Source organism: Xiphophorus couchianus, chromosome 2 (assembly GCF_001444195.1).
Source record: "Xiphophorus couchianus chromosome 2, X_couchianus-1.0, whole genome shotgun sequence".
Lineage (NCBI taxonomy): Eukaryota > Metazoa > Chordata > Actinopteri > Cyprinodontiformes > Poeciliidae > Xiphophorus > Xiphophorus couchianus.
Window position 1 is genome coordinate 32471836 of NC_040229.1, and position 109528 is coordinate 32581363.

General features: G+C 39.7%; 2 protein-coding genes across 3 annotated transcripts; one reads left to right on the forward strand and one right to left on the reverse strand.

Annotated features, from left to right (window-relative positions):
- The first annotated feature begins 1957 nt into the window (after positions 1 to 1957).
- On the forward strand, positions 1958 to 100248 carry LOC114159897 (copine-8-like). Its single transcript, XM_028042151.1, has 21 exons — positions 1958 to 2249; positions 16276 to 16316; positions 23837 to 23883; positions 25139 to 25242; positions 46391 to 46430; positions 52443 to 52519; positions 59700 to 59763; positions 61627 to 61730; positions 62401 to 62505; positions 62924 to 62965; positions 66174 to 66249; positions 69359 to 69415; positions 71759 to 71820; positions 72110 to 72156; positions 78590 to 78771; positions 84091 to 84218; positions 86883 to 86985; positions 88724 to 88781; positions 91429 to 91502; positions 91932 to 92129; positions 92296 to 100248. Exons 1-21 carry the CDS (start codon positions 2173 to 2175, stop codon positions 92377 to 92379), a joined length of 1770 nt encoding a protein of 589 aa, XP_027897952.1. The 5' UTR covers positions 1958 to 2172; the 3' UTR covers positions 92380 to 100248.
- Positions 25710 to 31374, reverse strand: LOC114159884 (uncharacterized). 2 transcript variants are annotated; one of them, XM_028042131.1, is made up of 2 exons: positions 25890 to 31374; positions 25710 to 25803 (listed from the first exon to the last, which is right to left on the reverse strand). In XM_028042131.1, the coding sequence occupies exon 1, from the start codon at positions 30696 to 30698 to the stop codon at positions 28677 to 28679; it is 2022 nt and encodes a 673-aa protein (XP_027897932.1). In that variant the 5' UTR covers positions 30699 to 31374; the 3' UTR covers positions 25710 to 25803; positions 25890 to 28676. The 2 variants fall into 2 exon arrangements, with proteins under 2 accessions (XP_027897932.1, XP_027897941.1); XM_028042140.1 differs by having other exon boundaries at positions 25890 to 31372.
- Positions 100249 to 109528: the final 9280 nt, after the last annotated feature.

Here is a 109528-nt window from a genome sequence, read left to right on the forward strand (position 1 = left end):
TGCGGATCCTCATGTGGTCTTTTAAAATTCTTAATTACTTTTGCTTTATTTTCACTTCCAGAAAATCTAGGACTGTAATCCCTTTCAAACTTTTCTGGTTTGTTAAAGTTATTCTGTTAACAGAGTTGGTCTCAACTTTACTCTAACCGAATCTTTTGACTAAATTTTCCTTTATATCTAAAGCTTTTGGGACATAGTGGCATTTTGTAGCACAATCAAGTGTCTATGCTAGCTTCAGTTGTTAAAAATTCCTTTTTATATCAAATATAACTTAAATGAAATTTGATTTCATAAGTTAACTCTTTGAAATTGGGTCTCTGTCTCTTTAAAACCTACTGCTCTTTCTGAAACTCCACCTTCAGGAATTCATCACAAAATTGCACATTTGTTACATCTGTCTCCATGTTGTGACACTACAATATGAGACAGATAATCTATGAAAAAATCAATCTCCTCAACTTCCACCCTTAACTACTATTACCACTTTAAGAAATATACCATTTCAGAAACAACCAATCAGAGCCGGGAGGAGGGTCTTAGAGCTGTCAACCTAGTATTGTATTAATGGCGGAGAACTAGCCTTAGCTTTTGTAGCAGGCTATGTTATGGGTGAAGCAACTGTAGCATGGCAGAAACCAAGGGGAGGGTGAGAACATGAGTGTGATTGACAGCGCTAAGACCCTCCTCCTGGCTCTGATTGGTTGTTTCTGAAATAGTGGTGGATTTCTGCAGTTTGCACTGGAATACAGCCGAGGAACAGAGGTTTTCCTTTTTTCCCCGATTATATATTTTATACTGTCATTACATCCATCCATCCATTTTCCGTTCACCCTTTGTCCCTAATGGGGTCGGGAGGGTTGCTGGTGTCTATCTCCAGCTATGTTCCAGGCGAAAGGCGGGGTTCACCCTGGACAGGTCGCCAGTCTGTCGCAGGGCAACACAGAGACATACAGGACAAACAACCATGCACACACACACACACTCACACCTAGGGAGAATTTAGATAGACCAATTAACCTGACAGTCATGTTTTTGGACTGTGGGAGGAAGCCGGAGTACCCGGAGAGAACCCACCATGCACAGGGAGAACATGCAAACTCCATGCAGAAAGACCCCAGCCGGGAATCGAACCCAGGACCTTCTTGCTGCAACAGTGCTACCAACTGCGCCACTGTGCAGCCCCTGTCATTACATAATGGTGATAAATGTAAAAAAGAGTTACATGCTGCAGCTTTACCAACATTTTCATTTTTTATCCCTCCTAAAGTGAACTTTTTACCCTGCTGTCTGGCAAGTCCACTGACCCCACATAAGCTTTTAGAGGTATCTATCTATCTATCTATCTATCTATCTATCTATCTATCTATCTATCTATCTATCCTGTATATACTGTATATACTGTATATACTGTATGTGTGTGTGTGTATGTGGTTTGTCTGTGATGTTGGGAACTGACAGTCTAACGGACTTCCCTGCGGTCCTACCATATCTGCCGCTCCTCTTCAGTGTTGCTCCATGACCTGGAAGGTTAAATAATTGAAACATAAATAATTTGTTTTATAACAACATCATAAAAAAAAAATTAAAAAAAATCTTTGAACGACCGCCATGTTTGCAGTATAGTTAAAATTGTGTTGTGACATTTCACGTCCTTTTGTCAAGCAGTCACCCCTGAGTCTGACGGCCCGTACCCCAGCCCGGCACAAGCCTTAGGCTCTGATAGATGGATACGGGGAATTTCGACCGTCTCCGGTCTCGCGCTCTCGTGCTCGTGTATGTGTGTCAGCACGTGGGTCCCCCCTCCTCTCCTCCATCCTCTCTCCTCCGGAGCTCGGAGGCGCACAAAGACGCGCTGCATCACCGCGTCCGTTTGTGTGTGTGTTTTTTTCTCCCCTCCCCCTCACCCCACTCTCTCTCACTCTCTCTCTCTCTCTCTCTCTCTCTCCCCGGTGTTTTATTTCCGCGCTTCCAGAAGAAAACACCGGTCTCGTTTGGGCTTAGTTACAACATTTGTTTTTATTTTTTATTTATCAAACTAATTAAACAAAACCAAAAAAAAAAAAAAAAAATCTTCTCTTTGTCCCCCCCTCCACTCCCGCCTCCTCTCATGCCGCCGCTACGGCTCCGGAGAAGGGGCGACCTGTGACGGACCGAGCGGGCTTCTCCGTGAACATGGCGTGCATCGGGGACGCGGACCCCTTCACCGCCGCGATACCTGCCACCAAAGTTGAGCTGACTGTGTCCTGCAGGTGAGTGCAAAGCCATGCGTGGAGTGTTGGAGGAACTCCCAGTGCGAGTAAACGCATCACTACAGGAACGCCTTTATGTAGCTGCGGAGGAGAGAGGAGAGAGGTTTGTGGCTTATGGATGCAAATGAGCATTTTCGGAAGATTTGTTTCGGTCTGCATGACCCGCTGGATGAGAGGAAAGAGGTTTTTTAGCGTGCAGATATTCTCGATGTGTTGCTGACAGCAGGATCGAGACTGAGGAGGTTGCATGGAAACACACATCAGTCCGAATGTGTGTTTGTTTCGGTGAGGTGTTGGTGATGCACAAAACACGCAGCTGCTGCATGAAGGAGTTTTGTTTATAAATTGTTTAGTCGACAGGATAGTTTTTTGTTTTGTTTTGTTTTTTTTACCCCCTCCCCCTGCCAGGCAAATAAATTAATAACTGTTGGAAAACGAAGAGAGAGGAAAAGCAAGAGCGATTGTCAATTTCTTGGAAAACTGTAAATCGGGGAGAGAAGCTAATAAAAATATGAGACTCTTTTTAAAACCTTGCAGTTTGAACCGAAAAGGAAAAAATAAAAAATTAAAATGGAAGAGTCTAATCAGGGTCTGGTCATTGCGAACAATTCCTGTCCAGTTTGGGCCGGAGATGTAGAGGTGTGATGAAGAACTGTTCTGATTCCTGTGAGATCCAAACAAAAAAACTTATGGACCGTATGGAACTGCTGAATAACAATACAGTTAGCCTCGGAGCTAAAGCTGGGTAATAAATCACATTTATTTATTATTCAGGGTTTTATGGCTCAAGAAAGCAACATAACTACATAAAATGTGTTATGATTAGAGCTGGACAATATTTAGTTCATCTATTCAACTGAAACATATTTTTATTTATCTCAAAGCAGAACTGTATGTTGTTGCAACTCATTATTCGAGATTCTTCACATAGGTGTTGTAGATGGTGATGGGAGGAAGGATCTCCTGTAGCAGTCCGTATCACAGTGATCTGCAGAAGCCTCTGTTTTTCTATGACAGTCACATGAAGAAACTCAGGGTTATCCTTAATTTCCTTCCCAACAACAGACCTTTATAGGGTTTAGTAGCTGATCTGCTAACGCTCCCAGAGACCGAGTGAGAAACTGCAGTGAATTTTGAACTGAATTTGACGGGAAAGGAAGAAAACAAGAACATGGCGCTCTGCTGCGATCACATCATCGCTGTGATCGCGTGTTTTCTCAGCACATCTAAATAGTATTTTAGCAGAGCAGCTCTGGATTCTAAGGCAGACTTGGATCAAAATCATGTGACGGGACAGAATTTGCCTCTGGGTTGTGTCTGCCACCGTACTGGAAGCGGCACAAAAACGCAACAGTTGCAGCATTTTGCTGCTGAACCTTTACGCGCTCAAACAGAGTGTTGTAGTCTGTTAAACTTCAGATTTCGTGACATGTTTGCACGGGTTTCCCTTGGATTTTGCAGACTGACTGACGCCAGAGCTCACAGAGAGCGATGGGGAAAAATCACCACGAAGGGAAGAAATTGAAGAAGAAAAGAATCCGACGAGAATCGCAATTGATCTGTCACGAACATTTTATCCAACTTTATGTTTCCTTTAAGAGTTTGACCTACAATTAAAAGCATGTGTTGTGCTTCTGTAATTGTCTTATTCTAAACACAACATGTCAGGAAAAAAGAAAAATCTATATTATGTTACGATTTACTGAATCAATTTCAGCCTCGGATGATATCCTCATTATCGCAAGACTGGAAGCAAGACTGTTGCCATTTATTGTTTTATTGGCTGAGCTGAGCGACTGACGGAGATATTATTTTATATATGTTACTTTCACACAATCTTAAAAAAAAAACTGTATTCCTGTTGGGCCTGCATTTCTGTGTGGTTCAATCACCGTCGTTTAGGTATAAGTTTTGCCTTTCTTTTTTTAAACAACAACAACCCCCCCCCCCATCCCCCCCCCCCCCCCCCCCCCTCCCCCCCACACACACACACACACAAATATTAACTGCAAGCCATGTGTGACATGTTTGCTGATCAAAGATTTTAAAGTAAATTTTATTTCTAGCGACATTAAATCTGTGAAACATCACTTGCGGTAACGTCCTGAAAATGTCTGAGCAGAAAAAGTCAGCCTGGTAACGACCTTAATGGTTTGAGAGAGCCAGTGTGGACGCTGCTTCGTGAAACGGAGCTGGCGCCATCTGGGTGTTTTTGTTTGTTTGTCTTTTTTAAGGCATAGTAGGAGAAATGTTTATCTGAGCTGTGACTCATCTCAGTTTTCTAACAAACGACGCTTTTATTCATGCGAGCGTAATGCATAAGCCTGGGCTTCCACGTCCTCCTGACAGCTAATAGGACGGATCCGACGGAAAATGGGCAAAGAGCGGCCGAGCTGTTTTAATGGATGCAAAGGCATTTGGAGTCACACAGTTATTAGGCGATGTATTGTTGTTATGAGGAGACACGTAGCAGCTCCAGCTCTTGGGAATTAAACTGGAGAGAGAGATTGTGAGTAGAAATCTAGCCAACTCCAGGTTTCTCTGGTCCAACACACCTGGAAGAAATGATTCAATAACCTTACAGTCAGGTTCTATAAGCAGGGGATGTTCAAAGTGCGGCCCGAGGGCCATTTGTGGCAATTGGACTAGTTTTTTTTTTTTTTTTCCTTTTTGTTGCGGCCCCTAGCAGTTTGTAACATCAAGATTGATACAAACGTGACCCGTCCAGCGCAGGTGGTTGAGGCAGATGGAGAATTTTCCTAATCAGAGGGAAAATATTACCGACATGATTTTCCTACAATGGAAAATGTAAAGTACGACACAAAATCTTTGTCTTTTTACAACTAAGCTTTTATAATGAGTTTTTTTTTTTTTTTAAAGAAAGGTTCTCTGTCTATTAAACACCTTTTACTAAGCTTTGGCAGTAGTTTCTTTGCTTTCTTACTTTAAATGTTTCGGATTTTTAACAGGACATTGGAAAGTGTGGAAAGCCACAGTGCAGCTACCAGCCGCTGAGCACTGAACAACAGAATCAGTTTCAATCACCGTGAATGTGAGCTGGCCCTGAATGCGGTTAGTAACGCTATGAATCCTTTCATTTGACACGGCTGTGAAACACCATTCAATCTCCACTTGTTTTTTTTATTATTATTATTCATCTTCTCAGTTCTCTTTCAGTTGACACGTTTACTTTAGATGCCAGCGTTCTCCTCTACACACCTGCACAAGTTAAGCTGCTTGACAGACACGTCCTCTGCGTAGCTTCTTTTTTTTTCTTCTTTTACAGTAAGGAAAGAAACATTTTTAGCTTCTCGAGTTGTCACCTAACAACCGTACTAATATTTCTTAGCCGTCCCATCTCGTGGGCGGTGTGATTCTCCCACTCTGACGTCTTTGTGAACCGCTAAGGCGTTCGCCATTCTCCTTCACTCAATGAATCAAGACTCGTCTCAGGGCTCGTTGCTAGTCGAAACCAAGCAGAGCCAACGGTCTGATTTAACTCCAGCCAGTTTCTACACGAACACATAGCCATTCGACCCACGAGCGCCTTTTAGTTCTGGTCCCACACACTCAAAGCCGCTTCATACATCCTGGCTGGATAGTAAACAGCAACCTTGGCAGGCATTTAGCGCCGCAGGATCAAAAGACCCTTGCAAACCGTGGGGTCTGGGAGGCCGTGTAGGGTGGTGGTGGTGGTGGGGGGGGGGCGTGTTTGTGCAGAGAGACGTAGGTGCTGTCTACTGATCTGAGTGGTGCACAGCACAGAGGTAGCCGTGGGTAGCCATGACCTTTGGACAACAAAAGGTAGGAAGTGTATTCCTTCTGAGAATTGAGGTGTTCCAATGTGGCTGCATTGAAGCTGGTGTCTGACATGTAGGGAGGTTGGTCGATGTGTCACAGCCAATGCTGCGCTTCCCCAAAGGAAGGTAAAAAAAAAAAAAGAGGAGCTGAAAAGATTTCATTCATGGGAAAAAGGGAATTTGAACTGCGTAGGAATGCCGGTGGTTTAGTTTTACATTGATAGGATAAAGCCAGGGTAATTGGGATCGAAAGGGAATTTTCATTAAAGATTTCTAGGTTGGAGAAACGTAGTTCAAAAGAGAAAACACAGTCCAAAATTAGACCTGTCCTTCTTACAAAATTGTTTGGGTGTCATAAAGCATTTAATGTGTTTCTTATTCACACAATATAGGCAAATCTTTATACGTATGATTGACCTGGGTATTGCCATCCTGTGCTATTATGCTTGATTAAAATCAACACTCGGTTTTCTCCCATTCACTTGAATTTCCCCGATAGATTCTCTACCGAGCCAATCAGCAGACAGAGGGAGAGGTTGTGAATGATGACAGAATTGTAGTCTGCCTGTCGTTTCAGCAAAGGCAGTGAAGGAAGTGAACGAAGCCGTTTGGTCCATGTTGGCCACGCATCCAAATATTGAATTAGCATTAACATCCACCACAATTGGATTGGCTCTAACATCATCACAGTGGAGGATGTTTGTTTACAGCGCAGACAATGTCCAGTTAGCTTCAAAGTCGAACTTCAAACTGGTGCATTACAGACAAAACGTTAGCGATTGGGTAAAATTGAAAATCTCCAGGAAGCAATCGTTTCTTGATAGAGTCCAGACCGTCTGGATGAAGCAAAGTGTTGAACAAGGAGGTAGTTTTACCAGGCTAGATGGGGTGGAGTCACATGACTACAGACTGTACACATAGAGCATTGTCTTAAAACGACGTGAGTACAGTCTACCTATGGATTGATAGTTGGGTTATCTTCGAAATAACTTCAGCTCATTGTTTCTTGTCGTCTTGTTGCTTCCTTTGATACTTGCCTTAATTGTAAGGTAGGACAAAACAGTGTAGATATCTTTACATTTACAGTTTGTAGTAGAATTGATACATTTTTTTGAAATCTTTGTTTTTATAGTTACTGGTGAATCTATAAAAATAAGCAGCTGGTGGCTTTGGAAAATCAAACTGATTGTTTTCTTTGTGTTTTTCATAGAATCAACTTGACCACCAGATCCACTCTAATTTGCCAAACCGTATCAGACTGAAACATTAAAAAAACTCCCCCCAAAAAACATGGGTTTGCAAGTCTTTGGACCTAGTAATAACTTTTATACACACAAACAAAATGCTAGCACAGAGCTGGAGTAGAGCAATAGCAACAATGTCCTCAGTTCTGATCAGCCCCAGTTGGGAATTGTGAACCACTTCAAGGCTCAGCAGAAGTTACTCTAAGTGGTTACATTAAGGAGTTTTTTTGTTTTGTTTTTTTGAAGCAGTCATTTGGTGTAATTAATGCACCACACTGCTGCTGGAGCTTCACCTGGTTACCCCAGAGAGCCGCGTCGGCTCCATTACGTTACTGACCGCCTCGCCCCGTGTGCCTCTCCGCTCCCCCGGCTTTCATCTTTTGCGTAGCCACTTACCCGCATCCCTCTGATTGCAGCGCGGGGATTTGAAGGCATCATGATGATTAGTGTCCTGTGTTTGATGCTTTTCCGCTGAAGGAAGCTGGGAAATTTAATGCAGATTTATACAGAACTTTTATGATACAAAAGACGTACAGAAATCTCTTAGACATGCAAAATGCAAAATGTTGTTTTATTTTGGTTAATGGATTCCATATGGTATTACGGTATCTTTCTTCCTAAAGTGCGCTTGTTGGGCTTTTCTTAAAACAGAGATTTTTTTTCTCGGTTTGCTGTTCTGTAGCATACTGCTGTGTATTAACACCACAAGCAACAGAAAACTGTAACCAACCTTAGAGAAGCAAATGTTGCTGGCTTTCAACCTCAGAAGGGTTATTAGGCCATTTTCATTATGGAAGACCCTGAATGTCACTCCAACAGCAACATTTGCAAGTTCTGATGTAGCGAACGCTGCCATCTACTGGCCAAACATCCAGCATGGAGAGCAGGACTGCTGACATGGAGCGACCTGCCAAAGCTCTCCAGTCTGGGAGTAGAGCGGTGGATCACTCTCATCCACTGGTGGCTTTGTGCCTTACCAGAGGCATGACACTCTGAAATATTTCTAAGTCCAAACCTCCAACTCGGATGGGAGGACTCTCCATTTGTTTCTGAGATGTGTGGTCCATGCCCAGTAGGATTTTTGGAGACTTCCTTTAGCATCTTGCAGTCCGCTTTCAGGGTGACTTTGCTTCGACGGCCAGACCTGGGCATATTTTAAATGTTTTCCACAGGTAGACTTTAAAAAAAAAAAGTCTTATTGTTTTAAATGCTTTTGAGAACCTTTCGAAATACTTTACCAGACTCAGTCAGGAAACACACCAAACTAAATGTCTGAGGTTTAAACAGGGCAAACCGCTTTCAAAATTCTGAGTAATGATGTTCTAATCTTGCTCACTTGCTCTGAAACAGACATGTTGAAGTCATTTTCTTCAGTTTTGTATTTCTATATATGCTATAAAAATACCCTGTTTGTCATAAGTCGTCCTAACCTTTCCACGTATTTGATATTTGATCACTCGTTTCTTTTTTAAACTTTTTTTGATAGTTATTTTTCTGGCTCCATCCATTCAAAGCCAAGCATAGCTGCTTCTGTTTTTTTTTTTTTCAAAGAGCACATGAATGCATCTTGCCCTGACGGATTGGAATTCCCCCCCTCCATCTCCTCGCCTCGGTATTTAAAGCTGCAGTTGCTGTTTTTAGGTGGCCGTGATGTTTCAGGTGGGACTTCAAATGTAATTCTGATGTTGAGGAAGGACCGCTGGCGTAAATGTTTGATAAAGTATGAGGCACTCTGCTCGCACCGCCCCGACATTTTCCCAGGCTGCCCGTGGAGGAAAGGGTTTTTTAAAGTGTGAGTCGTCTCTGTCAGGGCCAGGTGGAAGCCTTCGAGTGCAAATGAATCATAGGGAGGTTCCCCTCCCACACACACAGTTTTTCCCCTTTCCTTTTTAATATCTTGTTCCTTTCACCCTACCATACTGAGCCGACTGGGTACAGTATTCCCAGGGTTATAATAGTTTTGGGTTTTTAGTTTTTATTTTGTTGTGACTTTTTCTTTATATAATTCAGTTCAATTTAATTAGTTTTTATAGTGTGTTTGCTAGCTTTCGTTTGTTATTATTGAATCCTGATACACTAGTGGAGCAGTTGTCAGTCAGTTGCTACGGCAGCGGGTCTGGGTATAGCAAAGCCAACGCAGAGAGCGAGAAAAAAGAAGATACAAAGGTTTTTGAGTTGTTCAACTGTTTTCCTGCATTATGTTTTCTTTGCTGTGGCGTACTGCACTAGACTAATAATACCTAATAATAATAATAATAACTAACTAATAATAATCCAGGTCTTACTGTAACAAAATTGTTCTACCGCGTTAACACGGCTACGGATGACCGAATCGTCTTTTTGCCCTCAGATGTTTTGCACATGCTTGAAATTTCCAGATGTTAACAATAAGACGCAATGTGTCTGTACATCGATTGGATAATGAATACTCAACAAAAGATATAATTTTCAAAAAATTTCTGTTTATTATTGTTGAACAACCAAATGACTCTGGCGGTCTCTGCCAACTTTTGCAGTTGCCATTTTGTGCCACTAGGAGGAGTCTGGAGTGCCGTAATTTGTAAACTGCTTGTGTGCTTCAATTCGAAAGGCTGATACATTCATAATCACAAAAACAGAGGATATCATATCTGGAATTTCAGTATGTTTTAGTTTTATAAATGCACGATATAGTTCCAGTTAGTTTTCATTTATTTCAGTTAACAAAATGTTTTCTCAACTTCATTTTTTTTTTAGGTAACTATAATAACCTTGAGTATTCCTCTGTCTTGGGCGTTTATCCCTTTTGGCAGTTGCCGACGTCTCCCACTTATCGCTCCTACACAATCTCCTGGACTGTCCGCCGGCGATACAACCCCCCCCAAAACGGAACCTCAATATTATTGTCATGTATTTAAGGTCTGAAAGTTGGAGAAGGGCCAGTGGGCGTTGTCTGACAGGGAAGCAACAGAGCGTGGCATTTCACCATCTGGGCCACACAGGGCTCAGCACAACACGAGTGCCTGATCTAGATACATCACTAGCCATCCAGGGTTTGCGAAAGCTCGCCGCTTGTTACACAGGACAGGACCCAGCGCTCGCCCCGCAGCTCTCTTTCTTTCTCGCTCTCTCTATCCCCCTTCTCCTGCTACGTCTTTGTGGGTTTTGCAGTAGAGCACAATATGGACGTAGTCAAGCTGTTGTGATTGCTGTCTTTAGGATTGCAAAGAACCGTCCTTCAGAAACTCTACAGTGGCGTGACGGAGTATTTTCCCCAACAAAGATTTTTTTCTTCTGTTTTCGCTTTTTAGTCACTCAGAAATGCTCCCGATAACCAAACACGTTTTATATTTGACAAAGATGCAAAGGATTCTGATGATTAAAGTTTGGGTATGTAACTGTCCGAAACCTTCAAAACGGTTCCACAGAAAATGTTCCACAAAGTCAGGATGTTTTCCCATCAGTCCTTAAGTACGTTACGTCAGAAGCGGGTTTCATCTTGTAACCACCCTCCCCCCCCCAGATGCTTTTCTACCCCGTCTCTTTCTTATTGCTGACTCATGAAGTGAGTCGAGGCCTGCTAGTAGTTCTGTTAGCACAAACACAATTAAACACTAAAACGTTCACACCCCTGGCAGATTTAGGTTTAAGATACTCTTTTTATTTTACTAATATGTCTCTTCTGACTCAAAAGTAATTTTAATTTATCTGTCTGCTGTAATTTTAATTGAGTTGATTGCAATTAATAACATTTTAATCAAAAGCCCTATGTGGACAAAATACACCTAATTTTCAAATCAGAATCTATTTTAGTTGCTAAATTATTGAATAAATCTAGATATTACAATTATTTTTAATCTATCATTTAGGTTATTCAGCTTTCAGGTGTTAAAGGAAACCTCTGTGCTGCTACGACATGTTTATCATTGAGATGCTATTTAAGGCTTGGATAGCGCTGCTAATAGGCTAACTCCTTTTAGGACAACTTGAACACAATAGTCTTTTCCAGCGCCCCTCAGTTTGTCCTTTGAAACAAAAATGAAATGAAGAGAAAAGGTTTTGTCATCCATTGCTCTTGTTTGCAGATGTCGCTTTTGTGCAAACGTGCAAATTTAAAGTTTCAGAGTGGTACCTTTTTGTATGTAAAAAAAACAAGCAAACGAGAAAAACACCTCAATCACTAAAGATAAATCATCTCAAACACCATTAGAGACATGCAAAGTTCTGGTCTGCAAATATAAAAAGGGTTTTCCATTAGTGTTATGGAAGAGTATCAGGAATTTTCAGCATGTCAAATCTTAAAATGTTAGATTGTTTTGATTATCTTTTACGTGAGTTCCAAACCTGCGTACTCTTAAGATTATCAGCTCCTTACAGGTCAGTCTCATCTACGCTTCTCAAGCTGTGTCCAAACAGTGTTTTCTAAATCCTTCCATATGTGCCACCTCCAGCATGACGTTTGTGAAGGCCAGTGTGAGAAACGGCTGAAATCTTGAAGCAGTTCCGTCATTGTGGGAAACATTAACTCCTGTGGGACCGGCAGTCATCTTTCTGACATTTGTTTTCTGCCATCCTGCCCTGGTTGCCAAAGGATGGCAACCAGGGCATCATTGGTGCCCTGGTTGCCATCCTGACAACCTGGTCCTGCAGGTTGTCTTGACGTTACTTTGACAAAACAGTTTCTCATTCCAAAAGTTTTTGATGCATTTCTTGCATATTGCTTTGGGTTTTCTTTCACATTTTAAAATGTATATTTTTAATGCTTTATTTTGTATTTAATGCTCTCATTTATATATTGTAGTGCTTTTGTTGTCACAAAACCAAAGGTTTGAGAGTCTGACTGAAAAGGAATTAGCTTAAATGATTGGGTCTTAAAGGAACAGTATTATGTAAAATCAAATTATTTGAGCTTTACATCGTGTTGCAATATTATTCCCTTACCTGAAACATACTTGGAGTGTTGCCTTCATTTTATCATGAATGTTTGACAAATCCTTTAATCTCCATGGCAACCATGCAGCTGTGCAAAATGCCTGGCTGGACCTAGCTTCACTTTCTAGACGCAGCTCCTCCTTGGAGCTGCAGTTTCCAAGCTTCCCCTGCGACTCCCCCACTCAGCTCCTTCAGACTAGCCAGCAGCAATTAGCAGCAAACACCTGGAACTGCACATCTGTTGAGATCTTCGTAGGAGCTACTTCTCAGTGAAACACGGGTAAAAACAATAAAGGGGTAATAGAGGAGCCATGTTGTGATGACTTTCTGAAGGCAGAGCGGAGCTTCAGAAAGAGCAGGAGTTTTTAAAGAGACAGAGGCCCAATGTCAAGATTTTAAATCACAAAGTCAAATTTCTTTTAAGTTGATACATATTGCATTTTTTAACAACTAAAGTGCATAAAGTTACTTGATTGTGTTATAAAATGACAACACATAACACTGCCCCTGTAGCATTTTGACATACAGAGGAGTTCACGAAGGACTCAAAGAGAGCAAAGTGCCCAGGAGCTACGGCTGCAAAACAAGCCCAAATCATCACTCCACCACCACCATGCATCAAACTTAGTTGCAGGTGTTTGTGATGGGTTTTTCTTTGAGCGTAAACTCTACTTTAGTCTCATCTCTTCAAAGTCTTCTGGTTTATTTAGAGGCAACTTTAAACTTTTCTTGGGGAAAAAAGAGACTTTTAACTTGTTCTGTTTAAATCCAGGCCCATGCCAGGAAACCAATCCATGTCGTTAACTGTTGTTGATATGTATTTATTTGGGCCTGTATGTAGAATTTTGATCCTATTAGAGACAATTTGAGATCATTATGAGCAACTTGTATGTAACTCTTTGTTTTTTTTCTTTGAGTATTGCACACTTTGAGGTTTGGGTGAATTCGCTAAGATGTCCAGTAGTCAGAAGATTAGAATTGAGCTAATTTTTGCAGCTTTGAATAATCTTCCTCACTGTAGTGACGGATTTTAAATAGTTTAGAAAGAGCACTATAATCCGCTCCAAATTGGGTTCCTGTTTTTGCTCTTGTGGGGTTTCTGCTGAAGTATTTCCATTTTGGTGTTAATACAAGGCTGTATAAACCTTTTCAAACTAACTTCTCAGTCCTGAATTATATGATATCGCCTTTACGAATAATATTTAACATCATAACTTAGTGTCAGAACAAAAGATTTGAAACTAGGTGTCAATTTAATACATTTCCTGTAAGACTTTATGCATGAGGCAGACCGCAAAGGGAGGCATCTTAAAGCAGCAGGGAGGTAATTATTGTCATTTATATATTTTATTTTAAATGTAGGCCATCATTTAGGTATGATAAGTGCAGACAAATTAAATCTAATCTTAGCAATTTAATTAGCACAAAGTTTGATTTAACTCTGTTGCTGCACTTTGCAGTTGCGCTCTATTGAAACGAATTAAGCTTTGCTGCGTGATCATTTAATCTTTTCTATGATTCATACCATCAATTTTAAATTCAATAAAGCACCGCAAGAAAATGTACTGCTGATAATATTTTATGAGTCCTCTGCTGATATGACTGCTGGTTGACGATCTTATGATAATATTTAGTCGCACTTATAATAATACTCCCTGAAAGAAGATAATCTGATATCTTTCCATACTAATCTGCTAAAACAAATCTAAGAAGTTGGCTAAATTATGCAGTTATCCTCTTGCCTTATGTCTTAAGAGAATAAAATAACTACATTGTGTGGCTGAGATTCTGTGTCAGTGGCTCATTTCTGGTCTCTGCTTACGTAAAGTCATTTGACTTGTCCAGTCTGATGTCAGCCAGTTCTAAATTTCCATTTCAAAACTACTACCATCAATGATCAAAAATGTCAATTTTTTCCCAGACTCCCTGCTACGATCCGCCATCACTTATTCACAGAGACAGAGGCGACGTCACACTGTGTGTGTGAGAGGAGTTGGCGCAAAACAGAAATCTCCATGTGTGTTGCCGTCTTCCAGAACGGGGATTGAAAGCTAAAAATAATAATAATTAAACAGAGTGGTTTTGCTATTCAACCTTCCTGTTATTTGTTGAGGTTTTGCACCTTCTGTAGAAGCAGCAGCGTTAAAGAACAACTGCCGTACAGTCTCTCCCCGGTTAGTGGATTTCTGCACCGTTTGTGTTTCCTCTGACTTCATTTTCCATCACCTCACTGTTCCGCGTCGAGTTATTTAGTATCAACTTTTACGCCGAAGAGTGTTGGGGTTGGCTTTGGGTTTCTGACGAATAATTTTAGGTTTATAGCTTTCAGGACAGGATGAAAATGGCAGATTTCTCTTATGTTTACTCATCACTGAATGCAGATGGGAGTACTGAACAAACTGGACCATACTCATAGCCATACTACCTTTGGTTTGTAGATGAACCTGATTTAGAACACAGATCTGTATCTTCATCCATGGTACCTATGGAACATTATATTTTATTGATTTATCTTTTAAGTAAACTTGCATAAACAAAACATATGCAGTTTTTTTTTCAATAAAAATTAATTGATTATAAAATCTGAAACCATTTTAGCTCTAACCACTAGGGGAGCACCGATTGCAGTTTATTGGCCCATCACTGTTCTCTAAAATGCCTGACCTGCCGATTCTGGTTTTGTACGATTGTGTCTGAAAATATAGCGATAAAGTCACTAAGTTTGCAACAGTGGACACGGACGTGCAGACGTGACCCAGTGGGCGGGTCAATCAGTGGCTGGTTTTCAGATACGTCATCTTGAGTCAGCACACAGCTTCAGGTGTTGCAGCGAGAAAGTAACATTCAGTCGCCAAATCTGGGTGTAGTGATCTGGGGGCCTCAAGAGACACATAAAGACAGTTACAATGTTGGCCTTTTGTCACCTGATAGAAGACATTTCCGGGATTAAAGAGCCAGTAGGTCAGAACGAGAACCAAAGATGGAGAAGCAGCATTCAGCTTCTATGAACCACAAATCTTTAACAAACATCCAGAAAACTTCAAAAAGCTGGAACACAGAGTTCTTTTAAATCAGGGATAAAAGCCCACCTGGTTAGAGTTGCCTTATATCAGCAGTAAGTGGAACATTGACCAAAATATTTGATGTGTATGTGCTTGACGATTTTGATGATGTATTGTGAAAATGTAATGTTTATTATATGATGTTTTGGTGACGTAAAACACTTTGAACTGCCTTGTTGCTGAAATGTGCTATACAAATTTGTAAAGGTAGTTAAGATCAACAGCTAAGATTTTATCCATTGATCCTCCACAGTGAAGGAAATCAGGGTGGATTTATCGGTGCTACCACCCGTAAACAGATTTCTATCTGCTATTAGCTTGGATTGCAGTGAGGTTGCACTGCGTCTGGAGCACAGCCCCAAGTGACCGTTTATGAAATGCTACAAATTTAAGGGCTGCCACTCAAGCCTGAGCTCATGTCTCCACTTTAGGGACTGGTAGAAGTTCACAAATCTTTATCCAACCAGACAGGTCTCTCTACCCTAAATCGGAGCTTATCCACGATTTCCTTTCCGTCATCTCTCGGGTGTTCTGATCCTTCCAAACTTGTCAATCCAGACTTCTGTCAGCACTGAGGTCCGTCTCCACTGTAATAGGACCCATAGCTCCATTTATTTCTCTTAGTGTACAGAGTGGGAAAAAAACACAAAAAAACAACAACTGCAGTGCCATGTAAATTTCATGGCATCCTCTGCTGTTGTTTCTAGCAAAGCGAAGGGTGCAAAGAGAGTGAAAAATAGTCCCAGTACTGAAGTTCTGTTGTGGTACGGCTGAAATATGCATAAGCCCCACTGTATGCTTGATGTTGTTGTCTGCTTAACGTTGCTGCCTAGATGATTGGAAGAAAAGGCTTTTGTTAATGAAGTCAGAAGAGGATTAGGAGTAAACAAGTTGTCAGGGTCAGTGAGGAAGCTAATTAGGAGAGTTTTAATGATGTAATAACTTCCTTTGCTGTGGCAGGAGAGAAGTGTAATTAATTTCTCTGTCCGTGTGTCTTTGTTCTCTTCAGGAACCTGCTGGATAGAGACACGTTCTCCAAGTCTGATCCAAGTAAGCTTCTCCCTGATCTGTTTTCCTAGTCCAACCTACTACCACACACACAGACCCACACCCACAGCCATGCACACACACACACACACACATCACCAGCAGGTCCTCACAACAGCTCCCAGCAGGTCTTACAAACACGTAGAAGCACCCTGCACGCGTACATTTCAGCAGACAAACTGGCGCCACACGCCAACACGTTTTAACTGAACAAAATCAGGCTGGCATTCACTGCGAATGGACACGCCCGCACACACACACACACACACACACACACACACACACACACACACACACACAAATGCCAATCCACACTGTTTGGCCTGTGTGAATCAGTGGGCATTTGCATATGTCAGGGGTCATATTCGTCACTGTTCTCTGCTCTCAATGTGAGTGAGGGGAACCAGATCACCCACACACACACACACACACACCCATACCGACCACACTTGCACAGACACACACCTCACTCGCTGGCTGTTTTAATTTGACTACCAGTCTGATGGTTTTTAAAGGTTTTGATCTACACCGTCATTAAGGGTGCATTCACACCAGCTGTCTTTAGTTCGTTTTAGTTGAACTCTCGTTTGTTTGCCGAGAAAGTCCGGTTCGCTTGGGGAGGTGTGAATGTAAATCAGACTGAATGTGTTCTGTGTGTCAAAAACGCATCCAACGTGTTAAGTTGGACGCTTGATGTGCGTCAAAATCGCTCTCGACCCTCGTCTGAACAAAGCATGGAGGAGCCTCTTGACGTTTGCCTTTTTTTTCCTCTCCCGCTCTCTTTGTACAATGGCGGACGAGTTACGGAGAGAGTCGCAGCTTTAGTGAACTGTATAAATTCACAAGACAATTCATAGGTGTTGTGAATTTGAGTTTCATAACCTGGCTGTGGGCTGTTGAGGGTCTCTTTGAGCACCATTTTCATCTCACCCGAGCCCAGTTTGACGACCTGCTGACCCTCCTCGGTGCCTCAATCTCCTAACAGGACACCAACTACAGACCACTTCATGACATGTACGTGGGCATCTTTGCGTCTATCTGCAAAGATTCCGATTTTCCAGCTGCAGCATTGGCTACGTTGGACGTGCTTTGAACGCTCTAAACACTTCATACGCTCAGCGGAAGGCACATTTTAAAACGCACCGCAAGACTTCTCGCAGCGCCCACATAGATTTTGCATGTAAACCAGATGCTCCTAACACTCAAATTATGTTTGGTCTGAACGTAGAATAATCAAACTCTGATGTAGAGCAAAAGCTTGAACTCTGGCCAAACCAAGACATATGTTTGTATGTTTACGAATGCATATATGACAGCCAACCGGATTAGAGACCACTCCAAAGGCAAGAAGTGGACCACAACGGAGGGCATTCTGGTAAACACAACCATAACAAACGCGACTTTCTACCGCTAGCTGGAGAAACGGCTCATGGTCTTTTGCTAAAGACAAACGAGAAATCCTACAACCACTAAAATCTGACGACACTATTTTATTTACATTTCATGAAGAAGGAAGTCACGCTTCATAGGTTTTTGTGTCGTTTCCTGCAGCAGTTCTCGTTGCAGCGCCACCACAGGTGACGAGGTGAACAGGTTTTCCAAAGTGTTTGCTTTATTTGACACAGTGCAGTGTGACAGAGAACTGCAGCAACTGAAAATGCAACAAATGTTGCAACTTTAGTCCCCAGTCAAACAGAGTCCACCGGACTCTCGGGATTAAAAGACACCCTAAGATCTCAGGTTACAGAAATGAGATGTTCCATTACTTGTAAACTTGCTTCCCTCAATATAGAAAACTGTTATCTATGAGACTCACATCCTGACACGGATTACTGTCATCTGGTTTGCTTCCTTCAACTTGTTCGCACTTGACTAGCCAACATTTAAATGAACCATTTTTTGTTGAATGCATAATAAGCCTGCTTGAATTGGATTTCTTTTTTTTTTAATACCCAGTGTTCTGAGGTATGAAACAAAGCCATCTGCCGTTTTGTTTATGCCCATTTCTACTGTAGAAGATGTGTTTATGTGAGCCCAGTAAATAATATCCCCCAGTCGCTTAGAGCTGTTCTGGTTTCAGGGGTCACAGTCTGTCATTTTGCATACAAGTCAACTGTCCTAAATCTGCATTTGTATGTATCTTATTCATGGAAATTCTCAACTACAACAACAATGAACTAATATGCAATGGCTGACATCAAGGTGGTTCAAAGTCCGGATTTTTAATATCTGACCTTTTTTAATAGATTAATAATTAATCGATCACCAAATTAGTTGACGATTATTTCAACAATCGATTAATCACAATCATTTCAATCCACTCTATAACAATTCGTCTCGTAGCCATACCATTCTAACTCATATATCATATAAGGTTTCACACAAACGCCTCTCCTCAGTCCTGTTCGAGATTTATCGTAATCCCTCGTTTACATCGCTCACTCCTGCGTTTCCGCTAGCAACCCGGACAGTTCGCTGCTATAGCTACAATTATCGCGGCCCGGGCTACTGTGAGCTGTGTGGTTGAGGTTGCTAGCGAAGCCAAAATCTGCAGAGCTCCCAGAATTGTGGATTGGACCTTTAAATGTCAGATGGTGGGAAAGGAAAGGAGGATGAGCATCCCTGCCCGCCCCAACGTTTATCCAAGGAGGCACTTGTGCTGCGTCCATGTCTCTGCTCTGCTGACAGCACTGGCCCCAGTCACACAGCATTAGACTGCCCCGACAGAGCTGCGCACACACACACTCACGCCCACCCCCCACCCCCCTCCCCCCACACACATACATCTCAGGCCACCGGCAAGCTCACAGACCTTATTCATATCAGCTTATAAAGCTGAACAGCATTCCAGTGTTTTACTTTTTTGCATGTTTGTGGGCGTGTGCATGCGTGGGCGTGTGTGTGTGTGTGTTTCATCCCTTGTGTTTGCTTCAGCAGACATGGAAAAGGGCATTAAGCAGACAGGAACCCTGTCAAACTATGTACCTTATGTACTGCCTGCATTGTAGCAGTAAATATAGCCTGGAGTAATCTGGAAAAGGAGGAATTAGGTGGAGAACGCACCACTATGTGTGCCAGGCATCTGCTGCTGTTTACAGATATTGTTCTTGGTCTTTGTTAGGAATGCAAAGGCTATACCTCAATCTATACCTACTACATTTACATCATATGATGTAAATCAACAAGCTACTACATTTACTACATACAGCTTGTTGATTCCAAACTAGCTATCAAGCTATCCAAACCATTCTGACCAAATGAAAAAAAAGAAAATGGAAAAAAAAGTAATTATCCATGAAAAATAAATAGTTGTGCCACACCTAAAATTTGCAGTAACTGTTACATCAGATATTGGCCCGCTCTTCCTTGTGGAATTGTTTCATTTGAGCAATGTTTAGTTTTTCTTTATGAACACCTTAGGTTTCTTTTTGTTGTTGTTGTTGTTTTTTTTTGCTGTTGGTGGTGTTCGTTAAGCACTGAATTTCAATTTTATCTCATTTTTATTAAAAGACATTGAGATTCAGATGTGGCATACATGCTACCACCACCATGTTTGATTAAAAGTTAGATTTTTTTTTCTTTTCTGTTTTTCTTAATAAGGTGTTACTTTTACATCAGATGTGATGGAATGCACATGCAGCGCTGCAGCTAACGATTACTTTAGTAATCGAGCATTCTATTGATTATTCTGATGATTAACTACTCGGATAATTATTTTTATTTTATTTTGGCTTAATTACTGCGCAGATGGTGCTGTTCTACTAGCAGTTGGCATGTTTTGACGTCTGCTTTCTCCAGTTGACGATTATTTCAATAAACATTTAGTCACAATTAATCACGATTAATCGTTTCAGCCCTATGCACATCCTTGATAAAGTTGAAATTTTACCTCATTAGTCCACAGAATATTTTCCTAAAAGTCTTGGGGATCAACCAACAGTCTTTGGTGGCCATGCTAACTAGCCTGATCATTCATTATTCTGTTGTGATGAACCTGCTGTAACATAGCAGAGAGGAAGTGGGAGAGAATATGAGCACAATTGACAGTACTAAGGCCCTCCTCCTGCCTCTGATTGGTTGTTTCTGGCGGAGTGGAGTATTTCTGCAGATGACAGCAGGACTATTGAGGACAGGAGCTCAATTTTCCCTCCCCACAGTTTATCTGTCTTATGCTGTCAGGACTTAATGGTCATTTTAACCAATATGCAAAAAGAACACACTTTTTATTGTAAAAAAAAAAATTACATACTGTAGAATTAAGTGGCCATTGGTCAGCTTGGACAGTCTAACCAATCTGCAGCTGCTCAGCAATTTGTAAGTCAGATGCGCTTCGACACCCTTCTATCAACATGCATTAAGATTCTCAACAGCTGCGCTACTGAAAAGAGCTGCGTTCGGTGCCAACGACCTGGTTCACCTGCTGCCCTGCAGGAACACATTCTGAGATTTATCATTCATAAACACAGCGGACAAATCATAAATGTGTTAGTTTGGCTTCTTTTAAACATTCTTACACTTAAAACTTTCCAGGACATCAGCTTGACGAGCTTTCTTTTCGTAAGATCTTTGCCTACTTGTTTGTTGCTGTATTCCTTTGACCTGTTGGTGTCCTTGAGAGTTAAGAACACCATCAACAATTTCCCTGTCTTACATTTTTCTGCATTCACACTGCATACAGGGGCGTTGTTTTGTTTTGTTTTGTTTGCACCAAAGCTATATGTTCAAGGCTGGAGTTTGAAAGGAAAAACCAACAAAACTATTTCACGAGTTATCAGTAAAATCCAGAGCATGTCGGCTCATCAGCTCCTGTCTAAATGATCAAAATTGTTCAAAGGAAAAAAAAAATAGAATTAATCAGATCTGATTTTGAAACTGGAGATCATTTTCGCTCTCGATCTTCAACAGCTCATAATTCCATGATTAATTATCTCGTGTCCGTTCATCAGTATGTAAGCAGCTCATATATTAACATGTGCATAAATTTGCAATTAATGACTGCTGCAGGTAATGATGATGCACGTTGCCTCGGAAGGTGTTGCCTCTGCAATCAGAACCCCATGTCATGAAATCAAAAGTTTTTTTTATAAAGTCTTCCAAGTCAGAACTTGATATGTTGAACCGAACGTAAGATGCCAGATACGTCCATGCTGGGGTTTTTTTCTCAAATACTTTATAAGAAAACAAGACAAGAACAATCAAAGATTGGTTTTGTTGGCCTATTAGATAATATCATAGATTCAGATTTAGAGTTGGTCATTACAGTTGTTCAGGTGGAATGTGTTGGACACAGATAGTCTGCTCTCCTTGTGATGTGATCTTGTTAGATGGTTTCCAAGGTATAGGATATCAGTTGGAGAGTAGGATACATTGATTGATCAATGAAATATGGGTTGTCATTGAATTAAAACAATAAAGTAAAACAATAAGGTATTAAAGTATTTTACACAAATATTCAGCCCATTCTCACTCCCAACTCGTCATATATTGACGCATGGGGCGGTCTGTCTTTGTCACATGTTGACGCGCAGGGTACACCTTTCGCGTCAATATGTGACAGGAAAGGGGTTTTACCCTATGCCTTACCGTAATTTGTGCCCTAAACCTAACCAAATCGTCAGGTTTTGAAGGTTCGGCAGCGGTTGCAAGATAATCCACGTAAAACATGTGACCTTCCCAAATCATCAAGATGTGACGCTGAAGGACCCTGCCCAAGTCGTCACATATGTGACGCATGGTCAGAAATGTGTTGAAAAATTTTAATCTATGATATTATCTAATTGCCTTTATTTTACACAGAAAAGCAACAGCTACTCCTTATTGATGAACCGATATAAAAATCTGGGCTGCTATTGATATGGCTAGTAATCGATATTCATCATATGTATAATATATATTCACTACCATTTTGACACCTTGAAAAAGAAAAAAGAGACATTTGGAAATAAATATTGTCTGTTAATATTGGTACAGTTTTTTTTATCGAGCCAATACCGATATGGTCAAAATTGACGATTATCGGCAGATACAAATGTTGGTTCCGATATATTGTGCATCCCTAATTATCACGTTTTAATAATGCCGTCTATGACCTTTAAGTTTTTGACTAGGAGTGAGCAATATGGACTGAAATTTTTATCACAATGCCTTGTGTACTAGTGTGATGATGATAAAACTGCACACAGTAAGTGCAGTAATCATATTTTCAAATGTATTGATGCTTCCATTGAAAGAAACAGTGGAGAAAATGGTAGCAATTCTGCCAACATGGACAGTTTTGTTGGGTTTTGAAAATAATTTGGAATATATTGTGGCAACGACAAATCAAAATTTATAAGAAGTTTATTACTTGTATCTCGTGATTGACAGCAGGCATAACAAATGCCCAAGCCTAGTTTTGACTTCTATTCAGACATCAAAAATATTCTTAATACTTACAAAATAAACTCCCTCCACCCACTGTCTGCCTGCTTATCCTTGTATCCGGTGCCTATATTCAACAGTCATGGGGCTAGAGGCAGTGTACACCCTGGAGAGGATAATAAAATGTTAAAGAAAAAAAAAAAAGAGCTTTTTGTGCACTGTAAAAAAAAGTGTTGAGCTGAACAAGATGTTGATTCAATATGTGGAAGCCAACATGGACTGAAAGGCTTCGTTCACTTTTCCACTGCTATTGCTAAAACTGCAGGCAGACTACGACTCTAAAACGTCGTTCAGCGGTCACAACTTCTCCTTCTGTTCTGATTGGTCTGGTGTAAATTCAACCAGAGTCAACAAAGTCAATGGAATGAAGTCCAAACGGAACACCAAAGGGAGATGAGAATCGAGCGGAATTGGCTGCTATTCTATAGAACTGCATTATTTCCAAACTGACATGTTCCCTTTATTTTGCCTCATAATCTCACCATAACATCTGTAGAGTCTGCATTAGTCATGCTTGTCAGTGGGAGAAATGAAACAAACATGAAATGAAAAAAATGTAAAAGATCAACAGGAAAGAAGAGTGATATAGGGTTTTAAGTAAAATAGGAGTTCTTTGTCTCAGTTTTTTCCAGCCAGGCTCTCCTCCTGGAAGCATTTTGCCAGGTAACACATGTAAAAGTGTATCGTATGACTGGATTTTCTGACTTAATGCTGGCTGACACAGGACTCGTGTTTGTGAATACCGTAAAGGCTGCTTGAATGCAAATGAAATGTCACATTAGTGACAGCTGATTGCCTGGCTCTGTTCTCTCTCATGGTCCATCCTCAGGAAACACTCACGGAGTCCTACAAACGTCAAGTAGTCCCACCAGAATACTGTCCTTCACTCCCCACCCCTCCACCCCCCAACTCCGTGAAATATCACTGTGCTGTGAGGTAGAGTTCCATCTGGATTTAATTAGGACAAGATTCTGTCACGTCAGGATGTGGATAAAGAACTCCCTCTTGGCTGACCTCAGAGTGTTGCTTCTCTGCTGTTAAATGCTCTCAGTTGAATCTAACCCTCTCCTTTTCTCTGCCCTCCTTTGTTTCCTTCCCGACAGTTTGTGTTCTGTACACTCAAGGGATCGCCAACAGAGAATGGAGAGAGGTGAGTACAAAGTGAGACGGTTGGGGAACGGCTCGCTAGGCCGTGTGCTGTAGCAGTAGAAAGATTTTTGAAAGCTGGTAGGGCTGAAACGATTAATCGTGATCATTCATGATTAATTGATTAACCATGATTAATCAATTGATCATGATTAATCGATTAACCACAATTCATTGATTAATTTAAATAATTGTCAACTAAATTAGTAATTGATTAATTGCAAACTGGAGAAAACGACCATTTGTTGAAAGAACCCAAAACTGTACCAAGGATATACTGTATATATAGTTTACATTTAAGATTTTTTTTTGATTTTAGCTTTACCTAGGTCAAATTTTGTAAACAACAAAAAATGTCCTATTACGCACCTTTTGTTGTCCAACTATTAATTGGACAACAAAAAAAGTTAAGCAAAAAAAAAATAAAAAAGCAAAGAAAAACGAAGATTAATCCAACACTGTTTGGTGTTAAGTCAAGCAGAAGGGCCTGAGGTTTTCACATGTCAATGTTAAAAGCTTTTTTTTTTTTTTTTGTTGCAGATGCATCCTTTGCTACAAATGATCCAGAATTCACTAAAATAAAGGCAATGTTGTTGCAGTTTAGGTTATGAAATGTTTTTTCTTTTTTTTTTTAAAAAAAAGGAATTGAAATATTTGTTTATTTTCATTTTCTTTATATTTCTAATATGTGATCAAAAAGGTTTAAGTTGTTAAATGAATTATCTCCAGAAAGTGACTAACATTTTTTTAGCCAATTAATTGTCAGTAAAATCTATTGATATCATGGAGATGATATTTTAGGCACCAGTACCCCTCCCAACACCATGGTTGGATATTTTAGGCTTGAATAGTTTTGCCTCACTTGAACAGTCTAACTCCTTTTAGCACAATTTGTACCAAAAATAGTCATTTCCCATGTCCTGTCAGATTGTTTGGGGGGGGTTAAGCAAAAATGAACACTGGTTGTGCATGTGTTGTTTGCAGGTGTCGCTTGTGTCAGATTTACACTGGTACCAGAAACTCGCAAATACAAAGGTTCCGGTCATGTTAAAGTCCTGGCCCTAATATTCATGGATTTTAAAAAATATATATTTATTCACCTATCCTTTCATATATATTTTTTTATTTATACTGCTTTAAACTTGGTAAATTATGTTGTTTTCTCTATTTACAACAATGCACATTATGTTACAGTGACAATAATAATCTGTCGAGCACTAAAACAATAGTAAAAGCTAATTGGTTGATTTGTTTTTCAGTTTGGCAGGACAGAAGTCATAGACAACACCCTCAATCCCGACTTTGTCCGCAAATTCATCATGGACTACTTCTTCGAGGAGAGGCAGAATCTTCGTTTTGACCTGTGAGTTAACACTCGACTAATACGTGTCGGTGTGTACATGTTTGCGTGTGTGTGTGTGTGGGGGGGGGGTATTTGCAAAGCCATGGATGAAAGTGCTGCTTTGTGTTTAGCAAAGTCGAGCTGCGACTGAAATATTCATAGTTCGCAGGCATGAGAGTTGTAAGCCTTCACTCCCCTAAATAAAAGAAATGTTTTTCTGCCGCTTATAACCTCTACTTTCATTTAAAGGAAAAGTCAAGACACAAGGCTGGACATAATAGCACATGTTTTGCTACAATTTGAATCTATTTCCAGCTGTTTCTATGTAATGAAGTGTACTTTAAGACACACCTGTCATTTGAACTGTTACTTATATTTACGTTATTTTGTCTTCTTCCTCCTCTTTTAAAGCCCGCTCACATTCCGTGGTGCTAAGAAGTGCATAAAAAGCTGTAGCAGTCCCTCAGACCCAAGAAAACACAGAGAGCTTCGACGGGTGTAGTAGCTTTGTATTTGCTTCTTTCACAGCCAAGTTTGCTGAATAGCACTGAAATACACCGTGCTCCAAATACACCGTGAAAACTAAAGGAAAAGACACAAAACATGAATACATTACATAAAAAAAAAACCCGCTAACTTCACAAACTAATGCTGTTCTAAGCATGTACCTCGCTCCGCTGTCCAAGGGCTGCAAAGTCCACGGCGGCAAAGTCCGTGCAGTGCTGCCTCTAGCCTTCTCTGAAGAAAGTGCGCTAACCCAGAGTCACAAAGATGAAGAACATCCTCCTCCTCCTATCCGTGGGATATTCCCGCCCAAAGCTCTGACCGACTAGCAACACTTCCTCTCATTCTCCACCTCAAATGAAGGCACCAACTCAGAGTGAACCAACCCATAGCGCCCCCAGTGGGCACCATGGGTAGCAACCCACAAACAGCACAAACAATGGAATGGGCATTTACACTCCCACCAAATCATGTATGATGAGAACACGTTAACGATTCATACATGATTTTAAGCATGACAAATGGACATTAAAGAAGTAGCCAACAAACAGAATACAGTTAATGTCACACTTTAACCTTCAGCAATATAATGTCTGATGTGAGACTAATGAATGTCAGTTAGCGACTTTCTAAAAGAACTACAAGTTTTTGAACAGGTCTCTCAATAATGTGAGGTTTGTGTGTTGTACCCTGCTTCTTTATTGAATTTCGATCACCAACTTGAAGCTTGACTCTGCGCACCAAGCCGTCGTCCTCTTGTGGTGCTTCAACAACTCGACCCAGTTGCCACTGACTTCTGGGAAGTATGTCTTCCTTTACGATGACAATGTCATTGACCTCAAGGTTGCGACGAGGCAGATGCCATTTTTGTCTTGTAGATATGTTCAGAAGGTACTCCACTTTCCACCTACTCCAAAACTGTTCTGTTAGATATTGCACTCTGCGCCATCTTTTTCTTGCATACAAGTCCTCCTTCACAAACTTTCCAGGAGGGGGCAGTGCAACCTTTGATTTCATTAATATGAGATGGTTTGGAGTTAGAGGTTCAGGTGATTTAGGGTCATTGATTCCATCAACGCTTAGTGGTCGGCCATTGATTATAGACATTGCCTCATAAAACAGTGTTCTTAGAGAAGCGTCATCCAGCCTGCCTTGTGATTGAGTAATGGTAGCATTGAGAACACTGCGGATGGTTCGAATCTGTCGTTCCCACACACCTCCGGCGTGGCTGGCAGATGGGGCGTTGAATATGAATTCGCACTGCTTATCTGCAAGGAAAGCCTCCAAGGTATTTCTATCACATTCCTTGAGAGCCTCTTTTAGCTCATTTTTGGCCCCAACGAAATTTGTACCTTGGTCGCAGTACAGCTTACAGACAGCTCCTCTTAAGCTGATAAAGCATCTTAGGCCGTTAATGAAAGAGTCTGTAGACAGATTCTCTAGCATTTCAATGTGAACTGCGCGTGAGGAAAGGCAGGTAAAGAGGAGTCCATACCTCTTTTGCTCCTTGCGACCTTGCTTGGTGGTGAATGGACCGAAACAATCCATTCCACTGTAGGTGAAAGGATCTGAGACCTCAACTCGTTCCTTCGGTAGCTCCGACATGCGTTGTTCCTCAAGAGGCCGTCGAAGCTTTCGACATTGAACACATCTGCTTATTAGCTTTGCAACTTCTTTGCTCCCACCAATCACCCAAAACCCATTTGCTCTGATCTCCATGAGCGTCTGGCTTCGGCCTTGATGACAAATCTTTGAATGAAAGTGAGATATGATCAGGTTTGTAATGTGATGGTCTTTTGGGAGGATAATAGGGTGTTTCAAACCTTGGCAGAGTGTTGACTGTTTTAGTCTTCCTCCAACCCGGAGAAGACCCTGATCTACAACGGGATCCAGTTGAAAGAGAGGGCTTGAACTTGGGAGACTATCTTTTGCCTTCAACACTCTCAGCTCTTGAAAAAAGGATTGCTGCTGGAGGAGTTTTATTATTGTGTCAGCGGCTCCTTTGCGTTCATCCGCAGTTACAACACTGCCATATTGGGTTATGTTTGGTCTCAGTCTTTTTATTCTTGCCACTACTTTAAGGAGCATTGACCAGCTAGAGAACCTTTCGAAGCGTCTGAGGACGGTGTCTTGTTCGCTTGTTTGAGTTGTAAAGGTTTTGACTGCTTTAACTTCTGGATCACCTACCAATAGTTCAGCTGAGTGGGCAGCTGAGTAGGAAATCTCTTGTTCCCACAGAAACTTTGGGCCAGATAGCCAGCAGGTTGTCATAATCTCTGATGCACTAAGGCCTCTAGAGGCATGGTCTGCTGGATTCTGAGCTGTGTCAATGTAGTGCCACTGTTTGGGATCTGTAATTTCCCTAATCAACTGGACACGATTTGCGACAAAGACATGGAATCTTCGTGCCTCATTGTTGATATATGCCAAGACTACTTGGGAGTCAGTCCAAAAGAACTCCTCATCAATGTTAATCTCGAGCTCTGATCTTAGCATAAAGCTCATCTTAGCTGAGGTGACTGCGGCTGACAGTTCTAGTCGTGGTATGCTTATAACTTTGGTAGGTGCGACTCTAGCTTTAGCTATAACCAGACTACAGTGCACTTTGCTGTCATCACTTATGAACCTAATGTAGGAACATGCTCCATAGCCTATGTTACTGGCATCAGAGAAGTGATGCAGTTCCACTTTAACAATGTCTTTTAGTTCAGGTGGATGGAAACATCTGGGTACTATGACTGATTTAAGTTTTTCCAAACCAATTTTCCAGTCCTCCCACCGTGAGCGCAGGTTGTCAGGAATGGGGTCATCCCATTCGGTACCTCTACGGCAGAGCTCCTGTAGGATACCTTTGCCACTCAAAGTGAAGGGAGCTACAAAGCCCAGTGGGTCATATAAAGATGAGATAACTCACAGTAGGCTCCGGCGAGTAGGAGGCTGGTCCTTTGTATTTACACTGAAGCTGAAGGTGTCATTTTTAACTGACCACTGATTCCAAGCACATGACCTTCAGGTGTAGTATCAGGTTTGAGGTCGAGTGACTCTGTTGTAGTGGCTCTTTCTGAAGGTGGAAGATGAGAGAGAGCATCACTTTCGTTGGAATTAAACTTGTGCAGATGTAAACCTGCAAGTTTGCAAAGGGCTTGTGTTTCATTTATGAGCTCTCGAGCCTCTTTGACTGATGGAACACTTGTCAACCCATCGTCTACATAGAAACTCCTTTCAACAAAGTTGGATGCTTTCGGGTAGTCAGATCTGTGCTGTTGTGCCAGGTACTTAAGACCAAAATTAGCACATCCGGGGGAAGATCCAGCACCGAACAAATGCACTGCCATTCTGTACTCTTTGGGCTCTACTTCTAATTGTCCATCCGGCCACCACAGAAATCGTAAGTAGTTACGCATCTCTGGGCAGACGAAGAACTGATGGAACATTCGTTCGATGTCGCAGATGATGGCTACATTCTCCCTTCTGAAACGACAGAGTACCCCCACCAGTGAGTTAATCATATCAGGACCTGTGAGAAGAGTATCGTTCAGTGAGACGCCAAGAAACTTAGCAGAACAGTCAAAGACGACTCTTAACTTCGTTGGCTTTTTGGGGTGGTACACCCCATGGTGTGGGATATACCAAGCGATCTCATCATCTGTCACAGGAGGGGCTAGTTCTGCATCACCACTACTGATAATGTCTTTCATAAAGGCTTTGTAATGCTCATGATACTGTTTGTCAGCCTTTAGCCTTTTCTTTAGGTGTTGCAGTCGGACTGTGGCTAGCCTCTTATTGTTGGGAAGGGTTGGTGGCTTACTATCCTTGAAGGGAAGGGGCATCTGATAGTGTCCATCTTCTCTCTGCTTTATTGTGTCACTGAGGATTTGTAAAAAACGAACATCGTCCTGGGATACATATTTATCCTCATAGTTTCTCTCATTGAAGTCTGACTCTAAGACTCTAAGCACGTCAGCAGCTGAGGGTGTGGGCATTTGTTTGACATTGATGCGGTGCACATAACTCTGATTTCCCTCTCTGTCTAAGTGGGGATTACCAGACCCAATGACACTCCAACCAAGAATGGTTCTTTGTGCAAAAGGTTCGTTCAATTGTCCTGTGACTATTTCTAGGGGAGCTAGTGCTGATGGACAGTCATAACCGATTAGCAAGCCCACTTCACAATTTTGTAGTGGCTGTAGCTGGTTGGCTAGGTCTTTAAGGTGTGGCCACTGAAGTGTAGTTTCTCTAGAGGGAATATGGGACTTGTCAACTGGGATAAAGTCACGAGAGTAGGCTTGTTTTATTTTGACGTGAGAATCAGAGTCAAAGCTACGCACCTTTAAGTTGCTAGCAAGTCTGCTTGCTACAACTGTGTCAACAGAGGTCATTGTGCTGAGCTTTAACTGCACTGGTTGCTTATCCACATTCAGCTCAGAGGCCAAGTCTCCTAAAATGAAGGAAGAGTCACTTTGGGTGTCAAGCAGGGCATACGTGAGTATTTCTTTCTGTGGCTCTGATGCTGCTGACACAAAAACTGGTACTATGCTTGATGTTGCAGATGTTTTTCTCGTAAGTACATGGGTCATGACTTTATGCACTTCCTTGTTTGCATTCTCAGCTGGGGGAACAGAGTCCTCAGTTCTCCTTTCTTTGGGTTCCTTTACTCCCTCTGTGTGGAGACAGGTGGGGTGACGTCGGCCACACTTACTGCAGGAGTGACGTCCTTTGCATTCTTTAGTTACATGGCCTTTTCTTAAACATCCGAAGCAGAGGTGATTTTCACGAATGAAAACTTTCTTTTCATCACTGGTTTTTGCTGAAAATGTAGGACACTTAGCTACACCATGCAATTTGTCTTTGCAAAACAAACAAGGTGGTTTAGGTTTAGGAGCGACCACTGTGGGGAAGGGAGACTTTGTCTGGACAGTTGTAGTTAGTGCTTTTGCTCTTTTAATGTGTCTCTCCTCTGTTTTGTCACTCATTAGGAATGGTGAGGCGACAGGGTGACAAGCAACTTTAGCTTCCTTTTGTAAGAACTGTGTGAAGTGAACAAAGCTGGGGTACTCCTGATGTTTGTCTAGCTCGTCCACAACAATGCGACTCCATCTCTGTATTATCCAGTCAGGCAGTTTTTTGAGAAGCTTGTGATTTTCCTCACAATCATTCAGGATTTCTAGGCCCTTGACTTGGGGAATAGCCTATGCACAGCTCTGAAGAAAGTCTGCAAACTCTCTCAGTGCTAAAGGATCGTTAGCAGCTATTTCGGGCCATTTTGTAAGCTTGTTTCTAAATGCTCTTTGGACAATGAATGGGCTGCCATACCTTTCTTGCAGGACATTCCAGATGCCCTGGTATGCTTCTTCAGTGTTGCGATAAAAATATCCCTCTACCGCCTTTCGAGCTTCACCTGCAATATAACTCTTTAGATACAATATTTTCTCACAAGCAGGTAAGGGTTTGTTGCCAATTAGCGCCATAAAGGATACTTTCCAGTCAACAAACTTTAGAGGGTCACCACTAAAGATAGCTGGCTCTGGTACAGGAAGTCGGTTTAAGGTAAGGGAGTTTGCTAGAACTTCAGCTAAGCTAAGTTCTCCTCGTTCCGCACCAGAGTAGTGATGCTTAAACGGCAAGGCCAATGGATTTAAAGATGGCTGTGGTACACTGACAGAGTCATTTAAAGCATTCTCAAAGTTGCGGCAGGATGCTAGGTCACAGCTTTCAACATCATTTAAAGTGCTTAAGGCTTTTACACGTGCTGCTGCTACTTTTACTTCACTTTCTGCCTTTAAATGCTGTAGTTTGATTTTTTCTTGCTCAAGCCTTGCCTTTGTTTCCACTTCTTCTTGTTTTAACTTTGCCAGTGCTTCATTTTCCTTCAACTTCCATTCATTTTCCATTTGGTTGACCTTAGCTTGCTGTGCAAGTATTTCTTGCATAGCCTTTGCTTGTTCTACTTTAGCTGCAAATTCAGCTTCTGCTTCACGACTGCATGAAGAATCTGTCTTTGAGCGTGCAACTGAACCGTCTGGGAACGATGTTTCAGTTTTTGTATCTCCAAACACAGAGCCATAGTCATTTTTGTTTAGCATCAACCTTACTCTTTCCTTTTCAAGACGATCATTAAAAGGCTGATCAACATTTTCTTGTCGTTTTGCAATAACCTCACAAATGTCAGTTGTAAGCACAGTACAGGCATCCATCCTTTTTACTACGTTTGGGGTCATGTTTTGGTTGCGGCGAATGGGTTCATAATGTTGTTGTACAGCCGTATGCTTGTCCCTTATGTCATGGCTGGCACTGTTTAAATCTTCAGGTGAGCAGAAAGCCTTCAGTTTTGTTCTAATTTCTATAGCTGACTCCTTCCAAGAATCATATGCTCTGTTAAATCCTCGTTCATGTTTCTTTGCGTCCTGTTCATGCATTTCTTTGCCCTTTTCAGTTAGGCGTCTTTCATGATTGCTGGATCTCACCTCTTGCTGTTCTACGTTGTCGGGTTCTTCAGCAGGGTACAACATTTTGTTCCTTTAATGTGTGTGTTTGCGCTTTGTAGTAATGTCTGGACTTAAATTTGAATAAGTGTTACTCAGATCAGACATTTGAACCATGGAGGTGAACAATTTAACATCCACACATATAACAAATATGACTGTAAATACTGCTGATGTACTGCAAATTATTTAGAGGAAAACCAAACCATGCAATTTAAGAAATAGCATTTACTTAATGCACACCCACCGTAGCTTCAAGACATTAAACTACGACTGCAGTTAAGACTTTAAACTCTTAATTACTGTGCAGGTAATTTGATCTGCTTTTTTTTTCAAAGTCCTTTTTGAGTAAAATACCTGAACCTCTATGAATAACCGAGTCACAGTCCAATATGAAGAGCTGTGATGAAGTCTCAATGATTCTTGACAGGAGTAGAATCTCTTTAGGCTGGTGTAGGCCTCGCTCGACTGACACGTGGGTTGCACTCGTCTAACATGGAACCGTCTTTCACTCAGCGACGAGTTTTCACTGTAGCAGTCCCTCAGACCCAAGAAAACACAGAGAGCTTCGACGGGTGTAGTAGCTTTGTATTTGCTTCTTTCACAGCCAAGTTTGCTGAATAGCACTGAAATACACCGTGCTCCAAATACACCGTGAAAACTAAAGGAAAAGACACAAAACATGAATACATTACATAAAAAAAAACCCCGCTAACTTCACAAACTAATGCTGTTCTAAGCATGTACCTCGCTCCGCTGTCCAAGGGCTGCAAAGTCCACGGCGGCAAAGTCCGTGCAGTGCTGCCTCTAGCCTTCTCTGAAGAAAGTGCGCTAACCCAGAGTCACAAAGATGAAGAACATCCTCCTCCTCCTATCCGTGGGATATTCCCGCCCAAAGCTCTGACCGACTAGCAACACTTCCTCTCATTCTCCACCTCAAATGAAGGCACCAACTCAGAGTGAACCAACCCATAGCGCCCCCAGTGGGCACCATGGGTAGCAACCCACAAACAGCACAAACAATGGAATGGGCATTTACAAAAGCCCTTATGAAAGTAACAAATTACTATGTCTTTACAGCAGATGAACAAGATTGCTCAGTCTTGAATCCTTTTAGGCCTAAGTGCAGCATTTGACACAGTTGATCATACAATTTTAATTGACTGCCTTGAGCGCCGAGGGTCAGCGCCGAGTCTCCCAGAGCTCACCACTCGAATGGAACCTGCTACGCAAAAGCAGGTCATTTCTGATGCTCGCGTGGTGGAAATAAGCCTCGCCGCCGTTTCGTGCCCCCCCTCCCCCCTTCGGTCTGTGACTTTCATTTTTATTGGAAGCTTTTTGTACTGCGTGCTTTTAATACATTCTCCTAATTTTTTGTTGTTGTCCGTTTTAAATGAAGGTCGAGCTTTAATTTTGGCACGCTGACTTTATTGATTGCTATTCAACATACCTGGAGCTACAACAATGAAATCAACATTATTTAAGAAAAAAAAAAAAAAACTGGATAGGTTCATGAAGTGAGAGCGGTGAAATGAATAGGTTTGATGTATTGGCTGCATTTTCAGTCTGTCTGGTTTCTGATTAGACACCGAGTTCAATGTTAACACGGGATCAGCTAATCTGTGTTTGGCCAGGTGGAGAGTCTCATGCTGTAATCCTATTGGCCTATTAAAAAGAAGCAAAAAACAAATGTATCTAATTTAGTTAAAGCTACAGCTGTTTCTGTAAATTAGAGCTTTGTGATGATTTGTGGAGACATGGGTGTACGGTCTTCTCACGCTCATGTTGGGATCGGAATAAGCTGAAATAATGATTTCAGATGTTTGTTGTGAGTTACTGTTGATTGATTTTTTTCTTACTAATTTACATTGAGCATCACAAACTAAGGCTCATATGCTCAAATAGTATGCTATATTTGGGGAAAATATATTTTAGCTTATAAAATGGGAACTGACTGCCTTCCAATCCAGGAGCTCCATTTTGCATTTACTTGGCTCTCATTGGCTGTACGCCCCAGAGTGGAGACAGAAAATGAAAGCAAATATATGGTGTCAAGAAAATCCGAGCTCATCCCACTTCCCCATGCTGGAGATTTTAGTTTAACAGTAATAATAAATAAAGTTATCTTTAAAATGAATCACTCAAGTGACATCAAGGCCCAACAGTAGACTTAAGTGTCAATAAAGTTAGTTTAACAGTAATAATAAATAAAGTTATCTTTAAAATGAATCACTCAAGTGACATCAAGGCCCAACAGTAGACTTAAGTGTCAATAAAGTTAGTTTAACAGTAATAATAAATAAAGTTATCTTTAAAATGAATCACTCAAGTGACATCAAGGCCCAGCAGTAGACTTAAGTGTCAATAAAATAAATCTGGTTGTGTGTGTTGTTTTTGTCTCATACAAACTTTGCTTTAATTCTACTTTTTTCTATCTAATCATAAGAAATCATAGTCAGTCAGAAAGATTCATTAAACAGGAAAAGCAGGTTTCCTGGAAAAAGAGGAAGTAAGTTTCCAGCCTGCAGATTTATAAAAATAGCTGAGACTATTTCTTAGTTTAAAGCATGAAAGTTTTAAAGAATGAAATCTAAACATTATTAGTAATTTCATAAGATTCAAAGTAAAATACTTATATTAATATTGGTTTACTTGTAATAATACTTACACTTACATTTGTGGGAACACTTACAAGAAAAACAAGTAACTGTAACTTTGGTATTAAATAATTAGAATCATGGATTATTCTTGGTTTCTTTTCAGAAAAACATCTGTAATAACTCACATTAAGATTATAATAAGTATAATTAATAAGTTATGGTTATAAAATCATAAATGAATGATAGATCAGAGAAGCTGAAGAAAATAAATGTGATATAAGTTATGGTTATAAAATCATAAATGAATGCTAAATCAGAGAAGCTAAAGAAAATAAATGTGATATAAATGTGATTTTGACATTGAACTTGAAATGGTGTAAAAAGGTGTAACTGTAATTAAACATCACTGATATGTTGGAGGTAGATGGTAGGTGAAAGGTGAAAGGATAAGGGAAAAAGGGGAACTAACAGGAGAGCAGAGATGATCAACGCCTTATTTAGAGAAAAGGTTGTGCAGGCAATGGACACAGGAGGTTGAGCAACCCTGAGACATTAGCTCAGACATCAGGAAATGTCTGTAAGACAGTGATGGATATGAGATCATCTGTCTAAGCAGACAGCAGGCGCACCAGGGGGGTGGATAAACCCTATAAAAGGTGGGTGCAAAAGAGGAACCGTTCGTTGGATCCTCCGGGCAGCTTCGAGCCAAGATCGAGATGGACAAAGAACTCTGCAGCTGAAGAAGAGCCGGGGCCACAGAGCCGAAGACTGTCCTGTGCATGCATGGGGACCAACCCGTCAGGCCCACAATCTGTGGCTTCGAATCACACTTCTCTCATCGGCTGGGTTCAGACCCCAAAGACAAAGATGAAGGCAAAGACAAAGAAGAAGAACTGGTGCCTTTTTTCCTGCCAGCACCAAGTCCCGTGTGACCTCACCATCCATGCGGAGAAGAAGCTCATCAGACCTACAGAGATCCCTGCCTTCGCCGATCAACATCTTCCTCCTGCTGCAGCACCTTCTTCATCATCAAGCCAGGTCTGGGGTTCGAAACACCAAACTCCGTCCGTCTCTCTCAAAGGTTCCCTTTTTTAGTTCTCAGTATCAGCAGTAGGGAAAGATAGACTAGATGATTGATTTACTTATTTGATTATTTCTGCTACTGAATGAAGCTGTACTGACCCTTGCAAAAATGCCTTACTAATAAAATATTTAGCATAAAGAAAATCTAAAGATGTTGTGGACATTCAGTTAATGAGTCACCTTAAAGTTCTTTGATGGTTGTAAAATAGCTGTGATGTTTGATTCTGGAGAGGAAAAAGTGGAAAATGTTTTTAGGTTGCTGGTAGCCCATATGTAAAACAACACCCTTGGGACTCGCCCGAGTCACTAAAACCTACCTGGTTCAATAACAAATGCAAGTTGTAAAATAGAGAACGAGCGACCGTTAACAGGTGTGCTCTGTGAAACTAGTTGGCTGTAGGCTGCTCAGTCTGGCTAATTCACAGAGGGAAGAAGGGTGGGACACCTGGATGTAGGCCGTCAGATAACCAGGCGAATCGTTTCTCGAAACCAGCTTAAACAGAGTTTACTTCAGTTCTGGACAGGGTAAATCCCAGCAGATTTAGGAAACTCAATTAGCCCGTTAGAAGGAGAGCTGGTAGCACATCTCCCCTCTCAGAAGAGGAAGTATGAGAGTGAGAGAGTAGAGACAGAAAGGAGGGGGGGGGGAGTGTTGCGCAACAACAATGGATATTTGTGTGATGCATTCAAAGTGAAGTTTTCATGCTGGATCATGACGGCATTGTTGCATCCAACACTAATCTGCTGTTACTTACATTTATGGATTAAATAACAAGACTTAACATTACTGTCAGAAACTTCAAACAGGCTTGCAAACTAGTCAGTGTGAAATTATAGCATCAGTAATGTGATTCTGACTGACATGCAGTTAAATGGTTTGGTAATTAATTCATTAGGCTCAGGTTGCTGATCAGCAACACGATGATTCACACTATCCACATCTGACACATGCATTTACGTCAAATCGTTCTGCAAAAACATAACCCCAACCTCCTTAATGAAACCAGCTTCCTCACACAGAGTTGGACTGCCACACTGCGGCTCGTGAAATACGGAAAACTCCTTTGTTAGGATCTTGGGCTGTCGTAAGGACCCACGTTGCTTACAAGCTGCAGGAGGTTGCGCCGAAGGTCAAAGAGAGTTAGCTATCTGTTTGATCTTGTGCATGTTTGAATGTCAGAACTTATGAAAAAAAAGCACGTGGAATCAGACTCTCCGTCATTTGCAGTGGTCAGCTTTTTGCTATTGGAGAAAAAGTAGAGACAGAGAAACCACGTCTAATTCTGCCTGTAGTTTGTTATAATATCACAGAGCTCAAACTTTACTGAAGTTTTTCAAGTTTACAGTTGGACAAACTGTAAACGCGACACATTAAAGATGAAGCAAAAGAAACATAATGCATCTCTCAGGTAGGCCTGTCAACAACAAATTTTGCTAGACGACACATTGCTTGAGAAGATATTGCGATAAACTATAATGTTGTTTTGAGTCTATTTTCAATTAATATAATAATAGTGGTAGAATAATACAAAACTACATTTTCAAAGATCAGATTAGTTTTGTAAATCTAAATCTGACTTTATTAAACGTAAAAATTACTTGGTTGTGGGATTGTCTTGATGCTGAAATTTCAGATGTGATACAGATGCTAAGAATAATACTCGATACTTTGTTCAGTAGAGCAGCAACATTTTTAAAGGCACTGGCTTCTTTCTAGTAACGAGCAAGTCAACAACATTTTAGCCTTCTTAATTTAGTAAAAGCCAATCAAGTGGGTCAGAATTCAGCTCTTGTTTATAGAAATATGTTTAAAAATGACACTTCCTGGTTTATTCTTTATAAAATGTACATACTGGAGCTGTTATTACAGTATTGGGGCCAAAAGAAGTTTGACAATTTAGACAAATTTCAATTGGTCTGTTTGGATTGATTTTGACAGAAATGAGTATCTTTGAATAATTTATTTTCTCAGAATCGATTAGATCGAGATATCGACTATTTTGACCACCATTCTTTTCAGGCTTTGATTAGGCCTGTATTATTTGCCATCAGACTGCCAGAATCCCTGACAAGCAGTAAAGTGATAGGGACTGATAGTGTGTGTGTGTCCTTGCGGGGGTTTTGACGCATATACTGCATATATCACATTCAAAAACGAGAAAATTGTTCCAAAATATTGCACAAATAACTCGTATTTACACACATTTGTGAGATGTTCACGCTGCGCAGGCTTCCTGTAGGCTCTCTCACCTCTCACATTCCTTATCACAGGACCAGCGCTTCCTCTTGCCTCCCGCCGCCCTCTGACGCCGTCCTGAGGTCGGGAAGTAGCTTTTGCTGTAGCTTCCGCATTACTCCCACCTCTCTTATCTCTGCAGAAGGGTTCCAGTGCCTTCAGGACTTCCAGACAGGCAGACAGCACCGAGCTCAACACAAACACAAACCATCCCACTCCCTCCGCGCACAAAAGCCACAACAACGCTTTGCATCCTCTCTCCAAGTCTGCAAAATCCTGTTAACTCTTATCTAGTGACTGGCAGTGAGATAAGAGGTCTTTTTTCTTCTTTTTTTTAATCATTATTATTATTCTTGTGTTGCTCACTGAAGCCAGTGGAAGCCCCGTGGCTGGATGGTTCTCTAATCAAGTGTGCTAAATTGGATCAGACTAATTTAAAAAATAAAATGAAGGAAAATCCCTTCAAAAGAAATAAAGGAAGGATAGAGCTATATTCACTTTATTTCACTAGACTATAAATATTTCTTCTTAAGCAGGTAATAAAAAAATTTTCTCATTTGGAACCAGATATTTATAGACATCTATCAAAACAAAACAAAAAGTCTGTTGCAATGAGCAATTAGCCACATGATAAATGAAATAAACTCAAATCATTTCCATTCTAATGATGAATATTTTTTGAAGGACAATTTTGGTCATAGACATTTCATAATACATTTTATTTATAGTTACGTTGTAGTTTTTTATTTTTTATTTCCATTTTAGTCATTGTTTTTGGTTGTCGTATACTTTAGATATCTCCCAGTTCCGGCGTTAAGTGTTCTTTACAAAATTAAACTTTATTCGTCTTTGAGAGAGCAAACTTGCATTTTTATACCATCATCAATATTTAGACTAGACTTATTTTATTGTCATTTACAGAGACGTGTAAGTGAAATTGGCAATGGGACGTTAATGTTATCAATATTATTATATTATCAACATATTGCTTGTTGAAAAATTATCGTTTATCGCAATAATTACTGAAACAATTTATCGTCCGGCAAAATTTATCATCTGCTGCAGAATCTGTAAGTCTGTCCTATTGCTATGAGAAATTAGTTTCTGTTCTGCGGAGCTACAAGGTGCTATCAGGAGAAGAATGATATTTTTATCTCCCAGGTGATCCTTATATTATTCTATTTATTACTGCCCCAGTTTTACTACAGAACATAAACCAGCAGTGTTTTTGCAGCCTCTGGTTATTAAACCGTCTACACAATAAACAGGAGACGTTTTGTGGGACGTAACCATAAAAACAGAAAATTGAGTATCTGTAAAAACTGCGTAAACACATTACGTGCTACAGAGAGTTGGGCTGTAAAACCACGAAGCAACACAACAGCAAGCGATGGCCAAATACTTGTTGTGTCATTTATTTGTGTCATTGGCAGCATTTTTCATTTATTGTGAAAATGACAATAAAGTCTGCACTCTCATTTTGCAATCCCTTAAAGCTAAAAGTATGGTTGGGATTGGATTGTCGTAGAGGTGCAGAGAAACATTGATTCTATAGGTAATTGATTCTATAACTCAGGTTATCACCTGTCTTAATATTCCAGTAAGAGATGTCCGCCGGCCACTGACGTTCGGGACATTTAATCTGGTGGTAAAATAATTCTGTTAATAAAATGAAACCCGGCGGTGTATCTATTATTAATTTACTGCAGTGTGCAAAAGCAAAGGGAGAGTAATGCAGAAAAACTCAAAACAACTTCTATTTTTTTCCTCACTCTGTGTCAACTACACTATGCTGATCCATTGCCATAGCAACTGACTGATAACAGCTCCATTAGCGTGTCAGGATTCAACACCAAAAAAATGCTCCCCAAAAAAACAGAATATTCAGTCCCATTTTTTTTTTTCAGGTTTGATTTTTATTTTGCGAATATTAATAAGTGACCGTCTGAACACTGCAGTGGTTGATTAGTTAATGTAAACACCTGCTCTACTGATGACCTGTCAGAGAGTTGGTATGTGGTCCTTTTTTTCAAACTGATCTGAAACACTGAATTCCACAGCACATCTACATGTTAAGGTTGTCAAAGTCAAGCTAGCCTAACTGAGCTAATCTCCTCTCCCTTGCTATATATATACTGTATATATTTTTATAAACCCTTTTCTAACCTGTGAAATGTGATACCCTCAGACCTCGCTATTTTGTTGTCATAGTGTTGACTATTTGTACTTTTAAGATTTAGTGCCTCATGTTGGCAACTTGAAAGCTAATGCCAAAGATAGTCATCGATCTTGGGGGCGGGATGTCACGTTGCAATGTGTCTGTAGAAGAAGCGATTTGCTTAAGAAAGTAAGGCAATTTCTATTCTCCATCCACTAATCGTGGAGTCGACTGCTGAAGCTGAGGAAATATCTTCAGGGTTATAAGAGGGTGAGAATGTGAGAATCTGTTGTGGAGAATTCAGCTTTGGCGCCAGGATGGATAAAAGTAAATAAGCACTTCTATGTTTAGAGACGAAGTTGGTGGAGACAGATCAGCGCATTTAAACTGGGACACAGCAGAGTATGGAGAATGTATTCTAGTCTGGTCATATCAGTGAAAATGGGATGCACGGTTTTGCTTTGTTTTTGTTTTTTCAAATTATACACAGAAATGGCAAAACAAATCTTTTTTATTCCATCTCCAGTGTGTAGTTCATTGCTGAATACGTAGCCGGCTAATGCCACATTTGTGCGGCATCTCGTAACGATCAGCGTGAAGCCTTCAGGAGGGCTTCGGAAAGCTGTTGGGAAACCACGCTCCAGTGCCGGGGCTGCTGTAGTTCTGCTGTGGCCCTGTTTTGTTTGTGTGCCATCATTAGTCATCATCGCTCGGTTCAAACCGAGCTCCGAGCGGCCCGCTCCCCCAGCCAGACGAACCGCGCAGGACCAAGAGAAATCCTGTCTGGCTCAGTGCCGATGCAGAGTGATGTCATCTACATAAACACACACACACACACACACACACACACGCACACACACACACACACACACACGCACCTCCCTCCCCCCCCCCCCCCCACACACACATACCCCCCGTCACACACAGTTAATGTGAAGTCACAAGGTGCCGAGGGACATCTCGTCCAGCAAACACTTGTGTGTGTGTGTGTGTGTGTGTGTGTGTGTTGCTTGTGTGGGCGAACATGTGCAGCCGAATCCGTCATACATACATGGGTAGCATGTCCCCCCCCCCCTCCCCCCTCCCCCCCTCTTCTTTTTTCCAACTACCTTTCTGTCCCTCATAATTAAATTAAAATTAAATGACTCGTTCATGAACATTTGGGCTGCGGACGGAACGTGAAGCGCACCTGCGCGTTCAGCTGGCAGCACGTTGCGTAACAGCGGCGTGACTCCTTTACTCTGATGGAATCTACATTAAGCGGCGCCGCAGCAGAGCTGCGGCTCCCCGACCTGCCGTGACACACAGCATCCACTCGCTTTTGTCAGCGGGGGCCCTTATCAGACGTGGCATGCCGCCCGCCGAGGCTCCACTGTTTACACAGTCCGCCGCGCGCCGCCGCCGCACGCGTGCACTGACGCGCACCTGACACGCTGAAGGTACCGCGTGTCACTGCAAGCAAACAAAGCTTGATAAATTGCTCTCTGGAGAAGGCAAGGGGATTATGTGGTCCACGTGGCGCAGCGGAGGCTGTTTGCGGGTGAACGGTGCAGCCCGCATGGTCCGGGTGAAATGGGAAAAAAGCGAGCTTGGTTAAATGGGATGTTTGTTTTAAATGAGTTTGATCAGATTAGCGGCATGTAGCGTGGGGTTACAAAGAGACGTAACATAACAAAAATTATTTAAAGTTTCTTAACCAGCTGCGTTTCTATTGACCTTATATTGTAATTGTGCAGTTTGACCGTTTCAAAAAGAAATTCGCTTAATGGAAACACTGCAATTTATATATATATATAAACTCTGGTTTTTCGATAAAAACATTTTGGCGCTAGGAAGAGTCGTTTTTTCCCCGGCGGTATCTAAATTGGTTTATTTAGTAAAACTGCAATAGAAACACTTTGAGTCACATGATCAACCGGATATTGCCCCTCTGCTAACCAAGAAGAAGACAAGTAGTTGGATGATGTGGGCATCAATGACTTATTGCACAATCAAACATATTCACCTGTGATTTTAACTGGGTTTTTTGATTGAATGGAAACATCACAATTTCAAAATTGTGTTTTTTTTTTGTTTTGTTTTGTTTTTACATCAGCAGAACATTGACAGCCTTGCAATGGAAATTGCTGCTAAAATCAGACAATATATCAGTCCGAGCCTCATAAACACAAATATAGATCTAATAAAATGATGTTTGCCAGAGGGATGCAGCACTCCTGAAACTGCAAAGGTATTGGGGCGTTGTCATAGAAACCATCAAATGCTATGTCGCACATAATCAACAGGGTGGCATGAAATGTGTTGGGAACAACACATTTTGTAAAAAAAACGGGGGGAAAAAATTGGTATTTTAATAATTATTTATATATTGATAGAATTGTTTTATTTATGAAACACTTTCATACCAGAGGGAGGCTAAGACGCCTGATACGGTGCCATAAGGAAATATGCACACACCTTAGTTCAAGCCACGACTTGCATAATACACCCAAATATCTGTCCAGGTGCTACAGCTCCATTATGAATAAAGTGAACACCTGCTTTTAGAAGAAGAGTGCACTGAATGAGAAATATCTCTGCTTCCTCAGCATCAGTTCATCCCGCCCCTACTGTGCATCAGCAGATGCACGAAAGTAAAGTCAAATTGCTAAAGTACTCCCAGAGTGCAGCACTTATAAATCATTTGTACAAACTCCTCACAGATGAAGGGCCACGTAAAATATTTAGCAACTGTCTTAAGTTTTTTAAGTTTTCCCAAGGTTGTGTCTAAAGGTAAGCACAACACAAAGCTAAATATAGCTCGGCTTATTCCAGTTTTCCAATATGATGTGGAGGTCTCCCTCCGTGTTCATTTTAATGTTTAAAGTGTTAATGCACATTCTCATAATAGGAAGTTGGGAAATCAGCGTGCCAAGCTGAACATGCGCTGTAAAAAGTGACTCAGAATCAGGATTTTTGCAAATACGCGAAGATGCGCGTCCCCTCCAAAGGGAGGAACCTGAAACGAAATGTTACGTTAAAGCTTAAACCATTAAAACGTACGAGTCCCAACAGAAAAGTGTAAATGAGAAACTGATTAGCTTTAAAAAAAAAAAGTTGCAATGCAAGGAATTAGAGAGAATCCAACAGAAAAAAACACCCCGCTGGTTGGTGGGGTGACATGGCACAGATTGCATGAATATGTATAGCAATATATGGGGAACAAGAAACGGGTGCAAACAGTGAGGCCAGACAACTCAAAATGGCTGAAAACAAAAACAAAAAGTAAGAAAAACTGCATAATTTAGCAAAGGCTGTGTCACTGATATCACATGCATTTTGAAAGTCATCAAAAGGATTCGAGAATTGCTTGAACGAGAGACTAGTTAAAGGGAAATGGTGTTATGTTTACAGGGAGTTGTTTTCTGTCATGTTTGTGAAGTATTCATGGGGACAAGGTTTTTGAAATATGATCCATTCATGGGGAAAAATGAATAAATAGATAAAGTGAAACAACTGCATTGTGACGCACTTTGGAGTATTTCTCACACATTTATCTGGTTTTACGCTTTTCCAAGGTTTTCTTCTGGTGCACAATAAAGAATTTTTTTTCATAAATGGTTCAGTGCAGATTGTGCTGGTAGAATTTTCCATGTGTTTGTATCCTAATATGTTAAATTTTCTTGACGGTTGTAATTAGCCGTGCACCACTTGTGTAAAAAGAAAATAGCAGTGAATGGAAGCAGCTGGAAGTCTCACTTTTTCTAAAAATTTTACTTTGTGTTTTATTTGATTTGTTCTGATAATATCACCTTTAAGGTCTGTCTACAGGTAGTCTCTTTCAGCTAATGCTACGTGTGATTGGAATAGAGGATGAAATTCTGAACGTTGTTTTTCTCTGAAACAGAATAAAACGAGTTGTTGCTGCAGAAGATTAGCTTGGGGAAACATGCAGCAGCAAATTTGATAAAAAATTTAACTTAATAAAATGTTAATAAATGTTTTCTTCCAGCAGAGGACACATAAAAAACATGACAATACATAATTTTCTTATCTGAGAAACTTTATGCTCACAAATAACACCCTCTGTCACCTTAATGGTCTGAGTGCTAACCCTGTTATAGCTCTCTGTTGTTGCTGTGGCATCAGCTGTACTCTGTACTCCTAAATCAGTCTTAGATTGTTCTTTTTCATGAAGCCATGTTTCATAATCTGATAGTCTGAAAAGTGTTTTGTTCAGATCGACTATTTCTGGTGTGTGAAGAAAGATCTTCCCTCTATTTATTTATTTATTTTTGTTCATTTTGTTTTTATGTCCTGTTATGTAGCTTTATGTTATTAAAGCTAAAGTTTAACTTTGTATTTAACTTTGTATTAAAAGTGTCATGATTTACCGAATAACATTTTATGACAACAGTCATAAATATTCATGAAAACTTACTCATGTTCATCACAGGTGTTATGTCATGTTTATGACAGTGTCATGACAGTCTTATTCACAACCCGTCAAATAAAGTGTTACTCTGTTTTTTCCAGTCCTGTTCCCGTTTCAGACTTATAAGTTATAAGTTATAAAACTTCTTCACTGTTAAAATTATTTGAAGGCTCAGAATCAGCCCAGTACAGGTTCATATTCTCAGGTGAGAGAGACTCACTTGGTATAAAGTAAATTTTTCGGTACTGGAATTACACCGAAGATAAGCTAGTATAATAAAAGCACATCATGAATATGTGTTCATGTATTCCATCTTAAGTTCAGAACTCTTACTAGTTTTTTGGTTGCTTTTGCCACCACTAGAGATATGCATATAAAATATAACTAACAGCACTATTCAGAGATGCAACGAGTTTACAGCAGCTGTGCAAATGATCTGATGATTTGCAGCAATCCACATTAAAAGCAGATATATAGGGCCCCAAAATAAAATTCAGCTTTGTCCCCATGAAGGCTTGGGCCATCATCCCTGATGCTAACATCTCCACAAAAGATTGTGATTGTAACATGTGTTACACACACCAGGACTGGTGTCGGTGTAACAGATGCTGATTTAAAAAGTATAGAACAGGTAGGAGTGATGAGGCAGAAACAAATCTGTGCTTCACTAATCCTCCTGGAATCTGTTCTGGTCAAACATTTCCAAAAAGCACCATATCTGATCTTTCTTCAAAATATCATTGTGTCCATGTTATTTTCTTTGTCATTCTATACAATATACTTATTACTGTAATAAGCAGTTTTAGATCCTTTAGTACAAAGGTACAGCTTATGTCACACACTTAAGTCTTAGAATAACTCCCATTTGTTACCTCATCTGCTACTGCATAAAGAATATACAATGTATTTGTATGTTTTTTAATCTGTACACCAACATGTTCCCAGAAAGGCACAATATAGCTAAACGGATTCGACTCATGTAACGTAAAAATGATCTAAACAACATAACAATATTACTTTCCAACAACTTCCAGAACCGTTTTATTTTATAGCTGACTATATGTACAGATTGTATATTAAGCAATCTGTACATAAAAACAGATCGCAACAGCTCCTGTACAGTAGCTTTATACCTCAGCTAACTAGAACCGCCGTTGTTCTTTTTTCTTACGTTAGTTCAGTTGCTATGACAACAGTAAATAAAACACAAAAGGACTTTATAATCACCTGGATCCAAACAGCTGTGAGTGTGTGAATGTGTTTGTGTATATCAAGCTTCTCCATAAGGATGTCAGGTAGTGGGTGTGAGGAGCCACAGGATCTTCACCTTCTTACCATTTTACTTTCATGAAGTTCAGCTACTACGTTAATGCACAGCGGGATGTTTGGCAGGCGGAGGGGGGAACTAACAGCGCTCGCTCCATCCGTTTTTGTTAATAAGCTGCAACATATCCACAGCACCAATAGCACCCTCCTAACTGAACCCGGCTCTGAAAAGCTTTTATTGCCGCCATCTCAGAGCTCCTTCAGCGATAAGTGAAGACGTGCCCTGCATTTACGCTAGGTGGTGAGCAATTAAAGCCTGTGTTCACTAATTTGTGTTTTGGTTGCCTGATCTGTCGCGATCCACAGCTCAGATCTTCCTCCTGCAGCCTCACTCCTCATGTGTTCTCTCCTTCCCCTGCTTTGTAGGTACGACTTGGACTGCAAGAGCGACAACCTCTCTAAACACGTGAGTTTCTCCTTCGCTGTCTCAGTAATCAGTCAAGTATTCATTTTGACACAACAGCACCATATTTACTTGTTGCTGTACAATGGCAGCATGATTTGATACCAAATGTTTTGCCACGAGGATCACAGAGACTTTTCAAGACTGGAGGAGTTCAGGTGAATTTTACACTGTAGTTTTTTAGCATTTTTTCTCCGGTAGCCAAGCCATGACATTTTGTTGCCAGAATCACTGGTGTGTGTTTGTGCGATAACAAATCAAGTCTAAGTCTATTAAACCTGCAGTTCTATCCTTTACTGTCACTTTCTGACACAACTTTTAGCAGTCTGCTGCTCTAGTTTCACCTATCTTTCCTGCTCCACCTCGGCCCTACTCCTCCGTCCTTTCCCCTCCACGCCTTCCTCGTCTTGGTGTTCACTGCCAACTGCTGGCGGAGCTGTTTTCCTCAGCCCGATAGCCCGGCGTGCCCTCCGGGCTCCACTGTGCGCTCCGAGCGGTGCGAGCGCAGAAGCTCACTCAAAGCAAGAAGGCCGGGGACGCTTGGCTGCACCCTGTCGTTACTGTGGATGTGTGGGATTGAAGATCTGGCACTCTGCGGTGGCTCCATTGTCTAAGCAGAGTCCATCCACTGTCGCACGGCTATAAATAACCGGAAGAAAGATGGGGGGAAAAATGATAGAAATGCACCCAAGTACAGTATTTCCAGTGTCAGCTACCTTTGAGGATGCCTTCATCCTCCCATCAAAGCAGATGCACCCGGCGCTTCCCCAGCATATGGCGCACATACCTAGCGTGAAAATAGCCGTAGGGGGAGAAGTGCAACGAAGGGGGTTTGCTTCAGAATAATGAAGGAAATATGAGGCGTTGCGTTTTTCTTCTGAGTAATTTACCACTGTCTGGTGAATTTTGTTACATTTCTTCCTCTTCTAAAATTGGCATGCATTGATATTCACAGATGCTCATGAAAAAGTTAACTCTAACCATGGAGCACCGACAATGCCCTGCTAAGGTGTCACATTCACTTTGTCCCGTCTCAGCTGCAGACTTCAGAGTCTTTTAAAGGGGTTTAATGCGATAGACCAACACAAAGCTGTGCATCACTGTAAAGTTGATTGGAAGGTGTGTGTGGTTATAAAAAAATGTTCTGCGAATGAAAATCATAAAATGTGTTCTGTGCGTTTGTACTCAGCCTTCTATTCAAAATACCAGTGCAGTCACCTGCCTTCAGAAGTCACCTAATGGGGGTTTTCTGCAGAGGTTTGTTAGGTGCAGCGTGGCACCTTTAATTGTGTGGCACCTTTTCATAATCAGTACAATAAAAAAAAGCTTTACAGTAAAATAAAAGAAGAGAAACATGACACACTGATTACGCAAAATACTTTAAAACAACAATGGTAAAACATTTAGCCATCCCAAAAAAGTTTGTGTTTCTGGACATCTGCAGTTTCTGATCTTGCGCCTCACAGAGCAGCTCTGTCCTGGTACTCCCCCACTCAGCTCCTTCAGACTAGCCAGCAGCAATTAGCAAATACCCGGTTGAACTGTGCATCAGCTGAGCTCATTATAAGAGCTACTTCTCCGTGGAACGCTGGTAAAAACGTTGTTAAAGGGTTAATAGAGGAGCCACGCTGTGATGACTTCCTGAAGCTAGAGTTTCAGAAAGAGCAGGAGTTTTTTTTTTTTAAAGAGACAGAGGCCCAAACTCAAGGCGCTAATTACAAACTAAAATTTCATTTAAGTCACATTTTTAATATAGATAATATTTTTCTAACAACTGAAGTGAACATAGTCTGTGGATTGGGCTATAAAATAGCACTATGTGCCCGGAAAACACATAATGCTGCCCCTTTAAAAAGTTACAAAGGGCAGGCAGTCAACAGCGATGTTTTCACTTTAGAAAACAGCTCATAGATTGCCTTAAAAGCCCCTTTCAGCCTCTTGATCAATTTTGTCGCTCCTCTTACAAATGCGCTTCTGAACACACCTAACACATTGTTTAGCCTGCAGTCACACAAATCTAGTTCCAATAATTCACCAGTCCCTCTTTGCTGAAGCTATGCCTGCGAAATCTAAAATCCCTCCGGCTTTAACAAAAGATGCCAAATGTTGTGTTACTGGCTGAAGCAGTCGCTGCTGGCAACCGAGGAGCCCAGGTCCCAGTGCTTGTGTTTATTTATTTTTTTATTGGCAGTGTCCTTACAATAATAGGATACTGTCTTTGTGTGCCATTTGCACGGTTGCAGCTAATGTGGGTAAGACGGCCATCTGTCATCTTCCTTCTTTCCACGCTCACATAGACTGCAGTTTATAAATCTGATCTCAACTCCATGTTTTAATTTTGTTATTTTTTTAAAATAAATTACTGAAGTGTGAAATATGAATACTGCTCATCTGCACATCTGTTCTGCTAAAATCTTGTTTCTCAATAATAATAATTGTTACATTTACAAGTAAAATGATCATGGCAAACAACATTACAGACGACAGGCTGCTATTTTCTTTATACAGACTCATTAGCAGCTCTTTGAGTTCCTTCTATGAATGTCTCTTGAATTACAGAACGGTCTTTTAATCTAATCTTAAACTACACCCATCAGGGTTTCGGAGTGTTGTCCTTATGCATGTCTAGGATTCACTTTCATCACATTGTGCGACTTCCATAGAAATGGCTGCAGGCGTGTTTGAGACTCTTATTTTGAAATAAGAAAGAAAGTGGTTTTTCAGTTGCCCTGTTGTGTTGACAGAGATTGCTCTTCAGCAATCCAAAAACTGCGGTGGCCCAGAAGGGTCAGCAAGATGCAAACTCCACGATGGCTTCATGCTAAAACAGAAGTTGTGCTACAATGGAGATTGTGCTAGCAAGGTTAGCATGACTTCCGTGGCTTTTGTTTGTTTTTGTTTGGAAAATACTATTTAATTACTGCCTACTTATGTTGTCTCAGTAATTTTCAGTAACACTTTATTTGATGGGTTGTGAATATGACTGTCATGACATCATCATAAACATGACATAACACCTGTCATGAACATGAGTAAGTCTTCATGAATATTTATGACTGTTGTCATAAAGTGTCATTCAGTAAATCATGACACTTTTAATACAAAGTTGATATTATTCAAAATGTCTTTGTTATGACAACCTGACATTAACCAAGAAATCAAATTTGTTATAAAAGTATTACTGATTAAACTTAAGCTTTAATAACATTAAGCTACATAATTTTTAAAGTTTATATTTAGACTGTGGTTTAAGAGGCTTTAAATGTTATGGAGGCATACCTACAGAACAAAAGATGGGTAAATACATTGTTTTAAAAAAATATGATACTTATGCTCCAACTTTTTTGTGTAAAAAAGTTAGAGCATCTGCCCATACGCTCCACATCAAAAACTAGCGGCGTTTCCATTGGCTACGCAAATTGGATTGCCTCCCTGGAGGCGGAGTTTCAGAAAGATCAGGTGTTTTTAAAGTGACAGAGGCCCAATATCAAGGCGTTAAATTATGATATCAAATTTCTTTTAAGTCATATGCTGTGATATATAAAACATTTTTATAACAACTGAAGATAACATAGTTATTTGGTTATTTTATAAAATGATACTATGTGCCCCGTTAAGTTTTTACTTTTCATTTGTTTTTGTTTTTTTTGGATAAAGCGACCTAAAACTCCTTGTTAGTTTCAGACAGAGTGCCATGGATTGTTTTACTGTGTTTGTAAGAACTAATACACGTTCTCTGGGTCATTTAAATTTGGAGCTTAATGAGCTGTAGAAGCTTTTGAACCTTTTTTTTTTTTTTTTTTTTTTGCCGCCATCATTGGCGTTAATGTAAGTTGCCTCAACCTTTAGTCCTGGACGTTGCGAGGCACTGCGTCCGATTGGCTGCAGTTGCTAGTTAGCTTGCAGCACACTCCGTGAGGAAAGGCCAGAGTGTTTTTGCCATCTCTGTTTTTGCACTCAGCACCGGCAAAGATGTTTGGAGCTGCTTTCTGCCTGCTGGACTCAACATGGCTCATTTGTCAAGGACTTTTACACACATTCACACACGCCCACGCACTCTCAATCTGGTAATGGAGGCCACAGTATCAGTGCATGCACACGTAGTTCAGGGTTTGTAGTAAACAGATTTTACACACACTCCTTCTAGTGCTTTGCTCTTCTTGCTGTTCGTCTTTCCTAAACTGTCTCCTTTCTTGTCAGCACCCTAAAGCAGCTAACTAGTTCACCGGTCTCTGGTTCGGTTGGCTTAGGTATTAAAGGCCAAAATATACCTGAACAATCTCAATTAAACAAGATTGTTTCCATTCTTCTGCTAATACTTTCCCATGTCCTGTGTTGTGCAACATTGCCTTTTTGTAGCTCCTCATCAAAGTAGCAGGATATTCCACACAGCATTACACCATCACCGCCAGCCTACAGCATTCTTTCACATGCTTTCATATTAGTGTTTTTTTCACTCCAAAGTCTAAAGGTCTCAGCTTGAATTGACTCATCAAACCAAACGCCTTGTGTGTTTCTCATATATATATATATATATAGTATATACTTTTTCAATTTGTTATTGCTATATTTTAATGAACTTGTATGAGCGGTAGACTCAGTTTTCCAGTTCTTTGCTTACAGAAGTGGTATCAGCAGATTTCCCTGTAATTACCGTGTCTCATGCATTTTTTTTACACAGCCTTATTGAGACTACATTCACTGTAACGTATCTCGTTTTAAAGTAATCATCTCACGCTGTAGCTGGCGTAAACCGTGAAGAAGACTACAACAGGAAGTAGTTGAAGGATGTCGGCGCGGCATGTTTTTTTTAACAACTTATCGCGTGAACAAACGTATTCACGTGGGATTTTCACTGTGTTTCTTATTTAACGGAAACACCTCAATTGAGACATTGTGTTTGTCCGACTTTAGCGGAATTGAGACAACGTTTTGCACACATTTGTCATGGAAACGCATGACACATGACAATGTGGTGGTCATTAGGACAAGCAGCACATTGAAGTTTGATTTATATTATATATAGCTGTTTAGTTATCAAATAATTTATCAACACTTCAATAAAATAATTTATCAACACTGACTGATTATATTTATTCCTGTCCTAGTCATCAAATTAAACTGAACTATTCTTCATAATCATTAAAAACTATAATAAAAAGCTCCAACATATCACAACAAGTGTTCAGTAGGGTTGAATACATGACCGAAGACTATTCCATCATGGCCAACCCCTGATTCGGAAGGTCGGTTTACAGAATTATAATCTTTATGTCACGAGGTAAGTTCCTCTGAGGCTGAGAGGGCAGCAACTAAATACATCACAATAAGTCCTAAATGAATAACTGTGGTACTGTTTCTTCCATTTAAAATCTTTGCACATAGATTGGGTGGAAAGCGGGCATTTTGTTGTATTTTTGAACTAAATCAAACGATCAGGAAGCTGAACCTAAAAGTTCAAGTCTATGATGACACTTCAGAGGGCAGAGTTCTGGGCCTAATAGTGGAGACATGGGATTGGCGCTGGGTTCAGTATCTAATCAGGATGGAGATTGACTCCAGTGACGGCAAGCCTCATCTTTCCAGTGTGGGAGACACACCATCGATCTGCTTCAACCACAAACCGTTTGGTGTTAGAGAACACATAGCAAGTTTTTCATGGAAGCACCAAAACTGAGCGAATAACTTTTTTCTTCTTCTTCTTACCAGTTTAAATTAATACGTCTAAAAGTTGAGAGCATTCCTTTCTGCTTTGAGTGGACAATGAAAATTTAAACAGTCGTCACAATGTTTGCTAGCTGCTTTATTTTCAGGTGCTTATTGAATGTTGACTGTCTGCATAAATCATTTAGAGATGAGGAAGGCATCCATTTTTCATAAGAAACTTTTTCTGTATCGTTGCTTAAGGGTTCTTCTGCATACACTTAACAATGTCGATACATTTACATATGAAAAATGAATGGTAAATATGAACAATGTCATTGTTGATGCTTCTCATGCTTTTCCCACATGCAGGATTTCTTGGGCCAGGCTTTCTGTACGTTGGGTGAAATAGTCGGCTCCCTGGGAAGTCGCCTGGAAAAACCACTGATGTAAGTAGCGTCAAGCAACCAATAATATCCAAAATGGTTTCTGCTATCTTAAATATAGATCATAATTGCAAAGACTAGCATACTTTACAATTTCTATTCTATTAGGTGTGAATTATAACGTGGCGATATGGATTAAAATTACAATCTCTGATTTTTTTTTCATACCAGATTTCCGATTTTAATAGATTTAATTTTTTCTCGCTTTCTTTTCAAAGAAAAGAAATGACAAATGAGAGAAAATATTTTCAAAAAAGTGTTTTTTATTTTGGTCATCCCTTCTGTGAGTTGTATGATGGAGACCAGGGCTGTATTATGAAAATGATATAGCATGAAGATGCAATTTTGCCTGAATAAACAATTTGAAGTTCAGAGAAAAAAGTTGGTTGATTGTGAATAAAAGCTCAGATGGAGTTGAGATCCAACGCTACCAGCTTTTTTGTGCTGACATCGCTCTGAACTATGGAGAAAGATTTTCCAAAAGTTTAATCTTCAAAACCCTGAAAATTTGATTAATTGATAAAAATGCTTATAAATTGAAAACCAGCAGGAGATTTATTATTTTTTTTATGACGAATTGGACACGACGACAAACGAGCGTCAAACAGCTAAACTGAGATTAATAGAAAAACAACAGACTGAAAATCTTTAGACGGCCTGTTGTTTAAAGAAAGACTTCCCAAAGTGGAGTTAGTGCTGAGGATCTCGGCTGAAACCTCCAAAAGGTTATCAGAGACGTCTCTGAAATGTCTGATTTCCTTCCTGATTGCTGATTAACAAAGTTGTGATTAGCCCTGTAAGCCGGTTCATGACATATTTCACACTGACTGCTCGGTGTGAGACGAGCAAGCGCTCTGTGAATGACTAATGTTCAGAAAACCTCTGCCGTCTCTCATGTCACAATAGAGCAAATCTAAAATCAGCTGTGCGACTCTTCCACCTGAGACTGACACAGATTGACATCGTGCCACTTTGTTGACTCCAGCTACTACAGCAAAACAAACGAAATCTGAAGGAAATGTAGACGTAAACTATTCAACAGTCTAAAGTATTTAAATCTGCTTTGGAAATGTTTCATGGGTAAAGAAAAAAGAGAAAAAGAAAACCCCTTCATCCCTCTAGATAGACCTACAAAATTCACACAATGCATTTAGTTAATAGAATAAAAAAGTGCCCTTTTGAAAAATACATATTATTATTTTATGTATATATACTAGCATTGCCCCCCATTTTGTAATTTTGGATTAGAATTATACATAAATAGCAACTTGTTACTTATCAGAATCAAAATTTCTTTATTGTAATTGTGCACGAAAGTGAAGCAAAATTTTCAAAAAGCAACTCTCTGAGGCAGGGAAAATAAATAAATAAATAAATAAGCATATTATTTTTAAATGTAAATGTACTTTTACAAATATTTTTTGTTTCCTTGAGGTATCAATATATAATGACACAGATTTTCTGTCCGAAACATACAATTTCATATTTTTTATACAAAATATGTTTTTCTTGTCCTGATATAAAATGTAAAAAGAGCTAAATATGCTTCTGCCACCAAGGTGATCATTTTTTTCAAATTGCCCTAACTTTATATGACAAATTTACATATGAAGTAAAATCTTTAAAATGCATTTTTCAAACACTTTCTTGTAAGATTTGATTTTATAGTTTAAACATCAACATACTTGTAATATTAGTATTAATCTGTTGAAGGAAACTGTGGGTCACATGCCAGATGTCACTTTTCAGTGTTTCCCTCTATTCAACATGACCCTTGTTATATTAATTATCATTATAAGAAAGAAGAACTGTATATTAACACATTTTATAAATGTGTCTCAGTTTGTCTTTAGCAATAACCATAACATTACACTAAACAGCTCGTTTCTATTTCTGGATTAAAATTAACATCAGTATTAATTTTTTTATCCTGCTATTGTAATTCTGACATTTCCGTTCTGATTTGCAATCAGAAATAATTTCAGTTTATAACATTCAGTTTGTTGATTTACAGAACCGTTTTGCTCCACTTTTAGCCTTCTTACCATAACATCTTTGGTGACTTTCTAAAGTCTTAGGGTTTCATTTGTTGTCCTTTCCACAGTTTGGCAAAGTTGATTGAAAACATAGTCAAGGTATGATTATTCAATGTGAATAGGATGTTATTTTCTTAATTATGAAGAATTTATTCTAAAGTGTTGACTTTAGAAACACTTTTTTGTCAATATACTCCCCCTGTGTGCACAACAATGCTGCACTAAACATAGCAATCAACATAAAAAAATCTGATTAAAAAGTGAACCTTTCACACTTGATTCGGATGAATTGTGAGTTGATTCTTCAAAGTATCTAAGGGTTTATTACACAGCTTTCTTAAATAGAGCTCAGGGAATGATAAAAGTTAGATTTTTCAAATGCCCCCAATCAATCAATGCCTGAATTGATTGGAACGACTCATTCTGGAATGACTCCATATTTAGACAATCTTCAAAATGGGAAAATCAACAGAAAATGCAGAGGATAAACTGCCCAACTGCTTGTTAGTGTCTGAAAAGAGAATACTGAAGACCTAAAACTTCATTTTCTAAAGTCTGGTAAATGATGTACACGTAGTGTACTGTTATTGACAAAGTTGAAATACAAGCGTGCATAAACAAGTTTTAGTTCATACTATCTGATTGTATTCTTCCTGAGCTTGAACGTAACTGATCATCTATCAGTAGCTACATTCAAACTTTGTCTGTATTCCGCTAATGTCAAAAAAACCACAATCTCACAATTGTGCTGTTTCCATTAAAGAAGAAACTCAATTAAAATCACACTTGAAGAGGTTTGTTCATGGAATATGTCATGAAAAAACCACTTCCTGTCATCTTCTTTGTGGTTTCCGCCAGTAGTAACATCCGGTTGTCGATCATGTGACTCGTGTGATACGAAAAAAGTATTTCCTTTGCAGTTTTACGAAATAAATCAATCACCTCATCAAACCACCTCATCCTAGTGCCAAGATGTTTTAGCGAAAAGCTTGAGTTTTTTTGTTTTTTTTTACTTACTTGTTTTCAGTGAACAAATTTGTTTTCAAAACATCAAATTGTGAAATAATATGGTCAGTGGAAATGCTGCTAGTGTCCTCCCGTGCCTTTCATCGCTGGTTGATGTCCACTATGTCAGCTTATGTGACGGAACAACAGAAAGAAGGAAGTGATTCCACTGTCATCTTCCTCCATTACTATTACATGTCCCTTTGTGTGTGCTTGCGTGGGGTGTGTGTGTGTGTGTGTGTGTGTTGAAGGCCGAATCAATGAGTGTTTGCAACTGAATGGGCTTGCTGAAGAATGATGCAGAAGGAATGTGATGTAAGAATGTGTTTCCATTTCAGAGTTATGTAACCTCTGCCTGCAGTCATTCACTGTATTTCTGATCTGTGTGTCTTCCTGTGGTGCTCGGCGCGCCAGTCTGCACACATGTATATGTTCTATCTTTAGCCTTTTTTCGTTAAGATATTTTTAGATCATCTCTTATTTTTATGAATGCCCGATTGTCCGCGCGGGTCAGAGCAACCTACGTTTAGTCACCCCCCCCCCCCCCCCGAGTGAAAAACATCATGCAGAAAAACAAAACAGAGAAGACAATAACCTTACATCACATTTTTGTTCATAAAGTCATTTTCAGAGCATATTTCAACCAAGCAGCAACAAGAACAGAATAAAGAAAGTTTTGTATTAGAAACTCAATTTTCTTAGTTGCCCATGCTGGATATTTTTGTATAGTTTTAAGGGTTTTACAGGCTCTAGTAACCTTTATTTGATAGTGGTCAGAGAAGTAAAGTAGGTTGTGAGAGAGAGGGAAGACGTGGCAAAGGTCAACAGGTCAGGATTTGGTTGCTTCAACGACTATGTGAGTTACACCCTCTACCTCTGCGCCACTGCATTGCCTCAGATTTTTAAAAATATCGATAACGAGAGAAGGGTAAGTTTGCCTGGACTATATTTATATTATAAATAAAAGAAACAATGCTTCTGTCTTACTTGTAGACTTCCTTCAGAAAGATTCATATTCAAAAATAGTAGGCTGCATTTTTCACTTTTTGTTCTCTCGAGTCTTTTATCCCCCTCCCAGAATTACAAAAGACAAAGAGAGCGACTCTGTTCCTAACGGAATGTTATTGGCTCTAAATGTGGTCACACATGCGTCTTGTGAGTACAGAAAATCAGTAAGTTATCGGCTTCTTTGTTTCCATGTGCAATTCAGAAGCATCGTAGTGTTAAAAAATAGATCTGGACTAAGACACAGGAGGGTGACATTTGCTTTCCACGCCGATACGCGCCCGCGTTGTGAGCACCTAAGAGCTTCCCCAATCTAAAAATCCATTTCAGTGATACTTGGGGGACCGTATGCTGGTGCTGTCAGGCCCACTCTGTTCAGGCGCCGGCCTCTCGTTCAGCTCTTCATCTTTCCAGGGACTTAACTCCCATCTCCCTTTGGCTTCCCCACTCGGTCCGTCCTCTTCTGTTGGCTCTCCAGCCCGGTTTTTTTTTCCCCCATCCGCCCACTTACCGAGCAATCTCTCCATGTCGTGGAGCAAATTAATTTCAGTGACTCCTTTCCCGTTCATCAAAGGAAGCGTGGTGAGTCTGAGGTGGCTGTGTGCTTGAGGGGATGGACGGGGGCTTGCAAAGCTTTGCTCCAATTTTCCTGCAATTTCTCTGTTTTATTGTTTTCTTTCTGAGTCATTACTGGTCAGATCTTAGCCAAATGAAATGATCTCTGCCCTTTCTCATTTGATTTGTGGCAAACATCTGGTCTAGTTTTAGTAGTCAGCCTCCCATGTCTTAGTTTGCCTTTCCTGTCACTGTTACTGCTGTATAAAAAAAACTCATTTAAAATAAATAACACTTCACCTGGTGGAGGGGCAAGTTCTGTCCTCTGTTGATTTATTTAGGATCTTAAGATTATGATTATATTTGCTGTAGAACTAATTTCTCATTTATCTGTTAGATCTTGACTAAACTCTGAACAACACTATCGTACGTGGGAAACAAAATCTTCTAAAAAAAATACACACATTTGTTTCAACTTGGTATCATAGCAACAAAACACGTGCAGCGAAGTCAGAAGGGCTGCATACACACAAACCATTGACCAGTTGTATGGAAATAGAATTAATACGCCCACAGCGACTTGTTGTTTCCAATTAACATGGGAACGCTGCTTAATGTTGAGAAGAAAGGAAATAGTTGCAGGAGGAAGCTAAAGATTGTTTGAACAAAAGTATTGAGACTATCATTATGGTTTTCACTGTACTAAAATTTAAAATCTTAACACCAAGTAACTCCGTTCTATTTAATTACTAGTAAGCAATTCAGCACTGAATTAGGACAAAATCATGTTGTTTTTCTCTGTAGCACATAAGAACCTCAGACTTAGTTGAACAAGTAACAGCTGCTCTGTTCAGTTTCAGCATTCCAAGCAATTTTGCCTCATATTTTCTCTGGTGATCCATTAGAGTAAGCATTGTTGGTTGCCATGGGTTTTGACCAGTTAGGGTTGACAGTTGTAAACCTGAGTGTTCAAAATAAACATAAAGCCGCTTCAAGAATCAAAGCTTCTTGAGTTTCCAACATTTGAAATGTTAAAACGTGTATAACGTACGCCATAGATCTCTTTTTTAAGTTCTTTTTTCAGAACTTTTGAGTATTAATTATTGCATAGGTTCAGTTCAGCCATTTAAATGTGCATATTGTTCAGTCTTCCATAATATGGAGGAGACGGTCTCTCAATATGAACGTCTTTCGTTGTGTTTGAAGGTGAGGGCTTGTGTGATGTTCGTGTTTTGGTTGGACATCCAAACCATATACAGTGTATATCGTTATGATGTTCGTTCCTAGTTGATGTAGTGGTTGCTTTTTTTAAAAGCATTTGTGTGAGTAACCACTGGTGATCTATTGGGCTGAGGTCAGATTCTTTCTGTCTGCAGTAGTGATGCACAATATATCAACATTAACATCGGTATCGGCTGATGTTGGTCGTTTTTTAACATCGGTTCAATGAGTGAGCCGATATCAGCGTCAGATGTTTATTTGCATTGTCTTGCTGTTTTGCGTTTTCAGAGGAGGAGAGGGTTTGGTCATGTGGTATTTGTGTGGTCTTACGTTTCCTTTACAAATGTGTGCAAACTTTGTCAATATTTCACTACTGTCAAAGAACAGACCAGCATAGAAAATGGTACTTAACCTTTTGAATAAAAAGACAACTTATAATTTTGATGAACATCCACTGCAGGAAATGTGTTGTCATTCTTAAATAACCACTATTTAAATTGATTTATTTTGTGTTTTAATCAATCAATCAAGTTTATTTGCATAGGAAGTTTCAGCAACAAGGCAGTTCAAAGTGTTTTACATCAAGAAAACATCATAAACACATCATGTAGTTAACAATTGTGTAAACTAGCGACAGACATTGCATTTTGTCAAGTGTGATCATTAAAATCAAACATGTTGGTCATTTTGACATTTAAAATTAGAACAAATAAATAAAAAAACATTTTAACACAGAAATGTAGCATTGATGAAAAGTATGTTTAATTCCTTCTTTTAGGATGTTATTTTTAAAACGTACTTATAATTTGACAAATGAGCCTCATCAGAACGCATATTCCAATTTATTGAATATGACTGTATAAATATATATTTAATATCTTGTGCTGAAGGTTGTGTGTCATATCTCGAAAACATCGAAGCCCATTCATTTCTTGTTACTGGTCATGATTGACTGCTGATAGTTAGGTCGTCATGGGTAATGGTATCGTATCATTTATCGCGATACATTTGTTACGATAGGAATCTTGGTTTGTTATTGTCACAATAAATTCCAAATTGATCATGTTTAAAAAAGACTGTCCATATTGTCGACATTGTTAGTTTTACTATTTTCTATATATTATTATAGTCTGTCCAATTATAATAAGAATACATTTGAAATTATGATTAAGTGGAGTTAATGTGTGCGCCTTAGTGATACAAATCACACTTCTTTATGTGACTGGTGTCCTGAAGAAGAATCTTTAGGAGCAGGGTTTGTGTTTGTGCTATTATTGTGCATCATGCAGTAACAGCCGTATAGTCATCACATTATTTTTTTTCTCTGTTTTTTGTTTTTTTTTTCTCTCTGTTTTCTCCAGTGGAATTCCAGGAAAGAAATGTGGCACCGTCATCATTAGAGCAGAGGAGCTGAGCAACTGCAGGGTAAGAGTCAGACTTGAAGCCACTGTCGTCTCCCGTCCCCCGCTCGGCCTCGCTCTCATCTCTCTCTCAGCCGGCTTGTTAGTTTCTCTTTTAAACCAGAAAGTCTTAATTGGCTTACAGTGGGATTCTGTCAGGACTATCAAACAATTTTCACAAACAACTTCTTATGGATTTGGCTTCTGTTGGGATGAATCTGAATACTTTGGATAAGGTGTGGATAAGTTGTTACTAGGTCAACGGTTCCACAGCAGTAAAGAAAATTAGTTTGAAACGTAAGCAACATCGAGTAAAATCTTCTTTCTCTAAGTAGTTCATCAAGCCAAGTCAAAGAGCCCGTTTCACAGAGTGGCATTGGAACAGAAAGAATCTAACCTACAATTCTATCACAATGTATCATCACACTTTAAATGTGAAAAATGTCCTTATTGCAAAGGACGGGAATGTAATTTTGGTTGATTATGACCACATATTATTTTTGTCGTTGACCTTTTTCAAAAAAAAAAAAAAAGGTTAATAGAGAAGCAATGTTGTGACAACTGCTTGAAGGTAGAATTTCAAAGAGTTTCCTAAAGAGACAGAGGCCCAATTTCATGGCGTTAAATTGCAAAGCCAATTTTCTTTTAAGTTGTATTTGATATTTATAGCATTTTTATAACAACTGAAGGTACCATAGTTACTTGATTGTGCAATGTGCCTGGAAAGTCCATAATACTTCCCCTATAAAACAGTGAATCTGGCATTTCACACTTCTGATCACTCGGTGCAAACATGCAGACATTTTCAACTTTACTTTACAGAGTACAGGTAACTAAACCAGTCCAAAACAAAAAAAAAAAGATTCCCATCAGAGCATCTGAGCATTATTTCGTACTCAATGCATCTCGCTATCTGGGACGTGACAACACGTTAAAGAGTTATGAAGTATACTGGTGTAGAAGAAGTACAAGCTATATGGGGGATTCCACTAGCTAAAGCGCGGGCCTCTCAGGGAGTATTGCCAAATTCTGATCGCTTCAGTTGGAAAAAGGTTCCCTGATTTCAAAACCTTTGCCAAAGTGGTGCTTGTAATCCCAGGTTTCCATTGGGGGAGCAGAGTGCAAATTGAGCCTCCAGATCAACATTAAAACTTCCATGAGAAGACGTCTGTCGGAGACAAAAACCCAAAACCTCATGACAACTTTAGACATTTGATTACACACAAGCAGGCGTGGTATTGAGGTCCATGCAGACCAGGTGGAAGTTAAACAATAAAACAATGAAGTCATTGTTTATATGCAGCTACTACCACAGTCTGTTGTTTTTATCACTGCGGAGAAAAAGCATGATGTAGATTTTCTGTGAAGCTTGTTCAGGTTGAATATTACATAAAATGATAGACTATTAACTACATCGTTATCATTGTAGAAATGGGCAGGCCAAAATAAATTGTGGTGGGAATGTTTGGCCACGTAGGTCAAAGTGACAGACAATGAAAAAGTCTCACTCAGCCTCTGGTTGCCGTGACATTTGATGGTGTCTAACTGCAGTAGATGTCCACAGATGAGATTAAAAGTCAGAAAAGAGGTGAAAGTTTTTAACAAACATATGATCCTCAGAGGAATTATTAAATGCAATGTTTAATAATAATATTTCCATCACATGGTTTTGTAATATTGAAGTGTAGCCAGTGGACAATATCACAATCCCTCTGCTTTGTCAGATTGTCAACACATTTCAATGATCTAATGTCACCATGTGCTCTATTTTTGTCTCAGGTCCCTCATTTAGTTCCCTTTGAAAATATTTCCAGACACAAATATTGTGTCTGGATATTTACATCGTTAGTTGTTCTCAGTAACATGTGTTTCTTTTTCTCCTGTTTAGGAGTCGGTGATGCTTCAGTTTTGTGGCAACAAGTTGGATAAGAAGGACTTCTTTGGCAAATCGGATCCTTTCCTTGTGTTTTACCGCAGCAACGAAGACGGGTTGTAAGTCCTTCAAGGCATTTTTTTCCCCCATTTTTTGTTTTGCCTCGACTTGGTGAACTGAGAGATCCAGCCATCTCGATGTGACGCATGTAAGCAACAGAAAACCCAGCCGGCACGTAAAGATGACTGTAACGTACACGGAGGCCAGAGCGCGGCTGTTTTCATGTTCTAAAAGCTCCTATGCAGAGTGACTTGTCTCTGCGACGTTACATAACCCTTGATGATGTATATGTGACATTCTCCCTCCTAATCCCCCCCTTCTTTCATCACGAGGAGGCAGTAGATGAGCCGATAAAACAGGACAGAGTTGACAAGAAGAAAACAAAGAGGGCAGTGATGGAATTAAGTGCAAAACTTTGTGCGGAGGTCACTTTTATCTTTTTTTTTTTCCTGCCCCGCAGATGCTTGTTATTCAAGTCGACTTGAGCGTCTCACACTTAACACGTTCTCTTTAGAGCAGCTGGGTTTGTACTGATGCGACTTAAATGCCCCGCTGCAGGGTATAACAGCAGCACAGCTTGGTAACAAAGGGCCAGTCTGGATGTGGCAAAAAAACAAACAAAACAACAGTTATTGACAAAGAGTGGCATGCATTGCTGGGCTATTATTATGTTTTTCTTTTTTATTTTCTTCTTTTTTTGTCAACGTAACACTTCTATATGTCTCACAGCTACACCATCTGCCACAAAACAGAAGTGGTGAAGAATACCCTGGACCCGGTGTGGCAGGCTTTTAAAATTCCCGTCAGGGCGCTGTGCAACGGAGACTATGACAGGTACAACGCAGCCCACCGCAGGAACCCTGCAAGCCCTCAGCAACTGGTTACAGATAATTGCAGCGTCTTTAGGATCCCGAATTTTAGAGCTGCTGAAGTATTCAGGCGCGGCGGTGATATGTGGCGACATAGAGAGATTAATTAGCTTATGAAATCTCAGGAAACGTGTGAGGAAAAGTCAAAAAGCACAACGACGGGGTTCCGCGCTGCGGAAAAAAAGCTAATCTGTTAGGAAACTTGTGGTGCGTTCCAATTCAAGTTTATGTGGAGACATTCTTTAAAGGAAAATAAAGGAATAGAAGTGAAATAAAATTACACTGTATAAAGAAACTTTTCCTCACACCAGCAGTGAGCTCTTTGAACTGATAATAAATCTTAAGGGTTGAACTTGTTTTCTACCTTTTCTTTCTCTCTACAGGAGCATTAAGGTGGAAGTTTATGACTGGGACAGAGACGGAGGGTGAGGGTCTATTTTATTATGTTATGACCTACATGTTATTACATTGTGGTAATAACATGTAGGTTTTGGTATGCCATTATTTAATTAAATCCATCCCACATTATTGGCTCCTTCTCACCAATAAAACCTGTGCTGAATATATCTACTTGAAGAACTAAGAAGGGCTCACAGTCCCAGATCACACTTAGAGAAATCATCTCACAGCTTCTTGTTTTATAGAGAAAAAGAAGCACGTGTTTAGTGCTATGGGTGACTTTTCTTTTGCACTTTCAAATACATAGAGATTAATCCATATTTTTGGAAAAATTACACCTTTTGTGTTCATGTTTGTTTTTTTTTTTAAATCCCAACAAACTTAATTGGTAGAAAATATGTAAGACCTTAAAGAGAAAGAGACCTTAAACTAAATCCTCAACATCCCAGCTTTACATTCTGCAGCATTCTTAGTCTCTCAGTAGCTGCATTTCCGTTAAATGTGCAATTTAATACTTTAAATTTGCTTGATGGAAACACGGCAATTTGCATCTCTGCTCTTTCCGTAAACATTTTGGTGGTAGAATGAGGTGGTTTTATTTGGCCATGTCGAAATTCTTTATTTCGCAAAACTGCAATGGAAACACTTTATTCACATCACATGAGTCACATGATCAACTGCAGGATGTTGCCACTGATGGAAACCACAAAGAAGAAGACGACAGGAAGTGGTAGGAGGACCACAGCGTGGCATGTTTTTTTAGTGATTTGTTGCGTGAAAAAACTTAATATGTGATTTTAATTGTATTTCTTATTTAATGGAAACACCACAATTGCAAAATTGTCTTTTTTTTTTTTGCTTGTTTTGACATTTGTGGAACATTGACAAAGTTTTGCGCACATTTGTAATGGAAACACAGTGACTTATTCACTAAGCTGCAGACAAAAATATGCCTATGATGAAAGTTGATTCAGTCATTTAGTTTCACTCTCAGAGGTTCACCTAACACTACAAAAGAAACTGTAGACTTGGTTCAAAACCAGGCAAAACGATCAAAAACCTCCCAGTATCGGCCTCCAGAAATTAAAAGTGAAGCCCAGGATTCATGGCGCTGAGAGTCAGAGTCACTGCTGTAACTGGATCAAAAGGCGCTTTAAAAAATGTATGAGTTTAGAGCTGCACATTTATCAAACCACTTATAATTTTTCCTTTGTGTTGGTTTTCATATGGAAATATTGCATTATATGTAGAAAAGAGTGCAATGATTTATTGTGGTCAATTTATTGATTGTTGTTGAAACTTGTCATTTTATGAAAGGTGTGCAGACATTTTAGAGCCATAAAGCGGTCCACATTATTGGGTTGTGTTACTGACTCACCAAGAACATTCAGATAATACTGAGAAGTTCTGTTTTTATGATAATGACTGGGGTTTTGTTCCCACTGGAGTTTATGTACTAGTGTCTGTTCTGCTCCAACAGGAAGTTAACCAGCCTCTAATGTTTTACCTACAGTCCCCTTCAAAAGCATTTGGGGTTTTTTCAGCTCTTTCTAAACGAAAAGCAGAACTGGCATGAGTCAGTTGTTAGTAAATGTGAGTTTTTTTAAAAAAAAAAAATTGGCGTCTTTCCATTAAGCTACTTTATTATTTTTAGTTTCAATTTGCACAATTTTATGGTTAGTGGAAATGCAGCTGCTGTTGAACAGTGTTTGTTTGCTCGGTACATTTGCCCAAGACAAAAAAAGAGAAATCTTAAAACTGCTAAAATAAGACGCCTCTCCGCTTTTGTTCACATTTTGCAAAGAAGGACGTTGCGCTCGGTGTCTTCTTCAGAGGTTTTATTGACGTTCTTGTCGTTCTTGGTACAGCGCCACCACAGGCAAGGGGTGTGAACAGATTTCTCAAAGGGGTTTGGCTTGTTTGACACAGAGTGTATGCGAGCGACACCGGCTGAAAATGTAACAAATGTTGCAATTCTGTTCCAAAATCAAAGCAAGTCTACCAAACTATCTGGTGTCAGAGTCATCTTGAGTTTTCTCCATTTTCTAATTCCCTTCCCAGCTTTGTGCAGATCTGTTTTGTACCTGTTGGTCTCCCCCATGGTGGAGAAGTTAGAGTTTGATAAATTGAGTGCGTGGAAAGGTGTTATCATGTAAGTAATGAGTTCAAACTGGAGCAATTAATAGAAGTAATGAGGGGAGAATAGGAGGACCTCTTAAAGACGGACAAGCAGGGAGAGACAGAATATTCCTGATTGGTTGGTGATCAAATATGTGTAATAAAATAACACATAAATAAAATACAAATCCTATTAAAATCATAAATCTTGACATTTTTATTCAGATTCTGTCTTTTACATCTGAGGTGAACCTACTGTAATAAATACAGAACTCTCTTGTAAGAGGGGAAACTTTAAAACCCTCCACCATGTTTAAGTATCTAAAAGAATATAGCTACCCCACTCACTCCCATATTTACATTCAGAGCAATCAAATATTAATAAACTGGAGCTGCTGCAAACAAAGATAGAGCTTGACTTGTATTATCTTACTGTCACACCGTGAGCAGGACTGTAAAACAAGTAAAAAAAGAAAGATAAATCTTACAAGCTCGCAGTTTGAGAACTGAAAGAAAGGTTGGTATCTCGTTGTTTCCATAACAACCATTTATTTTAAGACTGTTCATAAGACGTGCCAATAATTGTGTACTATATTGCATGCCTTTAAAGCAGAGATTTTTTTCAGACCAAATTGTCTGCCTTTTTAGTGTAAACTACACAAAGTATCTGACTGGATGTGTTTGTTCCACTGAGCTCCTAATAATACTTGACTCTAATTTTAAACACCTTTCATTATCTCCATGAAATTAAAATACTGCCAACTAGCCTCCTGACGACAGAGGCCACACAGCTTATCACTGATACTTCTGATTACTCCTCTAATCTTTTTATGATCCTTATCCTACGGAAGACGATCAGTGCCACTGAAGAAAAAAATAATAATTCTGACTTTAATCTTGTTTTTTTTTTCCCTCTGCATTTTGACTTTTTCTCAAAATGTTTATGTTTTCTCAGAATTCTAACTTTAATCCTCTGACATCAAAAGTAAGAATACTGAGGGTAAATCAAATCTAACGCTTTTTTTTAGTGGCCCTAATCCTCTTCCATATGAATATTTTGAAGTTCGAGTGAAATGTGACCATATTTTTGCTCTGCTTTCTTTTTTTTTTTAACAGACATGACTTCATCGGCGAATTCAGCACCAGCTACAGAGAAATGTGCAGAAGCCAGTCACAGTTCCATGTCTATGAGGTGCTATTCTTCACACACACACACACACACACGCACACACACACACACACACACACACGCCTACAGGCTTTTGTCATAGACGTTGGTATCCATTCAGTCCCTCGATATGACCACACACTCAACCTAATTCCAATTAGAGATGAGGAAGTGCTGGAAAGCACTTTATCTAACGCTTTATCAAAATAAAATAAAATAAAATAAAACACTTGCACGCACCAATAAGCTTGCTACATGTACAGTGATAAAAGCTCTGCACTCAGCAGCAACTTTCAGTGTCGGGCTGATCTGTTCTCATAGATTTTTATTTTTTATTTTTTCAAACATTTCCTGTGAATGCAAACAGACAAAGCCACAGCTGCAGACTTTTATTTTCTTAGTTACTACAAAGACGAGTTCCTCCCGTGTGATTGACAGCGACGGCTTCTGAATAATGATGCTGGTGGCCATTTCTATCTTTGCTTTTTACAGAAAGAAACCTTCACTAATGTGTGCACTGTGAATAGTTTCTGCGGTAGAGCCTTATAGTGTCAGAATATTTTTGACCAAAAGGACATATGAACATTTGAAGCCTAAAAGCAGAGTTACAGCTCCGCTCTTTACAACTAGATATATTGTAACCAATTATGATCGCTGGTTTTTGTAAAATTCTAGCTACACCGCTCGCTAGCTTTTTTGCTAGCTATCATGCCAGCTTCAGTCTAGCATGAAAATTCTCTCAGCATTTTAATAAAACTTGGTTGTAGTCGTTCACTTTAAGATGTAATGCTAACTTACCGTTTCATCCATGGTTTCTGTACAATATGTGACATTGCTTTAGTTGATTATTTTGTAAGTGCATAAAATGAAACACTCCATCTGACTCACTTTTGTTCAGTTTGCCAAAAATATATATCCACTCTCTCACGGTGAGCGGGGGGGGAATCTATTCAGCACCTTTTTTTCCAGACTAAAAAAGGTTTAAGTAGGGGTAGTTTAAAAAACAATTCACTTTAAAGTTTTGCTTTGCTTGTGCTGACAAGAAGAAATATAGCAGCAATTATTCACTAATTAGCAGTGTGAGCATAAAAGCTCATGGAGCCCTGCTGACTTTAGCTTATTGTCTTTTTTCTATGGTTTTATCCTCTGATTAATAAGGTTAAAAAACAAGTTAGATGTAAAAACATTTTTTAAAAATGCATTTTTAGAAATTATGTAGCTTTATGTTATTAAAACTAAAGTTTAATCAGTAATAGTTTTATAACAAATTTATGTCTGGTCATGATTTCTTGGTTAATGTCAAGTTGTCATAACAAAAACATTTTGAATAATGTCAGCTTTGTATTAAAAGTGTCATGATTTACCGAATGACACTTTATGACAACAGTCATAAATATTCATGAAGACTTACTCAAATAAAGTGTTACCATTTTCTTATTTGTCTTTCTTTTCTTAGTAGTAAATTAAAAGAAAATGCTTTGGTTCTTCTCTCCATTAAGAATCAAATATTCCAACATACTTCATCAAACGTCCTACATTGGTCACCCTTTGGTTTATTGTTAAGGTTTAGTTTGGTTTTAGTACTGTTTTTAATTTTGTTTAATCTTTAAATGTATATGTTCTTAAATTAAAACAGCCTTGCTAGCTTTCAATCTGACCAGCTCGATAGATAGAAAGCTAGCTAGCTAGCTGGCAAGCTGTTGGTCATATTTCACAGTTCATGATCTGTTTTTGTGGTATAAACACACTTCTTTCTCTTTTACTGTAGGATGGATCATATATCACTAAAACTAGTCCAATAGATGGATAACCTTTGAAAAGCTGTCCAATGTTCAGAATAACGTGAACAAGATGCTCAGACTTTTATGTACTTATAACCTAATTGTCGGGATTTGAGTTTTTTGTGTGATGGGTTGTTTTCTGTTGTTTTTGGACTCTTGGCTCCTTCCTGTGTCTCTGCCCACCCTGTTGGGTTGTTTTTTGTTGTTATTTGGACTCTGGCCCCCCGTCCTGCGCCCCTCCACCCACCCTTGTTGTGTTTTGGTTTTCAGACTTGTTTTGGGCGTCTAGTAGCCACCCTTGAGGGGGTAAGGGGGCTGTCGGGATTTGAGTTTTTTGTGTGTTTATTTTGAGTTCTCTGTGTTCTGACTCCCTGTGCTGTCCTGTCCTCCACTTGATTGTTCCCTGGTGTGTCTCGTTTGCTTTATTACCCTCTGTGTATTTAACCCCACCTGTGTTCTCTGTTAATCATCGGGTCCTCGTCTCATTTGGTGTCATTGTGCTGTCTCTGTCTTGACGTCCATTCGTTCACCCAGTGCTACCTGTGTTAAGCCTGGTTTCCGCTTACCAGTGCTGCCTGGGTTTTGGACTGTTTGGTTTATTTGGGATTTCATCATTAAACCACCATTATTCATCTTACCTGGGTCTCCAAGCGTCTGCCTTACCACCACCTCACATCACATCATGACACTAATAGAATGACTTTGTGAGTCTCTGCAGTAGAAAGGCCGTTTTTTATTTCCTTTTTATAATCTGTTGAATTACTGAAGTCAGTCTTCTGAGCCTTCCTCATGTCCTCGAGCGTTTACCTAACTGTTCCATTAGCTCTGCTAAAGCATAAACCTCTGGAGACTAAGACTCAGTAAAGCTGCTTAAGAAGAACAACCTCCATCATTTTAGTATAGACAGAAGAGTAGGGCAGCCTTTTTTTCTATATGCTTCAAGTTATATGCCATCAGTTTTCTTCACTTTTCACAGTTCTTTTTTTTCTCCCTCTCTCTGACTATATAGATAGAGTAAAACTTGATATTAAATGTGAGCTTGTTCAAATATATACCCCCTGTGTGCTGCTGTTTTATCTGGGTTCTTTTGGGAGCAGCATCCTGAGGCCTGTGGAAAAATAATTTGTAAAAGGGAGACTAAAGTAAATTTAGTAATTACTTTGCCTTTAATGTGGGGATAGAGATTGTCTATGGTAATGCTTATTAAAAAGGCATTTAGTTCAGCTTTGCTAAATAGTCTGGGTTAATTAAAACTTCAGGGGCCAGGAGTCACTCGAACTTTGACTGTTTCAGAGTCATTAAGACTCAACAATTTTGTTTCAGGCTTTAAAAACAAGCTTATGTCTCCACAGGTACTAAATCCGAAAAAGAAAGGGAAGAAGAAGAAGAAGTACCAAAACTCAGGAACGGTGAGTGGAGACGGTTTGAAACACAAATACTATACAGTATGTCAAAATACATGTGAAAATATTACTGTAGCGATAACAATATACTATGATATACTCTATGATGTTAATTAGAGAAGCAAAAACTCTTGCCCAATTTTGCTGCTAAGAAAAACATTGAGATTATGTTACTTAGCTTGCCAGGTGTGACATTAATTCAATATGTTAATGAATTGTGTCAAAGAGCAATGACTATGAAAAATATCTTGCTAGCTGGGTAGCTAACTAGTCGGCTAGCTACCCGATTAGTTATCGGTCATATTTCATAGTTCATGCTCTATTTTGGTAAATCTTTCCTTATTTTTGTCTTTGGAAATCAATATGTTCTCGTTATCAGCAGTTTTTTGATGCATCTATAATTTTTCTTGAAGTTTATATATCCCGAAATATTTACTGACATAGTAATGGCAGGGTGACCAAACGTCCATATTTCCCGGGACATGTCCGTATTTCACGTCCTGTCCCGGGCGTCCCGGGTTTTTTTTAGAAAGTGAGGAAATGTCCTGTTTTTTTAAATTACCTTCATTGGACCATTCAATTTACAGGCACTAGGGCACTGCGCACGGCGCTGCGTGTCACGTAATCCCTGAGCTGCGTCAGTGCGGGCAGCCCTGTTCTTAATCAGAAGATAGATAGCTTGGCTGTCAGTACGCCAACAACATGCCAAAGCGCAAATGTATGGAGTTTCCCCGCTTTTAGAGTGATCGGTGATCGGCCTCATGGATGATCGGTATCGGAATCGGCAGCAAAAATCCTGATCGGAGCATTCCTAGTAGAAACTCTGTTTTGTCACTGTTTAATTTGAGGAGGGTGGATGCAACCAGGATTTTATTTCATCTAAACAGGAAGTGAGGGAGGAAGGTGGGAGGGAAGAATCTGGTGCATAAAAAGTTGAAAACAACTGGACAGATTGATCATGTCTTAATGAGTAACTGTGGTATGAACACTATTAAAATTGATGGGAATACTTTAGGTTATTTACTGGCGTATCTTGCCAGAAAGAAAATATCTTAAAAAGAAAAACTCCCTGCATCTGTTTCTCGCTTATTAGCTTTATTTATACAGCGTTACAGAGCTCCACTTTGGCTGCCACGACTTGTAAACACGCTTCCACTTTGATCCACTGGAGTGGGGAGAAAGCAATTAGCGAAGGCACATATCTACCTAAAACATCTGTTTGATCAGGCTTTTTAACAGCACCTATGTTGACGGCGAGTGTTTATATCCTCACCATATGGACAAACAATTTGACTGGAACAGCTATATGAAGCTATATGAAATCAGTGACAGTCTAGAACGTAGAGCTTTTGTGGTCATTTACCGTAATTATTGTTTAAATGAAAGAAAAGAGAGATCAAAATCTAAAAAAGTCTTTATCTTTGAAATACTAAAATTAGTTTTACATGCCTGACCTTTCAGAGTCACATAAAGACAGTTACAAATACAGCCTTCTACCACCTGAAGAAGGCTGGTAGAGGCTAAGGGGCTACACTGCCAAAAGACCAAATCTTACTAAGAAATCTTGTCTAATTTTTAGTGCAAATATCTCAGTGCACTTGAATTAAAAGAAAATTAACTTAAAAGGAACTTTTAACCAATATTTAGAAGCTTGTTTTATGTAAATAATTCTTTAATATGGATGAAAAAGTACTCGTACCACTGGCAGATTATTTCACTTATGACATGGGGAAATTTTGTTGTGATAATCAATTTTTTCATCCATGCAAAATAATTATTTACTTAAAACAAATCCTATATCTTGCTGAGAAGTCACTTGTAAGTTAGTTTTATCTTATTTCAAGGGTACCAAGATAGTTGCACTAGAAACTAGACGAAAAATACTTGGTAAGATTTTTGTGATTTTTCAGTGTAGTGCCTCAGCAGGACCCAGAGAATCTCATCCATGTGTTTATCTTTCGTCGCATCGATTAGATCGATGCAGCAGTGCCTAAAATATTAATCAGACACACAAATCTGGAACAAACCTCCAGAAAACTGCAAAAACAGCTGAAACAGAGTTCCTTTAAATAGAGCCAAAAGCCCACCTGTTCAGAGTGACTTTGTACCCATAGTAACTGGAACATTGAGCAACATATTTGCTTTGTATTGACGATTTTGACAATGACTTGACAAACTCCATTAGATGTCACTGGTTTTCACAGCTGTGTTTATAATGTTTCTTTATGGTTTCACAATGTGAAGCACTTTGAAACCCAGTGTTGTTGAAATGTGACATACAAATTAACTTGATGGATTGATTATAAAGTGAGGCTTCCCGTCTTACTCCCGTGCTCTTCTGACTGGCAGGTGACCCTCCTGTCCTGCCTGGTGGACACTGAGCTGTCCTTCCTGGACTACATCAGAGGCGGGTAAGTTCCCACTAACTGGTACGAAGTCGTACAGGATTAGGCAGCAGTGTTGCTCTCATCATTAAATCTTGTGTCACTCGCAGTTATTAGTGTAGACTCTGCAGCGGCTCAGCCGGGCAGATTACCGGCTGCGGCGTTATCTCCCGGCTCCAATAATAAGACAGACAGCTGCCGATAACCTGCTGCTTTAGTTGCTCTCTGCCGCACGCTTTGAAAACACGCCGCGGCATAATCTGACATGATTGATGGTTCCATGTTTCTCCTTATGCCATTTATTTTCTTTTTGTAGGACACAGATTAATTTCACGGTGGCAATTGATTTCACGGCATCAAACGGTGAGTGTTTCACTGCTTCGCTCTTGTAATTGCATCTCCTCAGTGTATCGAATGCATGAAAGTTTGGCAGTTAAAAGATCAGATCTGTGCAAATTGAACTCTTTGGGGAGTTCCTAGTCAGTCAACTTGGCTTAATGACTTAATTTAGCTGCAAAAAAAAAGAAGAATTAGAGTGTAAAATTTGACTGTTAGAAGTTTGTCGTTTCAAACTTTTGAGTTTTACTTCGGAGTACTTTGCTTAGTCAGTAAATCACTGTGCTCGCATTTTTTTCGTTTTTACAAATTACATTTCCAGCCTGTCGGGCTGCTTTTGGAAGCTCTAGCAGTAAACCAGCCCAGATGAGGAACGGCAAGAAGAAGACAGACAAACACAATTAGCTGTTCTGCGCAGAAGACTTTGTCACAGATGATTGATTGACTCTTTCTGACAAAATGTGATTTAGCAGATTAATACGGAGTTAAACAGTTTCAGGGCTTACTTAACAGGAGAAAGAATGGATGAGTTTCTGTACTATAATCAAATCGGACTCCCACCGCGCTGAGTAAACCGAACAATATCCACAACCAGGTTTTCCATGAGCATAAACTAATAATGTTAGTTTAATGCTAGAATCTAAAATTGGTTTCCTTTTTTCTGTTTGCCATTATTTTGTACCACAAATGTTAATAACATGATGTAGATAGAGTGTGGCAGAGCACTCAAAATTGTACCTAGATACGAGTAGCACTACTTTTACATATTTTTTCCTGAGGAAAAAGGATCTTGTGAAAAATTGCTTTTTGACTCTGGTAGAGGAGCCTTAAAGTGGCAGTATTATGTACCATTTTATTACACAATCAAGTAACTGTTACCTTCAGCTGTTATAAAAATGCTTTATCAAACATGACTTAAAAGAAGTTTGACTTCATAATTTAACACCTTGAAATTGGGAATTGTATCTTTAAGAAACCCCTGCTCTTTCTGAAGCTCTGCTAGGGCTATAATCAATTATTCCGGTAATTGGGTATTCTTTCGATTATTCTGACAATTAATCGAGTAATTGAATCAAAATTTTATCAAATAAATCATAACAGCAGTATCAATATCGGACATTAACGTCGGCCCAACTTATAGGCATCAGCAATTCATAGGCGGAAATCAGAGCGTTGCGCAACACAAATAATTACCCGGCCAGAACATGGTGCGCTAACTAATAAAACATAATTTAATGAAGCTTTGAGGCAGATAATTAGCCTCGAGGAATTTTAATACTCGAGTTCCTCGAATCATTCAAGGAATCGTTAAAGCTCTAAACTCCGCCTTCAGAAAGTCATCACAAGATGGCTCCTCTATTAACCCTTTAACAACGTTTTTGCCAATGATTCAAGGATTTCTTAAAGATGCTTGAAAGAATCAAAGTATGTTTTTGATGAAGGAATGACATTATTACATAATATGAAGCTGAAAAAGTTGATTTTACATGGTAACCTCCCTTCAACGTCTTCACCATCCGCCCAAAAACTGGAATATTTCTGCAGGGCATTTTCAACACTCTTAGTCTGGCTTTTAACTAATATTGACCTCATTGTCTTCAGGTTCTTCCATTTGAAACACGCCAAGTTTTCAAATTCTGGAACCCGTAGTCGAAACATAGCTTTCTCCTCCCTAATCTAAATCCTGCACACTGATGTGGTGGAGTGGTGCCAAAACCTGCTCTACATTCACTCTTCTCTGCGGTTTGTCCAGCCCCATGTTACAGGGATAAATGGACCTGCTGTGTTTCTCTGTCAGCTCATTTACATGGAGACAAAGCATCACATCAAACTAGTGAAATTCCACATTATAAATTCAATAACGGTAATTACTTTTAGCTTTTGGATTTCAGATTCCAGACAGATGTATGCGCTGCAACATAGTTGCCATAGCACACACAAATCATAACACTTCAACTGACGAGACATATTTAAAAAACATTTTTTGTGGAGTTGGAACGTGTCAAACATGGTTATAACTGTTATATATTATGTGATAATTTTGAAGATAAGTAAAAAAAAAAGAGAGACATTTTTGGAAAAGTCTTTCAATATGAGCCACAGTGGCGATGATTTAAGAAAGTTGCACATATCTGAAAATGCTCAGTAGGTAAAAACGGCCTCTTGGCTGCTCCACTGGGTACATAAATGGGTCATTATCAGGGTCCTGCAGGACATGGTGAAAGATGGAGGAGATAATTTTGACCATTAAGAAAATGTGTATGGAGCAGTTTCTACCACAAGCAAAATATTAACCGCCTGAGGATTAGGCAGTCACATAAAAACTGAATACAATATGCTGAGAAATGTTTCAAAGTTTAAAGGGGCTGTATTGTGTTTTTCAGCCACATAGTGTCATTTTGTAGAGTCAAGTAACTGTGTTAACTTCTGTTGTTACAAAAAATGCTGCATATGTCAAATGTGACTAATTTCTTGAAATTGGGGCTCTGTCTCTTTAAGAACTCCTGCTCTTTCTGAAACTCCACCTTCAGGAAGTCATCACAACACGGCTCCTCTATTAAACCTATAACTATGTTTTTACCAGCATTTCACTGAGGAGGAGCTCCTGTAATGAACTCAGCAGATGCTCAGTTCCACCAGGTGTTTGCTAATTGCTGCTGGCTAGTCTGAAGGAGCTGAGTGGGGAGTGCTGCTCTGGTAGGTGGAATCTCAGAAGCTTGGAAACTGCAGCTCAGAGGAGGAGCTGCTTCTCAAAGGCGGGGCTAGGTCCACCCAGGCATTTTGTACAGTTGAATGGTTGCCATGGAGAGTAAAGGATTTCTCAAACATGCATGAAAGAATCAAAGCAACACTCCCAAGTGGGTTTTTGATGAGGGAATGACAGTGCAACATGATACAAAGGTTAAAACAGGCAATTTGACATAATATTGCCCTTTTAAAGGATTTTACACAAGGCTTTTTACCCTAAATAAAACAAAAAACTAATTACACACGCTGGTTATTTCCTTTAAAATATTCTAGCTATTATGTAGAAGCAGTGGCTGATAAAAAGCAGAGTACATAATTATTTATTGGCTCCTATATAATACAATAAATCTTTATTTTTGAAAAATTAGGATTACAAAGGCTTGATATCACCTTAAGGTCACAGTTCCAGTCTGTGATCAGTTTCAAAATCCCTTCATTTTAACATTTACACAAAAAAAGAACAAAGAAAGGAAACAATGGGGTGTGTTCATAACCAAAAGGAAGATTTATTGGCTATTTTTTTTAACCATGTTAATCAGCAGGAAGCTGAAAGTAATCGTCTTTAGTCTGACCTTTAGCAGACTTCCATAACTGTCTGGAGGATTTCTGGCACACGTTTATTTACAGTGTTCTGCTCAGAGACGTTTGCTGGCATATATTTATGCTCAGCTCTCTCTTTTGGCTCCCGCCACAGGATTTCAATCAAGTTCAGAGTCTGGACTTTGACGGGGTCGTTACTTCAACTTTGTAAAGCCGCCAACTCGCTGCCAAGAGCCTTCTCCTGGGAATCCTTCCAAAGACGCCACGCTTGTCCAGCCCTCCTCTAATTGTCCTGTCATGAACTCTCATGTTCAACACGCTAACGGAAGTCGCTGGGGTCTTCTGAATATTTCACAGTCTGGTATCAGGGCTGGCCTCAAGCTTCCTATAAATAATCTTTAGAAAGAGGATTTTAGCTCAGAAGTGATGGACCTCAAAGTGTCTGGAATTATCCTCTTAGTTCTTCCCAGATTGATGGGAGGCAACAATTGCTGACAAGAAACTCTGTAACATGTAACATATGCAGTTGTTTCACATATACTGAATAACAAAGACTCGCACACATTTTTCTTCACTGTCTGAGGTTAAATCTGACCAAACGTTTCTTGTTTTAGGTCAATTAGAAGGGAATCCCAAAAGATTTAACCCAAGTCATACATTTCAAAAGTGTTATTCTTGACATTGACCATTTAAATTAAGTTACAAAAAAAACGATTAAAAAAAATGCTCTAGCTCTTTTTTCAGGCATTTGGCAAATGTAAATAATTTTGGTAATTCTAATTGACCTAAAACAAGAAAAGTTTGATCTGATTTAACTTTATACGGTGAGAAAAAAATACTTGTCTTTTTATTCAGTGTATAAATACAACTGTGTGTTCTAAAATGTAAGGCCTTTGAATTAACAGAATATATTTCTTTTTTTTTGTGCTTTTTATTATGTCTGTGCTTCATGTTTTCTGGTTGACAGAGCTCAGCTGTGGCCCAAACAAAATGTGTGCAAAGTTTGCTAAAGCATGAAATGTAGAACCTGAACTCATGGGTGTAGAAACGGACTGAATCCTGTTTGAGACCAGGAATGGAGGAGGGGACTGGTCGCATCATGCACATGGCAAATGCGTTGTTTATGAGCTCTCGAAAATGTAGACAATGTTTAGTAAATCCAGTGCCGGAGAATAGCTGTGCACATTATCAAGACGTTGCTTTTTTGGGAGGATTTTTTTAGTACAGATCATGTTTGATGAAAAATAATAGTTCTTGTTATGGGTTAGAAACTGGGTGAGACCTGACTGAGTAAAAGGGAAATCAGAGACCCTCATCCTGGATGTAACGGAGATTACCACCACCAGCCTGTACGACACGTGGTTACCATGGAGACTAAACATGGATCGAAGAAGAGAAATTGCTGACCTGAGTCACACTTTTCTTAGGGCATTTCCTTCTGCTGCTGGAGCTTCCAGAGAGAAGAGAGGTGTCACTCCCATCCCATGTGCTGCTTGACCTCTAGCATCTGAAGGAAGATGATGCTTCATTGATGGCCTCAGTTTGGGTTCATATTTGAAGTTTTCTGTAGCTGGATATCTGGTGAACCCAATAGATTTTTATGCAATTTGGCTTTTCATCCACACGTAACCTCTATTTAATATTACTAAAGATGATTGTTAATAAAAACTCTGACCAAAGTGTGGACTTTGGAAGCTTGAGGTTTAGAGGTCTGCGCATTACAGTCTGCAGCAAATAATGATGTCACATATGTGACTGTTGTTACATACATTGTATGTAACAACAGTGTATGTATGTTGTACATACATTGTATGTAACAACAGTGTATGTATGTTGTACATACAGTAACAACAGTCACTGTATGTGACTGTTGTTACTTCTTGACCAAATAGTGGAGGAAAGATGGCTGCTATCATAGTGCTAATTTTTATGTTGGTTAAGATGCTTTTTGCTTCTTCTTTTTTTAACTAATAAGCCCAACTGCTCCAATATGTTGCAAAGGAGAAAGAGCAATTTGAGTTCAGCTGTTTTACACCAGCTACCTCTCCCAATCGAGGCAAAATGCCGTCCAACATTAAGATACTTGCTTAACAGAGTTCCCAGTCCACTCTGTCTTGTGTTTCATTAACTTTATATTCTAACAGTAGCTCAACCTCTCTTTCTGTCCACACAAACGAACTTCCTGACTCCATATTTCGTTCCCAACAGAACATTGTGGTTGTTTTGAAGGACTGCGATTGGCTGACATAGATTTTAGCTTTACTCTACACTGGCCCCCTATGAGTTTGGTATGTTTAAAGCAACACTAAGTGGTGTAATTCAGCTTATTCATGTGAATACACACTTTTCTTAAACCAATTCTCTGTGGACAATGTTATTTTTTCAAATGATGTGATGAATGGTCATTTTTAAAGCATCACACACTCTACGAACAAACTTGTTATGAACAAGATCTTTCATTGTTGTGTGTGTCGTCTCTCAGGTTCTGAAAATCACCCGATAATTTTAAAAGTCTTGCTGTGTGAACCAAGGATTACATGCAACCCTGCACCATCACACCTGAATCATATGCTTGAATTACCTCACCTCTTTAGCATATCATCAAGTTTGGCAAAGGCCTAGTAACAAGCCATTCTTTTTATACAGGTGTGTTGGTGCAGGCTTGCATCTAAAGCTTGCAGGACAGTAGATCTCCAGGACTTATGCTGGAACCCCCTGAATTAGATTAATCTTTTTTATTTTGAACTATTTCTGTTAGTTGTTAAGTCTCAAGAAAACCAATCACACTCTAACAGTATTCTGTTAGTGACATGACTCCTAAGCATGGAAGATTGATAAGGTCTAAAAATCACTGCAAAGTTCTCCTTATATTCCATATGTTGCACTCCATGGCATGCTCATTTATCTCAACAATTGTACCGTCTGTTATTTATTAGCCGCTCCATTCTGCAGCTGTGATTTTACCACAGGTTTCACAAATTCACCGGTTCACCAAATGCATCATTCAGCATCTGAATCTATCTTGCCTCCGATTCTGCCAGGGGTGTAACAAATGTATTTAGATCTAAATCTACACTGCGTGAACTAATATGAATCGAACGCAGGGGAAAGAAACATAACGACAGTATGTTGCTGACTTGTGTTTTGTTGTGTTGCTATGTTTGGGGCGCAGGCAACCCTTCCCAGCCCACCTCGCTCCATTACATGAGCCCGTACCAGCTGAATGACTACGCCGTGGCCCTGCGTGCCATTGGGGAGATCATCCAGGACTACGACAGCGACAAGTTGTTTCCTGCGCTGGGATTCGGTGCCAAGCTCCCACCAGACGGGCGTGTCTCCCACGAGTTTCCCCTGGTGAGGAAAAGTTTTACACAACATACAACCCTCCGTCAGGGCTGGGGATCACCCAACTATGCGTACTGGATTCAAGTTCATGTTTTTTGCATTGCGCAGTTCAAAGTGCCTTTAGTTATCAAAATATGTTGATCAGTGTTCCATTTACTACTAATCAAAGGCAACTTTAAACAGTTTTAACTTTTCAGTTGGAGTTTATATTTTGTTAACAATGCTTTCCAATAACATATTTACTTAGTTATATGTTCAATTTCCTGTGAACTTTAACCATTTTTAAACTTCAAAACACAGTGGACGGCTTCCCTACGTAAACCACTGGGTTAGCTAGTTTTCTGGGGGGGAACCTCATATCAGTTTTTTTTTTTTAGTAATTTCACTGTGATTATATGTAGCTTTTATTTCAGTGTTTTTTTTATTCTGTGACTGTGGCTTACATCTAATTAAATCTAAAATAACAATTCAGAATTTTCACGAAAGACAAAAAAAAAATATTTCTCTTGACCCACTCAAAATGTCTGATCGCATACTGTGCATCTTATGCATTTAATATTTGCATGCGTAGTTGCATCAGTGCAGCATCTCATGGTGAAGGTCACTTCCTTCAGACTCTGGGACTTTGATTCTCCTATAAAATCTGAAAAGAGGAACAACAGTCCAGTCCTTATTTAACCCAGGTGAGATGGTTTTGAGGTCTGTGGTTCAGGAGTGGCATAACATGAGGAGTGTTGCAGCTGGAGTCCATGTCATGTAAACATCTCTGTGTCTCCCTGTTTTGTGAATCTCCCTCGAACTCTTGAGTTGGTCCTTGTTTGTAATCCTTTTAAGGACGTGTTTCCCCTTGTTGTTGTGTAATTTTTTTCTAACACACTTTTTCCTTTCTCTCAACCATCAATAGGCTCTGCACATTTCTATATCGGTGACCTTTTGTGACATATTCTGCATTTGGAGGATTTTATTGTGACTGTCTGCTGAACGGCAGTCCTCCTTATGATTATGTAGGTTATGATATGGCCATAAACAATACATTTCTGTTTGTTTTTTCCAGTCTAATGTAATAGTTACATTATGTGAGAAACTTTATTTTGGGTTTTCATTTGCCTTAAGCTATAACCGGCTAAATCGACTGAACATATTGCTGTAATGGATCTAAAGTGAAGCAAGGCACCTTTATGGGTAGGATTTTATATTTGACAAATCCTCAAATTCTCACTTTGAAATACTATACATCCAAAAGCATTTATCGTCGGTGTTTGGTTGGGGGGGAAAAATCCCTCTGTGTTTGAATAAAACAACTAAAATATATCACGGATGAGATTTTATTACTGCATCCACCAAAACTAGCTGCAATTCAACCGTGTAAAGAAAATAACATGCAAACTGAAGATATTTTGCTGTCCAAGGATTGTTTTAAAAGAGAATTATTGCTACATTTAGACAAACATTTAACCTGTTGTGTTGGCAGTTGGTGGAAATAGGAGTCCAACATAAAAAAGTTAAAAAAGGTACGGGCACAAATTCCAGTCATAAACGTTTGGTATTTGTAAATCAGACTGCGTAGTTGTGTTTGACCTACTGGAATTTGTTTATGGTCTTTCTGTAGCAAGTACACAGAGTCTCTCCAAGCACCGTTTCTATGACAGCACAGTTTGATCGTCAAGTTTGACATTGACATGAAATTGGCTGACCAGCTGAAAGGTCGAATGTTGAAACTCACACACAAGCAAGGGAACGTGAGATTTGACTTTTGCATGATGTTTTTCACTTTTTACCTGTAAAAAGCCCTCAACAACAAAAAGTTGGTATTCTTTACAATTACAAATCTTTTTTAAACACATATATTTTTGCACATATCTCATCCATTTATCTCAAAATAGATGAGATAAAATTCTCATCTATTTTGTTTCACAGGGTTACCAAGCTCTTGGTTTAGCAGTACAAAATATTCATGGTGGGTATTTGTGCCAATATAAGGGAGATTAACAGTCTGTGCAGATTAGTTTTTGGTTGTGAACGCACTGCTTCACATTCATGAGAATGTTTGAGTCAGTTATTTAGTTACATTTGAATTTATTGCCATTCTAAGTCCAAAAAGACAGAAAAGGTGCAGAGTCCTTCACTTTGTCTAACTTTTCATAGCTCATCCATTCATCACTTTTCCCAAAAGAAAAGGTACCCTGACTTCTCCCCAGCTCCACACAGCCATCTTGGTCGGTTTACTCTTCCGTCCAGATGTTTTTCCAGAGGCATTTGCAGCCAATACAGCTGCTCTGCCTTGGGTAGCAGCTTCCCCCACGGCGCTGAACCTCCAGTCGAGTCTCACATGCATTATTCTCAGCATTAAGGATTCCACTTGCAGCTGTAGAGCAGTAGTAGTGGGAATGGGCGGCCGCTGATTGTGGCACAATTATACAAGCTCCATTTAGAAAGCCAAGGATTCCATGTGCAGTTGTATTTATGGGTAACCGAGCAAAGTTAAACATGGCTTCCTGCTATTTTTAGTTACTTACTGTTGTTTCTTCTTTGAAACTTTCCTTGGAGCGCATGGAAAACACATTCACTGGCACAAAAATCAAACTTCTAGAAAATTTACATCAACAGATGAGGAAGGTTTTAAAGACGTATCCACATCGCTGTCCTTTCATTAATCACAAAATTCTTTGACATAATGATGCCTGAGCAGCAGTCCTTTTTAACAAAAGCCAAATTATAGATTCTTAAGTACTTAAAACTCTTTGATCTGGAACTTGTTTGGAATTTTGAATTAAAACAAGGATGCTACTTATTATCCATCCCTGTGGTGGGTTAATAGCCTTGCATGTAATTCGGCATGAAGCATGTGAGATAGTTTGTCATTCCAAGCACTTTTCCAGTTTGGAGAAATGTTTTATTGTTTTTCTCTGAATATTAGCAAAAAATATTGTTCTAATATGAATTGGTACTGCGACCTTTATGCTAATTTATGCAAGTGCTACCCAAATGTGGTAGCAGCAATTCAGTAATAAGATTACTCAAGTTCATGCTGCACTATGCAGACGCTTTTTCTACAGTGATGAGGAGTCACTCAGCTCAGCATGCTAAATGCTTGGAATTGCTCCAACTGACAGCAGCCTAACCTATTTTTTGACGAATTCTTCTGGAATTATTTCCCCACAAACTTTTGTTACATTAATGCTCATAAGATGTTTTCATTTTTTGTACATCAGCATACACAGCAATGTGGAAAACAGTGTTCCAGCAGTGTTTGGTTGTATGTGAACACCAGAACGTGATAAAAGTGCTATTTTTGAGCCCCCTTTTTTATATATATATCATAATCAATTGAAGCTGTAGGATGTAGCTTTTATTAAAAATATCTGGGGCATGCTGTGGTGGCGCAGGGGGTTAGCACGCGCCACATTTGGAAGCCTTAGTCCTCGACGCGGACGTCGTGAGTTCGACTCCCGGTCCCGGCGACCTTTGCTACATGTCTTCCCCCCTCTCCTCGCCCTCTTTCCTGTCTGCCTACTGTCGCAAAAAATATGAGCCACTAGTGCCGCAAAAATTCTTTGGAGAAAAAAAAATATATATACATCTTTTTTCTTTTTACATATTTGTTAACATTATCATTATGTTGTGACAGTGTAAGGCATATAATCTCTGAAAAATATTAGCTCCTCTGCCTTTGTAATGGTGTAAAATACACCACCAATGTCTGAAACAATCAATCAGAGGCAGGGGGAGGGTCTTAGCGGTGTCAATCACTCTTGTGTACACCCCCCCACAGCTGGTTCACCACAACATAGCCTGTCACAAAAGCTAATTCTAATTAGCATAGCCAACAATGGCAGTGAATAAAAATTTTCCTGGACCCGCCTTTTGCTTCTGATTGGTTGTTTTTGACCTTTTTTCTTCAGACAGCGACAGTAGCTCAGGGAGCAGGTGAAAGAGATCGATTTTTTCACAGATTATCTGTCTCATCTTATACCATGGTGACACTTTTAACAAATGTGGAAAAAACATATTTTTTAATAAAAGTTACATACCGCAGATTTAATGGTTGGATTTGCAGGTAAATATATGTTGATGAATGTACCTTGAAGCCCGTGGTGTTTATAGAGCCAATCTATAAAAAAAGAGTCTAAGTGTGTCGTCACCAGCATGCCTGGTTGTTCTGCTGCTCAGCGTTTGTAACTGCAGTGTGGTGTTTTAACAGCCTGGGTCATTTAATTCCATGACTCACTATGAGTTTAATAGTCTGCTACTTATTCTATTGTAAAACGATCAGGCTTTAATACTATATAGACGCTGTTCTGTGCTTGGAGGGTGATTAAGTGTAATTTGTGTTTGGAAGATCTCACAAGGCACATGCCCAGTTGAAGAGCAGAGTGGAGTAGAATATCTCACTAGTATAAAATAAGATGTTGATGAAGTGACTGTACAGGGATGTGGTGAACTGTGAGCCTGTTGTATTTTGATTAAAGCATACAGTATGTCAACATCTGATTAGAACTTGGGCAATAACGGAGGAATGAATGGCACGAAAACATCAATAAGCATTTTAATTTATGTTTTTCACTGTGTTATGCCTGACTATGAAAACTCCTTTGCAAATCAATTTGAGTGATTGATTATTTGTAGCAAATGAAAAAATAAATGTGAAAAATAAAACAGCACAGAAGACCAATAAAATTATTTATAAGAGAAAAATATTGGCCTAACCAGTCATGGGGGAAACGACTGTTGCATGGCAAATATTGCCAATAACAAAATAAATATATATATTTTTTTATTATGTAACAGAACTGAAACAAAAAGTGTACATAAGTTGAAATGTAGTTTTCTTGAGGATTGTTGATATGTAGATGGACTTGTATATAAATACAACTATATTTTGTCAAATTCTTAAAATGATGGGCTAAGTTTTTTTCTTTGTTTGTTTTTTGTTGGGCTTTTTTTTTTTTTTTGCCAAAATTGACTTTGTCAAAATAAAAATAAAAAACACCCTTTTATTTCCAAAAGATGTTTTAAGAAAAAACAACAGCAAAAACTTTTAGCAAAAAATGTCTGAGGCCATTATTTTAGAAAAGTGATGATTTTGAAGCCATGCGTTTCAGTATTAACTCTAATTTGACTTAAAAACCTAAATCATAACAACTCAAGTTCATCTCCCTACTGCCTTCCAATTATCTAAAACAAATATCCCTAATTAAACTGGATGTTTCTTGATTTTCCCCACAGAGAAAAGCCGTTTTATTGATTAATCTATATGAGAACTCTCTAAAATTTCTTTGACAGTTTTCAAGTTTGAAAGTCCGTTTTGTCCTCTGTGCTTGTGTCCAGAACGGTAACCCTCAGAACCCGTACTGCAGCGGTATTGACGGCGTGATGGAGGCCTACTACCAGAGCCTGAAGAGTGTGCGCCTGTACGGACCCACCCATTTCTCCCCTGTTATCAACCATGTGGCCAGGTAGGTCAAAGTAAATGTGCAGTTAGCTCAGGCAGAGAAATCAATAACTGCTGTTAAAGCGTGGACATTTACGGTAATTAGGTTTTAGTTGAGCGGTGACCAATTTGCTGCCCTTAGGGGCATTTGAACAAAAGGAAAAACTGTTCAAACCTCCCTCAGAGGAAGTGGAAATGCTTCACCTCATGAGCTTCATGAGTTGACAAGCAATTAACTGAATCCCAATGGATGCTTGTAGAAAAGGACCTAAAGCTGATTAATCCTCGGCCTATAGCTCCCTGCGGGTCTCTGGTGCAACATTTGCAAGAATCTGCTTTTTCTGTCTTTTAAATATTTAAAACAAATAACGTACTCGCTTGCAGATACTAAGAGATTCTGTCAGAAACACTTTCCTAGTTGACGAATACAACCATAGGAAAAATGAAGTATGCCTTCTGTCAGTGTTTGGGTTTTATGCTTAAGGACATAATACTAATTCAGTTTTTACCAGTTTCTATATTTAAACAAACATAAAGAATGTCAAACCCAACTCCACAGTGTCATCTTTTAAATTCGTTAAGCTAAAATGGAAAACCTGTGTTCTGAAACTAACGATATCTTTACTGCTTTCATTGGACCAATGCATTTCGGGTAGTGGATAAGCATCACTTGTTTGAGTGACGTGGGGAGAGGAAACAGAACTGCTGTGTAAAACAGTTTTCATCTACTTCAAAATAAGAGCATGAATACAAGCATCAGTACCCAAAACCTCAACACAGACGTCAAACTTTATCCACCTGAAAGTTTACAAAACAGCCAGGTCAATTAGCGCATTAGAATTTATCCAGAAAATGTTATTTGGGGAAAGCTAAGTGTGCTAAGCGTTTTCAAGGCTAGCAAAAATGCTAAGGCGCTAAACAAAAATTAGCGCATCAATAATAAAGGTTTAGCTACTTGGAAAAATTCTTAACAGTTGATAACCAAACTTTCAACATGGATGTCGAACTTTATTCAACTGAAAGTTTACAAAACAGCCAAGTTAATTTGCACATTAGATTAATTTATGGTAAGCTATGTGCGCTAAACATTTTCAACATTAGCAAAAGCGCTAAGCAAAATATTCGCTCCATAGCGCCTTGGTGGATTAGTAGAAGTGTGACTTCCACACCTCCATCTGTAAACAGAATGGATGAAACAGAATAAAACCAAGGTTCTGAAATGACCCATTCATAGTTCAGAGGTCAACCTGTTTGACAGGATGTGCCTATGTCTGCAATCCCATAATGAAGTGTGAGTCAAAAAGCCTCCACAACAATGTGATAGACAGATCTACTCCCTCTACTCTACTGTAAATTATTGCTGTCAAAGGCGAAGCTACAAGCTGCTGAGTCATGGAGTGTAGATTGTTCATCCACACACAGCTGTTCACACGTGTTTAGTAAAAAGTGAGGAATTTGTTTTGACTGTACAACTTTACAAGCTGGAGAAAACAAGTTTGTTTTATCTTCACTTTTTTTGTTTGTTTGTTTTTTTATTTTTAACCCTGACTAAATACTAAGCGAACGAAATAAAGTTCTGAGGCTGTTTTGCACGGCAGCTTCTCCCGACTCCCACCTGACGTCTCCTACTGCCAGATCTCGTCTCATGATCCTGGAGACTGACTGTAACAAGCACTTTTCCCACCTTTCATCATTGGCTTTCAGATCCCCCATCTCGCTCTCTGGCTCTCTGTCTCGTTCCGTCCGCCCACTCAGCCTGAGAATAGCTGCATTGTTCGGCGCCCGCTTTCTGACTAAAAGCAAGGAAGACGCCAGCCAAACAAGTGACATCATGTCACGTCAAATCCTTAGGCGCCGGTGCCTGTGTGGCATCGGAGCGTTGCTAAACTCGCAAAAACGCCGTCCCGCTCCATCACCTCAGACGTTTAGCATCAGCGTACTGGAAAAAGAAAAAAAAGAACTGCTCCGTTTCGTTGCGGAGATAAATAAATAAAGGACCTGACCTTAATGTACAGCGCTGTGTGTCTTCTTTGATCATGAGTGGTGCTGCTCACAAATGTTTTATTCATTTGATGAATTAGCGTGAACATTTGTTATGGTGCTGAAATGTCTGTGCTGCCTCTGTAACATTACATTCTGTCACCAAGTCCTGTTTCAGATACATAGAAGACATGAAAGATGTTGGAGCTAACATTAAAGTTACAAACAGCTTTTAGTTGGAACATCTGTGAAGAACTAGAATTTGTGATAAAAAAAGAAACGGAAACTTCAAAATAAATTGATGTTTTACATAAGTCTGTGTTTGACTGTCACGGCGTCTAATTGGTCAGTATTTCTTTAATAAAATAAAGCTACAGTTTCACTGATCTCTGATGGGTAATTTCCTAAAATGAGGTTTTCTGTAATAAGATAATTGTGAGCCGGTGATAGAGGCTGGAGATGGAGGGCTTATTAAACACTTACTCCGACAAGTTAATATCTGCCCATCCATAAAATTGATGCTTCCCATAATCTTCTTCCCTGGTACAAATGAAACTTGTCAGTGGGGCAACTATTAGGCAGACCTCGCATGTTTTATCTCCTCTAATAAACGTCTGGATAGCATGTTTTATGGAAGTGAAAGTTTTTATGTTGCTGCGTCTCTTTTTAACTTTTTTTTTTTATTATTTCTTGTCTGTTTCGACGCCAGGTATGCATCGGCGGTGACGGACGGATCGCAGTACTTCATCCTTCTCATCATTTCGGATGGCGTGATCACTGACATGGCGCAGACCAAGGAGTCCATTGTAAATGTACGTGTTTACTTTTATTCTTTATGAAGCCTTGTTAGAAAATGAAGTAGATTATTGTATAACACCTAAGACCCTGCAGTGATTATCATCCATTTTCTATCCTTGCGTGATTGGAAAGGCATGACGCAGCCTAGATTCATCCCCAGTCTGTCACACCTTCTTGCTACAACAGCACAACCTTCCACCTCAATGCTTTCAACAAATGAATATGGATTTTTTTTCCCCTCATAATTCAAGCGGTTTTAAGAACAATATCCACAGAAAATGGAAGACGGTATTGACGTCTTCAGCTGGTCCAGTGGTTCTCTGACAGCTTTCCTTGCTGGTGAATCTGCACAGAAAGTCATTTTTTAAATTTTACAAAGTCCAAAGCAGGAGAACATGGTTCTCCTGTATCCCTTCTTTGTATTTGGTTCACTGGAAGGATACTCAAACATATAGACACGTTACATGTGGAAATTTCACACGTGAAAAACGCTGGAGGGCAGAAAGACGATTCTTCAACACAGAAAAACTGCGAAAGTGATTATTTCCTCTGTTGAAGAACAACTCAAAACCACTTTTCCTCTTTTTTTGTGCTATGTCGGTTACGCTACACACAGACTCGTTGCCATAGCAACCGACAGACAAGAGCTCAACTAATGTATTGGGATTCAATACCAAAAATCATGCAAAGGGACAGTGATCGTTTGGATGTACTTTAATATCCTGTAGCGCCAAAACGTAACTCAGGGTCAACAAGACCTGATCAGATTGAATCAGTTGGAGCCGTAACACAGACAGTCCAGGTGAAATATCCAACACACCTCACAAAATGAGATTCACAGTATTGTGGGCAAGTCCACATGCACTGCTGCTGATACACTGCAAAATTAGCGAGGAACGCTGGAGGTTTCACTATAATTAAGACTCCAACAAAGGTCCTGAAAAACCAGCAAACACCCAGTATGAAAGGGAGGCTATAAAAAGCTAAAGCCTTCTCATGCTTCCTACACTTGCACTCTTATCTCCACTAATTAGGGGAGTGAGGGTGGAACAACGGCAGCGTGGTCACCCCCGCCTTCCTGCTCTGTGTTTTCAGCTTTAATAACCCTAATGAGTTTGCTCGGAGTTAATATGGGCAATGATTTCAAGTGATCTCAAACGTTTGGAAACCGAGTTGCCCCAGGTGCTGCGCCTAAATTGCCGAGTTACGCCAAGCCTCTCCGCCCTCATCTTGGTGGAACATAAAGTAAGGCGTGAGGGTGATTATTTCCTACGTCCCTCGTTTCTCTGGCAATCTTAGTCCTCAGTCTAATAACCGGAAGAAGTTATGAAACTCTTACAAGACCTCCATTCATCACTCCGCGCTAAAACCCCGCTTTGTTGTCCCACTTGACTGAGATTTAATAAACAATATTGCGGTGCCGATCAGCAGTTGAACCGAGACCCGGGGTTGGGATGTGCAGAGGTGGATGTAAATTGGACTCGTTTCTAAACCGATAAGCTTTGGGAGATTTAGACAAGTTCATAGATGCATGAAATTAGAAACTGGCTCGGCGAGAGGCTTCACGAAACACGCCGCGGATCTCTTAACAATAGCGATGACATGTTCCATAGGTCTCCCTTTGCATGAACTGTTTCTTCACCATGCTTTTGGTAATTTGGCTGACAGCATGCGGAGTTTAACTTTGCCAATAGAGATTTCATTGAATGTTGCTGCCTTTAATGTCCCTCTATTTGTTTCACCTTTTTGCAGGCCGCTTCTCTGCCAATGTCGATTATAATAGTTGGAGTTGGACCTGCAGAATTTGATGGTAAGTTGAGGTGTGTGTATGTGACTAACTGGAACACAGTAATCTTGAACCTTTGCTTTACAAATAAAGCAAAGGTTTAGCCGTCCTTAGTAGCCGTCCTCAGTCAATAGATTTTGGTAATCACCTTTTCCTGAAGTTAGTCTTTTGGATTTTTGCCCATTGTTCTTTGCAATAGAGCTAAAGCTGAATCAGATTGGATGGAGAGCATATGTGAATGTTAGTTTTCAAGTCTTGTTTCATGTTCATAATTTGAGAGCCCAGACACCCTGCAGAGGAAATTTTCATCTACTTTTATCCGTGATCTCGTTATTTCAAGAGCTTGTGACCATAGATCAGGGCAGGAACGTAGATCTACTGGTAAATGGAGAACTTCGCCTTTTGACTCAGCTCTCTGTTCGTTATGACAAACCAGTACAGAACCTGCTTCACTGAAGACACTGCACCAATCCGCCTGTTGATCTCTTGCTCCATTTTTCCCTCATTCGTCAACAAGATCCCGAGATACTTAAACTCCTCCTCTAGAAACAGGACCTCTTCCCTGACCCAGAGATGTCATTTTACCCCTTTCAAGCTCAAGACCATGACCCTGGAGGCACTTATCCAGAATCAGTGACAAAGGGCAGCCATGGCTGTGTCCAACTCTCACCAAATACCAGTTACCAAACTCTGACTCCAGTCCAGAGGTCGCGGTAACAGAATATTTTCAGTATTTAACTGTTTTTTTTTGTTATTGTTTTTGGGATGGGAAAGTTTGAAGCCCATCCGTCATTTTGACAGGTTATAATTAACACCCCTGAATGATGCACATGGGCAGATATTATAGACTTTACGCAAAGATTTCATCGCAAAGGCAACTAAAATTAATCAGCAAAAAAATCCTTTCTGAAAATCATCTCATGGACACTGAACTAATAGCATCTTTCTGACCGGGAGCTGGCAGCGTGTTGAAGAGTTATGGACCGGAAGCTTTGGAGCTTCTGGTTCTGAAGCGCATTCCAAACCTTTGGTTAAAATGGCGCCTTTAATTCCAGTCTCCATTACATACAGACCAGAGAAAACTAAAGAGAATGCAACGTTGTATTAATCCATTTACAGTCTAAACAGAGGAGCCGGCAGTTTATCTTGAGGAAATAAATAACGGTGCAGAAGTTAATTAGACCGTAACATGCGCAGTCCGCTGCACAACCAATGCGGACGCGGCTCTGCCGCTGCGAAGGGTTAAACATAACTCACCCTGCGGCTTCAACAAATGGAGCTAAAAGACATACATTTTTTAAAATTTTTATTTCCTTTATTTAACCCTCCCGCACCCAGAAGGAGAGCGGCGTTCTGGCGGAGCGCGGCAGACGTAACATCTGTCCGTTTCGGGGAAGCGAAACCACGCAAAAAAAGTGAAGTGCTGCTAATTTAAGTGGAGCCATTTAATTTAATTTATTACAAGTTATTGTGGCCACAGTCAGTGGTTTGTGTCACTACGGAGAAAAAGTTAGATGCGTTTGTCTGCTTTATGTGTGATGGGATCTGGATTCACGGTTCAACTAGATGAATATTAACTATTATATTAGCATGAAAATGCGACTAAATAACCTATGTTAATATGATTATAATTTGACGGGTAAAAATAGATAAACATGACCAATTTTTATTTTTATGCAGTCTGTCAAAATGACGGATAACAGAAAAGTCTAGCGCGACCTCTGCTCTGGTCATACAGGGACATAACAGCCCTGCTACCCCATACTCCTGGAGTTCACCTCACAGAATTCCCAGAAGGAATCCAACGCCTTCTCCAAATCCATCATACCCATGCATACCAGTTGGGCGAACTCCCATAAACTTTCCAGAACCCGGCTGAGGGTGCAGAGCTGGCCCAGTGCTCCAAAACCAGGACGAAAACCTCACTGCTCTTCCTGAGTCCAAGATTCGACTATCCCTCATGATCACATATCACTTAAAACTCCGACTCAAATTTGGGTTTGGAGCGTAACAAAATATGGAAAATTTTAAGCTTTTGCAAAGCAGTAAAGACATAAAACAGAAGCTAGAAAAAAAATCCCATTTGTCTTTCAGAAAAAGCGAATGGTTTTTATTTGCTTTTCCTATACAATTACCCCATCCCTCACATCGTCTCCTGTGTTGTTTACGAACACCAGACCAGTCCTCTGTGAAAACAAGCTCATTGAGGATGAGCAATGAGCTCCACAAAAATGATCACACGTCTGAAACTGCTGTGTCTGGCTGTTTAATGTCCCTGCAGTGCCGTTGCAAACATATTCCATCCCGTTTCCCATAAGCCCACACTTATACGTAAGTGACGTCCCAGAGGCATCACGCTCAGCGTGCAGATTCTCCGCATCACTCCACATTTGGCGTAGTCTCCTAGGATATGTGGGCCGCTAACATCCAAATTACTTTATGGTGGCTAATGAAATATAGTACCGTCAACCTACCTCTGTATTATCTGGCTCCAAAACAGGAGGCCTTGTCAAAGTACGCAAAGAACATTACCGACTGTGGTTGGTTGGCATTTCAACCAGGTCATCTTCAAATCAGAGTTAATTCATCGAAGGATGAGATTTCAGACAATCCAGCTTGTGATTTTATTCTCCTGACTGACAGTAAGGAAGTGATGTTGCTTCCTTCGCAGAAATGATTGAGCTGGACGGGGACGAAGAGAGGATCTCATCCCAGGGACGATGTGCAGAAAGGGACATCGTTCAGGTACAGAGTATTCCCAAATAAGAAATTTGAAATTTAAGATTAAAGCTGCAGTGTGTGACTTTTATTAAAAAACATATATATTTTCTTACATATTTATTGAAACTGTCACCATGTGGTGAGACAAATTGTCTGTGAAAAAAACCCAGCTCCTCTTCCTTCTTCCAATGCCAACTAGAAACAACCAATCAGAGCCAGGAGGCGGGTCTTAGCGCTGTCACTCATCCTCCGTGTGGCACTATCACATATCATATTGTCACGACATGGTGACTGTTTTGACAAATAGGTAGAAAACATATTTTTCATAACAGTTACATAGTGTAGCTTTAATGGAAGGGATCATGGTGGTTGACTCTCTTCTCTGTTCTCTGCCTTTTGCCCAATTCATTTCCACCTTCCATATCTCATTTCTTCACTTCTTTTCCTCGTTAGTTTGTTCCTTTCAGAGACTACATCGACCGGCGAGGAAACCACATTCTGAGCATGGCTCGTCTGGCTAAAGAAGTGCTCGCCGAAATCCCCGACCAGTTTCTCTCCTACATGAGGACCCGAGGGATTAAACCAGGCCCCCAGCCGCCACCTTATACCCCGTGTCCGCCCCCGGCCATCCACCCGCTCCACACCAGACGGGTAAGCCGGATCTGAAGGACCGAGGCCCCCAACCCTCTGCATCGGCTTAGCCAACTTTTACCGGCTTCCGATCTTCTCTTTGAGCTTCCTTTTCTCGCTATAGTCGTCACTGGAAGCCTGTGAGCACATGGTGAACTTCACCCGCTGTCTCGCGTTGCACTTTCAGGAACATTTGGCTGCAGCGCGTAGCCCTGACTTGGGGATGCTGCCATTATTTCAGCGACAGGACTTTGCGCTCGGGCAATTTTGACGGTCGCGGCGGTTGGAAATTTCTGGATTTCCAACCAGAGGAAATCCAACAAAGAGGAGAAGGAACAGGACGTCCGGAAAAGGTCCGGACTAGCGAGACTCTTTGGTCACGAACACTGTCCGCTCCTCTTTGTTCTTCTGCATTCACTTCCTGAACCTTTCACAAAATCTCTTGATACTTCAATGTTTACATGGGGAAAGCGGAGAGGGTTTTTTTTTCAGGTGATAAACGATTTATACCGATCAATGTGAAAACCTTTCAGAGTCATATTTTTCACCTGTAGAACCAGGAGGTTGTGAATTTAAAAACATTTAGGCCCTGATGCCATTTTCTTTTCCCACTACATGTACAGCAATTATACTCTGTTTCTTTTTAAATAAATAGAGCATGTTTTAGTGTAGAAGAAGCATGCAATGTCGTCCCACACTCAGGGCTTGTCCCCTCCACACCGCCGCTAACGCTGCTACGTACCGCCACAGACAAACCCGTCACCACCTGAGATCTTCCCTCCTTCCGCTCCGCCCACCTCGGCTCCAGCAGGACGCTGCGCTCCCTGGGGGTTGGGTCAAATCAAATGCAGCAGAGACTCCAACCAGCCTTACTGTTAACGTCAGAAAACATTCACAGGCATCGTCCCCTCTACACCATGGCTTCTGCAAATGAGGATCTCCAAGCCCAGCAGTCAAAAACACACACCTCTCTTTACAGAGTCTCTGAATGTGAGCTGCGATCTACAGCAGCGTTATTTTTGTGAAAATACACCTGCATTTCAGAGGCATCGCTGTGTTTTGGTTACGTCTCTCTACCTCTTACTTTACTCTGTACACAATATAAATGTCACTTCTTTTCTTGTAAATAACAAGTATTGTGAGTTATGTTGGTTAAAGCTGCAGTATGTAAGTTTTATTTTTTTTAAATTGTTTCTTTTTTTTACATATTTCTTAAAACTGTCACTATGTTGCGACAATTTGATACGAGAAAGATAATCTGAAAAGATTGATCTCCTCCACCTCCTCGCTGAGCTGCTGTTACTGTCTGAAGGAATGCACCGCGCCCCACCAAAAACAACCAATCAGAGCCAGGAGGAGGGTCTTAGTGTTGTCACTCAATCTCATGTACTCGCTGCTAAATGGGTTAGTCACAAAATGGCAGAGAAACAACTTACCGTTACAAGAACACAGTTTATCCACCGTCACTGGTGGCCATGCTAACTAGCATTAGCTTTCACTACAGGATTGCACAATAGAGAAAGGTGAGGAGAGAGAAGAGTATGATCATTAGGATGATTGACAGCACTAAGACCCGCATCCTGGCTCTGATTGGTTGTTTCTAGTTAGCACTGAGGAGGCGGATGAGCTTAATTTTTTTATTTCATAATCTGTCACGAAATGGTGACAGTTTCAATAAATATGTAAAAAACTACTTTTGTAAACGTTACATACTGCATCTTTAACCAGGAACACGGTCATTCTGTTATACAAGATCATTGTCAAATTCTCTAAAACCTCTCAAGCCAATTTGTAATCAGAGCAGGTATCAACACACTGAATAAGTGCACAAAGAACTGATAACCAGCCGATGAAACTCAAACTCCTTATCCAGTGAGAACTCACGCAGCGCTCTGAAAAGGTTTTTGCTTTTATTTCAAATTTAAACGTTTACATGATCAAATAGATTTTAATATCAGGCAAAAATAACCCGAGTAATTAGAAAATTATGTTATTTTCAAATGATGCAATCCTTCATTAAGGGAAAAAACATTATCCTTATTATTAGAGCCCAATGTGAAAAAATAATTGCGCCCTAAAACTAATAATTGGTTGCTGCAACAGCTGGCGCCAAGCGTCTGTGATAATTGGCTGTATGTCTGCCTCATTGCTGTGAAGGAAATGTACACATAAAACTGTCCTCTTAAAGTAACAAACGGTTGGCCAGACAACCTGCTTTAGGATTTCCTGCTAAAGAACAGAGTTCATGGTTCCATCATCAAAGGCTCAGAAGCAGCAAAGTAGGACGAAATCATCACACTACCATCATGAGCGTCTGTTTGTTGCTCTGTTTCTGAAATGCTGTCAGTTTTAAGCTGGTCTCCTTTGTGAGAGTAGGTTTGGATATGTTGTTTTTAAAGTGTGTTTACTCAGGTTATTTTTGCCTAACATTAAAATTTGTCTGACAAGCTGAAACGTTTCGCCCTCACAGGAGTGGTCTACCTAAAACCAATGTGCCAGTATCAAACTTTCAAAAGGAGCAAAACAAGCTAAAGTGACTCGATTCAGGTTGTTTAAAAAAAAAATAAAATTGGAGAAAATCTGTCAGTGGGTTTTTATAAACCAGCGTTTACACTTTTTTGGCTTCCATGTCAGCAATTATAACTATTTGGAGCCAGAAATGTGAGGGGCGAAAACAGCACTTAACACCCAGAGAAGGAGGTGTCACCATGTTCTTTGATTTTTATTTTATTTCCTACTGCTAAATATAAAATAAATGAAGGATTGCGAGGTCAGCTGAAGTACGGCAGCGTGGGAAACACAGAGTGCGTCACATTTGTCCTAAACGGACCCTTGCCTTACGTAACAGCAGGAGCTTTCCACGGCGTGGAAACACACCTCCTGTTGCTCTTTCATGCTGTAAGTGTTCATCTCAATGGACTGTTTTCTTCAAGGCCATTCTGTGTTTCATGTGGTCAGGCAGGAACAATCTGTGAATTAATGCTAGAATATCACAGGCCTTAAGCTTAGTGCTCTGATGTTCGGTCCTGTTCGCCACCTCTGTTTTTCGTTCCCTCTCTTCCTGAACACCAACATGGTGGGGAGAAAAAGAGCAATAGTCTTTCGTTTGGTATCAATTTACTGGCAGATTTTCCCAACGATTACCAAAAAAATTATTATAAACGTTTAAGTGTACATTTTTTTAACCACCTGTAAGCTTTGGGACAGCAGCAGCGCTCCACTCAGATTCAGACACTTACAGCGGACTCAGCTGGCGGCCTCCTTGTTTACCTTGTCCAACATGAGATTACAACTGACAGCTCGATATATTTCAGTGAAAATTTCTTATCTGTTGCACTGCCGGCATAAATTTATGGGTAAAACATATCACACTGGTAGCTATAATGTCTCTGTGTATAAGAACCACTTCTTTATTTAGGCTCTGGGTCAATTAATCCTTTTGCTAATATGTACCTCCGTCCTGCACGCACACACAAGTCTGTCACAATTACAAATTTTGCTGGATGATAAATTGTTCCAGAAGTTACTTATCACTGCGATAGTTAGGTTTGCTAATAAGTATGTAAGTGTCAAAGTTACGTTAAAAATCAAACGTTTTTACAATCAGATGTTAGCAACAAGCTTTATGGTTAGCATGTCTGTTGACCCAATAAACAGATAAAAGTCAGCTAGCTACTGCAATAAATAAGTTTGCTAATAACTAGTAAGCCTCAAAGTTACCACAGAATTCAGCCGATAGTTAGTCTATATTTTTGGCTAGTTGCTACACTGCTGTGTAGATTTAACTGCAAAGCCATATTTTAAAAAGATTGCAAAGAGGTTCACCACTTCTGTGTTGTGAGAACATCACACTACTGTATTACTATACCTAAAATAAATCAAATTAAATTGGATATTATTATACTAGCAGTTTTAGTAAGAGTTGCAACAGACCATTTAATCAGTTGGCTTCGAAATGTGTTTTACTACCATAAAAGTGATATTTTTACTCTAATGTTTAATATTGTCAGAATTCTCCATGTGGATCTTGAGAACTTTAAATAATTTTTTTTTTCTGGCTAACCCACTGAAATCCGCTGTTGCTGTTTGATTCTCAGCCGCAACATTTTCCACAAGAGATCAGTCTCCATAATCAAAGCCAAGTGGTTCAGGTAACTGCACTGTCACTTTTAGACAAGTGTGGCCGTGTCGCTGCGCCCCGTCACAGGTCCGCCACGATTTTAGGTCTTTGCACAAACAATTTAATCCCAATCCGTCATCAAACTCTGCACACAGAGGGCCGTCTTTCTTCATGTAAATGTGTGAACTGAAGTTTTCCTGTATATTTGTGTACCGCATACTGTACAGTAGATTTTAACCTGTGTCTTTAGGGCCCTATTCAGTCAAGGAATCTATATAACGAATGTTTACAACAACTTTTTAAACTCACGCCTCAAAATCACAGTATACTTCTTGGCTGATGATGTTTTCATTAGAACATCTGGTTATTAACTGCTTCTAAAACATTTTCTGAGATGTTTATACACTTCTACAGAGTTCTGCCTTTTTTTTGTGCGTATCGGTCAAAACTGCTGTTTGTGAGATGCTGCTTCTTTACTGCTCATATAACGGAATTCCATTTTGTACGGAGGCCTGTAATCATATTTAAATCATGACTAACAGGCCTTATCAATGTTTCTGCAGACGTTATTCATATTTAAATCATGAACGACAGGCCTGTATTTTTATAAACAAACGGTTAGAGAGCGATGTATGTTTCATGTGTTAGAAAATCAACTTTATGATAAACACTCTGTAGCAATGTTATTTCTGCCAAATTTAACATGCTGTTAAGTGTAGCGTCTCAATCCCTGAACAAAAAAAAACCAACAGCTTGTTCAATTTTGACTGAATCGGGTTCCTCCCTGTGTGGTCATGGGGGTTGAACATCGTGGTGTTTTTGTCCTGACCGGGACCTATTGTACAAAAGCGTGAATGTGGAATTGCACAATGTAGCACTGTAGTCTCAGTCCGTGACTGGAGGAACAGCAGACGAAGCCGGAACAGGCAGGACGTCTTTTACATGTAAATATTGTGGAAGCTGGACTCGCATCAGACTGCCGCTACTCTGTGACCCCCCGCTCCGGTCCAAAACAAAAGGGAATGCCTTTCATTTATTTATCTTGGCAACATGCCATCTTCATCTCACACCAACTCGAAACATCCAGGATGTGTATTTAACATGCATGACACTTACATAACATCACGTCTGAGTTTTGTGAGGGGAAAACAGTTTTTTGTTTTCTTTTGGGGGGTTTTATTTCAAATGCTTCAAGCTTTTACAATAATCTGGTCTTTGTTCTGTTACCACAATCTTAAGGACAGCTTGTAACAGGTGAAGGTTGATGGTTTTAATGCGCGTCAAACAATCCTGACACGGACCATGTTGTTTTCTTACTGGTTTGATTTTAAATAAAATGTCCAAAGGACATCTTTAAAGGAACCTTTAACAATACGACCTGCATTGCCTAACTTAGAAATTCCACCTGATTCTCATTTCCCTTAAGTGGAAACCGCCTGGGATTTCTCCCATTGAGTTTGATTTGGGAGGAGGAATCCTCCAAAGGTGAGGAAAAGATTTTTTCAATTATACCTTAATACATTTTTTTCATCAGTAATTTTTATTTCTATTTCTTTTTTTCATTCATTATAAAACATAGTTTAAAATGATTTATTGAAACGTTACTTGCCATTTTCTTCTTTCCGACTGGGATGATTCTCCAATTTATTCAAGCTGCTTTGCTCCTCTGGCTAGCGTAACTGGCACAAAATGGACAAGAACTCAAGGCCGACTAAAATTGCAAGATGTGAGGTTACATTTCTGCTGAACATATGCAACCATTATTGAATAGTGAATAGAAGTGAGAGAAGAACATTCTGAAAGTTGACTTTCTTCACATATTTTGTAGCATTGGGCTAAAGCTGATGCTGTTTACGCTTTGGTTGTTCACACATCATGTCCACAGCTGCTGCTATTTTAAGAAATGTGTCATATTGTTTAAGGTTCCTTTTAAGGACATTTTCTGCTTATATAATGATAAAAAAATTTAAAAAAATAAAAATCCTACGATATATTAAAACATTTATGCACATCAGGTTGTTCTCCTGTGCAGCACAAATAAAACACAGAGTTAGGACAAAATGGGAAGGAACCCCAACATAAAGTGTCTTATTGGGAAACTCTCTCGCCCCTCTGTGCCTACATAGCAGCCTCCCTGGGCCTTTGGCAGCGCCTCCACTACAAGCTCTGCTGGAGGGAACACAGATCTTCCTAAAGACGTTCCCCTCGTGACTGAGAGCGCTGGAAACAGGAGCTCAGCCGGGCCGACGTGGCGGCACCGGCTGCTTGGAGCAGAGCTCCGGGAAACGCTTCTGCCGTCTTTTAATACGGCGAAAATCTGCAACGTTATTACGGAGGTCATTGATAAAGCCATTTAGAAATCAAAATACTGATTTACTACAAAATAGAACGACATTCCAGCTGTGTTATTAGAGATGCTCCTTGTTTATATAAAATATCTTTTGTTTTGTTTTTTGGGGGGGGAGGAAGGGAGGGGGGTTCCACCTTCAGGATGAGGAGGTCCAGTTATTTAAACGGCGCTTTCACCTGAGAGTACATCCATGTGGGAACTGGAGGCAACGTTGGGGACAGTTAAAGTATTTACAGTGCAGGAGAAGGTTGAAATCACAAGCCGTCAGACCAGCGTGGAATAAAAAACACCACGAAATATTGAAACCAGATACTTACATACTGAATAAAAACACACAAACACTTTTTTTTCCTTTATTTCTGTAGTTAAATCAGACCAAACTTTTCTTGTTTTACCTTAGTTAGAATTACCAAAATTATTTCCATTTGCTAAATGCCAGAAAACTTAAGAACTTTTGTTTTTTTAGAAATGTATTTGTTGTAACTCTCCTCGAATTCAAAAGGAAGTTTACATACAATCGGTTGGTATCAGAGATAACAGACAAACTGTACAACTTGGGTCAAACCTTTTGGGCTTCCTTCTACAAACCTCTGATAGGTTAACCTAATTGGCATCGCACTAAACTAAGTCACGCTAAACGTTTGAATTCAAGGATGCAACATTACAAATGGAATCTCTTAAAAACTATTCTTGCAAAATTTTCTGGCATTTAGCAAATGGAAATAATTTTGGCAATTCTAACTAACCTAAAACCAGCAAAGTTTAGTCTGATTTAACTGAAGAGACTGAAGGGGAAAAAAGTGATTGTACTTTTATTCAGTATGTTATACAGAATAAAACAGTATATTCTGTTTGATTCAGAATATACTGAATTCTGATTCCAGCTGTATTTACATATCTGAATCAGTCTGCTGAGAGCCCAGTAATCTTCACACATGTAATATAAACTGTGTAAACTGTAAATTATTATATCGGACAAAGTGGTTTATTTGAATGCCTGTGATGAATATTCTGTTATAATATCTTGATGTGTTACTCTAGCATGTACCAAGTTTGCATGTGTTGGATTTTATTTATTTATTTATTTTGCAGACGGGATGCATCGGTAGGTCGAAGCAACGATCAATTGTACTTTGTGTTATTTCAAGGACTTGTTTGCCTTAAGTAGCTCACTGATCGATCTGGGAATCATGCAATGCCTTCAGATGTTCTATTTAAATAATGAATATTCTCTTTTTCTTTCTTTCTTTTTTTAACTCCACTGACACGTGGCAAGAGTTAGAAGTGATGTGAGAAAGAAAAAATGAAAGATCTGATTTAAATTGCCCTTCATTTAGTTGGCAAAAATAAGGCATTCAAACGTTTTGTTTAAAGTTATTTTTGTAGTAGATGCTAAATTTGAACAATTTACAATTGCTGTTTTTTTTTTTTCAAAACTCATCTTCCAAAAAGTATGTTTTTTGTGTTTGTTTTTTTGTTTGGTTTGGTTTTGCATGATGTTACCACTCAAGAAAAAAAAAAGATTATTCCTATAAACTCCTTAAAATGAGTGAAGAGATTACAAGACAGCACAGGTTTCAGAGGAACAACAAAAGCCACAAGCAACTGATTATTTTAAAAGACCGTATCTGTAAGAATTACAATATTTGAATAAATATTCATATAATATGTCTTGTTGTGGTGTTTATTTCCCTGTGGCTGCAAATAATAATAATAATAAAAAAAACAATCTCCTATGTTCTCCATTGGGAACATTGCGCTGTGTTGTGAAAAATATTTACACTTCCAAATTTCTCGTGTTTTTTTTTTATTATTATTACTATTATTATTTTTGCTCGCTCTTAGGTGTTCCAGGTCATCAGACCTTTCATTCAGACAAAAGTAACCTGAGAAAATCAGGTTCAATACTGAAATAACTGCAATAAAAAAATATTTTGGGAAGTAGAGTTCAATTTCACACGCTGTAGGTCTGTCGCGATAAAAAACATTTCCTGGACTATAAATACTCACAAGTTATCATGGTAAACGATACTGTTTCTAGTGGTGTAATGATAATGGCATAATAATGCAAGAACACATTCTCAAAGTTCATCCATCCATTTTCTGTTCACCCTGTGTCCCTAATGGGGTCGGGAGGTGCTGGTGTCTATCTCCAGCTACGTTCCAGGCGGGGTTCACCCTGGACAGGTCGCCAGTCTGTCGCAGGGCAACACAGACACAGACAGGACAAACAGCCATTCACACACACACTCACACCTAGGGAGAATTTAGATAGACCAATTAACCTGACAGTCATGTTTTTGGACTGTGGGAGGAAGCCGGAGTACCCGGAGAGAACAGGGAGAACATGCAAACTCCATGCACAAAGACCCCGGCCGGGAATCGAACCCAGGACCTTCTTGCTGCAACTGCGCCACTGTGCAGCCCTTCTTAAAGTTTAATAAACCTTAAATTCTAACGAAAAACTAACACTGGGACTGGAAAACATTTTAAACATCTAAAATAAATAAACAAAACGATAGAAACAACATAAATTATGAAGTTCCTGTAAATAATGTTGCCCTTCAATAAAGGGCCAGTTGAGACCAAAGGGCCAGACTGAAGACCTTTAGCATCCAGTTTTTGGTAGAAAGAGAGAAAAGAGAAAACAATAGATCATGCAAATTGCAATTTAGCTTTTAAATTCATGCAATTAATTGATTTATTCCTTAATTGATTTATTCAACAGACCTAACCGTATTTCTTCTCAATAAATCAGGATTTTAGGAGCTGTTGTCGGCCAGCTATCTAAAAGGCAACACATCAAGCAGCAATCTAATGGAAGAGCAGATTAGCAACAAAGTTATTGACCTGAATCGAGAGCTAGAATCCTCTCCAACACAAAGATCCCCCAGGAATTTCTAAAGCATTTTCCCTTAACAAATGAAACTTGAAATCTGAACTTTGGATTTTCTCAGGTTGTCTATCTGATATTAAATTTTATTTGCTAAATCAGAATAATTGTGAGGGGACAAATGCTTTTCAAAGCACTATGAAATGCCACAGAAACCTTTGGCTCTTACAGTCATTGGTGGTCTGCTAAACCTAAAAATAAGAGACGTTCTCGTTCCTGATGGACACCTGCCTTGATTGACGCGGCCAGCCAGTGACTTTTAAAGCAGAGCCAGATTACTGGAGGAGATTCACACCATTACACCTCTCCAACACTCATCTCGAGATGAAACAAGTTGCAACAGGGTGTCGTTCTGTCCAGCTTCCAAAGGCGCCTCTCACTGGGAAAACAGCCTCTGTCTGCCCAACTTTTCAGGAAATCTATTACACTTAAAGACAGAAATGCCCGTATATAACCGCCAAACCGCCCATTGTCTTTACCCGCTTCTTGCAGGGGAGTGCTGTTTGTAAAGCCACGCAGCCAACATATAACCAACAGCAATAATTTGTATTATTTAGCCTGTTGTAAGAGCAAAATAAAAGGGAATTCTTTTTCCAAGAGAGAAATATTTACGCTGAACATTTAAGCTGCATATTTGGGTTCTAACTAGTTTGCAAACAAACTAACTTGCTGACTATTTAACAAGCTAACTCTTCATAAATAGTTAACTACTTAGCTAACTATTTAGCTCACTAAATATTGACCATTTAGCTAATAGTTTGCAAAACAGTTAGCAAGCTAAATGCATTTAGTTTACAAGCTAAATATTTTTGTTAGTGTGCTAACTGTGGGCGAGTCTGAAGTTAACTCTAAACTAACATTTTGTAAGCGAGCTAAATATTGAACCTGAAGCATTTAGTTTTCAGCTAAATATTCAGCTAGTTTGAAATTAGGACTTTTATAAATAAATGACTAACATGGTAAAACTTTGAAAAATAAACCCCTTTTTTTCTTGAAGTTGAAGTTAATATTTGGCTGTTTGGCCTTTTGTAACTTTAGCACGCCATGAATACAGGCCTTCTTCTGATATGTTTGAGTAAACTTTTTTTTTTATTAATAACATACTAATATGTTATATTAGTATAACATATTGGAGAAGACAGTACCTTGCTGCGAAAGGGACTGTCTCCTCCAACGAGCGCTAACATGATTTGACCACTGACTTAAATGTAGAATAAAAACTGATATATTCAAGATAATAGTCTCTCTTTATTATTGCTTGAAAACATCATAAGTCAGAAATCTCCATAGAGATTTCAAAAACTAATAAAAAGCAAGGCTTTCATAGGATTCTTCTATTTTCTACTTCATGTCAAGGCGTCTGAAGGGGCTTAAGGTTGCTGAGGATTTTACGTGACAACAGAAGTTTAACAAACATGGAGGCGACTCTCTCTCTCTCTCTCTCTCTCTCTCTCTCTCTCTCTCTCTCTCTCTCTCTCTCTCTCCCATGGATGGCTGGATCATCGTAAACGGTGCGCTGGATCAGTGCGACCCCGCCTAACCGCAGGCGGGGTAAAAATCCAAAGAGCTCATCTCGTAAGAGGTTAAAAAAGGGTTAAAAAAAGTTTTATGAAGTTACAAAGAACTGCGGGAGGGTTTTATAAAAGTTTTGTAAAGTTATAAAGCGCTAGCTAGTTCCCGAAACTATACAAAAAAATATATTTGTATAGGGCTGGATAATCTAATTACCAGATTATCCAGCCCTATAATCTGGCTGGATTATAGGGCTGGATAATCCCTATTATCCAGCCCTAATAATAATCCCTATTATCCAGCCCTAATAATAATCCCTATTATCCAGCCCTATAACCTATAACTATATCCAGCCCTGGATTATAGGGCTGGATTATCCCTATTATCCAGCCCTATAAACCAAGTGGATAATAGGGATTATCCAGCTGGATTATAGCTGGATAATCCAGCTGGATAATCCAAAAGGGCTGGATAATCTAATTACATTCAAATAGTTTGGTTAAGATTATGATGCCCAATAAATTTGTTGGTTTATTGTTACTTCACCAAAGACATCCACTGAAAATCTCCAATTCTGAATGACCACTGGTCTTGATTCATACCAAATGTGTGTTTTTCTGCATTTCGGCATTGTTGTTGTTTTTTTGTTTGTTTTTTTAAAGCAGTTGGGAAGTAATCTGACATGCTAAGCGTGTGGGTTGCTATGCAACGAGCGACATTGTGCTAATTACAGCCAGTAGACTTTGCTCCCTTCCTCGTTTGTAGGCTCGTTCAACATTTTAATGAGCCCTCGCTGCTATCTGCTCTCTCTGTTTATCTTCGTATTACTTTTAACTTCGTGATGAGTTATTGTGCCATAAGGTCGCCTCCCACTTCAAGCTATATCTGGAAACTTTAATTGGAATTCTCAGCCCTAAGCTGAGGAACATGCTAGGTTAATGTTATACTTTACTAAGAAAGACACCACAGCAAGGAAAATAGCCGCTGCTGGTGTGGTAGGCTTAGGAATTATGGTTTGTTGACTGACAGGCAATAATAGAGGCACCTAAATGACCAACCAAAAAGAGTTGTGTTGTGATTAAGGGTGCAATGGCACCAACTTTGTACTGAAAAATGTCACATACAGACCTGATGGTACATATTACAAACCAATGCAGAGTATCTTTACACTTGGACATGTTTGGAGCAAAGTGTGCAGCGCAAGGTTCTGCAGTCCAAGTTTAAAAAGTGACACCAAATCAACCCAGATTTTCAAAATATGCTTTTCAATTATTTTTATTTTGATTCTCAAACGTCAGCAAAAGAATCAAGGCAACACTGAATGTTTTTGATGAGGGGATAACATTATAACATGCTAAAAACCTAAACAACAAAAGTCAATTTACCATATTTACTTAACAAAATTAACTTCTAATGCACTTAAAACTTTTATTATTATTATTATTATTATTATTATTATTATTATTATTATTATTATTATTATTATAAAAAGTTCTCTCACTCCTTTCCTTCTTCAACACAAACAGAAGATTTTGTTTTTTCACTCTTCACTCCTCTGATGCAGCCCATATCCCACCTTTATCCCGTAGCATCAGCTGCTTAGAGTGCCGAGGCTCTAAAGCAATAAAACAGACCTGAACGAGCTCAGCATGACTCTAATATCTGTCAGGCTGATGCAGGGGCTGGTGGGGGGGCAGGCGGCTCTCAGAGCGCATGTTTTCCACCCGCTTTATTTCCCCTGTCGTCGCTCACAAGCTCATCAACCTGCGAGCAACTTGTCCATGTGCTAAAAAAAAAAAAAAGGAAAAGAAAATGCTTTGTGATGAGTAGTGGAGTATGGACGGCTATTTGAAAAGACATAAATGAATAAAAATCGATGCCATGCACCTGTAGGACCTTTCTGGCCGGCGCTCCGGCCTGCACCAATCGTCTGTCCGCTCCATTCAGGAATCCGATCCTGACAGGCGCAGGGTGAACATGAAACATCTCTCTTTGCTATTCTTAGGCGTGGACAGGGGCGCTGGTGCTAAAAATAGGCAGATCATTCCCAACCCCTCCCTCTTTGCCCCCCCTGCTGTCAGTCTATTTTTACACAAGCTGAGGCCTTCCCAGGCTATGGCAGTCTTTTCTTAGATTATTATATAATAAACATGAGGCAGTGCTGCGAGTCAGAAGCAGAAGAAGTGCTCTGTCAGGCAGTCAAGGGTGAAATACACAGCTCTGGTCAGAACAAACATTCAGTAAGCGCATTAATGTCAGGTGAATCTCTTATGATTTCCTTGTTCCTGCCGTGTTCTCTGCTGCCCCCCTAATCCTGCTGGCTGCTGATTGCGCCACCTGTACTGCTGACCTTATAAACTCTGGACTGAAGTTATTGGCTTTGGACCCAAAGAGGAACTGTCTAGAGTCAATTATCACAACTAAAAACCAGCGATCAGGCCTGAAATCTGGCAGCAGTGATGAACTCTGACCTGAACATTCAGAGCCACATAAAGACAGTTACAAAGTCGGCCTTCTATCACCTGAAGAACATTTTTAGGAGCAAAGAATGAATGTTTCAGCAAGCTCTAGAGAAACTCATCTTCGGTCGCATTTATTGCTGTGACCGTGCCCTCACAGGTCTGCCTAACAAGCCAATCCTCCAGCTGCAGTGGATCCAGAATGCTGCTGCTGGCGTTCTTACTAAAACCAGAAAGATAGAGTGCTGAACGATGGAGTTTCTGCACTTTGTGACATCATCATTGCTGGTTCCCAGCATATGGAGTGTTCGCCTCTGTTCGGTCCTGCCAGCGAAACAATCCCAGGTAAAAGAATATTTTCAGATCCTAGACATTATTCGCAATTCTTCCTGTTTGCTTTGCAAGTCTCCTCACCTTTCGGGGTTCTTTTTTTTTTTTTTTTTTTACAAAGTCTCACCAAAAAGTTGCTGCTAAGAAGAAGAAGTTGCCATCCATCTTACACATTCCCATTTTTGTCAGTTGAACTTGTTTCTCCTTTCCTGGGTGTACTCCAAGTTGTGGGTCCCATTCATCCATCATTCTTTGCAAAATCTTGAGATTTGAATTATGTCAATTGTTCTTTATGTTGTGCTGAACAACATATCGTGAATATATTGTCATTTCACTCTCAGTGTGCGCAATATTCGTGCTGCTGCAAAGGATTGTTTGGAGAGCAATACGTAGTGAACTTATTGCTCCCCAATTTGTTTTGATGTTCAATCATTTATGCTAACGCAATGTTTGCGGTGGAGGGGGAAGCTTGGTAACGTGGAAACTGTGTTACCAAGGTAACACAGCTCCGAGTTGCTCTGAGGCGGAGCTAGGTCCACCCAGGCATTTTGCACAGCTGAATGGTTGCCATGGAGATTAAGGGATTTCTCCTTCACACATGATAGAGTCAAGGCGACACTCCAGGTATGTTTTTGATGAGAGAATAGCATCATAATATGATGTAAAGCTAAAAAAAAGTTGATTTAACAAAATACCGCCCCTTTAAAAGTTGGATTTATGACAGGAAAGCAGTTTAGATGAAATCCACTATTTCTAATAAGGAAAGTGGGTAAACATCCAGAGTTATGCCTGGACTGCGTCAGCAGCAATGAAACACATCATAAAGTAAATGTAGACTAATAATATTGTAGGGTTGGAGCATGAATATATTTATATATTCACCCAGTTCAAATAAATCATTAAAAGTACAAAACTTTAATACAGCATTCATGCTGATTTAAAAATATATAAATATGTATGCCTCTGACTGGTGTGACATTAAAAGAACTATGAATCAGATATGAAGGATTTTAAGGCAGAATGAACTGATATCCATGGAGAAACGTGGCTGTTAAAGCAAAAACATCTTTGCCGGAGTCTTGGCAGAGTTTAACAAGCCGGTGGACAGCCTGTCAGCTTGCTGTCGCTGGAAACGAAGGGAAAATTAATGAGTTAGTCTTCAGGAAGACACATCATTAAACGGACGGGGGGGGGAAACGGTAACTGTAAACATTACTGTCTAACTATTAAAGACAGTAATAGTTAGACAGCTCTAACTATTACTGTGCAAAGTGCAACATAGAGCTGCAACACCGGCTGGAACGTGACGGAGCGATTTGGGTTTCAGAGCTTCCCTAATCTGATGGCAGATCTGTGGAAACGTCCGGCTGAATATCCGAGAGGAGCCGAGGAGAACCGGTGGCTCGACGGAGAAGGGAACCCCGACGTCGAGGGTTCTCTTCTTCTTCTGGAGCTTTTCAGTGTGCTTCATGAATGCTTGTGACAGGGATTCTACTGGGAATTTATGGAGTGGGATAAATGTCTCACCTGCTGTGAGACGCTCCTTTTTTCCTTGGATTTCCTTCTTTCTGTCCGTTTGTTCTTTCTAGTGTCCTTCCTTTTGTCTGTCCATCCTCTCCTCCCTTCTCCACTTCCTTCTTTATATATTTCTTTATGTCCTTCTTTCCCACCTTCCTTCCTTTTATCCTTCTTTTCTTCTGCCTTGCCTCTTTCTTTCTTACCTTCCTTCTTTAATGCCTTCCTTCCTTATACATTGCTTCCTCCCTTTCTTCTTCCTATCCTGCCTTCTTCCTCTCTACCTTCCTTTTTTGCATCCTCTCTTTCTTCCCTTCTCGTGTCCTTCATTCCTTCTTCATTGATTCATTCCTTTCTTGCACCCTTTCCTTCTTCCCTTCCTCTTTTCTTCCTTCCTTTTCTTCTTCCTAAGTGTAAGCTAAAACATTTAGGAGACATGTTATTAGTTGAGGATAAATCAGCCAGACGTTTTCTTTTTTAAAAACATTTACTTTAACTAGGCGACAGCCAGAAAATCCTGGAGGAAGTGAAGCCTCCGTTGGTATGACACAAAGCGATGACAAGTCGCTGTCATTTTAAGTCTCTATTATTTCAGTTCTGTTGAATATCTGACACTTGAAGGAGACCGTGCTCCTCGGCGCCGTCAGCTAATTAATTAAAAGCTGCATGCTAATGTGAGAGCCGAGGGGAGAAAACCGGAGCAGGAATCTGGCAGCTCCGTGGATCTGATCAGTTAACAATCACATCCAGCTTAATCAGCACTTCTGCTGACAACTATATTCAAAACTATCGCTTTGTCAGTTTTCTTATATTCAGGATAACAGCAGGTTTGCATTTTTCTTAAATTTACCGAGTGAGAGCAGTTACTTGGTTAGAGGCAGTTCACTCGTCCAAGCCAAACGTTTGACTTGCTCACAACATTCACAAACCATTTACAGTCATGAAAAAAATGTAGGATGCCTAATAAAAGTTTAGGTTTTTCATTGGATTATGTTTAAATATTGAGTCCTTTCCACTCGTTGACTAAAAGACGGTAAAGTAAAATATTCTGTTCTTCTAACGGACCTGAAGAACATGCTCTCTTACAATCATCATATTTTTTCTGTCCCTTATAAACACGTCACTGCTGGAGGGCAAAAAGCTGCTCCTCAATGATGATCTTTGGTTTTAGCTGTCAAGTTGTCAACATAATGCCCTAAATTTTAAAAGTTATGATACATAAATGAAAAGGGGATGCAGTGGTTTGCTACTAATTGTCAACACTGACAACTAAATAACAAGGTCAGGAAAAAGTCTTAAATGGAAAAAAAATGGTGAAGGAGAGAAGTAGGTCAGTTATGCTAGCTTGACTTTGACAACTTTAACATGTAGATGTGCTGTGGGATTTGGTGTGTTTCTGTTTAGTTAAAGAAAAAAGCTACCCACACAGCAGCTCTCTGACAGATCATCAGTAGAACAGGTGTTTAAATTAGCTAATCAGATCCGTATATTTTAGTCCACATGCAACCTATGTCCAACTTTTATGTGGAAGTGTGGATGGCCCAATTTGGATCTTTTGACCCCCCAAAAAATCAGATTTATGCCACTTCTATAGGTGGTAGTCAATTGGATCTGATTGTTTTCAAGCCCAAACAGTCATTTTATCTGACTTTACATCGCTGACGTGAGGCATGCATCATAGTTCTGCTCCAGAAGAATTTTAATGCACATGGATTTGGGCTAAACCAGTATTTAAACCAATCCTGTTGCCTTTGTGGAATGCAAAAGAGCAGACAAGACTTTGAACAAGTGTCTGCATCCTTTATAGAAGAATTTACCTGAAATTCACGCGTCAGTGTTTTATTCTTAGCTGTGGAAATCCATTTGAATTTGTAATTGAGTTCATTTCAGGATCTGTAATTAATTCCACTTTAATCGAAGACCATTTATCGACAAAAAGTAAGCAACATTTTCAGCTCAAAACCCTTTTTTGCTGCTAAATTATTGAACAAATATATGTATGAACTCAACAACAAATTTATTTATTGTTTTTAATCTATTGTTTAGGTTATTCAACCATCAGATTGGTTCAAAGTGCTATTACACCCCCTCAACTTTGAAGTGTTTCAGGAACTCCTGATTATTCACAGAACTTCTTTAGAAATGTGAACTGTGGACGCCGACATCAGCTTTTGGACGTCTGTGCTGCTGCTGCTGCTGCATGTTTAGGATAGAGATGTTACATTAGGCTTGAACAGCTTC

Coding starts and splice junctions, on each gene's coding strand:
- LOC114159897 (XM_028042151.1), top strand. CDS start 2,173: ATGGCGTGCATCGGGGACGCGGACCCCTTCACCGCCGCGATACCTGCC. Junction 59,764..61,626: donor AGGAGCTGAGCAACTGCAGG/GTAAGAGTCAGA, acceptor TCTCCTGTTTAG/GAGTCGGTGATGCTTCAGTT. Junction 61,731..62,400: donor CGCAGCAACGAAGACGGGTT/GTAAGTCCTTCA, acceptor TATGTCTCACAG/CTACACCATCTGCCACAAAA.
- LOC114159884 (XM_028042131.1), bottom strand. CDS start 30,698: ATGAGTGACAAAACAGAGGAGAGACACATTAAAAGAGCAAAAGCACTA.